The sequence below is a fragment of the Ruditapes philippinarum genome, unplaced genomic scaffold, assembly GCF_026571515.1.
Source record: "Ruditapes philippinarum isolate M1 unplaced genomic scaffold, ASM2657151v2 ctg2844_1_1_1_1, whole genome shotgun sequence".
NCBI classification, from domain to species: Eukaryota; Metazoa; Mollusca; class Bivalvia; order Venerida; family Veneridae; genus Ruditapes; species Ruditapes philippinarum.
The window spans coordinates 2,965-142,173 of NW_026865574.1; the positions used below are offsets into that span (position 1 = coordinate 2,965).

A 139,209-nucleotide genomic window follows, 5' to 3' on the forward strand; every position below is an offset into this window, starting at 1 on the left:
AAGGGATTTTAATAAAAAAAAAAAAAAATACAAGAATTAAGCTACCAACAGTATAGAGCCTGGTCAGACTGCGCAGGTTAGCTCCTGCAGGTTTAGTAGTTTTAAAATTTACAATTTATTCTCTATGTATATTTTTACAGATTTTTCTAGAATCTCTAATACTTACAATGTCCCATGTTATGTGTGTAAAAGACTTGCCCATTACTTCATCTCAGTGTATTCTTTTTGTTTGTTTGTTTATTTTGGACCTTAGTTATCTTAAGCTGGTGCTAAGGGGCATGGGAGATGTTGCCCTTTTTTGTGCCTATTTTTCAAATGTCCGATACTTTTATGTATTCGTTTGCATTTCTACAGCTCTATTGAGATCATCTCGGGTTTTCAGATTATTTTGTAGTCCTTACTTAATATCTAGTTACTTTCTTTTTTCATCTCAAAGCTTTGTTTATTAAGCATAATTCAGATTATTAATTTAATAATTCATCATAATTTATAGAGGCTAATTAAATTCAGGCCAGCCTTTAATAACGTTATTATTAAAGAGTAATAACTCCTGCCAAACAAAAACAAAACAACAATGCCCTGTCAGAATTGCCATACTATGTTTAAGACATGCAAAAACAGTTGTTGTTTTTTGTTTCACATTGAATATTATACCATTTAAGGTGACTTATAGAGCTGGGTCTAATGTATTTGATATTTACACATTTCACCATCATAAACAAGTTACTTAGTGACTTACAAAATATCAGTGCAACCTCTTTCAAAGTAAGCCCCATTAGTCAGCTAAAAGTTCTTCCCCTGACTTTTTTTCAGCTAAATTTTAAAGTTTTTTTTTTCCAGCCTTATTAATTTTCTACACTTATGTGAACTTCATAAGTACTAAGGTTGAACAAACTTTATCTCTAATACCTATAATAGTGTAACAAGGTTACATTAAGACAGTGACCAGGGGATCAGTACTTTCTGGTTTACTGACCATGAGGTTTTATCTATGCAATGAAGTACCTGTTGTAAAATGTTCAGATAACCCATACAGATCAACGTTTAAAAAGATAACTTTTTAGGAGACGAATATGAATATTTCAACTATTGCTTTGAGGTCATGTTATAGAGAGGTGAAATTTATTGTGAAAGTAATAATGGTGTTATAAAGATGTTACAGCTTTATTGTAACAGAGCTGCTCTAAAGAGATAGTACCACACATACTGACCAATATTCCACCGAATATGGACAAGTTGCTTTAAAATAGACAGAAATAGAATCCCTACAAAATGTCCAAACCTTACTGTGCTAAATTTTTGTAACTGACATGCTCAAACTTGGATCTAAATTGTAATTTAATATTTAATAGGTGTTTTTTATTTACATAAAAAAAAAATCTTTTTTTTTTTAAAAATACTTTGGTCAGATGACTTTGATATTCTGGCAGGACTTTACAAGTGGCTAAAGCAAGTCATTATCAAGGCTATATATAAGCATTAAAACAGTTTAAAGACAAAATTCAGTATAACAAAAACAAAATTTCTACAACACATATTTTTGCTCAACAATTTATTATAATAGTGCTCTCTAACAGAGATATACAGTAAGTAAACAATTTTCAGGTAGCAATTTTCCATGATAAAGTTTATGATTCATTCTCAATATTTTCCTTATCAGCTGAAATGTTATGATAATATGTTCCAGACACTGTACAATGTTGCAACAATGTTATTTTCGCACAGCTGTTACGCATGCACAAGATGCGCAATTTACCGCTTAGATTGTAAAATATATCATATAATTCAGTGTTTTAGATTTTCAACATTGATCACTCTTCCAAATTGTCACTTATCAGCCTTTCCGCCTTTTTTCATTTCTTTTCCCTCTGATCTTCAATAAAAATGTAACCAGTCATGTCATATCAAGGAAACTGCGCCGGAATTGACAAGTGACATCATTGGACGGTATCGCATTATATGTTGATCACCTTTTTCTAAATCAACAATCTCCTCCCTGAAAAATTAGAAGAAAAAACACATTTGAGCCGCGTCACGACAAAACCAACATAATGGGTTTGCGACCAGCATGGATCCAGACCAGCCTGCGCATCCGCACAGTCTGATCAGGATCCATGCTATTCGCTTACAAACCCTATAACACATAGAGAAACTGATAGGGAGCAGCATGGATCCTGATCAGACTGCGCTGATGCGCAGGCTGGTCTGGATCCATGCTGGTCGCAAACCCATTATGTTGGTTTTGTCATGAGGCGGCTCATTTTGTTGTGTTTTTCTTTGTATGAAAGTAGTCTTTGTTTAAGAAACTGATGAAATTGTCATATACAAGCGAAAATTAATTAAATTTAAATTTATATTCATTAAAAGGATAAGCAGTAAGCACTGATTTTGGCTTATAATTTTTAAAAAATTGCATTAATTTTATAATTCAAAATGACCAACAAATTTTAAACAAGAGCACCGCTAGGCGGAGCATTATATGCCCGAAAGTGTTGTTTTTTTAGTAAGGATGAAGCATTTGTAAGACATGGGAATTAGCTGTTCATCCTATAAAATTTTACAGATGTAGGTTGATTAATACTTAAGTTATTAATTATGACCTTAACCTTTGACCTTGTGACCCTAAAAAATCAATAGGGGTCTCTACCTTATATGGACAATCATCCTAAGGAGTTTGAAAATATTGTGGGCCAAATGGAACTTCAGTTTTGCTCCGGAAACTGTTTTCCAATTTTAAGGTGACCTTTGACCTTTGGACCCCAAAATCAAATAGGGGTCTTCCACCAATATGGACAAATCATGCCAATTAAGTTTGAACATTGTTGGTCAAATGGAACTTGAGTTATGCTTCGGAAACTGTTTTCAGTATCAAGGTAAAAGTGACCTTGACCTTTGCCCTTTTGACCCCAAAATCAATAGGGGTCTTCTACCCAATATGGACAATCATCCTATGAAGTTTGAAAATTGTGGGTCAAATGGAACTTAAGTTATGCTCCGGAAACCAAATTGCTAACCGACATATTGCTAACGGACAGAAACTGTTTTCAGTATCAAGGTAATAGTGACCTTGACCTTTGACCTTTTGACCCCAAAATCAATAGGGGTCTTGTACCCAATATGGACAATCATCCTATGAAGTTTGAAAATTGTGGGTCAAATGGAACTTAAGTTATGCTCCGGAAACTGTTTTTAGTTTTAAGGTAATAGTGACCTTGACCATTTGACCCCAAAATCAATAGGGGTCTTCTACCCAATATGGACAATCATCCTATGAAGTTTAAACATTGTGGGCCAAATGGAACTTAAGTTATGCTCCGGAAACCAAATTGCTAACGGACGGACACTGTTTTCAGTATCAAGGTAATAGTGACCTTGACCTTTTGACCCCAAAATCAATAGGGGTCTTGTACCCAATATGGACAATCATCCAATGAAGTTTGAACATTGTGGGTCAAATGGAACTTAAGTTATGCTCCGGAAACTGTTTTTAGTTTGAAGGTAATAGTGACCTTGACCTTTGACCTTTTGACCCCAAAATCAATAGGGGTCTTCTACCCAATATGGACAATCATCCTATGAAGTTTGAACATTGTGGGTCAAATGGAACTTAAGTTATGCTCCGGAAACTGTTTTCAGTTTTAAGTTAATAGTGACCTTGACCTTTGAACTTTTGACCCCAAAATCAATAGGGGTCTTCTACCCAACATGGACAATCATCCTATGAAGTTTGAACTTTGTGGGCCAAATGGAACTTAAGTTATGCTCCGGAAACCAAATTGCTAACGGACGGAAACTGTTTTCAGTATCAAGGTAATAGGGACCTTGACCTTTGACCTTTTGACCCCAAAATCAATAGGGATTCTACCCAATATGGACAATCATCCTATGAAGTTTGAACATTGTGGGCCAAATGGAACTTAAGTTATGCTCCGGAAACCAAATTGCTAACGGACAAATTGCTAACGGACAGAAACTGTTTTCAGTATCAAGGTAATAGTGACCTTGACCTTTGACCTTTTGACCCCAAAATCAATAGGGATCTTCTACCCAATATGGACAATCATCCTATCAAGTATGAACATTGTGGGTCAAATGGAACTTAAGTTATGCTCCGGAAACCAAATTGCTAACAGACGGACGGACGGACAGACGCCAGGGGGTATAACATAATATGCCCTTTCGGGCATATAAAAATGTTTTAACTTGTATAATTCTTTTAATTTTCTTTGCTGAAAATAATAGATAATGAGATGGATAGAGAATATAAAAAGATAGATTGTTAGAAAATGATGACATCATTATATTATACATAAAGTAGATATACTAATTACAAAGGGAGGCAATATGATATGTGAATGTTATATTTTTTTGTTTACAGTATGTCAAATATTTAAAAGCAAAAATTGCAAGACCTGTGCTAGACTATTCTCAGTGCCTGATAGTAAACAAGAACCTGGATATTTAATAATGTAGAATTTTTTTTAAGTTAAAAAAGGGCCATAATTCTTTAAAAATTCATGTTAGTAACAGGCCTTTACTAGTGACCTCATTTATGATCTCAAATAAGTCTGTAAAGTTAAAACCCATTCCCTTCAATAGTTTTGGAGATACCAACTTGCAAGCAAAGTGTGACAAGGAAAATGATGCCTGAGTGAGTACAATAGCTCTCCCTATTCCTTGAATAGTCGAGCTACAAATATACATTGTAAATGAAATATATAACAATCTATTTCAACCTAGTCATGGCCATATGGGGGTCATATGGTGACTTTCCAGGTTAATTGGCGGATGCTCTTCTGTGAACTAATTGTCAAATATATTTCTTTATTTAATATCGTTTCAATATCTTTCAGTTTTAAGCGCCCCAGTTGATCTACGTATGAAATTCAAACTTTTGGACCTCAGTTGGGACCCTTTAACATTCATTTATAATTAATTTGCATATATCTCAACAAATTAACTGGTGATGAGAATTTGTTTTTCAGTTTCTGATAAGAATATTAAACACCATCATTTATTACTTTTAATTTCACGCTGAAATTGTCACATGAATATTAAGAGGTAATATTTAACCAGATGGGGAAACTAGTTTTAAGATATTTAATTAAATAAATAAAATTACCAAGGTCTGTAATACAAACAAAATAACAAGGGGGGAGGGGGGGGAAAGACATGTTAATAAATGGTTAAAAACTCAGACGAAATAACAACTTGGGGGAAAAAAAGACTTAAAGGTGATGGTGTTTGTTAAGGGAGTTTGGAATTAATAAACAAATAAGCGTTAAAATTCACTGACGGAAACTGCTCTCACTAAGTAAAACGTAGAATACCGAAATAACGTAGAAACTGCTTCAGTTTGTTTTGGTGATGCAACATAGTGAAACGATTAATTTGACTTAAACTCACTTCAATTTCCGTAATATACCTATCTTATCAGTTCATCTGTCCGCCTTTTTTTTTGGGAGGGGGGGAGGTAACATTTCAAGGTCACTAAATGTTGTGCAACACTAAAACACATAACGATAAGTGAATATTGCAAGATCAGCACTTTTTCTTTGTTTAATTAAACTTCATTCACAAAATTTATTGAGTCATGGGTTTAGGGAATGATTTAAAAATATGAATGGATGGCTTGTTTGTTTCGTAAGTTCATATTAAATTTGGCCTTTACTTATCTTGACGGTCATAATCTTTATACCTGTCACTTTAAACCACCTAGTAAATGACAAATAACTAAATCTTATTGAAAATAGGATAATAAATCTGAGACTTAAGACACATTGAAAAAGGTAATATAAAACAGATTGATTACAACAGCGTTTTTGTAATAGGCTATGTCAATGGACTGCACCTCAAGGCAATACAAAAAAAAATTTTGGCAGACGGACAACGAGATCAGGGATCATGGGAATACAATACTAAATGTTGTCTACTTTTTTGTTACTTTAAAAGGTTTTTTTTTTGGTATACTTTTTTATGTACCAAAGTTTTTTATTTTGCTTCCCTACTTGTTTATTTTTCAACAACTATGACAGAAGTCCTTGACAAAACTGAATAATCATTTTTCAAATTTATTTTTTTCTCCATAACAAACATATTACAAACTTGACCTATAGAGTATTACCCATAAACAAGGTCAAGGAAATTTACTGTCAAAAATCTGGATGGAGGAGAATAAAAGCACTGTCACAAAGTACAAGGTGAAAATCCACAATAAAAAACAAGAGGTATATTAGATTAAATGATACAAGAAACAGCTTCAAACAAGTCAATTCTTACAATGTGATGTTTATCAAAAAGACACCTATAGTATAGTACAAAACTATCATTCTTAAAAATTTACTACCCCCCTCAATCCATTCACCTTCTATTGGGTAAAAGTTTTGTTTTTTTAACATATTGCTGCACTTTTCAATAACTTTCCAATTTTAAAAGGTCAATTAATTTCACTCTTGTAATATCTTTAACTTTCCAATTTTAAAAGGTCAATTAATTTCACTCTTGTAATATCTTTTACTTTAAATTATCATTATTTTCTTAATTTGAGGCACAGCAAACAAAAGTGTGGGTTTCAAGGCTAGCATTCTATCTTAACAGCAGCATTCAAACAAGGGTCACAACTTGTAATATCATGAACTGAAAGATCCAAGCATTCAACTGGACCACAATCAACTTCATGTCCAAGCAGGGGACAAAACTTTTTTTATATAGCCAACAAAGGGGCCACAACTTTTTTCATTAGTCAATTACTCAAGTACAACTTTTATCATCATATAAATTATAGATTTAATTCAAAACATGGCCCACAATTTTCATCATGAAGTCAAGATGAATCAAACCAACTGAAACTATCATTTTTATCGATTCAATTATGTGTTCATTGATTCAAGCCAAACAGGGGCCACAACTTTTATCATGTTTTCAATAATTCAAGTCAAACAGCAGTAGTAATGTTTATCATGTAGTTACATGTATATATATTCAAGCCAAACAGGGGGCCACAAAGTTTAAAATTTTCAATGAAATGTTATTTTTACAGATACATGACCTGGGTTCAAAAATATCAAAAGATATTTCAACATCAGCCAAAACAGGGGTCACAACTCCTTTTTTTGTTTTTGTTTGGTTTCACGTAACACTAACACAGTATAGATAATAATTATGGCGACTGTCCTGTAGAATCATAGACGTTCAGTAAGCTAGCTGGATAGCTTCTTCAGATGAAAAAATCCAAAGTCGCTATTGAGATTCAAACCCAGGACAGTGAGGGGCAAGTGGTTTGAAGTCACTGACCTTAACCACTTGGACACGGATGTACCTCAACACTGCAGAAGTCCTTACTGACGTTGCTCTACATTGGTGACACAGCCAAGTCATTATCACAGCTATAATTTACAGAGTTTAACAGACTACAGAATATATTTCAAACACTTAGGAGGTCTGACTAAAAGATATATCTACTTAACGAAGAATTACAATCTGGATATAAATGCCCCCTGCTTGTTTTTATATACTCTATGTGCTTAACTTTAATTAATTACCGATTCAAATTTGCGTGATCAATACAGATTAATGCAAAGTTTTAACAAACCTATTATATAAAATGCACATACTAATATTCTTTTGCGTAAAACTAAACTTTTGATATACTTAATTGCCTTCAAATTGCAGCTAGCCTTCTAAAGTGGCAATTTAAAGATCCTGTAACACAATTTTTTTATGGTTTTAAATCATAAATTTGATGCTCAAATTAAGATTTTTCAATATTGTAGGTTTCAAAAAGATATTACCGAAATGTAATTAAAGGGAGGTAATAAAAAATTATTTTCTATAAAGTTTAAATCAAATTTAAAAAATAAGAAATGAATGCATATATTTAATGATTACATATAATATGCACAAATATTTGCAGTACATATTTTACATATTCTTCAATGTTTGGAAATTGTTTTATTTGCATAATTATGTACATATATATAATTTCACTTAGTGTGGTTTACCACTTTGATCACAACATACAGGATCTTTAATCTAATGACCAATGTAGACAGCATCTTATGATCTGATCAGAACTTATTTTCAAATTTTCCCTATTTACACATGAAAAGCCCAATTAAAGGCCCAATATGCCTAAGAAATACTTTTATTTCTATTTCTCAAAAGTTTTATAATTTTGGTGTACTTTTACAGAATCAAAAAAGTTACTTATTGGTCAATTACCTGAATCTGTTGCTTTGTGGCAATATGTAAAGTTATAATGAATAAGTATTGAAATCAAAATACTATACTTTGTTTAGCTACTTTTATGACAAATTATTTCACATTAAACATTACTTTCTTCACATAACAAGCAAATTCTCACGTTCTCTAAAACCATTATTTAAAACATTATAAAATCCATGTTTGCCCTTTCAAAATAAGTAAAAACTTATTTGTTTCTAAGACATAATGAACCTCTTAGACACTATAATATTCAATTGAATTTACACAAAAACATATATCATCATAACCTGAACATTCTAATAGTTTTTTTTTTAAATATCTAACAATATAAACTGAGAATTTTAAGCACAAAATCCATATCAAAAATGTGCTCTTTTCATCTTTGCTCTTTTCATCTTTTAGTCATTGTTATGGTAATTTATTTAAAACATTTTAAGACATCATTAAAAAAAAAATTTCTTTTGACAAATATTAAAAAAAAAAAATATCTATTTTTTTTTAAAACTAATCTTTTGATCTATTATTTACATTATAAATTTCAAAACAATTTGCATTAGACCATTCCGTTATGCATAGATAATGAAAACATTATAGTTTTAATGATATAACTTGGCAAAGAATTAGATTCATCAAACAAAACAAGCAATAATTCATAACAGTTACTATTTCAAGAAACTTTTATTTTGCAACCCCCAACCTGTTTTTACAAGATATAAAAGTAGGCGTTATTTCATATTCTCTTGCCTGGAAACTTTCTTTGAAATATGTGTTTTTTTCTGTACAATTTTTGAAGGTGAAATTATTGAAATTTGAATAACAAGCTTGTTAAACAATGGTGGTACGAGATGAAAATTTAAACAAGAGCACCGCATGCAGGAGTTAACACTTGTCTGTTCGCTGTAACAACTATCAATAACCAATCTTTGAAAAACATTTTTTAAAAATCTAAGATTAAAAGGGGCATTACTTTAAAAACATAGCTTTCAGAATTATGCCCCTTTTCTAACAACTGAATCTTGTCATGAAAAACAAAGTATTGGTAGTTTCATATTGGGGGTCATTATTAATAGTGCTAAATAATTTTACTTTGCTTTGAACAGGAGAGAAAAAAATCTTTTAATATGAATGTAGTGGAACAGTTCGACACAAAAAACTAAAATGATATTTATTACAAAAGTGTCAACAAATCCCAAAAACAAATAAGAAAAAAACCTGAAAAAATAAAGCAACTATCAGCTGGTTGTCAACAACACTACATTGTATCATGATAACTAACATAACTTTACTGACATGATAAACTATGTTTTTATAACTTTATTATAAGTATACTGTGTTCATGACCTTGTCATCAAACTTACACACACTATCTTCATGTTCATCTCCCCATGTTTAACTATTAGAACTTTTACTGTTATCATACTGTTTTCCCATGTTAAACAAGGCTAAACAATGCAAAGAACATAGTCAACATCTGACCCTTGGCATAATATTTCAATACAACATAAGTAACTTTTTTGTTTGTTTGACAAACAATGTCTGCTTTATCTTTTAACTTTGGAGGAAAAAAATAATTTTCTGCTTATTTTGCAAAATCAAAATAGAAATTTATGGCACTCTGGGACATCGGGTTAGGTCAACCCAATACCTGCTTTAACTGTTGTGTAGCCAGTATCGAGCCACATATGCCGTCTGCTGCTGGTAGCTCTCCTTACGTATTTTGATATTTAAATCCCTTAAACTCTGGATGGACTATTCCATATTCAAAGCAGGAATAATCCATTAACAAAATTCGGGTGCTATTTAATCATCAATTATGACAATTAATTTTAATTTTTAAAAAAATAGGCCCATCCTAACTGTTTTTGCACTAGTATCATTTACGTTTCATTTTCCTTAGTTAAATATCAATGTCACTCACCTATGAGGTTATTTTTAACTATTTTTTATCTATGTTAGGTACATAATCTTTCAAGGTCACTGACTCGTAATTTGAGACCACTAGGCTATTGGTTAATGCTTTCGTTAAATATTTGCATTGATAATGGTACCTTTTATGTCCTCTCGATTAAATTTGTTGTGTCTAAACCAGGTAAACCTATAATACGCAGCAGACACGTATAGCTCTACTCCGGAGATAAGCTGGGTTCATTTAAGGTGACAACTGACCTTGATACTGTCAAGTTATTTTCAAATGTTTATGTACATAGGTTGAGATAAGAGAAGATCAAACTATTGCGTACTCCTACTCGCTTTCATTCATGTTTTTCGTAGGGATGTCAAGTTTATCCCTTTAAACGGGTACGGTCCTCTTTTTTTTAAAGCTAAAAACAAGTTAGAAAAATTTAATAAACAGTATTCGTAGTTAGTATTAGACAAAGAGCCGTGAAAGTTTAAAATTGATTCTAAAAATTACCTTAACTTTGATAACAAGACATATTTTATTTGTATTTTAATTGTACTCAACAATGTATTTTTTCCAATAACATGTTGTCTGATCATGAATCTTTTTTGCTGACCGTGACACCCCTAGTTTTTCTATCGACCAAACAGATGTACATTAATAAAATCTCGGGAAATAACATGTTTTTCCCCTCAGTATGCTATTGAAAAATAAAAATTCAAAACACATAACTTCCCTTAAAGTATATAAAGCTATATTTGCTGTCCTCGGATTGTAAAATTAACTTTCATATTGTGATAAAAATGATTACAGAATACCTACAATGAAGGAAATTTGTCTGTATATTCTATTGAAAGCGAGTTTGACAAAAAAAGTAGCATAATATTTTGTTCTGAAATATTTTATTCATGTATATTAAATAATATAAATATTCTATGTTACAGATCTTTTATAATAGCACCACTATTAGGTTATGAAAACAACTTAATTTTACTGTTTTTTAATTTGTATAAAATATTTCACTCAATATAAATCAAAATAGCTTTATATACTAAGTACTTTATAAGTTTATAAAAATGAACAAATATATTACATTTTTTTAAAATTTTGGACAATATAATATTCTGTGAATATGAATAAAAATTATACATGTATCATACATGTGAACTTTTGTTGATGATCAAGTGGGAGATTTTTCTTCAAAAAGAGGGAGATTTTAGAATTTGCTATAAACAAAGAAGAAAGTTCTGACATAAAAAAAGAGGGAGATTTCATAAATTTGTGAAAATACCCCCTATTATAAGAATTTTTTTTAAATTTATGGCTGCAGAAAGTGGGAGTCTCCCGCTTAAAGTGGGAGAGTTCACATGTATGATGTATATTAAAATATTTGTGTAATATCCTCGTAACTAACTTGTTTTATAACTATTATTTATCACTCTGGCAAAATATACCATAGTAAAAAGTATGATCTTTCCTTTTCAGGGATTCTAACAGACTTTGAAATGATTAAAATTGAAAATCAATTATTCCTGAACAACAGCATTTAAAATTTAATTTGTTTTTGGTTAAAATCATTTTGTTTTAATGATAAGACTGGAGCTTATCTGGAGCTCTGGTGGGCACAAACAAATTGACAAATTTATAATTCTGCACCCTATCATTTTTTTTTCTAACCAAATTTTCTTATCTTGTGTAGCCTGAAAATAGAAGTTTTTTTGTGAACCTTTCACCTTTGCTTATCAGCCACAGGTTATCTGCCTCATTCAAATAAATGCTTTCCAAGCTGTTTAACTCATTAATTGATACTTTTTGCAATTTACTGTCAGTTTTTTCACTTCTTTACATACTGTAACCTTACTATACAAATCTTTATCTTTGTCTGCTTATTGATTTGTTTTCACAGTTTACTGCTACCAATTACTTACCCCCAACTTTGACATATTTAATGAGGGCAAGGTCACTGACTGACACGTGCCTCAGAAGCGCTCCAAACTTAAAATATATCTGTTTACTAGCTCGATTGAAAACAGTACAGCAAACAAATATGGTTGTTTCAGCTTTTGCTTTTGATAATTAAATAACTTTAATGTAGGTCGGTGGAAACTTTCCAGCTTGAGTAACTGTAGTATACAATATCAGATTTTATCACATACTCGTGCCGTTTTTGCAACACTGTAAATATGGTATTGCATGACCGTGCATATATTTTGACGTGACATCATTTGCATTATACAAGCATGTAAAGACGCATTAAGTGTTAGCGTCACACTATAAGCACATCAATTAAAATGTGATTCATTTTTACTGTTAACAGTTCTATTATGGATATGTGATAAATAGAATATTATATTCGTGTAGTGTCATTACTTTATTGAACTTGTTGAATAAAATAAAATCATACTCGCCAGAGGCTCGCAAAATATAATTTTATTCAAGTTGTTCAATAAATTCAGTATTGTACCTACACTCATTCAATATCCTCTACCCAACAAATCTTAAAAGTACTGTCCTGCAGTGAACTGTACTTGACATGGCAAACCGTACTCAAAATTGTGGCTTTAGATGACCTAATGCTCTGTTGCTAACGAGTTATCCAAGAAGCCTACTTACAGAGACAATTATCATTCTGATAGAATGTATTCAATCCAATTAAAAATTTCTGGAAAAAAGGACAAAAAGTATGACAAAAAGAAGAGCACATTTTTCTAGCCTAGTAAAATTTTGAAAAAGAAAATAAAGGGTCATAACTCTGTTTCATACTTTAAGAATGACATCTATATACTAAACATAATTTTTGCACAACATTGGTGTAACTGCAACAACTTTTTTTATTCCATTTGACTAAATGAAAAATGCTGATCTCTCTTAAAAGCCTTATAAAATACATCATTACTCATTTCAAATAGACAAATTAATACTTTTTTTAGTACAAAATTGGCACATTTTCAAAAATAATTTTAAATATTTATAAAAACAATGGAAATGTTTCATTCAAGTACTCTTAAAGTATTTCTTAAAAAACAAACAAACACAAAAACCAGCAACAACAAACAACAACAATAACAAACAAACAACAACAAACAAAAGCAACAAAATGTTCTGAATGATTCATTATGATAAATAATATTTTCTTCTAGAATGATTTATAATCTGCTATATATGGATACACGTATATGAAATGTATCAACAACATTTGTATAATTGGTACATGGTTTGTTGTCACGTATGTTACTAAATACAATATCAACATAATTATTTAAGGTATTACAGAACTTTTAAGCAATAAAACAAATGAAAACATCTGTTAATCGACCAATTCTGTTGTTGGGAGAGTTTTACTGAGGACCGGCCTCAGATGCCGTTCAAGAATTATTTCAAACGCTGTATTTCAAATGTTGTCGCGCACTTGAGAAGGGCCATCAACCTTCCTTAAGCAGGATGGTTAGCTTACTCACGCTTGAAAGAATCCAGTTGCAGGATTACAAACTAAAGTCTTTTGAAATCAGCATCCTTAACCACTCTGTTACGAACCCCCAAGCATAAGCGCCCCCCCCCCCACTTCCTCCCCTAATATTATTTTATCTTTGACAAAAAGCTAATATTTGAATAAAAAAGTATTTATTTATTGTGTCATTAAGCACTTAACTAATACAGTGTAGGACAGCTTCATTCATCAAGTGAGGATGAAGACCTTTACACACTGATATAACATCAGAATTCATCACTAATTAACTCATCAGAATACATCACTAATTAACACACTCTTTCATAAAATTAACTTCAAACTCCTGTCACAAATCTTGTGGGACAGGACATTTGTAAAACAATAACCAAAATGTCTTTTTTTTGTTACAATATGGGTAAAATAGCAAGTTCTAGTTTGTAAACATTAGCCTGAACCTTGACACATTTTTTGTACAAGGTTAATTTGTCACAAAAATAACAAATGTTCCTAAAAGTGCAGTATATCTGCGACCATGACCTCACACAAATATTATCTAGGATTTTGATAAAACAGTGCTCATAATTTCAGAAAGAACTATTTTTTATTACAAGGTCACGAATGGAACAAGATGGTGTCTCATCCAGACAGTCTCATATAATTTATGATGACAAAATAACATTTTTACAAGGACATGTCGGATAAGCATAATATCACTTCAATCTCCCTGCTCTCCAAAAAATATGTACGTCTGATAATGAATCAGGTATGAATATAAGGCTTTTATAAGCATTTTATTTTACAAACCGATTTTAGGAATCCAGTGCTCTGGCATTAACTTGTATAATCAGATTAAATCACTACAAGCCTGTAACATATTCAATTTTAACATGCTGAGTCAATTTTAATGACTGATGTTTTATTTTGCCTTATTTTGCCTACATTTTAGTTTGTTAGGGAAATAATGAGAGACTAAATTAAGAGCAAGTCAATTATTATTTACTAGTATATCATTTTTGTGTTTGAAGTGTTTTAAGTTTTACAGACACTAACAGTTTGTATGGCAACTTCCTTATACCTTTGATTGTGGAGGATGACTCTTATATTTATTCAAACATGAGTGGGCACCCAAGTAGAACCACCAACCTTCCATGAGCTTGGTGGATAACAAATTGAATTTTATGTCATACCAACAGTCCAGGTTTGAACCCACAGTTGTGATTGTCAAGTGGTTTGAAGTCATTGACTTTACCCAATTAGCTAGGCATGTATCCCCCCTTCCCCCAGTAGAATTCATAATTAACTACAGTAAGTTAAAACTTGGAATATACATGTATTTTACTAGTATATATAATAAATCATTTAGGTTTTATTTTCTTTTTCTTTTTTTACTTTACCTTTCAAACTGATTTTCTTCAGGTATTTCTCCTTCTAGATTCTATTCTTTTTATCAATGGTAACAAAAAGTCTTCTGCTGTTGCTACTGATCTATATGTGATTCAAAACCATATCTTGTTCTACTGACCTCAAGGTCATTGACCTCTAAATGAAAAAAACCTCATTCTAGACTGGGGGTCAATAGACACTATAGTATAAAGCTAGTGTTGGAGGATAATGATATTGTAATATTGACTTACCATTACTGAGTTCATGGAAAAGTCACACATGTACAAATTTATTTACATGTATATATTTGAAAAAAAAAGAAGAAAAATGTCATATGTGTACAAATTAATTAACTGTATATTTGAAAAAAAAATATTGAAAAAGTCTTACATGTACAAATTGATTTATATATTTGAAAGAGAAAAAATGGAAAAAAAAGAAGAACAAAATACTTTTTACAAACAAAAATACCTTTATAATGATTCATATAAGAAAAAGATGACTAATTTTTAGTTATCTGTATGTATCATACCATACATATATCAGTATTACTAGAGTATTGAGGCCAAGGTTGAATTTATGACTATAAAATTGATGGCTATCATTTTAAAGTTAATAATTAAAGCTATATGTCTGCTGCAAAAATTTTTGTTTGAATTTTTCCAAACATTATTGTCCAAAGAAATATGTTTAAATCGAATGGTGCAAACACAAATTCATTGCCAATGGTTAAACTCCTTCCAAAAATAGCAGGGATTTCAAAGTGCTCCAACTTCTCAACGGATTGAGATAGAGTCAAAGGCTTTTCAGCGATGTTACACGTTACCTTATGATCGACCTGGGGTCATTTTTAGCCTCTAACAAGTCCAAAATTTTCTTTGCGATGTGGGGGGCTGCTGCCTCCCAGAAAGGGGCACATCCCCTTTTCTGGCAACCCTCTGATGTTTTGGATAGGGGCGGCACTGAAAAAGTGCTTTTTTAAGTCACTTTTTTAAACAATGTTAACAAAAACAAGCGTTGGGGGCCTAAATAAGACATTTTTTAACCATTTGACGCAACAAAAAGGTGGGGGGTGGGGGGGGGGTGAAAAAGGTGTTAAAGGGTGTGTATATCTGGTAATGGGTTAAACAACAGAGACATTCTATCTTACATTTCTTTCCAATATTAGATAATGGAAACAAGATATTTTTACTGTTAATAAATTCTAAAAAAATATAATATTTACCCTTAAAGGGTGTTCTTTTTAACATGATGGGGCTGGAAAAAAAGACTTTATTTAAAGAGGCAAATGACCTTGCAATACCTTTCAATCAATTTGGGCTAAGAATTGCACACAAGAAAATACAATTTCCAATTTATTTATAAAAAATTTTTTTAAAAATATCTTTTCCATATTTTTCTGTTTTAAGAGCCCCAGCTGATATATGTAAGACATTTAAAGGCTTCTGGACCTCAGTGGAGTTCATTTAAATTCTTAAAGGAACTATCATTGTGAATATACCAGTAGATTCCATCACAAATATTTTGGATTCAAGGTTGAATTTACAAATAATTATTCAATCAATAGCACCATCTATAGTAAAACATTTAAACATTTTTGTTATGTTGATAGTTATGATTGTCCTCATAAAACATCATGTTGAAAATGAATGGATGCTCGAGGAGTAGAAGGGGTAGTCTAGGTGAACGATTGTTTGAACTCTGAAGTATTAACTGTTATAATATCAACTCAGTCATTAAGCAAAATAATGACTTGCATATGCTACCAGAGGAGAGCCAGTCTAAACAACATATCTCAGCTGTCTGACCAGACTGGAATCTGTTGGCTGCATAATTTAACAAGTATTTCGGTGATGAAGTTTTAATGCAGGTTAAGTCAAATATATAAATTCAGCAAGGTGAGGGTTAAAGTGAAATGGCTTTATAAGAAATGAATATGGACATTTAAGGAAAGGCCATAAATTAACTAGGACAAAGACAACCTGGAAGCCTAAAGCGAGATTCAATTGGTTACTTTGAAATTCATCCAGAAATTAGTTTTGCTTTTAAAGAAAAAAATCCTTTTGTCCATTAAGTGTGCCTTTAAATATGCATCTTGCATGTGACACATTCTTAATGTGCAACACATTTATAACTATACAAAATTGTTTTAAAATCTATCCTCGAATAAGAAAGTAATAGCTTGAACAGAAAGCGGACAGTTAACTTTTATAAGACTGTTGCCAAATCTTACTAGTTCTCTCACCTAGTACATAAGTTAGTAATAGGTTATTGGCCTTTAAAACAAGTTACCTTTTTACGTTGTTGTATACACATTAATTCTTCTCCAGTTAGGCTTTCATGCAAATAAGATGAAAAGGTACATATAAATTCGATGAGGTACTTAAAAATCTTGAGAAATAAGACTTGTGGCCCCTAAACACATGATAAATGATGAGTTATGACCCCTTAACACATGAGAAATAATGAGTAATGACCCTATATGCATGAGAAATAAGACTGATTGCTCCTTAACACATAGAAATAAGACTTATGTCTCCTTAACCTTTTCCCTTATATAAGCATGTTTCGACGGCTTTTTGCCCCCCATCCCCCCCCACCCTTTTTGAGGCCTCAAACAGTGAAAAAATGTCCTATTTAGACCCCAAACACTGTTTTTCCTTTGAGAAATGTTGTTAAAAAAAGTGACCATTTTTTCGGAGCTGTCCCCCATCCAAATAATACATCAGGGGGTCGCCAGAAGGGGGATGTGCCCCCTTCTGTTTGGGGGGTTTGAAGGGGGCGGAGTCCCCCTCATCGCCAAGAAAATTTTGCACTTGTGAGAGGCTTAAAATAACCCCAGGTTGATCATAAGGTAACGTGTAACCAACGCTGAAAAGCCTTTGACTCTATCTCAATCCCTTGAGAAGTTGCAGCACTTTGAAATAAATTTTGATGGAAAAAATCGAGGCAAACTAGAACTGCCACTATCATGGCGTGAATACCCCCGCATACCACTTTGTCAGAATCAACAGTGGCCATTTAGAGCTCAAGGACAACCTCCCTGCCAAATCTGAGGTTACTAAGCCAGAGCATTGCTAAGTTATGTATTCTACATGCTTCAAATGTGAAAATGTCAAAATCAATACATTGCGGACAGGACATTCTTTAGCAATTGAGAAGAAAAGCTTCTTTTTTTTGTCAAGGTCCCTGTGACCTTGACCTTTGACCCAGTGACCTCAAAATCAATAGGGTTCACCTTATAGTCATGATCAACATCCATGCCAAATATGAAGACTGTGGGTCAAAGGAATCTTAAGTTAATGGGTGGACAAACTTTTTGAAGTCAAAGTCCCCATGACCTTGACCTTTGATCCAGTGACCTCAAAATCAAAAGGGGTCATCTACTAATCATGATCAACATCCATGCCAAATATGAAGACTGTGGGTCAAAGGAATCTAAAGTTATTGGGCAGATAAACTTTTTGAAGTCAAAGTCCCTGTGACCTTGACCTTTGACCTGGTGACCTCAAAATCAATAGGGGTCATCTACTAATCATGACTAACCTCCATGTCAAATATGAAGACTGTGGGTCAAAGGAATCTTAAGTTATTGGGCGGACAAGCTTTTTGAAGTCAAGGCCCCTGTGACCTTGACCTTTGACCTGGTGACCTCAAAATCAATAGGGGTCATCTACTTATCATGACTAGCCTCCATGCCAAATATGAAGACTGTGGGTCAAAGGAATCTTAAGTTATTGGGCAGACAACCTTTTTGAAGTCAAGGCCCCTGTGACCTTGACCTTTGACCTGGTGACCTCAAAATCAATAGGGGTCATCTACTAATCATGATTAATCTCCATGCCAAATATGAAGACTGTGGGTCAAAGGAATCTTAAGTTATTGGGGGGACAAGCTTTTTGAAGTCAAGGCCCCTGTGACCTTGACCTTTGACCTGGTGACCTCAAAATCAATAGGGGTCATCTACTAATCATGACTAACCTCCATGCCAAATATGAAGACTGTAGGTCAAAGGAATCTTAAGTTATTGGGCGGACAAGCTTTTTGAAGTCAAGGCCCCTGTGACCTTGACCTTTGACCTGGTGACCTCAAAATCAATAGGGGTCATCTACTAATCATGACTAACCTCCATGCCAAATATGAAGACTGTAGGTCAAAGGAATCTTAAGTTATTGGGCGGACAAGCTTTTTGAAGTCAAGGCCCCTGTGACCTTGACCTTTGACCTAGTGACCTCAAAATCAATAGGGGTCATCTACTAATCATGACTAACCTCCATGCCAAATATGAAGACTAAGGGTCAAAGGAATCTTAAGTTATTGGGCGGACAAGAAAAAACCGACGGACGGACGGCCGGACGGACGGACAGCCGGACGGACAAGCTGATTCCAGTATACCCCCCTTACAACTTTGTTGTGCGGGGGTATAAAAAGTGATTTTTGGCAATTTTGAGATGTCCCCTCGTTGCCATGGTAACAGGAAATTTAAGACTGAGCATTTCGTTACAAAGGCAATGGTCCAGTCAACATTTGTGCCAAGTTTGATTAGTATTGAAGCATTTTTCATAGTTTCATAGCAGTTTGAACTTGTAAGAGGAGGCTTTTCAGTGAAAATGGCCATTTTTCACAATATGCTCATGGGGGAAAGGGTTAATGCATGAGATATAAGACTTAAGGCCCCTTACAGCATGAGAAATAAGAGTTATGGCCCCTTAACACATGAGAAATAAGAGTTATAGCCCCTAAACTAAAACACATGGAAAATAAGAGTTATGGCCCCTTAACACATGGGAAATTAGAGTTATAGCTCCTTAACACATGGAAAATAAGAGTTGTAGCCCCTTAACAAACAGGAAATAAGAGTTATGGCCCCTTTCATTCAGTATCATAAATGATTTGGTTGGGTTTCAAGTTATACCATCACTGTAGAGGTCACAACTTTACTGTTTGAGGATAAGATGATTTTTTGAGATCCCTTTCTAGGTGCCACTCGGTACATTATTTCAACCATAAGTGGACACCTGAATATACATCATCAGTAAGCTAGCTGGATAGCTTCATCACTTGAAATAATCCATAGGCCCTGGAATTTCCATCCTCGATAACCCATGCGTACCTGTTTGGTATACACTTCATTCGTGATGAATGTAATTCAGCTAAATCAGTACCTGTGGGTTCCGAACATGTGGACCGCCAGCGGTTAGAAGCCAGTGAATCTCAATCATAATAGAAATCATTTCAAACATTACATTATATAGTGGATTGAAAATCTTAGTGATAGCACAGGAGTGTGTATATACTGAAAGACAAACAAACCAGTATAGACCATTCAATTTAGGTAATTTAGTGTCGTTGATCAAACATATATGCAAATGATGCATGCACATCTTGAATAAATTATAGCTTTCATAACATCATTCAGTGGTTACATTTCTTAAATGAATGGGACATTATAAAAAAATTTTCCACCAAAATGGTTAATGTAATCAACAAGTAAATCTTGCTTCGTATTTACAAATTTACAACCTGATGCGACATATCTGTGCAATTAAGTTATTTGATTTCTTTAACAAAATTATGTTTGAACAATAATTTCAACTTAAATTAATGTCAATTCCTCCAGATTGTATGAAATAATGTCAATAAATAATGTCAATTAGTTCTCCATATTGTAGGAATAAATGTCAATTTCTCAATGTTGTTTGTAGGAATCAATGTCAATTTCTCAATGTTGTTTGTATGAATAAATGTCAATTTCTCAATGTTGTTTGTAGGAATAAATGTCAATTTGTTCTATGTTAGTATGAATTAATGTTGCCTTCTCCACGTTGTATAATGTCAATTTCTCCTTAATGTGAATAAGGTGTGTTTCTCTTTGTTAATCAGACCCCTTTCAATAAATACATATCATTTAAGTTTACCAGAAAGGCCCCTATCAAAATATATAGACAGAGGATTTTAAAGTTGTTTTTTTTTTTTTTTTTTTTTATATAAATACAGAATTTATTTTCATTTAGTGGTATGAAAATAAATGTTTCATACCACAAGATGAAATAACTTGAATTTTCTATTTTATAATATTATAAATATTTTTCTCTTTTCTGACATTACAATTTGAAAGACGTCCCTTTGAATTTTGTGTATTGGCTGAATTTAGAAGAAAATGGTCCGACACAACACCGGTCAAAATATGGAAAATATATTTCACTGCAGCAAAAGATATATTTACAGTGACAGTACGGGAAATGAAAATATGCATTTTATTTCAGCAACATTAATTTCTCAACATTTCTTTTTAATTATAGTTTGTAACTAGAACTATCGCTGAATGTGATTCATATCCCCACCAATGGATTTGACAGAAGACAACTTGGAAATGTGGTTAAGGGAATAACTTAACTGGCACAAATACATAAAAAGAAATTATCTCTGGTGAAAAAAAGACAAAAATTGTACAGGTAATAGTTAAAATATCTATTATCAAATCATGTTTGAAACGGTTACAAATAACCTTTCATTTTCCCAATATACTAAACTTTTTATAAGTCAATTTTTGACCTTCAAGTGTGGCCTTGACCTTCAGCTGGCACAAGGGTAAGATGGATTCTGCACATCGCCCAATTGGAGTGAACATTTGAGTAAAGTTTGAAGAAAATCCTTCCATTAGTATAGAATTTATAGAGCGGACACAACATATTGTCTAGTATTGATTATATGTAAATTTAAAGACTTAAAAAGGGGCATAACTTTGTCAAAATCCAATACAGAGTTATGAAACTTGACCTGCATATCGTAATTGTGACACCTCATATATCTTTTTAGTTTCAAGCAAATACCTATGCTAGTTTCCGAAATATTCAAGAACATGTTTTAATCTAAGAACGTTTTCTAAGTCAATTTTTGACCTTCAAGTCTGACCTAGACCTTTAGCCTGCACAAAGGTGACATGGATTCTGCACATAACCTTGCTTAGGTGAACATTTGAGAAAAGTTTGAAGAAAATTCTTCCATTAGTATAGGATTTATAGAGTGGACACAACATATCGTCTAATATGTGATTGAATGTAAATTTGAAGATTAACAAGAGCTGTCGGTAGGACAGCAACGCTCGACTATTCTTAGTGCTTGATAGTAAAAAAAATGCCTGATACAGTTACCTCCTCCTGTTTACAGGTTGGGGTCATGATGGTGAACAAGTGTGCAAAGTTTCAAAGCCATATGTCAATGGACTTTGAAAATATTTGAACTATTACAAAAACTTTAACGTAAATTCTAAGTCGAAAAAGGGGCATAATTCTGTCAAAATGCTTGATAGAGTTACCTCCTCCTGTTTACAGGTTGGGGTCATAATGTTGAACAAGTGTGCAAAGTTTCAAAGCCATATGTCAATGGACTTTGAAAATATTTGAACTATTACAAAAACTTTAACGTAAATTCTAAGTCGAAAAAGGGGCATAATTCTGTCAAAATGCTTGATAGAGTTACCTCCTCCTGTTTACAGGTTGGGGTTATAATGTTGAACAAGTGTGCAAAGTTTCAAAGCCATATGTCAATGGACTTTGAAAATATTTGAACTATTACAAAAACTTTAACGTAAATTCTAAGTCGAAAAAGGGGCATAATTCAGTCAAAATGCTTAATAGAGTTACGTCCTCCTGTCTACAGGTTGGGGTCATGATGGTGAACAAGTGTGCAAAGTTTCAAAGCAATATGTCTATGGACTTTCAAAATATTTGAACTATTACAAAAACTTTAACGTAAATTCTAAGTCGAAAAAGGGGCATAATTCTGTCAAAATGCTTGATAGAGTTACGTCCTCCTGTCTACAGGTTGGGGTCATGATGGTGAACAAGTGTGCAAAGTTTCAAAGCCATATGTCAATGGACTTTGAAAATATTTGAACTATTACAAAAACTTTAACGTAAATTCTAAGTCGAAAAAGGGGCATAATTCTGTCAAAATGCTTGATAGAGTTACGTCCTCCTGTCTACAGGTTGGGGTCATGATGGTAAAGAAGTGTGCAAAGTTTCAAAGCTAAATGTCAATGGACTTTGAAAAAATTTGAACTATTACAAAAACTTTAACGTAAATTCTAAGTCGAAAAAGGGGCATAATTCTGTCAAAATGCTTGATAGAGTTACCTCCTCCTGTCTACAGGTTGGGGTCATGATGGTGAACAAGTGTGCAAAGTTTCAAAGCCATATGTCAATGGACTTTGAAAATATTTGAACTATTACAAAAACTTTAACATAAGTGGTTACGCCGACGCTCGGGTGACTGCAATAGCTCTACTTATTCTTATCGAATAGTCGAGCTAAAAAGGGGCATAACTTTGTTAAAATGCAATACAGAGTTATGAAACTTGACCAGCATATCTTAATTGTGACACTTCATTCATATTTTAAGTTTCAAGCAAATACCTTTTCTAGATTCAGAAATATTCAGATATATGTTAAAATTAAAGAACATTTTCTAAGTCAATTTTTGACCTTCAAGTGTGACCTTGACCTTAAGCCGGCAAAAGAGTGACATGGGTTCTGCACATAACCTTGTTGAGGTGAACATTTGAGCCAAGTTTGAAGAAAATCTTTCAATAAGTGTAGGACTTACAGAGCGGACACGACATACTGTGTAATATTTGATTGTTTGATATTTGACCTTCAATTGTGACCTTGACCTTGAGCTGACACATGGGCAACATGGGTTCTGCACATCCCATTGTTGAAATGAACATTTGAGCCAAGTTTGAAGAAAATCTTTCAATTAGTGTAGGACTTACAGAGCGGACACGACATACTGTGTAATATTTGATTGTTTGATATTTGACCTTCAATTGTGACCTTGACCTTGAGCTGACACATGGGCAACATGGGTTCTGCACATCCCATTGTTGAAATGAACATTTGAGCCAAGTTTGAAGAAAATCTTTCAATTAGTGTAGGACTTACAGAGCGGACACGACATACTGTCTAATATATGATTGTGTTTGATATTTGACCTTCAATTGTGACCTTGACCTTGAGCTGACACATGGGCAACATGGGTTCTGCACATCCCCTTGCTGAGGTGAACATTTAAGCCAAGTTTGAAGAAAATCCTTCAAGTGGTATAGGAGTTATAGAGCGGACACGAAAATGGAGACGGACGGACCGACGGACCGACGCGACAAAGCGAATCCATTATAGCCCCCCCCCACATTTTGTGGTGGGGGTATAATAAATACATGTTTATAATATTTTCTTGTCTGGCTAAGCAAAATTGTCTCAATGCAATAAATTATAAAACATATAGTATAAATGACACATCATTTTACACTATTTGACATAAAATGGTAATGGAGACAGTGAAATACTATGTTTTGTGGTTTCATGCAATCTGTATAAATGTCTAATGTGACACCATATTAACTACCAGTATATAACAAACATACCATACTAGTACACAGGGGGAAAAAAACTGTACAGTAGCTTTGTTTGTTTGTTCTCGGCTAAATACCTGTTTTTTTGTTTGTTTTATAAGCAATACCGGAGTCATATACTCATAGGCTATTTACCTGTAACCACTTGATCTTTGGGATTTATTCCCTACTTAACTTTCCAAGATGTTGATTTTTATCATATATCATTGTATGATATAATACAATATTATTACATTTTCAACATTTTATTTGTTTTACAATTTACTTTACTGACTTAATATTTCATGTTTTTATATTATAAAGTTGTAAAGCCTGAACCCATTCCAGCTTTTATGATTGAGAAAGACCGGAGGTGACCTTCTGTACCTTATTTCAGGTACAACCTGAGTAGAACCCCCAATATTCCGTAAGCTAACTGGATAGCTTTCTCATGTAAAAGAGTCCAAGTTGCCACCAGGGCTTGAACCTACATCAGTGAGTGGAAAGAGGTTTGAAGTCAACAACCTTAACCACTCGACCAAAGACATGCACTTTCCATGGGTTAAGAAAGTGTTTTTCAAGATAATTTACTTCTGGTTAAACATGTACACAAAAATAATATAATTGAGCAGCATAATATTTAGTGACTTGTTTACCATAATGTATAGTTTTGAGATTTGTTTACCATTATTTTAAGCTATTTATAGCTATTGTAACAAATTGAAAAACATGTTTGTTGAAAACAATTATATATGAATAAAATTTGCATAATTGATGGTTACTAAAAGGGAAATAATTATGGTAATTTTGTCACTGTAACCAGTTGTGATATTCCTTCATACCTACTGAAACACAAAGTTCATATATTGAAGAAAATTTCGTCAACTTAACCTTAAAATTATTAGGCTTTTGATTCTACTAGTCTGGCATTTTGATCAGAATTAATACTAAGTAATCAAAAAAAGGATGTAGAACAACACGTCAGGAACACCAGAGTGAGTTTACGTAAATTTATTTATCTACCGGTTTCGGTCATATAATGACCTTCATCAGGATAATGAATTAGAATTAATACTGTAAACTGTTTTAAGTCCATGTGTACTGTTTAAAACTTGCAGAAGAACTGTGAATTGTACAAAAATAGCAGGTTATTGGTTAATATTGGATTGTTTCCCTTTGTGTGATTGCCTCCCTTTGATTCATTTTGGAATAAAAGTTTAAGGATTACCTCCTTTTTATAGAAGTTTAAGGATTACCTCCCTTCTAAAGAAGTTTAAGGATTACCTCCCTTCTATAAAAATTTAAGGATTACCTCCCTTCTATAGATTTAGGATTACCTCCCTTCGATAGAAGTTTAAGTATATCTTACCCAGTGTCTAATGTCTCCTCTTCTACTAAAACACCATCAGTCGACTCGTTGACACGTAAAAACACATATTTGTCCAAATTTGGCCTTGATGCTGCAATGAAAAGAGAAAAAAGATCTAGATTAGGTACAGACTTACTGCATTGGAGTCAAACTAGGTTTGAACCCAGGATTCCTGGACTTGAATGGAATACACTTGAACCACTCCTACAATTTGCAAACACAATGTTCTGATTCTATTTTGTATCTATGACAGTAATACTAAGTTGAAACCATAAAATATCAACCAGTAATCAATAAACTAGTAGAGAAAGGTTTCACTCGTTTAAATATTGTCTTTAATATGCGATGCGAACGATGCGAACGTGACATGTTGAAACAAATAACAAAACAAAATAGTCAGCAAGATTGATTTAACAGTGCACATGTTTCTGACAAATAATGAACTTTAAAGGTAATTTGAACTTGACATACGACCAGCAGTAATGTACTTGTGGCTTAAATTGACAAAAGTGGCCATGAAATTTTAGCATTTGAATTCTTAACATGCTAAATATCTTAAATGAACTTGTCCATCATTCAGCATGGGCTAAAGAATTCATCGTTTTGGCGGTTATTTTTAAACTATGTACTAACTGACTAGTGTATAGTTCAATTAAGCAACATGGATGTTCCGGCTAACCTTGGGTCTGCACTGGTCGTGTCAATTGGCATAATCTGTTGGGGTCAAAGGCTAAGGGTTTATATTCAATCCATTTCAGAAACAAACAAAAGTTTCAAAAGTCCATTATATTATAAAAATTTGAACTTTTTTCTTACCAATTTTGTATGGCTCACCTTATTCCTTTTACGTTAATTAAACTTTACTCAGTTAGCTAGATTCAGATGTTGTTTCAAGTGATGAGAGACGGACATGTGGATGGATATCCAAATTTTTACTCTGTTGACTCAAAAACAGAATTTCTGCTACAGCTCAGGCAAATATTTTAAACTCAAAAATTAGAAACTTGCCTTGGACACTTGCCAAGAAAATTAACTTGCATTTTGAAAATTTTTTCGCATTATTTTTCCAAATTTTTTGAGGCATATAAAAAAGGTAAAAAGCTCAAAAAGTGGATACTTTCTTTTGCAATTAAAGGCCCTTAGCTCTGAAAATTTTCTACCCTTTTTTTTTCTCAAAAAACAAATAAAAACATAATCATTTGCCATATACATGAACTATCTTTTGCATCAGTTTCTATTGGCAATTGGTATAATTACAGATAATAAGACTTAGTATTTTGTATGGCAGTCAAAATACTACTTTGTTTACATTTACGATACATAAGTGCATAATCAGTATTGCTTTTTTTCAATTGTAAAACATCTTAATTAATCCATTACTTAAAGATTCACATGCTTGATATTTCTAAAGATTTAAGAAAATATGGATTTCTGTGGCATACTGTGCCTTTAACAAGACTTCAGTAATATTATACTGCTGTGGGGTTAAGAGTGCTCCAGATTGTGTTCCAGCAGTAACCTGTTTTAACTGCAAGCAACTGCCAAATATTCCAGAACAAAGAAACAAACAGCATCTGACATACAACAAAAATTATCACTGGGGGTGGTAAGGATGGGGGAAAGAAGTGAACAATGCAACAACCTCTACTATACTTTTAAGCAAAAAAAAAAATTGAGGTTCTCTAGGAAACATTTTACAATCTTTGTAATTTTTGCTTCTATTATTTTATTATTAGTTTTTTTCTAGTAAGAAAAACCCTTTATTGGTCCTGTTTTTATGCGAAAACCATACAATATTGCTAAGGCCCCCAAAACCTGCCTGCACACATTTCAATGTATCTAAATCAAAATATAATTATAAGAGTATGTAAAATTCTATTTTAAGAATTGATGACAATCCAAGATACCTTATATATAGAAACTCACAGTATCATTTCATAAAAAAGGTTGCTAGGAAAACTGCAGGAATGCGCCACCAAACACGGTCCTATGAAGCCGAAACTTTATGCCAAACAAAAATCACTGTCAATCAAATATTAGATGTTTGCTTACCAAATTCTCTTCCTATTCTAATGATCCATCAGGGGTCATAATTCAATATAGAGAAAATATCATGGTAACATTGACTTGCTTAAAGCATTATTTCAAGCACTCAAAAGGTCAAAACCTTCTGAAAAGGGTCCAGTAATTATTATATATATATATCATTTTTTAAGCTTGCACTAGTTGAAGTTTAGACCCCATTTGAGCAATGTGCATTATTTCAGCTAATAAATGGGGGTCACAAAGATAGATTCACAGGTCTTCCAGAAACTGAAAGGATATGACATTTTCATTTAAGCCAAGAACTTTTTTTTGCATTTTCATTAATTACTTATATGTCTCGGGATATACAAAAGGTTCAAACCATTTTCAACAGAACATGTGTAAATTTCTGATGAGATTGTGCACATGTGACTTCGCTTAATATTTAAGCGATTATTCATCTAAACCTTTGCCAAATTTTCTGGCAATATTTTTGTAGTTGATTTATAATTCTTAAATACAGATGACACTTTAACCATTAACCTGCTGTGCTGGAAACCAGGTGATAATGGTAGCCACTTTTGCCACCAGTATAAAGCCAAGCCAACCTGTGTCACATCACCAGGCTTTATATTGTTGGTAGCAAAATTGTTTATATTACATTGGTGAAAGTAATACTGAAAATTTTAGCTGGGGGCCAGGGGGCCGCAGGGTCCCCGTGGGTCCAGGGCAAAGCCCTGGCTTGGAGTCCAGGGGGCCGGATTATTCTGATACCTGAAATACCTTAAACTTCAAATGGACTGTTCCAAACTCACAGCTGGGCAAGTCTATTACATAAATTAAGCATGTTCAGGATTTAGATAAAGATAGCGAGGACAATCACATGGTGATACAGATCTAAATTGGTTAAAACAGCCACTAAGCGCAGTAAAATGTAAACTCCTATTAAAGTATATAAAGAATTAACCTGTTCTTGCACTAACGTCACAATATACTCTGCAAAGCATGTAAATTACAGTAATATTCATACACTGAATAATTTCACATCAAAATTATTATACAATGTCTATGTCTGTTTTCAAAAATTTTCTCCCATTTTCCTATGTTGTCCTTAAGGTAGTACACCCCTAATGGGCACTATAAGGAATTGTAAATTTGACAACATAGGACAGTTATATGCCTTAAATGTCACCTGTATGCAAAATTTAAACAAAATTTACCATGTAGTAAATGAGTTATAGACATTTTTATGAACTAAAACTTTGCCATTAGAAGGGATTTTTTCAGAAATGAGGAAACTCTTAATAATCTATAATATCATCATTATGAAAAATGTTTTCCCTTTGCTCATTGTTAAGAAATAAATAATGACATTTAGGTAACAAATTAAACAAGTAAAATGATTGTTTTAAAACGAAATGTTTTTAATATGTATAAAAATGTAACCCTACCCCACCCACTTTTAACACTAATTTGACCATTTCCCTATGAAAAAAGCCTTATTTAAAATATCCCTAAAATTTTCCAAAATGAGGGGCTATTTTCAAAGTTTGCCTAAATTTTCTTTAATGTATATTGGTTGGTCTTGCAAAATATAAAATACTTTTACCGTTTAGTTTTTATTTTATTAAACTTTGAAAATATCTGGTATCATATTTGCTATTAAATTTGGCATTATTTAGTAAATAAATACCTACAATAATTATATAATTAAAATAAAACACTTTTTTCTTCCATAGGGTGTCTGAGAGATTAATAAAAAATGTTAAAAAGAAAAAAAAAAAGAAAGAAAAAAAATTGCCCCTTCTGGGGTTTGAACCCACGCCCCCTCAGTTTCAATACACTTTACAGTGATTTAGCCTATTTGAATACTCTTCAAAATGGAGACAGTGCATTAGGGGTGTACTACCTTAACATTCAATTATCTCCTCTTGTTTTGATTTTTTTGTTAGTTTACCTTGACATTTCTTCTTTGTAAAAATGCTAGACAATATTCTAGACTGAAAATATTAACTAGGGTAAACTAGCTCCAACTGAAGTCCAAAAACTAAATAAAACATAAAATTTAAAGTTCAAAAAATGATCAAATGGTGCATATAAAATGGAACAAGAGCTGTCGGTAGGACAGCAACGCTCGACTATTCTTAGTGCTTGATAGTAAAAAAAATGCTTGATACAGTTACCTCCTCCTGTTTACAGGTTGGGGTGATGATGGTGAACAAGTGTGCAAAGTTTCAAAGCCATATGTCTATGGACTTTGAAAATATTTTAACTATTACAAAAACTTTAACGTAAATTCTAAGTCGAAAAAGGGGCATAATTCTGTCAAAATGCTTGATAGAGTTACCTTCTCCTGTCTACAGGTTGGGGTCATGATGGTGAACAAGTGTGCAAAGTTTCAAAGCCATATGTCTATTTGAACTATTACAAAAACTTTAACATAAGTGGTTACGCCGACGCCGACGCTCGGGTGACTGCAATAGCTCTACTTATTCTTATCGAATAGTCGAGCTAAAAAATATCCAAAAATAAAACAATGAAATACACAAGATTAAACGATTCTAATTCTAAAACATATTCAAATTAAAAGCTTTTAAAATTTTGCAATTAAGTAAAACAGCAAATGGTGGTATTTATAGTTCAAAAGAAAAAACAAATTCAAGTTCCTTTCAACCACTTTTAAAGCTCCTGCAAAACGGACACCAGAATAATGCCAGGATAGTCTGCACATCCATTAACTTTTGTATTTTATAATTGAAACCCCTTAAATTACCTATGGACTGCTCCAAATTCAAAGCAGGGCAAATCTATTACACAATTACAGCAGGGTTAGGATTTACATTAGATATTTTATACTTTGGTGACGTTCTGTCAAGTCTGAGACTACATTTGGTGGCCATCTTGAATTTTGGCTCCCAAACTGGTTTTTATCCTGGAGTATTGATTAACTAGAAATGTGTCCAAAAGACACTAATGCCCATATTTGGTCTGTCTTAAAGGACAGCCTGATAGTGCAACAGAGGCTCAATTTATATGCCCCTCTCCTTATGTAGTAAAAGCTAAAATATCAAATAATTATGTGACAGGGAAGCAGCTTATTTGTAGAAGAATTGACGCAATTTAGCCAATTTTAGCTCTCAAATACCATGATATAGCTGATTCAAAAATACCATGATATAGCTGATTCAAGGTCAGAAAATCTAACACGTAATATCCTAAATTGCTGCCTTGCACTCAATTTGAAATTCTAATGCAGAAATCAGTATTTTCTTTACACAGTGATCCAAATTTCTTGCAATGAAATAGGCATAATATATCCTTGAATTATTTTCATTGCACCAGTCTTGACATGATTAAGCGAGCCAAGAACACACGAAAAGGTATCAAGGACATATAGATGTGCCAGTAATTCAAGGTCTCAAAAAACAAAAACAACAACAAATTCAGACATGGTGTTACAAGAGCTGTTTATAGGACAGTTAGTTTGACCAATTCTGGTAACCGTTTCACACAGAATCATTCTTGACCTGGGGGTATGCACTTCAAAGACTCTCAGACAAAAACAAAAGTAGGACAGTTCTACACAGATAATTATTTTCTTTACTAAAATTAGAATTATCAATTTTTTTTTTCTTGAAATATTGTTAAAATCTACTAGCAAGGTTGTCTTGTTTACAAGGTTGTCTTTTAAACAGTTTCTGTGACAACAATAAAGCTAAGTGGCGATGTCAGAATAAAATAATAGCACCACTACCTAGATCATGTGACAGGCACAGCTTGCCATATGATAGATGGATATAAATTCTTATGTTTATATCCCATAAATCAACTTGTTTTCTTCTAATTCCAGTTTTATATCTTAAAGTTTTTGTCTCCAAATTTAGTATCAGCCTACAAACTAATTATACAAATTAAAGAACCAGTTGTAAAATGTACAATTAAAGGCAATTAAAAAAAAATTCAATGTATACATTAAATTTAAAAATAATTTTTTTGGTAGCTTTGGTTTGTTTTTTTATGTACCAACACAAAGGTCATTTATAGTCACCTTAGTGTAGTAATGGGTTAACTGCTTATATTATTAAGTAGGGAGTTACCTAATTACTGCCTATGGTGACAATATGGCAACTTCCCAGCTTAACTGGTGGAGGAAGACCTCAGATGTCACTCTGCACAAGTTAGCATTCAGACAGAATCCACATCAGTTATGGGTCTTGAATAGTGATCTCCAATAACTAAAAAGAATGTTAACCAAAACAGGCACAACATAATATTATTGTCTGGGAAAATAACTAGCTTACACATCTAGGAATTCTAACCAGACACCTACTGTTGACTGCTTAACTTGTGCATTCTTGAGTCTCAAAAAAGAATATGGTATAGACTTAATGTAACTGTTTATTAACATTAATACAAATATGTCTTTGTGAAAAACAAATGGAGAGCACAAAACAAGGGGAACAACTCCCTTACATATTATGTGAACTACAACTAAATGTTCAAAGGTTACTGAACACTAATAATTTTAGTGGCGATGGACTACAGGAAAAGCCATTTTACAAAATTTAGCATAAGGGGTTAAAATCTTCGCATACAAACCAAACATGCAAAGTTTACCTTCTTATATCAGGTAAAATTTTGACTTCAATAAAACCGAGTCTGCAGTTTTTAACTATTTTTGTTATCCATGCTATAGAGTGATCTCCCCTTTCCAGAAATTCAATACATGAAGTAAGCAAAGATTCTTATTCCATTTCATGTACTCTTGATGTTCTATATCTATTTGTACAATATATAATTGTATCTTCCTCATCATAAAGGTATTGATTCATTATAAAAATCTGCGCACAGGATAAACTATTCATAATTTGGATTAATACTGACACTAAATCTTCATCCAGGGGGGGATCAGCTAAGAATTATTTTTGCGAGTAACTGTTTACCGTCACTTCATTTCTTATCTTAACATTCCGGCACATCAGTCTTGTCGGGACCGAACATATTTATTTCTACATTTTGCTGTTGTATTACCTGATTTACTGTCCGGATGAATATTCCTGACAAGTGTCTGATGTTTATGTCAGAAGTCTGGTATACAGACCACTTTATCTGAACAAGATTTCCTAGTCTGTATAAATGTTTTGTCAGTCAGGCCGTACAAGTGCGTCATTACTCGTCATAACTCGATATTGGCCCATCGGTCAGTGATCGTTCTGGAACAATCCTGTCAATTCTCTAGAACTAGCCTCTTACATCTTAATCAATATATCTGGGATAAATGTGTTAATGCCTTTGTCAATATGATATAACAACAGTGCATTAAACATGAGCAAAAACAACACCTGTAATTAAAACAAGTCATGAATAAAGACACAATTGTTTTTTCTTACTTTTCATACAGCAGCTAGCAGAAAACCAGTCATGTTACACATTTTTTTGCACCTATTTACAACTATACAGAACAGTGTAAACACTGTCTTTCATATTAAACCTTAATCTCCTAGAACTGAAACTGATTTCCCATTGCCACCAGTATAGAGCCAGGCCAGCTCGCACATCAATGCAGTCTTATTAGGCTCATCAATTTTACCTTAAACTTTGAATGGACTGTTCCAAATTCAAAGCAGGGAGAATGCATTTAAGGTCACATTTGTATTAGGGACTTGTTTTATTTGAATTACTGTGAATTCACTTAATTTAGTGGGTATGAAATTTCCTGGTTTTGTCACAAAGAACATTTTCATGGGTTCTTAAATTTGCAGACTGTCTATTTTTCCAAAAGGTTACCAAGTAAATGTAAATAATGTGATGCAAAATAATCTTACAGCAGACAAAATGAAATTTTGTTAGATTTTGAATTCCTGGATTGACCTATCCACAAAAACCAGGAAAAATAAAGCCCCACATATAATATTGATCTTGCAGTATGAACCATTTAACTGTATTGTTATAATTATATAGGGTTTGATTCTAAAATGTCGTATTTAGAGCAACCAGTCAGGCTGGTGTCATAGGCATGTCTTTATCACTGTTATCATTCAATGAGTTAATGCAAGATCACTGCAACCATTATGCAACATGCAGAACCTACATGCATGATTCTCAGGTAGAATGTTCCAAGAACAGGTTAATTTAGACACCAACATAGTGTTTCCGACCTATTTTGATTACCTTGTGAAACATTATGTCTAGATTTTCAATTTTTTTTTTTTTCAATTTTGCTTGTGTACTGCTAAAAAAGTTCATCTCTAGAAATAAGAGGTAACCTCTGTAAATTCAAAGCTAAAATTTCCTGTGGTTCAGTTGTTATATTATTTATCATTAACTACATGTTAATATACATATAAATAATATAATCTACAACTGTTTACAAACAGGAATAACTTTGCCAAAGTACAACCACTACTAACAAATACCTGTATAATTAGCCTGGTATGCTATTAAAAAAAATCAACACATGCTTACAACAGCTATCAGTGCCTGACATAATAGTGTAAAAGGGGTGTTTACTTTTCTGTGAAGCTTAATGGAACTGGCATGGAGTTCCAAATCTTTTGTTAAATATCTGCTACTAAAGTACATGTACGCGCATCATTAACAGTTACTTGAAAGGTCAAAAATCTTAAGAATTAATTTCTTCAATTTAGTATCAGTGCTTCTCAAAAGGGGAGTGGTGGCCTATTGGTTAAGGTTTCAGCCTCTCAATTCAGGGATCATGGGTTCGAGCCCTAATCTGGTCAAAAACATGTTTCTTCATATGACACCAGGACTGGATGGTTCACGGAAGTTGACTCAAAAGTGATTAATATAAGTTGCAAGAACTTGTATGGCAATCAAGCTTTAAACAAAACACAGAAACTTTTGTTACAATGCCATTCCTTTTAGTACTTTTGGAGATACCAACTTGCACACAAAAACTTTAACCAAAGTGTGATGCCGAAGCCTGGGTGAGTACAATAGCTCTCCCAATTCTTCTAATAGTCAAACTGAAAATAGATCTGAAATCAATCATGCTACAGCTAATTGCCTTTTATCAATGATTTAAGATTTACTTGAAAAATTGAACTTGTCCTCATGAGAAATATTTTTAAAATACAAATCTGGTTCAAGTGTTCTTACAAATAAAGGGACTGGATCCATACTCTTGCAATATCATGGTCTCTGTACTTACTTCCCTTTAATCTCTTTAATACTAATTTGATGCAATCCAAAGGAAACAACCAAAATACTGAGAGGAAATTTTGGTCAGTGGTTACTTCCCTTACCTTCAAAACTGTTGGATAGTGGTTAATTTCCCTTACCTGTCTGTTTATTGTTCAGCGACTGTAAATTTTGTGGCATATGCCTGAGGGCTAGAGCTTGTAGATGACTTTCCATGTTTTGAGCATACCTAGAAGTAATATGTCAAATTTATAGAAAAACTCTAATTTCAATTCAAAATTGAGAATCAACAAAATAACCTTCTGGAACCAAAATTTATCAAATTTTTACCACCAGTATAGAGCCAGGCCGACCAGCAAGTTTGTGCAGTATGACCAGGCTTTTTACTGTTGGTTGGTTACTAAGTTTTTGAATTTTAGTACTGAAATCCCTTTAAAATTCAAAAGGACTGTTCCAAAGTCAATGCAGGGCAAAAACCTCAGTGGAGTGCCTTTAAAATGCATCTGAACTTTATCAAACATTAACCTTTTCACTGCAATGTTTTATATTGCAGAATTATTACAGAGTAAATGGGTCTGAAATATATCAGGAATTAATCTGTCCCCTGCCAAGTTTTTACTGTATATTGAGGTTTATACTGTATATTGAGGTTTATACTGTATATTGAGGTTTATACTGTATATTGAGGTTACAGGGTATTACTCAAAACAAATATAAGAAAGAACACTAACAATTGTTTTTTTTAAGAAGAAAAACGAACTTGGACATAAAATGATTTATATTACAATATTACAAGAAAAGAATTGGAAAACCCTCAACCCTCCAAACAATTTTCAATAAGACTTTTCATATAACAAACTGGTATACCCTTTTTTGTAGGCAGTGAAAAGGATAATTTCCATAAATAAAACATACTCCCTAGCAAAATTAAGCTCCTCGTCCGAAAGTTTTGTTGCATCCTCTTTCTTTAAGGTTTCTTCTGCCTCATCTAAGATATGGTTTGTATATCGTTCAATCTGGAATGAAAACATTACTTCAATATCAATGATAAATAAATAAAAAGAAACTCCTTTATAGTGTATATCATTTCATTTATATTTATTCCACTTTTAATACAAGTATGTTAAGTTAAAATATTGTGTGATTATGTTTAGTTTATAAAATTAGTCATACACACTCGTAATACCTTAAATCAGCTTAAAAAAATTTTTTTCCAGGGACATAATTCTGACAATATGAAGGATAGATTTACAGGAAATGCATGTCAAATTTTACACAACTTATATATGATACTTGTCACTTTGCAAAACATGTAAAATTTCAAACAACTACTATGACCAAAACCAAGACAAGTAGAAGGCCTTACATTATTCTCTAAATTGAGGTGCTAAAATAAACAAAATTTATCCACATAGTTAACAGTTTTACTATAATTATTACATTAAGGTGATATCTTACCTTTTGTAATCTACACCTTAAATAACTACTTAGGATATATCTTATACGATCAATCTGGAAAAAAAAAGAATCAATTACATCAAGAGATAATATTGATCTGAGCAGTGTATATCAACTTTTTAACATCGATTTTGATGCATAAAAAATAAATTTTTCAAAATGACAGCAAAAATTATCTAAAATTTCAAAATTACACGACAGCAAAAGTACTAGTAGATAAATATCTTAAATTTCTTGTAAATTACAAATTACAAATTGCTTGTAAATTAAAATACTAAATTTTACAACTTTAATAATTAATAAAATGTGTGTTGATTTTTTTACAAAGATGGCATAGTTTTGGCAAGATTGAAAAGTGAGATATATTGAGATATTTAGTGGGAAAATGGTTGAAGTTGTTTATGATTTTACCTCCATACTATGTAGACTGACTTTAAAGTCTCCTTTCTTAGCTCGTCTAATGTTATCTTCCATCTGCGTAATCTGTTCAAGCATACATTCTACTAAATCTGATCTAGTTTCCAGTAATTCTGGAGCAAATTTTTCGTTCAGCCATGCCTACAAAAAAAGAAATTCTGGATGAAGCATTCTTTTGTAATCATTTTTTATTATTTTTTTTAATAAGAAATGACGTTCTGAACAAAAATACTTTCATTAGATCTACTTTTGTTTGTTTATTCAAAACCAGACTTTTAAGTTTCTAGAAAAATTAAAGAATTACATGAAATGTTTGGTAAAAAAAAGTTTTACTATTTGAGCATGTACCCTGCTACCAACAAATTTTAAGCCTGCATGTAGAATTTTGTTTCTGAATCATGCACTATTGTGCGTACATGTAAATAAGTATGCTAACTAGCCTAAGTCAGTAATACAGTAATACTAAGCTAGCCTTGATAAATGCATAATTCCGAGTTTTTGTGTTGAAAGATTATCAAATCAATCAATATCTGAATCTTTTAATACTTTTACAGTGATTTTCCTACTTATATAACAGACTCCGAATAAAGGCCTCTTCCCAATTGAAATTTTCTTTAAAATCATGCTGTTTTCCCAAACATCTGAACTTAAACCAGGTTTTTTACTTCCCAAAACAGCAATTTTAGCAATTTTTTTCCCAAAATCAAGAGGCTAAGGCCTCTTCCCAATTAAGTGAAAAAAATCACTGCTTTTATCCAAACAAACCATATAAAAAACATATTTTGAACCTTTCTTTAAAAATAATATTATAGTTATAAAGCGGTACAAGTCAACCCGGCCTCAAGTGAAACCGGCCACAAATTAGTCAATCCTGCCGCAAGTCAATCTGATATCTGGTCAACCCTGCCCTATTTTTATTATTAGTTATTTGCTACCAATTTTGGGGCCGGGTTGACTAATTTTGGGGCCGGATTGACTTGAGGCCTGGTTAACTTGGGGCCATGTTGACTGTTATTCATATAAAGCGTTCATGTATGTTGATCACGTTTGGGGCAACGCATTTCGTCAAAATTTAATGAACATTCATAAATTATACACTTAAAGCATCTGTCTGCATCTGTCTGCAACAAAATCCATGTTTTAAATCCTAACCCATAACCCTCTAACTCTAATCTACAACACTAACCATAGCAGTAATATGAGTGATTTTGTTGAAAAAACAGAAATATTGAAGAAATATATTAGGTAAAATCATGTGAAAAATAGATGCAGACAATTCTGATTGAAACAAATGCAGTGTTCAATCTAGAACAAATTTCAAGGGGGCCCTTCGGGCCCATAAACTTTTCAAAAGGGGGTCATTTGAGAAAAAAGGGGGCCAACAATTAAAATGAACATCAAATTCAAATAAGGTATTGTATCTTTTTAAGTTACTTGTTCACATACCATATATAGACCAAAAACGGTTGCAAAATTCCATAACAATCAACAAAAAAATGACATACAATCAACTCAACTAAAAAAATGACATTATTTGGACCTTTTATGAGAGTTCTGTTAGAGTTGATGCAGGCTCAATTTTAAGAACTGATTGGTAAAGAAACAATGACATAATGTTCAAAGAAACATATGAATCTTATTTAAATGTTACCAGGGATATTTGATAACAATGTTCAGTTTTTAAATACGCGCCCGATATATAAAGGAAAATCATATTTTGCAATTAGCTTATAAACTTACAATAGTCGCCTTCTCAATATATCCAAGCTAAACAAAGTGTCAACAGGTGCTAAGACAATGTATATTGACATACCGGTACCTTTGATCTTTTGTCAGGGCAGCAGTTCTTACGTCACGTGTAAGATGTCTGTATTGATTAATGATATGCACAATGTTTAAGCGCCGACCAACCAAAGACCAATCAAAGTTTATTTACTCAATTATCACCCCTTGCCAATCGTGTTTGATTAGCTCCATCTTTAAGACTTTTTAATTGGTTGAAGGCGTGTTTGTAATAATTTATGCACACCTCTATAATTAACTTGCACTTTTTCACAAATATATAGTTTTTTTTCCTCCGGAAAGTTATTGCATATTAATTTGTTTTGACCGTTAAAAAACTATACTTACACGCACATGACGATTTGTTTTGTTTATAAAAACTGTGACTCAAAAGTAAGTAATAGTTACGGTACGAAGAACAGGTCTGTCTGGTATTTACTGACCCGGACCGAGAGAGCGTAGCGATCAAAGTTTTAGAAGGTTTGTAACTATCTTACCAACATGCTCTTGTTTTTCTATACAAACTTCAGTTTTGAATTCAGTATTTATTAATATTATTCACAAGAAACTTTTTATGTACTTAATCAGGTTTAAGATCATTAATGGCATTTTCTAAGAGTGCGCCTGTCAGGCCCACAGTTGAATTTGTTTTGCGCCGGTGGTCTTTTCAGGGGGTCAATGGCGCAATGGCGCGCTCTAGATTGAACACTGCGAATGTGTAGACTGGTCTCCTGCTCACTTCTATTGGAACTATAATTGGACAGGGAACAAGAATAAATGGAAGCAGTGTATATAATACAGAATGGCACTTTTAAAACAGAAAATGTAAAATAAAAATTTATAATTAAACTGACTTACCCTTTCATAGGATTTGCCTAATTTCATATTACCCAAACTGTAATCTGGTTCCTAGTCCAATATATTAGACGTTACAGGCTTGTTATAGTTTATGTCGGTCAAGCCTGACGTCTAATAGTTATTGCTCAAAAACGCATAGCATCATAAAAAATTAAAAAAATGTCTTTTTTCTTGCCTTTCAAGCTTCATTCAAAAGCTTATCTTCTTTTCTTTCAATTTCATGCTCAATCATACACAAACACTCTCAAACAATGTACTAATCAATTTAAAATAAAATATAAACATCAATCTATTTTTGTCTATCAGCCATACTGGTTAAGCAATGTGCTTTACAGATTGATTCCAAATTTTTGAACGGAAAAATATATTCGAATACACTGACGGTGCATAGGCAATTATTTCGTTAAAAAAATATTCCGTTAGATTGTTCTGACTCAGTTAAACGCTTGCATTTGAATTAGCCAATCAGATTTCGCGCACTTTATGGCCGCCATTTGTTTATCGGCTGTAAAAAGAATTGAAATACATGAGAGGATTTAATCATGATTTTTCGGATGTGACAGTTTAATTATTTTGACAAAAGGTATTTCTTTTTTAGTTTTGTTCATAAATAGGTCAAAACTTATGTAAATACACGCTGTCTTCATTGCTTTTCGTTCCGCCCGATTTTCTGGCGGAACATGCTATGGGTTTTTGAGCAATTTCGATATGACGTTGCTTTGCCCAGAAGCAAAAATATCTCAAAGCGACGTCATATTTATAGGACTATCTGGTTCCCTGTCCTATTATGGTTCCCATCTACGTTCTCGGATGGGTGGATTCAATTTAGATATCATAAAATGTGTATTTAAATGATTATGAACTATGATTTAAACCTAAGTGGAGTCCCTTTAAGTTAAGATTCGGATTGCCTAAAAATTATGCTCGCAATCAAAATATGATCTGATGATCGACTCAATTATGTTTACCTCTTCCAACTTTTGAAGAACGTCAGCTGCTGTCATCGCTTCTTCGTCATCGCCACTATCATTTTCCAACCCTTCTAAAACATCAAGTGCAGATGACATTGCAACGTTTTCAGAATTATTTTTGTAAACAACCTTGCGTGAATTTTTCTTAATTACCCGCCAAAATTGTCCGTCCATAAGAATTATTACTTGTAAAAATTGTTAAAAATTATTTAAAAGTCAAATACCACTAAATTATTTCCTTCCCTGAAACGAAAATACAGCAACTCGGGTTGAATGTACGAGAAAATTTTTACTGTTTCCAGGCAGAAGAAATGATATTGATGAAAATAGTAAAATAGGGGATGCTAAAATTTTTATGAAAATGATGCAGATTCGGTTTAAATGAATATATTAACAAGTGTGGCAAAGTGAATTAAACTTTATTGTGTAAAAAATTGGCATATTCTGATTTTTATTGCTGATGGACAAATGATACTTTTATCAAGATAGATTTTAACCATGTAAAAATATATGTCTAAGACCTGAAAATAGCTGTGATTCTAAAATTGAAACAACTGTGGTTCTAAAACATTACTGAGGTTATTGGAGAAACATATAAGTGTCACTAGCTAAAGATACTTCAGCAAACAGGTTTTATAGTGCTGCTAGACCTGTTCTGTCGCAACGTCAAAATAAAAGCAACATATAAAGTTAAGGAAGCCAGAACTAAAGTGTCACATTCTATAACAACACATTTCTTTCAAGGTAATTCTTTGAAATGTTCAGCGGAATAAAGACATAATGAAAGTTACTAACTAAATTATTTGAATTATAAAGTACATTGAAGCAAAACGAAATACAGAATTAATACAACATAAAGTTTTTCCCTTTTTATTTAGTGTAACTTCATTTGACAGCTTGTTGAGTTCCGAGTATGAATCATGTATTTAATATACCCAGCATCTGTAGTTACAATGTATTACAATAAGACATATTGACGTAATGAACAACACATCCTTCCAAAACAAATGTTGAGATAAATTATTCCTCACAATTTAGAATCTCGGAGCTAAATATTAACATATAAATATTAAATATTAAGCTCCTGATGTTGTAGGGATTGCATACAGGGATATGTTACAATAAAATGATATTGGACAAGTGTTGTTATTCTATGGAAACAGATTTGCAACATCAACCATAGCCCTTTACTTCATTTATAGTTTAGTTGTGGAGTTTCTGAGTATACCTGTCTTTCTGGTGACAAAACTTAAAAATATCTGCCAATTATTGAGAAAAAATATTGATACTCTTGAATTAGACTTGGTGTACACTTATTTGGTTATGTAGATTTTTACCATATTATAAGTGCTAATTTATGTATGATTTTTAATCCACCTTCTAATAGAACTATGATTGATCTAAATAGTTTGCTTAAGAAACAATCAGTTTTGCAATAAAACGAGTTTTGCAATAATGTATTGCCAAACTCGTTGCGATGACATAATTTTGTAGCATAAAAACTAGTTTTGCAATAAATTATTATTATATCAGATTTGATATAAAGATTACAGTCTAAACATTCTAATGTTCGTCTTTTTACACAATGATTGGCATGCAGTGTTTTTGTTTGTTGTTGTTGTTTTGTTTTTTCATTAAATTTGTATATATTTGTTCATACATGTATATATGTATATCTTACTTTTTGTTTTATCTTTCTTGTAAATTTGCAAATTTTAAACATATTATAACTTCTTAAATTCATGTTCTTAGATGTTCTAATGCTTAAAACTATTATACATGTATGTTTTTAGCTAATCTATAATTCTTTTATATGTATATCTTTTCTTTGTATTACCTTGCATGTAATTGTTGTTACTTTTAAACATGCTATGGTGCTATAATTTCTAATATCCATGTACTTAGATGTGCTTATGCTTATAACGTTTTAGCTGCTTTACTTTCATGTGTTTGTCGGAAAATATCTCATGAGCAAGTGTTTTCTGTTTAAATATATCCGACGTAAAATAAATATTCTTGTATCTTGTATGTAATTACATAAGTGCGCTAAATAACTATATATATATATGTTTATAGGGTCTTTAATAGAACTGGTATATCAAAAAGATATTTGGAGATTCATTTGTTCTGAAATTGATCTGCCACATTGAATAAATATAGTGTCTTGCAACCTACGGGGAAAAAACTCGTGTCAGATTAATCTCATTTGTTAAATCTTGATTGCGTCCCTTGTTAATTTCATTGACGGCAATTCTATCCGTCTTAAAAATCATTTTTGTTGAAAATACAATATATTTGTCCAAAGTCATCAATGACTCTTTGTAGTTTATTATTTATATTAATTGATGCATAAGGAATTCAATACTTTGGAACCCAGAGTGTACTTTTCTCACAATTTTCGCAAATTTACCGGCTGTAATACTGCAGTTTAAAGGTTGTAAATGTAACAGCCAAAAAAGCTATTTTTGGAAGTGTGTATCACCTCATTTGCATATTATTTGCTGCCTTGCTCTGGATCTGGGTCAATCTGTGGCGGGTACAGGATTACTTTAATACAAGGTTTTGGTCAGATTTTGAGGTAAAAACTTTGTTTATTGATGTTATTTAGATATAAGTTAGTTCTTTTTGAAATAAGAATTGAGTTGACCTACGGTTGTCATTGAGTAAAGCGGGATGTTACCGGCGAATTTAGTGTGTAGCAAATTTATGCACGCGCAGTCTACCACTCACTACCAGAGGAAGTTGGTCTTACGATAATTTTCCGGTGTAAGGTGATAGCGCTACTGTATGAGTAATTCATAATTTTTACTACTTTGACATGGACATTTGATATAAGAATCGATCACATTTTAAAATATATAGTTACGATCGAATGCTGCATATGATTATCAATTCATAAACTGATAAATTTCTAAAGACATTTTATCTTTGTGGGTGGGGTAAAAATAGCAATAATTTTGACTTTCTTTTTTTTTGCATCATTTTCTTTTAGTTACAATGTACACAATAAAGTTATTTTATAATGAATATTCAGTCAAATGAAACAAAAGTAGTTGTTTCTGGAAGTTTCTATATGTCTATTCTCATTAATATATTACTTATTAGCTTAATTGATCCCTGTCAACTTAGGATATTTTATCTGTAATTCTAGGGTAAAACAAATAAATTTGTCAGTGATGCTACTGCGCTGTTAAGAAACATGTGTATTTCTTGTGATCACAAAAGACAATATAAGTTAGGTGTGTCAGTCTGCAATATATACAATCACATCCCATGCAATCATAACATTGGAAGTAAAAGTTGCAAGAAATCACAATAGCCTTTACACATTGAATTTTATAGACTCGCAGAAAATGGAACTGTGATTTCATGTCTACACTGTGTACTGTTGAAAAAGTGCTTTAATTTAAAATTGGGCATCCTAATCAAAAAGTCTTTTGCTCCCTATTATTTTTGCAGAGGCTTGCAGGGTTCTCTCCTCCATTTCTCCATTTTGTAAACAGTGCCATGTTTTAACTTTAGGTATAAATTATAGGATTTTTGGGAATCTGGCTACAATGTGTTAATAGATTATTAAAAATGAGTGCACACTTTTCACAATTCCTTAAGATAATCCATGCATTAAAAAATTGATTGGTAGCAGTGTGCTTGTTCATGTTTGTATGACTGAGTGGACAATAGGATGATTTTGTTTACTGAGTAGTTTTCATTGCATATTTTAAAGGTAGATAGGTATAAATTAGACTTAAAAATAAGTGATATATTTTTTTTCTTTCACTAAATTTACTTTCGTGATGATTAGTAGTCTATATAATAGATTTGGTAACAATATATTGAGTTTGCAGAAAATTATCATTCTCATGAAATATATGCTTATTACGCCACCCCAGATCTGTTTGATGGATTAATTTTGTCCACCTTTGAACAAGTTACTTAATATAATTCAAGCTGAGTGTAGTTAACTTTCATTTGATTATGCTTCAGTAAACATGAACGAGTTATGAATAAACTTGTGAAAATTCGGTTAAATAAGTTAACATTATATTGAAGCCTGAGGATGTAATCTTCATCATTTGTGTACAGTAGTGTCAATATCTTTTTTAAAGTTGAATAGGAAAAAGCGAGTGACTTAAAGTTATGTTTTCACATTATTTGACCTAAAGAAAAAAAACTATATCGGTAGTACCAAGTGAAGTATCTCATAAAATTGCAGTTCTGGATAGTAATTGTACTTGTACATTGCTCAGTCATTATAGTTGTTCCGTGGTCGAGGGGTTAGAGTCGATGACTTCTAATCCAGTTACCTCTCTGGCGTGGGTTCGATCCCCGGGAGATGCTTTGGTAGTTTAGCGCGGAGGAAGGTAGTCTAGTACTGTTGTAACTCTCCAGGAACGATGGTTAGGAAACTACCCGCCTATATGACTGAAATACTGTTGGGAAAAGGCATAAAATGAAACAAACAAACAAACAAACAAAATTACTCTTGAATTTAAAAAAAAAATATGCATGACCGATCTGAAGATTACTTTTGCTCACTGCAAATCATTTCAAAGCGTTACATACACAGGGCTCATCCGGAAGGGCGATTCAGGCGAAAACTTCGCCGTGTATATTTCCATTTCGCTCTCCCAATTGATCAAAGAGAAGTCAACATCGCCGATAAAATCTTAATTCCCAAAGACTAATTACTTGGCGATGTAAAGAGCAGAGATTGTATCCGCCCATATGACGACTGCTAATTATCATTATCCAATCAGAGCGTCGCTTTATACTACCCTTCTACCTGTATGCAAGGCGATAGACCGCCTACTCTAAACAGTAAATAATGAGAGCATCGGCCCGAAACGGGTATAAAATGTTTGTGTGACAATTTTGCGAGTTTAATACGGGATTAGGCGATAATTATAGATTGTTTACCCCGATCATCTAAACACGTGCATATCTTCCCTAATTGATATACACGCGGTGTTTAACCCGAGTAATGGCGATGTGCAATGGGTGTTTCACGGCTATAACAAAACTCTTAGTCAATTAAAAATAATCAATTTCATTAATGATCAGCGACCAGATTAAAAACCTAATCAGAGGTTTGTATGATTTCAGTCCGTTTACATGAATTAAAAATTGTTATGTCGCTCACATCATGGCTAAAGGGCGAAATGCCCAAACCTAGCAGTAAAAGAAAGTTGCTGATTCTGATACACCTACGCGAAAATTTAAGAAAGCCAATTCGCAAAAATCTTACGATTGATATGTTGTAGACAGTGAGAGTGTTTGACATTGTTATCTTTGTAGAAATGCCAAATTTGACACAGCTTACGCACGTGGGCAAAACTACGAATCATGATAGAAATGCTACATATCGGTCGTATATCATGTGTACATGTATATAACAACAACATTTGTCAGGAAAGAAGTGTTCTTATAGTTTTAATATATATATTTGTTTTAATGTCATAAATATGACGCTCAGATTAAGATTTATCAATATTGTAAATTTCAAAAAGCATTATTTATAAAGATATTACGAGTTAAACATTTCATGAAAATAAAGGGAGGTAATTAGAAATTTATTTTCTATAATTTCTCAGTCAAATTTTTCAATAAGAAATGAATGTATATAATTTTAGTGATCAAATATAATGTGCACAAATGTTTGCAGTACATATTTTACATATTCTTCGATGTTTGAAAATTGTTTTATAAGCATAATTATATGCACATAATTGTGACATAACAACATACAAGATCATTAAAGAATTTCTGTTATCATTGTAACAGAATAGAAAGATATTGTTAAGCAATATCCAATGTTAAGCAATATCCAATGTAACTTTATCTTCTATTAAAAGTGAGGAAACTAATAATATAAAATTAATTTATTCATCATACTTTTTCTTACACATTATTATCAATAAATCTACATGAAAATATATAAACAAATATTTAGAGAAAGCTTATAAATAGCTGATAAATAGATTAATTGTATTGCCATGCATGTAAATGCATACACATTGGGTTGTTTCCCTTCTCCCTATTTTTCGCGAGGAAGTCACTTCTCCCTAAAATTTCCCCCCAGGATGAGCCCTGATACATGATACATGTCTATTTTGGCACATCCTGTTAAAGTGGACAAATAAAAAATAAAGTGGAAAAAAACATGTGGAGTAAGAAGCATATTCATACTGGATACTGATTTTATATTCTATGGCATTGATCCTAAACCAGATCAATATTTGATGCTGATACAGAGTGAACTCATCTTGCTTTCATTGTATACTCTAGTGTTATGGGGAATTGAACAGTCATACATTATTGACCCGTACTTTCATGATCGATTTCTTATCCGGTTGTGAAAATCTGTTTGATGTAATAGTTAAAGTGAAACAGACTCACTCATGCGCAACATAACATAGAATGTAAAATTCAAGTTTTGTAAGCAGTTTCTATTTATTAATTGATGGTTTCGGTTATTAAGTTTTCATATGACTTTCTGTTTTGATCTTGGAGGAATATTTATGTATAGCTGAAGTAAATTGAAATGAATTTGAATTTTGAACAGTGACTGAATGACAATAGTGTAAAATGTAGCATTGACTCCAGGACTTTTGTACATTGTAAAGGCTTGCATTTTAAACATCAGAATTTGTCAAAATGTTCCCTAGCAATTTATAGAGCTTAAAGTGTCTTGTAATTGGAACATGAAAATAGGATATGTTATAGTTATTATAATGTTAGAAACAATGTGCAATTAAATTTTTATGCTTAATCAATATCAAATGATAACTTTTCTTATCTTAATCATAAACTATGCACACAATTAGGTAAAATTTAAACCTTTTTTGTTATGGCTATTTATCAAAGATGTCACCCCAGGCTGTTGTTGACAGCCTGGTCTTTAATGGTTTATAAAAGGTTTATGTCACTCCATTGAACACAGTCAAACGTTTGTCTTGATTTGAAACAAATTACCCTATATTTTAACATGTCAAATTCCTCAAATCCACAGGATGTATTGGATAAATAAAGTACAAAATACAATGTATATACTATGAATCAGTGTGTATGCTGTTTATTGTTTATCTTTTTATCTAAATCTGGAGATTTTTTGGAGATTCTTATTTTTCTTTTGAATTTTTATACAATGCTTGTATTATGGTATTTAGTAGGTAAATGTAGTTTAGTGGTGAATAAATGTACATGAATGTATTTGTTTATATTTACAGTGCATGTTTACAGACTAAAAGTTTGGACTATTTTCTGTGTTAAGCAGTCTTTGGATTAGTTTTCATTTGCACTGATTGGTAAGTTATTCTTAATCTTCTTTGAAATTTAGTTAATATCACTTTTGAATTGTGAAGCTTTTTTTTAGAGCTATTCCAGAAGGAAGTGAGCTTGTTAGGTATGGTTTCAGAAGTGTACTAAAATGGTATGTCTTCATACAAAATGATATCATATATATAATATTATACTTTTATTTCATCAAATAGAAAGATCACAGTTTCTGTAGTGTGCCAAACTTTTTTAACTTGTTCATTGAGCAGTTTGATAAGCTTTTACAATTATACCTGGAAACATTGACTGTATTTGAAGTTCAAGCCACATATCATACAGTACTAACATTCAACATATAGTAGCGTAGTAGATGCTGTTAGTCTGAACCAGTCATCTACACACATTTTTTCGTCCCAAAAGACATAGAAATTTAATATTAACTGAAGATTGCCCAGTACCCATGAATGGAAGATTAGCTTTCCCATTTATTGTGTAAGGATGATGTATTTTAAAATTTGTCAGGGTTGTAGCAGTCTGTTAAAATGAGAACTCAAAACTCAGTTGGGGTAACCTCTGTGACAGCTTTAAGCCATGAACCCTTCAAGTTACTGTAAAGTATTTAAAATATATGCGTTGAAATTGACACATTTGAGGTTTGTGTATATAGTGGATCTTGTTACAGTGCCCCCTGGTGGCAGATTGATTGGAGTTGATAATCATTGTATCACAAACTTTATTCTTTAAGATTTTCCCCCTCCAGCTGGGACGCTGACAGCAAGTCATAACACTTGACTGTACCAGCTTATAAATATTTAACTAGTTGAAATAGGATTATGTCAGCCTCGGTTCACAGGTTTATAAATACACCTGTGGGCAAAGATCAAGAAGTGTTTGAGATTTTTTTTTCACAGGTTAAATTTTCGTAAAAACTTGACAAAATTTGTAAAGTAGTTTTGACTGTTTCTAGTAGCTCAAGGTATGGTTTCTATATGATGTGGCCTATGCAACTTTACTAGAATCTCTTTAAGAGGATTTTGACAGACAAACATGTACATGTACAGGTTTATGTGGATGATCCAAACCTGTAAGTTTTAAAAAGTAATGTTATTGTAATAAATGTGGAATAGACAAATATTTTAAGAGTGGTAACTGTCTCGAGTGCTTTTGCAAGACATCTTTTACAGTATTTGTATAATAATTTCTCTGTTTGTACAGAGTGTTTGGTCCAAATATGAGTTTTACACTTTCTAGAAAGTTTCATATATGAACTGTAGATATTTGTTCGATTATCATATCAGAGGGAACATGTATAAGCCATTGTCTAGAACTTATCTCTGCTGAAATCTATGGGAATCTGATGCTTCCATGCCTCACCTCAGTGCACCTATATCCCAGATCCTCTTGATAAGTAAAACTTGCTTATCTTTTATTCTCCAAAGGCCAGAAAGGAATCTCTTCACTGGGGAATAGCTTTATAAACATGTATACTGGGGACAACATCAGACACAGAGCAAAATTCACATTGTCCTATTCAATAACACATACAGCCAGAAAATAGGACATGTGTCATGCTATGAAACATGCATCATTGCAAACACAATCCTTTGAACAATATTATTTAATTAGTCTGGAAAGTGCACAATTATATAAATTAAGTTATTATATAAAACCCTTCAAAAACTTGGTGTGATGTTGAGCAATTTTTCCAGTAATAGTTTGTTTTTCGGTTACTTTTCCATTTTTCATTTGTTGTTATTTTGAGCAATATCTGTTAATTGCACTTTTGGTTAGCTAATCCAATCTCTGGAACTGAAATCTGTGATGGGAAACCTTGATAAGAAACTAGGGGTGTGTTAGAATGTATAAAGTAGAAACAGAGGTCATAGGGGAGCTAATCTATGATATGATTGGAGTAGAGATAGGAAAGATTGTGGCAGGGAAATGTTGATCAGGCCCAGCTGGAAAACATATTTCTGTCTTGTTTATATCACCTCCCCTGGTATGATAGTCATGGAAAATATGGCTAAAAAATTATATCAAAATATCATATTGTATGTACATCAGAAGTGTATAGTGGAATGTATATGAGTTATTTATAGTATCCAGACATGTATATTATATTAGGAAAGATAACTTTTATTTATGGTGATTTTACACTCAAAATTTACAATGCTTAAAAAATTTGTCAAAAAAATAAATTTAGAAATCAGCTTATTAATTGGAAGAAAATGATTTCATTCTTTTGAATCGGATAAAATGACCAAAATCATTATCTAACAGATTTTGAATTCTATGATGTAGTTTTACAGCCCATGAAAATCATATTATGGCGTAGCCAGTTCGCATCTCAAACAAGTAGCCCAAACAAGATTTTTATGGTCAGATCATGAAATGGAGCATGTTCCAATACTAAGCTATTGTATATCAAGTAACTGTTGGTTGTTACATTTTAAAAAAAAAAGATGTTTTACATTATTCTCTGTTATGTTTTCTTGTTACATTTGTTATCTTTCTTAACACTTAGCTTGCTTGTGGCACCAGACCCTGACTATGTGACCAGTGCAGACAGCCCTAGATTAGTTGCACGTTGTGCAGTCTAGTCATGGTCTGCACAGCCTTTTTTGAAGTTTTTCAATAAAGACCAAAAATAGTTGGTATAAATAAGTTGATCCATTTCAGATATTTAGTGTGGCAAGGGTTAAATTCATGTTGTGCCGATTCACTTGAAAATTCAAGAAATGCTATTATGCAAATGGAAGTTTGAATAAGAATTGTACTATGCAAACGATGCATTCTGCAGAAAGAACATGAGTAATGCTGTAATTCTACAAGAAGCTGTCAATTATTTTAACATTTCAGAACATTTTCCAATGTTATATAAGTGTCACAGAACCAGTTCTTTCTACAGTTGTCTCTAGTAGCATAGGTCTGGTATGCCAGGTATGTGATGTAACCTTGACCTTGTTGTAACAGATGCTGTAGGTGTATACATATCAACTAATCCCTTGAGTACTGTATGTATTGATGCAGGGGGGAGTTTTATACATGCTAATCTGATTACCTGGCTTCTATTAGTTCTAACATTGATGCTGTGTTACAACTATAGACTCCAATATGATTATGTTGAATAGTTTAGAGTCTTGGGAATTACAGAGCGCTAATGAAGCATGGGAAGATTTCATTCCGAATTCAATTAGCGAAATGAAATTAGCATTGGAAAATGTCAGAACAACACTTTGGGTCTCTGAAACATCTCTCAGCTGGAAGTAGAAATACCCCGGTAGTTGACAATGAAGTTGACAATGAATTTGAACATGAATTACCCAGAACGCTCAACCCAAACTACTCTCAAAGGAGTACAAATGAGTTGGAGTCTGTGAGACACCTTATAATAGATCATGGTCTGTCAGCAATTTTCCTTGGATACAGAGGAGGCTAAAATGTTCCTTACCATTCTGTTTATCTAGGGTACATAGAATACAGCACATCCAATGATGAGATGTATGATATTGTCACCTTTAAATAAGTTCCAAAGCTTGCTTTAGCAATATAGGTTTGTTTTGTTGGTGATCTGAATGTGGTTTAGAAACGAACATGAAGCTTCCACATACCATTCCCTTGTGGTATATACCCAGACAATCTACAGGCTGATATTACATTTTAATGACTTCTACAGACTAATATTAGTGATACCTATGCTTTCTTATATACATAGTATTACACGCCCTTTCTCCATCTTTTGAAGTCGAGAGTTTTGAGTACCTGAACGAAAAACCTTAACTTCGGAATGTACAACGACAATTGGCAAGGTATTAAATTTAGAAGAAATAAACAAACATTAAAACATTTTCCTAAAATGTTTTTCATCAGGTTATGCATTATGATGTTCTGCCATTTAAGATTATTTATTTCTCTTCAAAAAAAAAAAAAATTAACTTTGCTAAAAATGAGTCATGAAAAGGTTTTAAGCCATAAATTAAAGCCAGGCCATCCTTAAAAAAATGTTTGTTTGCAGTAACCCGACCCAGAATTTTCAAGGTGGGTAGGTAGGTCGATTTTTTTTATTTTTTTTTATTTTTTTTTTTTATTGAACTGTACTCCCAAATAAACATGGAATTTCAAAATGCTGAACAATATTTGCTTTGATAATCTGGTAACAATTAATAAATTGATAACTGAATTCTAATTTAATAAGAACTACATTTTATTTCTTCTATTAACCTTTAAAAGAACGAAAACAAAGCACAAGGCATAATTTTCTGATTCAAAAAAAAATAAATTATTCAGACCATGAAAAAAAAAATTTGAGTAGGGGCAAATTTTGTGAGTCGGTCGCGTTACTGCAAACAAACATTTTTTTAAGGATGGCCCCATAAATTAAACACAAAATGAAAATTTTGTCTACATTCCTGTTGGCCTGTCTGAGTGAGAGCTTGTATTGCATATCATAATTTGACATGGTGGGGACATTTTTATCAACATTTTACACACCGTTCATGAAGTACTGCAATCATAAATCATCCTAATCTGGGACCTCTGTAAATACTGGGCATGTTTAATCAATAAAATTAGTGTTGGTCGTTTAACATTAATTGTCTTTAAGGAATGCCCCCTGTAGATTAGCTAGGATAACTTTGTCATAGGCTTTAATTGAGTGACAAAGTTTTGGTAGAGGGATGGATCATGGGAAGGGGAAAACATGTTCTTTTTTTAAAAACAATTTCATTAGTTTGATAAAAAACCATTATAGAGTTATTTTTCAAAGGTTTTGAAATATCTATGTTACAATGATGTCAGGAATCAGTGTCACACATTATGCTCAAAACAGGAAACAGTTTCTATGCATATGCCCCAACAGTATTGTTCTTGTTTGCTGAATTCCTTTTATAAGCTTTAAAATAAAATTTCTGCAAAGATATAGCAGTTTTAAACAGTATGTTATGCTTTTTCGCTGAATATGTAAAAAACCCATGGTGAACACTTTTAGTTACACTTGTCTACATGCTATACGGATTTCCTGCCACATAAAATGTGATATTGATTATGTATACACTGTATGAAAAGGATGAATATTGTTTGCATAAGAAATCAGATCAAATAAACTTAGTTCAATTCAGGTCTTACGTGAAAACTTGAAAGGTCAATATTTTGTAAGGTCAATTCATGAAGAAAAATCTTTGGCATTGATCATGACCATTGGTTCCAGTCATGTGGTCTAAATTAATGGTCAAAGATAGGTTTTATCTTTGATTTTCAAACAAATTCATGCTCTGTTATGATGATGGTAGTGTGAAAATGAGGAAAATATGACCCGTACATATCATCATGTAAAGCTTGTTCTATTCTTTTATCTGATAACGACCCCTCAGTACAGGCATGTCTACAGTTGCTAATTATTGATGTTATGCAGTTAGTCATTTCTCCCCTATCTCGATCAGAATATTCTGTAACATTGTGTCAGTCAAGTGATGGATTCATAGCAGAATACACCTCTGTTTCTCCACCAACAATCCTGAACAAATTCTACACGAAAAGTCATGGAGTTTATAGATTGCTGACATCATCCCGGTTGTGTTCTTTTTTCGTATTTTGTATTTTATTGATTATTCTGTGAATCATCACTTGATTGAAATTTTTTTTCGGAACAATTTTGACCTTGGAATAAAATTCTTGTATTGGTGTAATTGATCTCTTGTCTGGAGACATTAAATTGTGGGCTGGATTATAAAGTGGGAATTTTCTAGTGCAGGATTTTACTTTAAACAACACTTTAGAATATTTTCAAGTTCAAGGTAAGGCACTTAAATTACATCAACGAAAATTAATGTTTTGTTGTATTTATCTGTGTATGTATGAAGAGGTATTGTTTGTTTTTCTAATTTCTTTTATCCCTAAGGTATGTATATATAATGAACCTTCTTTGCTTTGAATTTTGGTTTTGACAGTTTTGAGTTTTAAGAGATTTCAATGTCAGAATACAATGGAATGGAATTTGAGTGGCTCTATGTATATGCACTGTCTGGTCTGTGCACTTTCTATCTGACTTAGCATGTGACTGTACAATTGATTTAGCAATTACTCATTGCATATTTAAAATATAGATTGCTTATAACAGGGAGGCAATATTGATGGCTAAAGCTGAATATAATTATATATATGTATTGCAATGTTTCCCAGGGTGGAAAGTTACAGTGAATACTTGGTCTCAACAATAAAGCTGTTATCTATAAATTAAGAGTTATTATATGTATAGGCACTCTAGAGCTGGATTGGCAGGCGTTCAAAACTTAGTAAATGTTTTACTGATTGTTTGTGTACAAAAGTCAAATTTTCTCTATGCAGCTACAATTTCTTGTTTGTTATGTCTTACTTCTTAGCCAGCTAGTGACTATTGTATTTAGTCATGTGACCAGCAGAGACCAAGATCTGAGCCTGCACATCTTTACTGTCTGATCATGGACTGCACTGTTTGCTATTTAAAGTTATTTTGAAACCCCCCCCCCACCCCACCCCTCCCAATAAAAAAAAGACAGATTGAAATATACTATCATATAGACAAGTCCATTTAAGAGATTAGGGATAATATTCTGAACACTAATAGTATTGATGTCTTGTCTTAATGTTGTCATTGGTTACAGAATATAGGCTAATTAGTACATTGTACACTTGCTGTTGAAATTCTTTGATAATTTGACCATGGACTATTCCGAATTCAAGCAAGCCAAGTTTAGATCAACATGGCAGCCCAAGATTTAGAAGGAAGTTTAATTTTAATCATGAATAAAACATACTTGCGACTCTGTTAGTTTAGACACTAAACCATTAAGATCCAATATTTTCATTGCAGATTATCTGTATAAAGAAAAGTTGGATTTGGTTATAATCTAATAAAGAAAGTTTGGTTTACATTATACACAAGAGAAATAGTGAAAGTTTAAAAGTCAATATTTCAAGTGTAAAATACAATACACACTGAAAAAAATTGGGATTGATTTGATTATATTGTTTGTTCAAAATGATATTAACTGCACACCTTGTACCAAATGTCAGTTTTTGTGCACACTATGGTTTAAACAAGTCACTTTCATACACTTTTTCTAGGAAAGTTTAAAAAAATAAATGTCTGTTTAACTGCAATTTCTCACAATTTTCTGAACAAATACATGTATAATGTACTAAATATATACCAAAATGCACCTCTGACAATACAGAGCAAAATATAATTGTGCATGGCTCCCAAAACCGCCAGTAGAAAACAGCCTTATACACATAAATGTTAACCAAATTGCCCCTGAACATCCAGTATTTGCAGGATTTTAAATGATAACAATCTTTATATGAAAAGACTTTGCTTGTATGTTTGTTTTCATGGTTTTTAGGCTGATTTTAACAGAACATTGTAAGTCGTGTCTCGAAAGTCAATCTACCTAAATGTTATACTGGCTTGCCAGGATAGCTGAAAATAAAGTCAATGTCTGGATTCAGTTGTCACAGAGAAATTAAAAGGATTTTTGATTTTGAATGAAATAGCAATACCTTTGTATACATCACTATATATATACATTCCTTTGTCTCCTGGTTTATTAGCATTTACAAGAATTTGAATTTGAGCTCCATTCTATATACATGTACACGTAATGACATATACATCTGTGATGAAAATATTTATTTCTATTTGATGACAGTTGAAATGATCTTAGCACCTGGTATTTATGATATGCTGCATTATTACACACTAAAACTTAGCAATACAACATTTTCACTAAAACCAATGTCACTGACACTGTAGGAATGGTGAAACTTTGTCCTGTTACTGTTTATTGTCCCCCGCCTTTTCGAAGAAAAAAGGGGGATATAGAAATAGGCTCCGTCCGTCCGTCCGTCTGTCCGTCCGTCCGTCCGTCACACTTTCGTGTCCGGTCCATAACTTTGTCATTTATGAAAGGAATTTGAAATAACTTGGCACAAATGTTTATTATAATAAGACGATGTGTCATGCGCAACAACCAGACCCCTACCTCCAGGGTCAAGGTCACACTTGCTCATTCAAGGTCAACATTGCCTATTTGAGGGTATATGTCGTGTCCGGTCCATAACTTTCTTATTTATGAAGGGATTTTGTAAATACTTGCCATAATTGTTCACAATAATCAGACGATGTGTCATGCGCAAAAACCAGTCACCTGCCTTCAAGGTCAAGGTCACACTTGGAGGTCAAATATTAACATAGTCTGTTACAGGGTATATTTCGTGTCCGGTCCATAACTTTGTCATTTATCAAAGGAATTTGAAATTACTTGACACAAATGTTTGTTATAATAAGACGATGTGTCATGCGCAACAACCAGACCCGTACCTTCAGGGTCAAGGTCGTACTTGCTCATTCAAGGTTAACATTGTCTATTTGAGGGTATATGTCGTGTCCGGTCTATAACTTTCTTATCTATGAAGGGATTTTGAAAATACTTGCCATAATTGTGCACAATAATCAGATGATGTGTCATGCGGAAAAACCAGTCACCTACCTTCAAGGTCAAGGTCACACTTGGAGGTCAAATATTAACATAGTCTGTTACAGGGTATATTTGGTGTCCGGTCCATAACTTTGTCATTTATCAAAGGAAGTTGAGATAACTTGGCACAAATGTTTGTTATAATAAGACGATGTGTCATGCGCAACAACCAGACCCGTACCTTCAGGGTCAAGGTCGTACTTGCTCATTTAAGGTCAACATTGTCTATTTGAGGGTATATGTCGTGTCCGGTCCATAACTTTCTTATCTATGAAGGACTTTTGTAAAAACTTGCTATAATTGTTCACAATAATCAGATGATGTGTCATGCGCAAAAACCGGTCACCTACCTCCAAGGTCAAGGTCACACTTGGAGGTCAAATACTTAAATAGTCTGTTACAGGGTATATTTTGTGTCTGGTCTATATCTTTTTTATAGATCAAAGGATTTTGAAAATACTTCGCACAAATAGTCACTATAATAAGAGGATGTGTCATGCGCAACACCTGCATCCCTACCTCGAAGGTCAAGGTCACACTTAGAGGTCAAAAATTAACATAGTCTGTTATAGGATATATTTTGTGTCGAATCTAGAACTTCTTCATAGTTCAAGGGATTTTGAAATAACTTGGCACAAATAGTCACAATAATAAGCCGATATGTCAGGTACAACACCTGCACCCCTACCTCTTAAGGTCAAGGTCACACTTAGAGGTCAAAGGTTAACAGAGTCTGTTATTTGGTATATTTTTGGTCCTGTTTATTACTTCTTCATAGATTAAGGGATTTTGAAAATACTTGGCACAAATAGTCACAATGATTAGATGATATGTCATGCGTAACATCTGTGTCCCTACCTCCAAGGTCAAGGTTACACTTAGAGGTCAAAGATTTACATAGTCTGTTATAGGGTATATTTTGTGTCCAATCTATAACTTCTTCATAGTTCAAGGGATTTTGAAAATACTTGGCACAAATAGTCTCAATAATAAGACGTTATGTCATGCACAACACCTGCTCCCCTACCTCCAAGGTCAAGGTCACACTTAGAGGTCAAAGCTTAACATGATAGATTTTTAAATTCAGTGTTTCATTTTATTTTTTTAACAAATTTATTGTTACATTTGCAGATCTAGCATTGATCATAATTTTGGACTGAATGTCCTGAGATCCATACCTCAATCTTTTGAAATAGCACAATTTAATGCTTCATATAAAACTCCTGGGGCGGGGGACATTGGTAACTCTGTTACAAATTCTTGTTTTGTACTGTTTCAGTTCAATGTTTTAAGTATTCCATTTCCCTCAGTGGCAAAATCAAACTTGCTGTCAAAGCCCACCTGCTTAGCAATGGTAATAGGGTGGTTGGTAGTAATTAAAATCCAATTTAAGTGTAGCACTGGTGTTCCCCTGGTTTTTAATGGGGTCTAGTTTTCAGTTTTAATATTGTTTGTTATTCATTATATATTAGAATAAATTATAAAGGCTTGAATGTTTATAAAAACGTTTAAAAACAAAAGAGGCTGTAAACCTCTAGATCAAGAAAATTGCAACTTTATTTAACAAAACTGTGTTTTTCAACAAAAAAAAATACATTTAATAACATTCAATTTCAATAATTTAGGCTCTAACCTTTGATTTCTTATTTACTGCAGATATTGTGCTATTTGTTTGGCATAATTGCCCTCCTGAAAAATCCTGCCATGGACTGGTTTGGAAACTTGTACTTTTCTTATGTTTTAACTTTGCAGACTGTGCAAAAATCCACACTAAAAAAACCAGGTTAATGTAAGATGAAGTGGGTGATGTATCAATTTAGTGATTTATGATTTAATCGAGAAACATAGGTACAACATTAGTTTTGTATAAAGTTATGAAGGGTAAAAGTAGGTTAAATGTTTGTTAAGGTTTATTTACTTCACAAGGCCCCATAACCTGATGGATACTGCTGTGAAAGAAAGTGAAAGGTATTTGCCGTCAGTAAAATGCCAGGTCAGCCTGCTTGTCGGTGCAGTCAGACCAGGCTTTAGAGTGCCGGTAGCTCAATTTTAGCATTTCATTATTGAAATCCCTAAAAACTCATGTGGACTGTTCCAAATTTAAAGCAGGGCAAATCCATTACACAAATTCAGTGGGTTAAGGTATAGACATTTCTATGATAGTAACAAGATAATTTGGTGTTACCTGTATAAATGTTTGATATGTTCCAACACAGGTGTTGGCGGGCATATGATAGATGCTTTAACATATACACATTCCTATCTTCAGTTTGCGTTTACCAGATCAATTGGCAAAAAAACACATTAATTTTGATATGGGGCAAAAATAGATTTTCTTGGTGATACAGGCATTAATGGAGGCGAAAGATTGAAAAAATAAATATCCTCACACCCATATTTCAGATGAAAAAATAGCTTACACTCAGACTTATGTAGGTGGATGTCGAGTGGTCCTTTGCCTTTTACATTTTGGTTGAAATTTCAGACATGAAGGCATAAGTGGGAATAGTTGTTGACACCAACATTTCAGCTAGAAATAAAAAGTTTTCAGATTTCAGAAGTGGCGCCAAGAGTGAGTTACATACTAGTATATATATCATTTGGATGTATTTGAAACACTGCAACTTTCCTGGTTGTGGGGGAAGGGGGAGGGGGAGTTATCATGATCAAGAAACTGAGCATGGTAAACATCGGCTTAAATTTTCTGTTCATGGTTCAAGGTGATTCATTCAAGTTAAAAAGTTATCTTTACACTGAAAAATATATGAATGTTTACTTCCAGATAAGATAAATACCCAGTTTACAATATGATATGACTAATGTCCAGGTTAAAAAGATTAACATGTTGAAAGTACAGGAAAGGTAAGGTGTGCCACTCCAACTTTGCTGGCGGCATTGGATTCTTCTATCCATGTGACCAGTGCAGACCAAGCTGAAACCCAGACCAGTGCAGACCAAGCTGAAACCCAGACCAGTGCAGACCAATCTGAAACCCAGACCAGTGCAGACCAAGCTGAAACCCAGACCAGTGCAGACCAAGCTGAAACCCAGACCAGTGCAGACCAAGGTCAGACGGCACAACCAAGCAGACAGGCCAGACTAATAGGTGGTGGCTACTTAACCCCTTTGCCTGATGTTGGAGACAGAGTCTCTCATAATGCTTGCTCTCTGATAATGGTCTGCACTTTTCATGCAGTCAGTGCAAGATGAAATATTTCTATGTGATATAAAGTATACAAACAAACATGACAAACAATAATCTACTTGCCTTTATGTGTTCTAAGGTATGTTACTTGTTTCAAAACAGTTTAATACTGTTACTGTAAGTCACTTTTCATGGAGAAATTTCTTGTATTGTGTTCAAAGTAAAATGCAATTCAGATTATTTGACTGTTGCAAGGTAGTAATCTATTGTTGTAGTGAACATCATTCTATTTTGTGCAGTCCTGAGGAAGTGCTGGTGTGATCCTTTTGAAGCTGTTCTGTTGTGTGCATCTGAGGGCCACATGGAAGATAAATAAATGTGTTACTTACTTTATACTTACTGACTAAGCTATTATGAAAGTCATTCTGCTTGTCAAGTCTGAACATTTGCAACACTGTTGTCTATTTAGACAAAAGTATACAATAAACAATGCAAAACTAAATAAATTCTTATCAAGGTTTTTTTGTATGTATGTGAAAACTTTACAGGTATAATGTTGAACATTCCAGCGTGTTTAAGTGGATTACCTATCTTATCCACCTACTTGACATAGAACATAATGTTCATATTTCTCAGATTTGACCCTATTGTTGTACCACACCTATACACAGAAAACAGGCTTTGTAAAATTAGTTCATAGTTTGCCAGTGTACTGATCTTATTTTCCCTGCAAGGAATTATTAACTTCTGCATATGAGTAATTTAACTCTTAGCCTGGGTGTGGCAGTTGAATCTACCCCAAGCAACCAGTACAGACCAAGATCAGCTGTCACGTCTGTGTGGCCGATTATTGTTTGCAATGATTGCTGCTCAGAGTCGGTACCTGTGCTAAAATTTCCCTCCCAAAAAAAGATGAATGGTTTTGTCCATATATTGAAAGGGACAAGTTCATTTAATATATTATGTGTGGTTAAGGTGATGAGCTGGCTGATTGGCAATAGTATTGTCTGTAGTTTCTCTATTGTCTGTTACCCTGAAATGACACACAGTGTTTGATAAATTAAAATCTGTTCTGGAACCATATCCAGCACTGTTGGAAACCTTTCTTCTGTATACTTAAACCACTTTTACCCTACTTGTAAAAATAATTACCCTCTCAGAAACATGCACAGTTGCAATCTTTCTCTTTAAATGTTCTTGCTAAATGTTTTTGTTTTTGTTTTAAGAATTCTTAAAGATTGGAGGAAAAATATTCCAAGTTAATACTAGTGTTGTGTATGTTTTTCTCTGCACAGATTTATTCTCTGTTTTTCCATATTTCTAATGAAACAAGCAGAGATGAGATAATTTTGAACAGCTTTATTGGAGATAGGCTCATAAATATTCATCATACATTTATCTATACTGACCTCCTGTGATAGTAATGTAACATTCCGTTGTGAAAAAAAAAAATTGGCCGGGCATACTTGAGTGAAAATTAGGTTGGTTGTGGATATTTTACAAGCTTGAAAATGTAATTTTAGAAAACAATTAGTGGAGTTTCAAGTACTATAGTGTTAATATATTGAAAATTGTCTTTGGCTTTTTGAATTACATGTAATCAGTTTTAAAAGTTCACAGTTGATATTGCTTTAAGTGGATGAAAACACTTTAACAGGATAATATTGGGAGACTTTTGAAGCATGTATGCAAATTGTTAAGTGTATCAGTGTACAGTGTACGGAATTAGTGGGTATAGTAGTTAAAGTGTTTCTAATTGGATATACATTGATAAATACAGTGTCATAATTTACAACAAATTGATAATTTGTGCTAAATATTTGTTTGGAGATTTACAGTGTTTAAGTGATAGTAAAGTTTTGCTCTTTCTCATCTAAATGTAATCAAGGTCAAGAAGGGTCAAGTGAAAAATTACACAAGGTTAAGTATATTGCTTTTGTACTATATTGAAAATCATTAACTTGTAATACAATTAAGTAGATTCTTTAAGTGATTGTTAGTTTATATTAAATTTATTTGAGTTCAATTATGCAGGAAGCAATAACATTAAAGACACACTTGAGAAACTTTTTTTTGAAGAGCTTTCAATCTTAGACACTATTGCACTATTCTTTGTTTGAGCTAGTCAAAGTCTCTTTTTTTCCCCGTGGGTGATGGTTTGGTTTTTAAACTACAACCGACTGGTGCAGAAGTAGTTATAAAATTAAAACCAGAGTCATGGTTCCGAGCCCTTGACCATTATTCTTTTGCTGCTTTTTTGCCAGTCCATGGTGACCATGGCCAAGTGCTGACTGCTCGAGTTTCATAATGGCCATGGATGGCAAAATTTTGTTAGAAAATTAGATTTGGGAGGATAAGATTTGGGAGGATAGGAATATGAGGTCAATATAACCAATATTCTGAGGAGTTCTCTCAATTTATAACAATTGAATATGGCAGTAGCAATCTAGAATTTAAATATGACCATGCTTGTAGAAGAATCAATAAAAAGTTTTCAATCTTGTCCAGTCATCAAAATCGGGGATTTCTCAGGTAGAACTAGGAATTGCATTAATATTTTTTGTATCTACTTCATGAAGTTGCAAAAAGTCTTACAATTGAGAGAGCCGAGGCAAGGTTTTGCATCACAGACAAGCAATGCCATTCTTTGTTGATGTGATGCACCATTCAAAAATGTTCGGTTAACATTTCACATGCATGTAGTAACCAATATTTTGTTTGATTTAATTGTGTTGGTGTTGACGTTTGACCAATTCACAAGAATATAACTAAACAAATGGTACTGTGGCAGGTATAAGGTGAAGAAATACACATGTTTAGTCTTTCCCACACTTGACAAGAGAAAGAGAAAATAGTTTGATGCACAAAGAGCAATGACAGTTTGATGGAATACAAGATCTGTAATTTTCTTTTCATTCACCTTATCATTAAATCATTTGTCATTCAGTCACTGACAATGTACTTCTTTGCCTTAAACTGATTTTATTTTCAGCCATGAAATTGACTATAAATACATGATATAGTGTGAAAAAAATAAGTATGATAAGATTGGAAATGTGTTCAAGCTGCTTTAAATCATGTGTTTGCACCTAAGCATAAATCATGTTTTTGAACCAGCATATATATCGTGTGTACTGTCTTAATAATTTGTTTAGGCTGTCTTTATTCATGTGTTTCTGCCATCTTAAATCATGTCGGCCATATAAAATCACATTTGTGCCATCTTAAGTCTTTTGCATGTAAAATACACTGCTGAATTTGTATAAAATATAAAAAGTTACTCTCCGTAAACATAAAGCAATCTTAAGTAAAACGCTGAGCTTATAAGGAGCACCCGATTTGTTATTGTTTGAACTGCAGCCTCCATTGGTAAGTGAAAGGTTACCAATTAAAAAGAAAGAGTTTTAAAATAAAGTAGTCTTTAATTCATAACTCATAGATGCCTACTGATGCTGGGCTTTGCTGCATCCACAAGTGTTTAAGAATAATGCGCTCTGTAACCTCTTATTAAAAAACGCTTCAGTGTCTTTAAATCTTGAAGCACCTGAGTCAAATTTTTGTAGTTAGTTAATTAGTACTATATTTAGTTGTTTCAGTCCCATGTACGGACATAATTACTTTCAAATTACGATACATATGCACATGTAAAACAGGCGTAGATCCGTTTTTGTACGAATGAACCGGATGGTAGTAATTTGGTGGGAGAATTGTATGTGAGAACACTTGATCCTCTGTATATATATACATTGTGTGTTTTAACATAATTTTGCCTAAAGTTTATGCATGAGATGTACATATATTGTTGTAGCAATGTTTGTTACATGACATTTTTATGCATTATAACTGTCTAGTATAAATAAACTTGACCTTACATCGTCCACCAAGGTCAATTTCATTACGATATTTTGCCCGAGGGTATATTATAAAGTATTTTCTATTTGCATTTTACGCTGAAGTGATTAAATGTACTGTAATATAGTTAGATAATAATTACGATGATGAATTGTGGGAAGTTGTTACATCTTTGTTCTTGTTTATTGATGTAGGGATTCTTTGTTTGAGTGGTAATTTATTGTTTTATAATCTAGATGTTTTATGACATTATTGTTTTAATTGCCTCAAATCTTATACGTTGTACTTTACCTTAATAAAAGTGAATAAATTCACTTGTACACCTGGCAACGGATGTAATGTAGGGGCGTCTGTGGCCGAGTGGTTAAGGACGTTGACTTCAAACTACTTACCCCTCAACGCTATGGGTTCGAATCCAGACTTTGGATTCTTTCAATGTGAGAAAGCTGTCCAGCTAGCTTACAGAATATTGGTGGTTCTACTCAGCTGCCTGTTTGTGCCCGAGGTTTTCCTTCACCAGTAAAGCTGTAGCGTTGCCATATGACCTATACTGTGTTGGTATGACATAAAATCCAATCAAACAAACAGAAAAACTGATGCAATGTATTCTGATTTGTTTCTGAATTCAAATTAAAGTTAATACATGTATAATAGTTGTTGACCTTAAAGCTGCTGTTAATAGTACAGGGCCTGTATGGTCAGACTGCATGAATGTGTCCTGGCAAAGGGTTTAAACAATTTTACAACAATTGCAGTCTGCCTGCATAACAGAGAGCATCAAGTGGTCCTTGCTTTTGTCAAAAGACGAAAATTTCTTGGACATTGAGTCTAATAGAGTCTTGGCTATGACTTGGAATGTTCCCCTGATATCCCTGATATCTGAGTACCAAGGTTGATTTGCCAATGCAGCAAGCATAGATCCAGGCCAGCTTATATTTTCTGTAAAGTCTACTGTTTGTTCAGCTTTAGTTCTTTGGTATTCAAACCCCTTAATACTATTTCTAAATTTCAGTAAAACCTTTATTTATACCATACTAAATTATCATTCATGGACTTGCATAATTATGTTTTTGGACTCTTACCTTCGGGAAATTTTCAAGATATGACTGAATAGGGAACAGTGAAGCCCATGATCAGATACATGAGTCGGTTCAGTCTCCACCAGCTGGCTTGGGGTTGAATATGTCCGTTACTGACCTGCCAGAGATAGTTCAAGTTGTAGATGAGTTTGCTGAACTAGACAGTGAGATAGCTGAACTAGACAAAGTATAAGGAATTTGTCTTATGAAATCTGAATGATACCCTTATTAAATTGTTGCATACTTCAGCTATAAATATGTCAGAAAAAACTAAATAATTTTGGTACAAATTTTTTTATGCAGAAACATATTGTAATAGAAATTAGACAATTAAGATAAATCTTAGGGCAACAATGGTCTGCTTGGACCTGAATGTGATAATAATAATGATAGTGTTACTGGCAGTGTATTAAATGCATCATATTTTACTGTCTGGAGTGATAAAGTATTTCTGGCATACACCCCAGTGTGAATGTCAAATCTTGGTTGGAGTGGAGTTTTTTTGCCTTCATATTACATTGGCCTTATTGTATCTGTTATAGAAAATTATGGAAGTGTAATCACTTTCGTAAGGTAAGGTTTTGAAATAATAAAACTGTTGAATATGTGTGTAAATGAAGAAAATCTCTGTTCTTTGTAAATGGTTTATTAGTATCTCGGTCTAATATTATTTTGTACAAGGTAATACAGAAGGGTTAAGGAGACTGCCTCAGACTCAACCAATGGGTCCTGGGTTCAAGTCATAATGGTGTCATGACCATGATTCCTCATAAAGACACCAGAACGAGCAGGCTAGGAGGGTGGTTCAAACAAGCAACAAGCTTTCACAACAGTTAATTGAATAATGTTTAAACATATTGTACTAGTTAAAGTTATATCTGAGTTTTACCAGTATTAAATTGCCACTTATGGGTTTCAAACTTTAGTGGTAAGAAGCAAGTGATTCTAATAATTAACACAAACATACGGGTAATAAATATAAAAATTAAAGTAACTTTGATGATAAAAGTGATTTTAGCCTTTGTCATCAGTAAAGGCATCTGACATTATACTGTTAAACTTTTCAGCTTTTAATATTGCCAAATTAATACTAAATGGATAGTTTCAATTATGGTAGCTGGACTGTTGAAATTCATCTAAAAATTTCAGCAGATGAAGGCTTAAAGCTTCAACAAGAACTAGCTTTCTTTCTGATGTAAATTCAAAATATAGTAAAGATTTACCAGAGTGGAAATCACTAACTTTTGAATAAACCAGCACCCGAAATTGAATTTATTTATAGCAGCATAATTATTATATTCATATTTTCAGTAAATTAGCCAAATTAGAGAGACAGTATTATAATAAATGACCAAAAGTTTACTACGTTGACATGACATTGCATATTTTTTGTGTGATATGTTATAAGTAATTGAATTTACGCTGGTATTATCTCCTTGTTAGGTTAATTATGACACCTGCTAACTGAGAGAGAAGATAATAACTATCTTGTCATTTAGAAATTAGCAGTACAGTGACCATACATTCATATCTCTAGATGACAGATGGTAGGGCAATAAAATATTTATGTGACTATTGACTTTTTGAGTGAAAATTTTCTGTGTTTTGTGTGGATAACTGAATCAAAACAGTTACAACATTCTTTGTGATATCATATTTTAATTGCTTTTGGAAATTAGAGTTTTTTTTATTGAAACTTTGTGTTATTTTTATGTGTGTATAAAAATATGGGATTTATTTGGATTTGTTAGAAATTTATGTCAAACAATATATGATTATACATGGTTTATGGAAGAATAAGTTTTGGGATATTGATTTAAACATATACAAGGATTGAAAGCTTACATATTCAAGACTTGATAATTTGGTAAGTGAAAACAGTTGACATAATTATATATTGATGTATGTATAAAGTGTAAATGAAAAGTGCGTTATTCTTGAGTTGCACCTGAATATTAGCTCTGAACTTTAAAATGACCTCAAATTAGTGAGTTTAGTGAAGAGACTTTCATACACCACTGAATGAAGAGGAGAAGTTGTAAATCACTTATTAAGGAATAATGCAGAATTTCTGATGGCATGGCCATGATTCGTGACTAAAACAACATTCATACGTAAAAGTGGTTTATTTTTTGCCACCATTCTGACCAGGCTGACCCCTGACTCTGGTTACACTTTTATATTGTTTTATTTTGATTTTGGTGTATTGAAATATTTTTGTTTGTATATTTTCAGGGGTGTGTTTTGTGAGTAGCAGAGCACAGGGATGAGTGGGGCTCCCCAAATGAACGGGCCCTCCAGCCCCACAGGAAAGAAATTTATAGATACAATTGGTAAGATCGTTATTAACAGTTGACATTTGATAATTCTAAGACTTCCAATGTCACTATTTATATTTATGTAACTGTATATAATATAATCTCATCACGTGCATCTGCCATGGAATTTGCTTGACTTACAGACCCTAATTCAATGGTGATTTTGTCAAACAGAAGAATGCCTTAGAATGACCTAAATTACTTTTTTAATTAACATGCTGAATTTTTATGCCCCCACTTGGGGGAAAAGGGCATATGGATTTACCCTCTGTCAGGGGAAGGGGGCATATAGCTTTGCCCTCTGTTAGGGGAAGGGGGCATATAGCTTGACCCTCTGTCAGGGGATGGGGGCATATGGATTTGCCCCATGTGTCAAGGTTAATGCCATGTTTTGAGCATTTAGGAGGTCACAGCTTTCATAGTCTTTACAGCATACTAACTGACACAATTTGTGTATAATTGAATTTGAAGGGAAACATTGTGGCATTATTGGGTAACATTGTAATGGTAGAGGGTGTCAGATTGTTGGTAATTAAGTCCTGTAATCTACCCTGAATATTGTAAGTTTTCTCAGCTGATTGTGTGAGTGTTTTCAAGGTATGTAAGTTATTCACATGTAACTCATGCTGTAAATGTAGAATATATACCTGAACACAGGTTGATGAATAATTGGCCGGGTCAGTGACCTTTAACTTTTTCACTGTGGCCTTATATACTAGATAAAGCTATGATTGTGTGTTTTCTTTCTGGTCTGCTTCAAGCTGGAAATACCTTATTTTGTGCAGCTGTAGTAAATCAATAAGTTAATCAGATATCTAAGCTTCCTGAATGGAAATTTGTAACCTATTTTTGCACCTATTTGGCACCTATCTTACTATAAAGGAATTGTCTGGAGTTGTTTTCATCATTTTTGCCCTATTGATGACCAAATTGCAAATTTCAAGTGCCTATTGTTTTATAATCTTTTACTGAGACTGCCTGAACCAAGTTATAAGCCTTTGCCACCAGAGTAGAGCAGGGTCAGCCTGCACACCCCTGCAACCTGGGTCTGCACAACTTTGGTAGCTAAAGTTTTGTATGTTTTTTTAAAATCTGTAAATTTGAATGGACTTTGCAAAGTTCAGTACTACATTCATTCAATATCCTCCATATACAAACTTGGCTTAAAACAATGCAGAGAAATATCATGAAGAGAGGCTTTTGCAACAATACAGGTAAAGTAACAATGTAGTTGTAAAATATAGACATGCAGTGGAAAGCTTGTCACTAAGCTGTTTGAACATGTTGGTTACTTGCCAAGCTTATAAAACACATTCCTGAGACAGATGTGAGAGCACAAGATGAAAATATTTTTGTATAATGTATACGGAGATCAATAAAATGTTGTTGTTTTTTTTCATGCATAATATTCATTAAGTATACTGGCAGAGATCAAATTCATGATATTAGCCTTTGCCACCAGTATAAAGTCAGGGCATCTGGCACATCTGTGTGGTTAGGTAGAGTGTATTTGGCACCTCTGTGCATTTAGCTCAGTAGGTATTAGAGTGTTGGACTGCGAATAGGGCCACCTGGGTTCGGTTCCAGAGGGTGCAAGTCACCTTCTATGTGATTGATCATGAAATGCTTTCTATGGTCATTCACACTGTACCTCTGCTTTAGCTGTATAAACGTTATCAGGTCATTGCTTTACTGGTAAACTGTTTGCCCAGGAATGATGCAGTGGCTGAACTGTTAAACTACCAACACCACAACCACATCTCTGCAGTCTGACTAAGAACTGTACTATAAGCTGACTTAACTTTATATTGTGGTGTTAATAACCCTCATAATAATGAACAGTTCCAAAATGGGAAGCCTGAAAAGTCAATTTAAGAAATTCAGCTGGTTAAATGTTTCAGTACAGTAGGACTCCATAGAAAAGACTTAATGAGTTGCCCTGATTATTTTTAAAGCTCTAAGAATCTTTGATAGTTTTCTCAGGCAAATTTTTAAGATATGACCAAGTTTTTCCAGATTGATTGTGTTTTGTCTGTAGTGATTCTGGTACAGGTGAATAATTCTGTTGAATTAATCAGTTAATCTTTGGTGATAAACTTTGATAGTAGAACATTCCATTGGTAAAAATCAGCTGGGTATCTTCACTATATAAATACCTCTATGATCATAATTTGTTTTCTGCAAATTGTGATGAGCAAGATTTGAAATTGAAAGAGCCCCCTCTCTCATTTATAGGCTTCATCATCTCTAGGAAGATGCTTTTGAGTAAGAAAGATTATTACCTTCAAAATTTCATCATTTTGTGTTTAAACAATGAATTCTACTCAAACCAGTGCTAGACAGTAGCTTGCATTTACCACTACTATTCAGGAACAAGCTCGATCATTATTGTTTATAGGCTTTATTATCCCTAGGAAGATATGCCTTTGAGTGAGAAAGATTATTGCCACCAAAATTTTACCATTTTGAATTTAACTGACTAATTATACCCCCGCACAACAAAGTTGTAAGGGGGGTATACTGGAATCAGATTGTCCGTCCGACCGTCTGGCCGTCCGGCGTCCGTCGGTTTTTTCTTGTCCGCCCAATAACTAAAGATTCCTTTGACCCACAGTCTTCATATTTTGCATGGAGGTTAGTCGTGATTAGTAGATGACCCCTATTGATTTTGAGGTCACCGGGTCAAAGGTCAAGGTCACAGGGGCTTTGACTTCAAAAAGCTTGTCCGCCCAATAACTTAAGATTCCTATGACCCACAGTCTTCATATTTGGCATGGAGGTTAGTCGTGATTAGTAGATGACCCCTATCGATTTTGAGGTCACCAGGTCAAAGGTCAAGGCCACAGTGGCCTTGACTTCAAAAGCTTGTCCGCCCAATAACTTAAGATTCCTTTGACCCACAGTCTTCATATTTGGCATGGAGGTTAGTCATGATTAGTAGATGACCCCTATTGATTTTGAGGTCACCAGGTCAAAGGTCAAGGTCACGGGCCTTGACTTCAAAAAGCTTGTCCGCCCAATAACTTAAGGTTCCTATGACCCACAGTCTTCATATTTGGCATTGAGGTTAGTCATGATTAGTAAATGATCCGTATTGATTTTGAGGTCACTGGGTCAAAGGTCAAGGTCACAGGGACCTTGTCAAAATAAAGCTTTTCCCCTCAATTGCTTCAGAATGCCTGTCCAGAGTGTATTGATTTTGACATTTTCACATTTGAAGCATGTAGAATACATAACTTAGCAATGCACTGGCTTAGTAACCTCAGATTTGGCAGGGAGGTTGTCCTTGAGCTCTAAATGGCCACTGTTGATTCTGACAAAGTGGTATGCGGGGGTATTCACGCCATGATAGTGGCAGTTCTAGTTCTGCTAGGGTTACCTGTGACCACTGTTCATGAACAGGCTCAATAATTCTGCTAGGGTTACCTGTGACCACTGTTCATGAACAGGCTCAATCAAAATGAGCTAGCAACATTTGTAATTTTATTCTATTTAAAGAAAAACTTCTGGAAAACTCAGTATTACTAATTGAAAAAACACAGACTCTGATTCTACCTTATTGACAGAATTAAGTTAGAAGGAACAATATTTATTTTGATCAGATTGCAAACAGCAATGAAAAAGCAATTTTGTACCAGCAGTTTTATAACTGGTACATGATTGTTATAATAAACACTTGTAGGTTTTTTTTTCATTAATCGCCAAACTCTTGAAATCTCGAGTAGATCTTATCCTGGCGTAACATTCCTGAAGGAGGCGTTACCTTGGCATTTGGTACCATACTGCACTCATGCAAGCTGTCGTAGACTGTTTGTAGTAAGTTACCAGTCTAATTATTATGTAATAGTATATTCCAAAAGGTAGATTTTTTTTCCAGCTCATTTAGTGCCTGTTGGAATTGTTTTTTTATGGTTATATTATTGAGCCTACAATCAGTCCTGATGTTCCAATTTGGCAGTTTATTTTTGTCAGAAACTTAACTTTTTAGTTATTTTCCTTTTTTAAAATCTTAATTGCATATATTTGCTGCAGTTAGGAGCCGTATTATGTGTGTGAAAATTAAACAAAATATCTTTGCATTTGAAGGCATTCATTTATGCGCATTCATCTTTTCCGTGGGGTTTCTTGATCATCATAATGTTCAATATTGCTATCATTAATATCAGACGTATTAATCAAATAACTGTACAATTTTGATTAATTGGGATCATAAAACATGGCGGCTGTTTCCAAGACTAGGTCAGTGTGTCTGTCTCTAGAAACAGAGGGACTAATAGCAGATTTGTGTCACCAGTATAGAACCAGGTCCGCCGTTTGTTGTGTCCTCTGACCAGGCTTAATACTGTTGTCGAACAGAGTTTAAATTTTCACTTTATATCCCCAAAATGGAAGGTCAGCTAGGCTATTTAAGGATTTAAGAAATTCAGCAGATTAAAGGTTTTTATATAGAACCAAAAATTATATGTTTTATTTTATAGAGGTTTTTAGTGTACTTTTACAGTTTCCATCGGCCATATATGTCCCACAACCTTGTTTTGCTGTTAGGCCTTAAGTAAAGTTATAATGATTTAATTTTTTTGAATGGTAGTCAAAATACTACTTTGCATACATTTTGCTACTTTATGACAAATTATTTCTCAAACAGCACTACTTTTTCCATATGATAAACATCTTACATGATAAAAATCTTACATGATCAAAATTGAGTTACAAAACAAATGCTTGCCTTTTCTTGAGCGGAAACATTAAAGTTATTTTTAAGACTTAATGTATTCCATAATGTTTTTAGCTTTACTTGGTGTATGATTAACCCATGAAGCTGGGACCCTTTCCTCGGCTATAGTTTGTGTATTGATTTATAGCTGTGACAAGTGCTGGAGTCTCAATTAGGATCAATAAAATGGTTAATGAATTCATATCAGTTTCTTGATGGAGCTCTTCTATTCTGACAACTGTAGTGTAAAACATTTTCTAATCAGCATTCTGATTCAGTAAATATTGACACATGTGCTTGACTTGGCTTGACTTTATCTTTACAATTGCCTCAGACTTTAACAGTTACGATCTAGGGCTCAAACAGCTGCAAAGGTTCTCACTGATTGACCTTTGGTCATTAACACGTGCAGAGGTCAATGCAAATGATTGCCTTTTTGATCTCTGCTGTACTACTAGTCTAGGCTATGATATACAAGAAATGCCATTGAGCTGAATGATCAGTGTTATTGCAACACAAAAGTCATGCTATAGGAAAGGGGAGAAGTTTGTTTTGCCGGAAAGCATCAGTCTCTAGGAAATGGCATGCATTATCAGAAAGCCTGGATGATTGGTCCTCAATTTATGTGTTTGTGCTTTTGAAAGAATAGTGTTAAAGGACATGCAGGTTTTACATTTTGTCATTCATTTCATGTCACAACTTATTTGTTAGTCAACTTTGTACATGGCATTAATTACTGATGGTTGCATAGATGTTTTGTCATCTAGGGAATCGTTATTAAATTGGCTTTTCCTGTGCTTCTATGCAGACAAAAGCTTTTAAACATCATTAACTATTCATACATAGAGATGTAACATGAGTTACATGTTTACTTAATTCTACGTAACTCTTACCCCACTTAATATCTTAAATGGACTTTTCCATCCTTCAATCTGGACACAACCATTCATCATTTTTAGGGAAAATTTCAAAATGTTATGACTGAAAAGGGAACAGTGCAGACCATCAGACCATGATAAGACAGCACCTTGGTCTGGCACTGGTCACACAGGTATGTACTCAGTTGCAGCCAGTAGGCTAAGTGTTACAGGAATGAGTTTTGTTGTTGCACTAGCTGAGAGTTCAACTTCAATAAGGAAGCAAGCTGTAGTTTTGTGTGTAAGATTACAGGAGTAATTTTGATGATGTATATACACAGAGAGTACATTCCATACATCTCTATGCTTCCAGCAGATTTACAAAGCTATGCTATTCTTAGCTTCTCTAAAAATTTTGTTATCTATAACGACCAGGCTCTATACTGTTTGCTGACCATCTTGATACTCTTAAAGTTCCAGAAAATTGAAGCTGGACAAGTCCATTAAAGAAATGGATTAAATAAAATTCAATTTTACAGTTAATTAGATATTATATTCTTGAAGAGGTAGACACCCTTTAAAAATGTATCAAGGACAATGTGCTTTTCACTATATCTAAATGATGGGGAAGTTGTCCATTTTGAACACCTGTAATTGCTTTGTTGGTTATAGTTTGTATTTGGGAAAGAAACTTTCAAGAATCCTGGATAGGTTTTCAGGAAAAGCTTGTTTGGTTATCAGGATTGGCTTGTTTTCTTAAAGTCTGCAATAATATTGTAAGGAGCAGGTTAATATTTTTTCTGCTAGCAAATTATTGAATGTGTAATGCTGTCTTATCAGTGATAAGACAGAGATGTTTACTTGGCATTTATTAGTCTGGGTATACTGTATGTATTGATCAGACCTGATTGATTTTAGTTAAGCCTCATTAGTTACATAACCAGTCTGCCTTTTTTACTGATACAAATATTGATTACACAGTGTATCCTTGCTGAAAACTGCATAATCTGTCTGCAATTCTACTCACTTTCATGTAGATAGAAAATAAATATTACTGTAAACCAGTCTGAAATCGACCAATTTAATTGGATGGCTTTGTACTTTGAAATTTGAAAATGACCAATGAAAGTGCTTAATTTTTAGACTGGTCAAGGAGTTTAGTTTGTATGATTGGAGTATAGTTTTGATCAACTGATAATAATGAAAATGAATTGGAAGTCATGACATCACTGCCTTGATGTTTGTCAAAATGGTCAGAAAAAGGCACTTGATATTTTTATGACAAGGGCAATATTAACTTGTGTAGGAATGTTATTAAGTGCATTCTTATTTTAGAAATCTGCCAAGAACAAGACTGGTTTCCAAATTCAATATTTAATAGCATTGACACCTCTGGACAAAAACGGTAAACCATTCCATCGTCCCAGATGTAATTTCTTGCCAATCCAATCATCATACATCAATGTATTGCAAGCAATAATTTAGTAGAAGATAAATGTTTCCCATGTATGAATCAATAGTTGGGCCATTATGATACATTATGTATAGATCACAGTTGTTCTGGTACTTTGCTGTTCGTGTAATAATAAAAGAAACAGTTGTTAAAGGCATGGAATATTTGCCAATAATTATTGCATTCATGCTTGATTTGTCAATACATGTTGAAAATGTTCACTGTATTATTAAAGTATCATTTTCATTCTGAACAAAATTTTGCTGAAATAATATTTTATTACTAAATTGAATGGAGAGAGTGCTGGGACAAAAAGTCATTATATATTGGTTGCATAGATGCCACCAATACATATATATAGAGCCAGGCCAGCCTGAACATCTGTGCAATCTGATCAGGCTCTTGTATTTTGATACTAAAGTCCCTTAAATTTTGAGTGGACTGTTCACTGAAAATTCGGACATTTATTAATAATTAAAAATGTACTGAAATCGTTAAGCTTTAACCATGCCCTGGGAAATCACTTTCTATGAAATATGAATTGTTCAATGATAATCTTATTACTCAGGAGTATGACATTTTTTTACACTTTTAGATCTAGCAATTATAGTTCCAAATTAAAATCCATTACACATCTTGGGTAGGGTAAAAGGTAACACCCCCGTCATTCTTAATCTGAAGACAAGTTAAGTTGCCGTAATCTTGTAACTTTCAGAAAAAAGAATTTTATAAGTTAACAGCTTAAAATGTGTGAGTAAACAGGATTATTCATAACATAAAGTCTATGACTCATTAATATGATTTATTTATTGTCTAAATATAGCAAGATTTTAGCTGGGCACTACAAGCTGCATGCAATGGGATTATCATTGTTTATTTAAATCCGATCTTAATCGTTTTATATTGGGCTTTGTTGATTAATAGTGTTTTAAGGTGTTCAGGTGCATATATAATTATAAGTGTTTAAATATGGAATATCACTGCACCTTTGACTTAGATGCTCAGCATGTATTTCTGGGACTTACCGTAAGTCAGCCCAGCTTGAGTCAGTTTGGTAGGGGTGGCAGGTATCAAGTATCCATGGCTTGATAATTCAGTGAAGCACCACTGTTAAGTTTGGGCACAGTATTAAGTAGCCACTTTCATCTATAAATGATTTAATATAATTGCAGGGTTGTCTTAAAAAGTTTTCAAAGACTTTCCGTTTTGAATTTGAGGAGGTCATATTTTGGTTCATTCACAACAAAGTTTACTAAGTTTATAGGCTGCCAAAATGTATTTGAGAATGTCATTTTGGCCTCAAGCCACCAAGCCACCCCTGAACTGAAGGGTTATTTTGGTTCAAAAATGCTACTTATTTCTATGTTGATGCTGAATATTCAATTGATTTCTTCTGATGTTGGCTGCACACAGGAATTATTAATGCTGTGTCATTTAAAATTGCTCTGATCTAGCACTTTGTCTGGGTTTTCATATTTCACTTTGTATACCATAGCTTTTAGTCTAGCTATATTGAGTGTGTATAGATACAGATCTTACATTGACTGACAGCATAAAAGAACAAAATGAAAGAACAAATCTTCACAATAACAACTGTAGAAAGCCCATTAAGATTTCCTGATTGGAGATTTGTTTATTATTGTAGCTGTTGATAAAGACATTTATTTGTTTAATGATGTGTTAAAAAAATCCTTAATTGTACTAGGAAGATGTTGATTGTTTCTAACAAAGACAAAATGTTGTAGATGAAGATTTGCGTCAGTTTTTCTTGAGATTAAATACTGCCCTGGTGTTGATGTGTAATATAGTTGATTTTTTTCATATTCATCTTTCCAATCATATGTTTGCTTTTGTTTCATTGTGTGAAAAACTGCTTGTAAGTTATATAAACCACTCTCAAATATACTTCTAAGAACTTAGCAGTACTGTAATTAATCAATGGGTGACCCAATTTGGGCTTAAACCTCTAATCCCTGGCACTGCCTGGTTTAATAGGCAGGCACCAGTAAGTTATCCACCCTAGACTGCAGATTCAGCTCCCCTTCAGGCAGGTTTCAGTTTTCTTTGTATTGCAAAGAATCATTTATAACTGATAGTGTGATCAATAATATTGAAAGAAATGTGTCTTTGTTTAACGTCAACTTGCAAGCAAAAGATACTCACACTGTGTTAAGTGATGTTTTATAGGTTTTTGCATTGTAGATAGTCCAGGTAGCCTGATTTCTTAGCAGGATATTTTAGTTTCTAAAATATTCACAGTAATATTGACAATAATGCCTCTGTTTATTAGGCCATGATAAAATGCAAGTGATGATAATGAACTATTTTACTAAAATATTAAATATCCTGTTTGTCTTGGGACCTTTGGAGAGCCAAAAATGTCTTGGGATCTTTGGAGAGCCAAAAATGTCTTGGGACCTTTGGAGAGCCAAAATGTCTTGGGACCTTTGGAGAGCCAAAAATGTCTTGGGATCTTTGGAGAGCAAAAATGACTTGGGACCTTTGGAGAGCCAAAAATGTCTTGGGACCTTTGGAGAGCCAAAAATGTCTTGGGACCTTTGGAGAGCCAAAAATGTCTTGGGACCTTTGGAGAGCCAAAATGTCTTGGGACCTTTGGAGAGCCAAAAATGTCTTGGGACCTTTGGAGAGCCAAAAATGTCTTGGGACCTTTGGAGAGCCAAAAATGTCTTGGGATCTTTGGAGAGCAAAAATGACTTGGGACCTTTGGAGAGCCAAAAATGTCTTGGGACCTTTGGAGAGCAAAAATGACTTGGGACCTTTGGAGAGCCAAATTTTATTGTAACTAATTTTCTAAGAAATTACTACAAAAATTAAAAGAAAAAAGAACCCAATAGTGCAAACCAAAAAAGCGACTTAATAAAAGAGTAAATGGCAGGATGTTCGTTATGACAGGCAAACTATGCTATTTGGAACCTTTAATTAATCTCTATAGCTAAATGATGCGATTTAAGATAGATTTATGCATATTGATCTTACAGTCCTTAATTATATATCTCTCTAGCTCTTTGGTACACAAGAATTCTTAGAAACTGAAAAGAAAAGGCAATTTTGGAATAAATGTCATAATTGTATAATCTTGAATAATAATGTCTTGTCTGAGCCACTGTCTACCAAATGTTACATGGAGCCAGGCCAGTCTTTGCAGTCTGATTGGGTTCTATGCTTATTGACTGTATCAAGTTTCAAAACAGAGAAGGTCAAACAGTAAAAGTCAAAGATATTTAGTCCACTATTATCAGAACTTTGATTTTGCATAAAAGTGGGAAGGTTCTCCTTTTTGATGTGTTTTGTATGTAAAGTCTTCAACATCAATCAGGTTTAAGAGATGTATGTTCATGTCACGTACATCATTCTGCCAGATTGTATTCCATGATTAATTTGACCTTGTGATACTGTGTGCACAAGTTTTTTTGCTTGTTTTATGCATATGAGGCTACATTAATGCGTCTGTGTTCACCATACTTATCATGGGCAGTGAATATATTGCAGATCATATTCTCCCCATGTGGTTTCACATTTTGTGTTTTTTGGTCATCGGTATGCATTATGTGTCTGCCTAACAATAGTTAATGAGATTTTACATCAATTAAAAGGCACGAAACATGGCTTTTATGTTTTTTGTAGGTTTCACAACTGCACTTTTCGAGGTGTACATGTATATATGTACATTGTATGTTTTCATTAGTCATTGTATAGTGTTGATGAATTCAGATTGTTGACTATGTGTTCAGGTGACTAAAATGGGTATATGTAGGGATATAAATTTGTTGATTAAGAGAAAGGGGAAAAAAATTCATTTTGGTATGTCAGATGTTTTCATGAGAGGAAGTTTTTGAGCTAGGTTACTAAAGATCGGCCAGTCTACTCTGGTGACCATTCATCCTTGAAACAACGAGGGGCACCTTAGGCTTTTCCAACAGTATTGCTTGAAAAGTCATCATATGACCTTTACCTTGTTGGTGTGACTTTAAATTCAAGTTACAAGAATGTAAACTGGAGTTTGAATTTAATGATTTATTAGAAAAAAGCTGTTACTTTTAGAAAGTAACCATGTTAGAACTGGTTTTCAGCTATAAACTGGTGCTGTACATGATGGAAAACAAAAAACAAGCAAAAAAAAATGGTTGAGAGAATTAATTTGTACAATGTACATGGACAGTGTTTAGTAGATTATTATACAGACTTTATGACTGCATGACTTCACCATGTTGATATGTATCTAACCTGACTGTTAATATCCTGGTGAAGTAATGAAGTTATTATGTATGCGCGATTACAAAGGCAACTACTCATCTCTGATTGCCTCAATAACGAGGTAATAGATCATAATCAAAGTACTCAAAGTAGCTGCTATTATTTCCTTGCTTTAGAGATATATCCGCCCAGCATTATAGTAGTCTGTGTGCAGATCAAGGAAATACTTGTGAAACAAAAACAATTAAACATGTCTGTTTTACAGACAGTGTGCATTGTTTTCATCAAGTTTTAAAGTTGTCAAATGTCTGATTTCTATACATCACCGTCCCCATTTACAGTAATGTTGTCTGCTAATTCGCTGTTAAAGTTATCTGCTTTCATTAATAGCTATTTTAGTAAGGTACATATTGCTGCACTTTCCATGAACATGTTTTCCATTCTGTAAGAATTTTCTTTTATACAGCTTTAACATTAATTTTGTATATTTCAAAGAATCAAAATATTTTCGGAGCAGTTATTTGAATTTTGTAATGTACAGCCTTAATCTGCTTTGAATATACAACTGTCCTTGATTTTGATATACCACAATATTTAAGCTGAGCAGTCTACTGTATGAAGTTTGGCCAAGCTGTACAGGCATCGGAAAATGTTTTCAGAGTCACTTGTCCTGCAGGATAAGTAGCTTGCAGGAAACATTTTTCTACTTGTCTTGTATCGAGTTTTCATCAATTCTTTTTATACCACAATATTGAATGTTGAGCAGTCTACTGTATGAAGTTTGGCCAAGTTGTAAAGGCATCGAAAAATATTTTCAGAGTTACTTGTGTAGCTTCTAAATCCAATGTGCAGGCAACATTTTTCTACTCGTCCCGTATCAAGTTTTCTTAAATTTTACTCGTAATTAGGAGTAGATAAGTGGAATTTTCGATCTCTGCTGCATTGATGTGCAAAAAATTCGGAGATCTTTTATACTGGTTGGATAGGTCTGTTAAATCTCAGAGAGTTCAGACATAGAGACATTAAAGAATTGTTTTTGATTTTAATAAATAAAGATATTATTTTCAAATATTGAATTATTTTTCCCTCCAGATCCAGACGATGCGGAGTATAGGAAAAATTTACAACGTCCTGCTGAAGTAAAGGAGGACATCAAACAGATGTCGGACCGGAGTCGAGTTTCGCTGATCCTCAATAGTGAGGCGTTTCGCAAAGAATTGGAAGAGATCGTTGATGAACAGTTGAGGCAAGGGAACGCGCCTGCCAGTCTACTGGCTCTACAACAGATCTCAAACCTGCTACTGCCTAACCACAAGTTCTCTCAGGGTGCTGTAGGAACTGGATGTAAGGCTTCTTCTTTTCTTTGATTGATTATTTTGTTAAGACAAGTATAAGGAGTTCAAGGAACTCCACTAATGTTCAAAAGCCTACAAACATAAAATTTTCAACATTTGTTGATATGTCAATTTTAATTCTGGTTGAAAAAAAAATGGAGAGAGCAAAATTTAATGATTTGAAATTTTGCACAAAAGTCCAGATTATCAAATGGTACACAAGTCTTGAAAAAATATTTCCAGTCCTGTTAGGTCAAAAAACCTAACTTTAGTCTGCTTAAGGGTTAATAAAGTGTCAAAGCTGAGGCCTTAAAGATAAATGCCAAGCTACAGAGACTGCAACCCTCAGATTTAACCTCTGTTGAAGGTGGGTCTCTATATATATTAAATTGAATTTAGAGACTTGCTTTAAAATAAAAATCAGGCAGTTAGTTGTAGTTTCATTAGCATTCTCCTCAAAGTACTACATTCAGATTTCAACGTCCTTGTAATATGTTGTTGGCCAATTAAACTATTTTTACAGAAAACACTTCAAGGAAGCAATTAAAATAGTTTGATAAGCTTCAAAGATAAAGCCCAATGCTATTTTTAATTTTTTATCCAGTTAGGTATAGAGTTACATCCCTTGGCATATTGTTTTGGTCAAAAGTTCATTCCGATTTAAGCAATACTGCAAAATGTCAGATTTTTTGAAGTAGAAAGTTCTTTAGCTAACGTTAGCATAGATTTTTATGGATAGATTTATGGTTATTTTGACCTGTTTTTTTTTTATGGGCATTGACTTTTATAAAACAGTTAAAAAGCCAGTATCATTGTCTATTTTGGGACATTGACTTGAAACAAATCTCAAGAGAGCCTGAGAAGTTGGCTTATATCCCAAAATTTGAGTCTCTGATTGATCTTTTACTGTTAGCTCATGTATAAAACAGGAGAATGATCCATTTATTGTACCCCCCTTGCTTTAATGTTTTTGCTCAATGGGGTGATAAAATTTGTAATGTAAGAGAACAATATATGTTTTATTATGTGTGAACAGTATGGTATCTTAGGTAAAATATATGAAACAGCATTTGTTGCAAAATCAATAAGCAACACTATCATACTCAGACTCCCTCAATCACCCCAACTGACAATCACCCACATCAGCCCCCAACACCCCCACCAATATCAAAACCTTATCACTCGCTTTTAATTGTGCCAGAAATCTTTCGCTTGTGTATGGAAGCTTTAGGAAGGTTGTTGGTTCACCCTAGGTACTTGTGTACTACTGATATGGTATAATTTTTGAATGGTAATCAGTGGGCCCGACATTTTTCTCACCCTCTTGTTTTTAGGAAAAATTATTGCAAATATTGATCAGTTGGGATGTACGAAACCTGGGGTAAATTCAGATTTTTGGGAAAACTGCATGATTTTAAAGAAAATTTCAATTGGGATAAAACCTTTTATAGGCCTTTGTTATATAAGGTGAAAAATCTCTGTGTACCTATTGTACTTCGACAGGGACAATGTAAATATGATGAAAACATAACCAATAAGGGGAAAAAATAATGTCTAGCTTTGAAGAATCGTTGTTCTTAGTAAGCAAAATGTCTGATTCTTTCAAGTTTTGTGATTCATAAAAACCTAACTTTCCAGTTTTGATTTCTGTAATCATCAATAGAACTCTGCTTCTAGGCATTTGGTGTGACCTTGAATATAATGAACAGGAAAGTCCAATAAGGTTTAAATGTCAAACTACTGAAACAAGATGAAATACAAAATATAAGCTGAATTTCCACACAGTTAAGCTAAAACAAGCCAAATTAGTCGTTTATCTCCATGTTTTGTTGTGTATTCATGATTCTATTGTAAAACATTTTGTTTAAAGAGTGCGGACATAAAAGTGCTGTTTCATGTTTTTATGGGGCTGACAAGTGTTTGCTGTTTGCCGAAATATGTTTGTTATCGAAAATCTTTGATAAATCTCCCACTTGAATCCAAGGACATAAAAAGAGTATTTTTGATAAATTTTCCCTGTTCATTGAAAGATGTGTATACAATTTCAAAGCTTGCATTTCATTAAGATTGATGAGGGACTGGTACAGTGCAAAAATCTCTCAATGTAGCAAGTTTGAATGCATATTATGTTTTAATGTATCATAGACTCTTTCATAGTCATCAGTTTTCTTTCATTAATACTTTTAAATGATACAGTGTAAAACATGTTGGCTTTTACTTACACTCCATCAATTAAGAACATGTGTGAAAGAAATAGGAGATCTATTAATTTATTTATGTTTGAAAACCGAAAAATCAAACACATCCTTGAAATACAAGTACTTGTTTAGAATAATAGGGAGGAAATTCAAGTAGTTTTTTCAGAACAATGTGCAATTATTTTAACATGTTAAATAGCTGTTAACAAGTGTTCCTCTAAGTGTGCATTACACAGCTAGCTAATTGCGATGATGTAATAAACACTTGTTGTTAAATGGATCTGGCTAGTTGACATTTGGTCTATGAGTCTATAAATAGTATATCCTTAAACAGTAGTCCATTTATAAAATATATCAGTAGAATCAATTCAATGAAAAGTTGATTTGTTATTTAATGAAAAGTTGATTTGTTTTTCAAAATTTTGCCACTCTATATAGATTATATATTAGATATAGAAAATATAAATGTATATAACAGTCTGCCATAGGTACATTCATGGCCAAGTGGTTTAGAAAACCACTAATAAACCCTTTACCGGCTGGAACCAAAAGTGATTTCACCTTCACCTTCACCAGAGAAAGAAATTCAGCAGGTTATAAAAGGCTGAAATATAGAAATACCATAAAAATATAGTATGATCATACATGTACTACTTTTATACTGAAAACCAAAAAAAAAAAAAAAAGAAAATTACCAGGGCTTCTTTTCATTCTATATCAGGAGCTGTTGATTAGCCTCTTCCCCTCTGATTCTCTAAGATCATAGTACAGTTTTCCCCTAAATTTTCTTCCCCTTTCTGCGATAATACCATGTTATTTTTAGCCCAAATTTAAGGGATCAGCCCCTTTCCCTGTCCATTAAGAAAAAAGAAGCCCTGAATACCTGCGGTCCTAATACACAAAGGTCCTAGTTAATATTTTGATGAAACTTGTGGTGTGTGTTGCTGAAGAAGTACAGTGACTCACTTTAGGAGTTTTATGCAACAGTATTTTAACTTGTTCTTTAAGGTCATTAAGTTACATCAGTCTTGCATTGAAATCTTGTCTGGTGAAATATGGTTCTCGGCTTGATAAATGGAAAAAAACTGCTGTGAATTATTTCGCCACATTCTTTTCTGTTATTTGACCTTTAAGATTCACATTTATGTTTTGTAAAAAAAAAAGAGATCTGAAATTACAAAACTTGGATGACACATAGCTGTTTATTTTGACATTAGATCTGGCTGTTCACACACTGGTGAACAAGTAAGGAGGTTAAAGGGGGGATGAGCTTTTGATGTAACAAAATAAAATTATTATGAACAGAAAATAATGTAAAACGAGTAATTTTGTAGTAAACATGGCTGAAATTTGGTAAAATTTCAAGATATATGTAAATAATAGCAAGATCAGATTGAAATATGTGAAATTCCTGTGGGTCACATACACCAAAAATTTCAAGGTATTGTTTTATTGAAGATATTGAAATATCTATGTGATAACAGTTTAACCTCGACAGGGAAGCCCACTGTTACCTATAATCTCTGAACAAAAACAATATCAATTCTTCCCATAGTAAACCTTCACAATAAATCACGACTCAGCAAAAGCGAGAATCTTTGCCTCCCTATGGCTGTATTGTTCTACCAAAAACGTATCTTTGTTAAAAAAAAAAATCATTATAATTTTGTAATGATGGAAATAATAATGAAAAACTCTTGTATATTTTAGCGACCCCAGTAATTCCAGTGTCGGACATCAAGGGTACGGAGGCAATGAGTTACACAAAACAGGAGAAAGTGTTACGATGTAAACTCGCCTCCTGTTACAGACTAGTAGACAATAATGGATGGACACATAGCATTTATAATCACATCACAGTAAGTTATTTCCCCTTGATTTTCACTATTGATAAAGTATGTACTGATATATGTGTGTGGTTTCTTTATCCTCAGTACTGGTATGAACCATCGACGTAATGAGTAAAGTTGTCGCATTCGTCTTGTGTCTCGCTCTTATTATAGGCGTCATGGGTACGAGCCTTACTAAGGTCGCAGCCATGTTTCCTTACACAGTTCCAGAAAATGATCTTGAGAGTGGTTCAGGTTAAAATAAGCTAGATCAATGTTTAAGGTAACTGACCTCTTGCATCACTTGTCTCACTTAACCTTTTCAGTTTAGTTTGCCACACAGACACTTGGGAGGCTGAGCTCCAAATGCCTTAAAACCAAACAGTATATTTGTCAATACCAGCACATACACTGATCATTTTTATCAATTTTTCTTAATATTTGCTGTTTTGGAAAAAAAAAGTCATACATCTATAATAATAGTAAGGCATTTTGAGCTCCACACCCCCAAGTGTCCATGGGTAACCATATTGGAAAGATTGAATTATTTTAAGATAGGTGGCTCTACTAGTGTGCACACTTGCTTTAAGCCTATGCGAATTTATTACATCAATATATATAGCTGGAAAGTCATCTTAAGACCTTGACAGTGCAACTTAATCTCCAAATAATGCAATATTAAACAAGGAATTTGAGGCTATAAATCTGTCATAATGTTGAAAAAACTTCATGTTTACAAATTTAATGTATGGCTGTGTTATAATAAAGATTGATTGTAAAGTCTTTTATTTGTGCAGACTGATAAAATGCAGAATATCTCGATTTTCTATTTATATACATTTTTGTACATATACAATTATGCAGTGAATGTGAATGATATGTTATACAGAATGCGAGCGCTATAAACACATATTTTACTGCACTAGTGTCTGGTTGTTTGAGTTGTAAGATTTGTTTGTTTGCCTTTGATGTTGGCAGATCAGACACAAATGTTATTGCAGAATCAGGGGAGATAATAAATAGTTGTTATGATGATGATATAAAGAGTATCTAAGCTGGCTGAATACGCAGCTATTATGATCTATTACATAACACAAGTGTTTTGTTTACCTCAAATAATGCACAGAAGTCTTCCTCTCAAAGTAAAGCTCAAAAGTCACCATTTGACCTTTTAAGGGTCGGTATAAGTTCAGAGTCATAAAAAAAAAAAATAAATAAAAAAAAAAATGACTTTACAATTACAAATCTTATAAAACCAATGCATTTTAAGGTTATTATTTAAGTACCATTCTATGAGGAAGTATATTGTTCATTTTTGTCAATTTCTGTTTAGATTTGGGTATGTCCTAAATACTGCAGTCAGTATAAGTTTAGTTATGCAAATGTGATCAAATATGACACCGAAAAGATTAACATTGTAACAAATACTTTGATTTTGTTTCAGGCAAGAATTAGTCAAGACCAAGAACATTTTCTAATTAACCCATTTGGTATGACATACTCAGAAATAACAGCTTCTTCGCTGGTAAAGATTGACTTACGAGGAGAGGTGATAGACCCAGGGGCAACAACTCTTGGGGTGAATCAGGCCGGTTTTACGCTTCACTCGGCAATACATCAGTTTCGCCCAGACATTAAATGTATCATACATCTTCATACTCCTTCTGTAGTGGCTGTAAGTATACTTTTTTAGGTAGTTTCACCCCTAAACCTATTGCTGAATTTGTAATGAAATCACCTTGCTTTGAATTTGGAAAGGTCTGTTTGAAAATTTAGTATTACAATGATGAAAGTTTATGTAGAATTTTCTTACAACACAATTTCCAGACACAAAACATTGAGGAATAAAATGTTTCTATATTGATGTTAGACTTGGCACCACATACGGTAGATTCCTAGTAATTCATCAAGAAACAGTTATCGAGAAATTTAAGTGTAGAACGAATTGCAGATTAATGTAAATATTTGAATTCAACAGACATGGGTTAAGTTGATTCAAAGAATGATGGTAGAAATTTATTTCGATGTTTTCAGGAGAAAACTTAAACCCTTAACCTACAGGGACTGAAAGTGATAAGCCTCTGTAACCAGTGTAGAGCCAGGCTTGCCTGCCATCCATACAGTCTGACCAGGCTTCATACTGTTTGTCACACAGTATTGAAATTTTGTGAACTTTAATGTGTAAAATATTTGCACAGCTTGAATTGACTATTCAAAGAAACTGCTGGTAAAATCTTTTATGATAAGGTGAAGATAAGTATAATATATTCTCTAGTAACAGAATAAAAAGAAAGACGTGATATGTTGATGAATTGCCTATGACATACTGTTGTATATTTCAGGTATCTGGTATGAAGTGTGGATTTTTGCCTCTATCACAAGAGTCATTGATCTGTGGGGAGGTCAGTTACCATGACTACAATGGTATCTTGGTAGACCCGGAAGAACGCGAGTCTCTACAGAGAAATCTAGGACCAATTAATAAAGTAAGTTTGTGTTCAACTTGGAGAGCTTATTAGAACTGAAGCTATCCTCAAGTCTGCTTCTTCGACTAGTAAACTCTGGTGTAGTACAAGAAAATCATGGTTGACTTGAACCTGTGGTTCCTTTGTGCAAATCCAGATACCATTAACTTGGTCTTCATAAGGCAGTGACCATTTAAGGAACACCACTGAGGTCTAAAAGTCTAATAACATAAAATTTTAATTTTCGTACATAGATCAGCTGAGGCTAAAAGATAATTAGGAAATACTCAAAAATAAGTAAAAAAAATCTTATTTTTGTGCTATTCTAATTTATCACAATAAGTATTTATTCTGGAAAGTCTGAGTGAGCTAATGATCTGAAATTTTGCACAAAAGTTATTGGTCTAGATCTGTATCAAATGGAATATTAATCTCGAAAATTATTTCCAGTCCTGTCATGTCAAGAAACCTCAGTGGAGTCCCTTTAAATTTGTAATCTGTTGTCACTCAATAGAATGTGTTCAAACTGTAGAAACTGTTCTTACAAAGGGAGGTAACTTCTATACAGTGTGCTGCAAAATTTAAGTATATTTCGGTTAAGTTTAACCAGAAATCTTCATAGAAATTCAGCTTTTTTAAAAAAAAATCCTGTTAATATAAAAGATTTTGCTAAAATGTTAAAATTTCTAGAGTACTTGAACAACCAAGACTTTTGAGTTCAAGACGTGAGAAAATGATTTCAATTTCAGAAAAAAAATACTGAAATTAGAGAGTTTGATCCTAATAAATATGATGTCAGACTAGTAATCTAAGGATTGTTGATCAAGTCGGTTTAGGGACAAGCCGTTGTTTCTGTGATCAAGAAACTTTACACTCATTGTTTAGTAGATTCAAAAGTGTTTCAATAAGCTTATAGCTTCAAACACATTCAAACTAAAATAAATAAGTATAAACTGAATGTGTTATTTTATTATTTCAGGTGATGATATTGCGTAACCATGGTATTGTAGCATGTGGAACTTCTATAGAGGAAGCATACCATTATGCTTTTAATGTAGTAAATGCCTGTAATGCACAGGTAAAACTTTCATATATTCCTGTTTAATTTTTTTTCCGTTTTATTATCTTTTCCTATTGTGAACTCAACTAATTTTATGTCATTATGTTCCATGCAGTCTGACCAGGATCTACACGGTTAAGTGATTGATATTAAAATTGTCATCTTGAAATCTCAAACAAATTATTAATGGTTTATTCCCAATAATAAATAGGTTAAAGTCATAGAATTGTTCTGGATGTGATAATAACTTGACTAACTAAGCAGTGTTGACTCGGACCCGTCATACTCATCTCTGTGCAGCCTTATCACTATAATCAGACTTTATACTGTCGACTGCTAATGTTTAGCTTTTCAGTATTGAAAACCTGTAAATTAACGTCGGGCAGTTTTAACTTTAAAAATAAAGAGCTGAGTCAGCAAGTTTGGAATTGGACGGTTTTTCCATGTATAACTCTAATAAGTTGTATTATTGCACTCTGTAAAAATATTGATGCACTAAAAATAGTAAGGAGACAATTTAATTAAATTCCTAACTCTTCATTGATTTATCCATGCGAAATGGATGCAATTGTCTAGGGATAAAGCATTTTACTGCTGTCAAGTCCTCATTACCGAGAATAGCATAGGAAAAACATCCTGTTTAATATTGATTGTTATCACAAAGTTATATTGCAGTGAATGTGTCATAAATATACACTCAAGTTGTCCGCCAAACAGGTCTCTTAGTAACAATAAATAAAATGAGATGATGGTTATTCTATGATTGATAAATGGCTCAATGTCAATTTTGGAGAGTACCAAGGGTGTTGTGTAGTCTAGACATGAATTCTTGTCAAAATTTGATGTCAGAATTTGATATCTAGTTGCTTAGATCTTTTAAAGACAGGTTTTATCATTGCTTATTTTAAGCTTGATTTTCTTTTTGTAATTTTCAAAGAATACTAAATTAGAGGAATTGTTATAGGCATGTTGAATAATTTAGATATGACCTTGGCCTTTAAATGACTGGCTATCAAGGGCAGGTGATTGACTTTTTCAAACCCTTGCTTCTCTTCTCTTCTCAAATGTAAGGAATTTATTAAGCTTGAATTTGCCAGAAGGTTGGTTCTTATAATGAAGTGTTTGTGTCTGAAATTACTGACACATCAGAAAGTGTGGTCCTCTGTTGTCAATTTTATTGAAACATTACTTTAAATCTCGAATCTCTCTGGCAATCGATGAATAGTTCTAAGTTTAAATCAGGACTTGTAAATTGCTTTAAATTAATCTTTGGCGAGGGGTTAAAGAGATAGTAATAAGAATGTATGCGTTTACAATTTACAGATTCAAGCAATGCCTGCTGGTGTAGATAACTTAATACTTGTAAGTCAAGAGATCAAGCAGAGAACATTCGCTACAGCAAACCAAGGTGGAGGAGGTGTCGACTCGTCCGGCAAAAAATGGAAAATCGGAGAGATGGAGTTTGAAGCTCAGATGAGACTGATGGATAATGCTGTAAGTTTGACAACATATTTATTTCCGATGTTGACTTTATTTTACAGTGGTTACTAATCGTTTTCAGATCTTGTCTGAAATGATACACATACACCAACTGAGGACATTTTGAAAAGGCGACTGAGGTCGTCTTCTATTGGTATTTGAGGATGTCTTCTAATGATATTTTAGGACGTCTTTTAATGACATATGAGGATGTCTTCTAATGATATTTGAGGACGTCTTCTTATGGCATTTGTGGACCTTTAAATGGCAACCGAGGACTTCTTCAAATGGCAACTGAAGACGTCTTCTAATGACATTTGAGGACGTCTTCTAATGATATTTGAGGACGTCTTCTAATGGCATTTATGGACCTTTAAATGGCAACCGAGGACTTCTTCAAATGGCATTTGAGGATGTCTTCTAATGGCAACTGAGGATGTCTTCTAATGGCATTTGAGGACGTCTTCTGATGGCATTTTAGCACCTTTAAATGGCAACTGAGGACTTCTTCTGCCTATCAAGCTTTATGAACTTATTTTCACTTACTGACAATATTAATAGTGTGTTGATACATCTTGCTGCATAAGGGAATTTTCTAGTAAATTTATTGTACTGTACTGCCAGTTTTCTCTGGCACAAGGCAGGTATTCTACCTCAAATGACCTTGCCTGTTTCAACTGCCATATATTCATCATTTTTATGATTCATAATTTGACTGTATGATATTACAATATTACTCTCTGAAAATAAGCAGACATGGCAAAATACTCTGGCATGCTTCTAGAAATAGTCATGGGAAATCACTGGTCTGCATGGAATAGAAACTTGTCAAAGTTTTGTGGAATATAGACCCACATTGCAAAATTGTAAGATTAAAGGAAACTTGAAGAAAATCCACATTGAGAATTTCTTATTGATATTTCTAGATAAGGTTTGGATATAATGAAATACTTATCAGATCCCTCTGAGGGTGATAGTACAAAATGTTAATCTAAAGAAGTTAATGTTTTTCTCGATTCACACCACTTTAGACATTACCTTTCTTTGGTTAATATTTTGCTCTTGTTTCTCAGAAGCATGTGATTTTATACTTTTTATTTTCATTTTTTCCTGACTAAAGGTCTCATATATTGTGATGCATTGATGAATTGGTGAACACCTTTTTAAGACTCCACAATTACTTATATGCCACCACAATGATTTATTATACTCCACGATGACTGATGTGCCATTTGTTTTCTATATTGTAGGGCTACAGAACTGGTTATTCATACAAACACCCCAACATAAAACGTGAGTCAAGAAGAGAGAGGTCAAATGCTGAAGTTGAAGTTCCACCAGCATCTAGTTCATTCACATACGTCTTTGATGGCGATGTTGAACATTCTAAAAATATGTAAGTACCCATGAAATTGAAGGAATATTGCAAATAAGTTAGTTAAGATATTTGCAGTTACTTTTATTGCAAGTCCTTAATTCAGAGAGTGTTGTTTTGTTTCTGTTCATCTATGTTTTACTCAAATACAAAATGTATTGTTAAAACAGGTGTTGAAGCAACAGGACAAAATGTCTGAACGCAAAGTAATATCCTTACCACTGAGCCAAAAAAATAGGTTCTCTGCCCCTTGTGGTGGCTGAAAAGTTGCCTTTAATGGTTGAGGCATAAGAATTGTAGCCAACGTATATCCCTGGGTGATTGTAAGAGGCAACTTAATGAGTTTGAATGACTGGAGACTATGCATCTCTTAGCTCCAGCAGGTGAGGTGGTTTTGACCCCTGGTGTTGCTTTGATATATGTAACACTCGAAGTTATCTTTCCTGTTTCTGCGCCATATGACCTATACTGTATTGGTGTGCCTGAAAACCAAACAAATACACAGTGATTAGGTTTGATACTTCCAACAAACGATGTAGGTTTATACTTATATATAACTTACTGATTGTTAACCGAATCAAGTTGTATTTCAGGTATAATATATTTTATTTGTGTATATCTCAGGTCCCCTATTAAAGCAGCAATGGAGAGACAGAAACAGCAATATAAAGTGGGTTGGTTAAATTCACCTAATGTGTATGTCAGACAGGAGATGGATGAAATAGGAACACAGAATCCCAAAAAAATTACAAAGGTATGATCCTGCTCATTGAACAGGCAATTAAGTTAACTTTAGTGACTTGCAAACCAAATCTGAAAACAAAAAAAAAGATGTTATTTGACTTAAAAAAATAGAGAATATTCAACTTTTTTTATTTGCTATACATGTAGATTTCAATATAGCTGAATTCTGGAAGGTGGTTTTACCAAAATTAAAGGTACATCAAAAATGGTTTATCACTTATAATGCACACTCTTTTAGAGCAATTGTAGGTTAATGGGAACTTTTTCTTGGTAAAAATGTAGTTATACTGACCCAATATAATTTTGTTATTTTCAACAACAATATGCACTAAGTCTGTATGTTATTCTAAAAAAATAAGTCTTTCACAAATTTCAAGAAATTTTCTGGAATAGCATGTATTGTATTTTATTTTCATTCCTATTTAGTAAGTTTATTGGCTTTGCTTTAAGAATACACTATGTGGACATTGATTTATTTTTATTGACAGCCTTAACTTGTTTTATGCTAAGCTCAGGTCTATATGCATGTAGAGCCGGCTGATTTACATATAAAATGCAGATTTATGAATATGTTGTCAAAATATTATGAATAAATGTATATGAAATTAATGTCATAGGCTCTCTATGGACAGGGATGATTGAATGTTCTTGGTTAGTTGTTATAGGAGTTTTTAACATGCAGTTTGCCATTAGAGAATATTGTTGTTAATTTGTTACATCATTTGTAATGCATAACACATATAATTATAATGTAATTATTGGTTTTTAAAAATGAAATATGTTGCTTTAGCTAGCTGCCATATGATGTGAAATACTACAAGTAACAGTGTCTTGGAAGAAATATTACCTAACTTCAGTTATAAAAAAAAGATAAAAGTTTTATAGTTAAAGTTTTTAAAAGAAAAGAAGAAAAAAAGTGTTATGCTGGAACATTTTACATATGTAAAGGCTTTCTTACAAAACTGTCTCTTATGCATGTGAAATTTACTGCGGAGTCATCAAAAAGTTGTACAATTAGGAGTCACACTGTACATGTATATTAAAAACCATAGTACTTGTATCTATACAGCACTTTTAAGCTAGTTGAATATAATAAAATGTTATGGTGATATTTAACCTATTACATTTACAGATGGGCATAGGCAAGGTAAATTGTTAACACACCACACCACTGTTTAGAAAAAGGCTAAAACATATAACTGTTTGGTTTTTAGTTTTGACTTGTTAACAAATGCGGCTAATTCACGTTGGTTCTTAAATGTTACAAATACTGAAACTTATGGCAGGTTACACAGTTGATTGAATACATGTGATAGTTCTCAAAAATAAAACTTGGTATTTTGATTTTTTTTTTTTTTTTTGCTGAGGTTTCATTTATCACAGAGTCCCTGAGTCTGGTATTTTTATATTGTCAAGTTGCCAAATGATGTTTTTCTTATTGATTCCAGATATTGAAAAAATTAATAACTTCATGTCACTTTAAGATAAAGTAAAGGCAGTATTAATACCATTCTATGAAAATCATGTTTGCATTCATTTTACATAAAGTTTGAGACCTGATAGTTGATGGAAGATTGTGAAGTATATTGCTCAACTGTTTGAGAAAATAAAAATGGGAGTTTATCTGCATTGCACTATTGTACCGTCCAAGGTGAATGTGAAACATTTAGTTAATGTTTTGGACATGCCATTTCATTTTTCTTTATCATTTCTCTCTTTATCTATTAAAGGAAGGAGTGTCCATGACTGAATGGTTAAGGCCGTTGACTTCAAACCACTTGCCTGTCACCGCCGTGAGTTAACATCCTACAGGGACTTTTGAGAGGAAGCTATCCAGCTAGCTTACCAAATGTCCATGGTTCTACTTAGGTTCCTGTTTGTGTCTGAAATAATGTACGGCAGGGCATCTTAGGTCTTCCTCCTCCAGTAAAGCGGGAAAGTCGCCATATGACCTATACTGTGTTTGAGTGACATTAAAAACCCAAATCAAAATGAAACAAATCTATTAAAAAATCTATTTATAAATTCATAGATACCTCATACATGTATATAATTAACCAAGACTTGTTAATCTAGCAGTGATTGTTTCCTAATCATTTACCTTTGTGAATTGAGAAAATTTCTTGTTTAGTTTCTCTTCCAACAAATTCTTTGCATTCACTGAAGATATTGCCATAAAAATAAATAATCTGCACTTATCTTCAGAAGCTTGATTGCAGGCTTCTAGACAAGAGCCATAACTCTTGTATGAACTTTCGAAATATTTGAGTTTTTATTCCTGTGGATGTGTCAGCCTTCACTCTTACTGTTAAGGTCTAAGGATAGTTGAGCATGCTGTCCCTGTGATAGCTCTTGGTGCAAAAATAAGGATAAGGATAGGACATTTTCACTGAATGTAATTGATAATTTTGTCCCTTGATAGAAATTTATTAAGCTTCGAATTTGTTTGGGCCTAATTTTACAGTTAATTAGTTTAACTATTGTTTTGCTTTTTTTAAGTTATATACAAGGGTTTGGCTGAAAATAGATGTTTTTTGTTGGAAAAATGAAATAAAGTTTTTTAAAAAATGCAGAATTTTGTTTGGTGAGAATATATTATTAAATTTTATGTAGGTTTAGGAATATTTTGAGGTTTGGGAATATTTTTCATTGGTATGACATTGGGATATTATGATATGAAATCAAAATGTAAGTTACTTCTGGTAATGGAGATCATTTGCTGATGCTGTCCTAACATACACCATGTGATAAGATAAATAGTTGTCAGAAAATAGGTTTTGAACATGAATATTAATTCGTCAATGAATATGCAATTTTATTAATGTTTAGAATATTTAGAAACTTAGTGCTAAATGTGGATGGTTTATAGGGTACTTCTGAAATGAAAGTTCAATTACTATATTATAGTGTGAAGTGTAAATAGTGTACAGGTAATTAGTGCAATGTTACAGTTTTTAAAAGTAGTTCTTTATTTTTCAAAATAGGCAAAAATGATTTTCTATAAATATTTAGAATGATAGGGAGATTAAAGGGGGATAATGACAAACTAAGGGGTGATTGCTTTGCTAAAGAGATATTGTCTTACTATAAGGGGTGTTGTCTTTGTTGATGGGAGATTTTGTGATGCTAAGGGGAGATAATTGTATTGCTAAGGGGGATAACGCCTTTCTAAACCAAGGTTGTTTTTTAATTTTGGAGATATTGTTTTTTAAAAGGAAATAGATTATGTCTTTCAAATGTTTGGGGGAAAGATAAAAATTTTGCTAAGGGGGAGATAATAGTTTTAAAAAAAGGGGGGAAAATGCATTTTTTTAAGACAAGGTTTTATTTGTCAGTGGGGATATTGTTTTTTCAAAGTGGAGGTAATGTTTGCTGGGGGAAAGATAAGTCATAAATTGGGAAAAGATAATTTTTTGAAAGGGGGAGTTTAAAGCCCTTGGAAAGGACGATTATGCCTTTCTAAGGGGAGGTGGTCTCATTAATAGGAGATATTGTTGTTTTGAGGGAAGATAATATCATGATTAGGGAAGAGAATTTCTTGCTAAGGGGAGGTAATGACTAGTAATTGGAAGAAATATCTTGTTTAAGTTGGATGATGACTAACTACTGAAAAGATTATGACTTGCTCATGTCACCAGTATAGAACTGGGTCAGTCTGCATGTCTTTACAGTTTGACCAGACTTCTAAATATTGAAATCCCTTACATTATAAATAGACTGGTCCCCCATTCAGAGGGAGGTCAAACGATTATACAAATTAAGGAGGATAGTTAGTGATGAAGATTGAAAAATTGTTTTCAGTTACTGTTATGAACTTTGCAAATGATATATGCTTAAAAGTTTAACCCAAATAGAGAAAGTTTTATTTAAAAATTTTTTTTGCTTTTAAAATTTTAAAAAGCTTTTTAAGGTTTGTTCCCCAAAGGCCATTTTTCCTTTGCCTTAAACCACACCCAAAACTGTTACTTTTTTAAATTTATTACTGATTATTAAAAAGGGTTTTTTCAAAACAATTTAAATGAAACACATACACCTTTTTTTTAAAATATTTTACGTTTTTTATAACCGGTTTGATTAAAATCTTGAAGATGATGTAATTGTGATGTTTATATAACTAAGGTAGCCATTCCATGAAATGAGCCGCGCCATGACAAAACCAACATAATGGGTTTGCGACCAGCATGGATCCAGACCAGCCTGCGCATCCGCGCAGTCTGATCAAGATCCATGCTGTTCGCTTACAAACCCTATTACAAGTAGAGAAACTGAGAGCAAACTGCATGGATCCTGATCAGACTGCGCGGATGCACAGGCTGGTCTGGATCCATGCTGGTCGCAAACGCATTACGTTGGTTTTGTCATGGCGCGGCTCAAATGTGTTTTTTGTGACCGGATCTTTTGGAGGACATATAAAATTGTATTCTAAGCATTGTTTAAAAACATTTTTAATTTAATCCTACTTATAATGGAAACAGTATTTTTTGTTTAAGATTATTGAAGAAACAAAATAAAGTGGTATATATGCATAATGTTATATAGGCGGCAAGGGCAATGTGTAAATTTTGACTTGAAATAACAAGAGGAAATTTTCACTGTTGCTTAAATTCTGGCTGAAAATATACTTTTTTAAGTGGTATATTGTCTTATTGAAGCAGTTAACATAAACATATGTGAATAAACATATGATTATATTCAAATTTATGTTGTTTTTTTTGTACAGTGGGTTAAAGATGAGGCTGAAGATGGCTCACCAAAAAGAACTAGCACACCAATTAAAGTAGACAGCCCTAACCAATTTGCACCACAGGGATCCGACCCGAAAGAATTCAAACAGAAACAAAAACAAGTAAGGTTTTTTTTTCTACGAACTTTTTGCAGATGCAGACAGTAATATATGTGAATTGGTAAGGATTTGCTCAACATGACTGCTCGCTTCACTTTAGTGACGTTGCGTCCCAGATTAGTCACTAAATTGGGCAAATCATCAGTAAAGTTGGGTGAAGTCAGTGGGGCAAATCGTTATATTTCCACATGTATAATTTTACAATACTATCTATAAGGTGTTGGAATTTGAAAAAGGTCAAGACATTTCATTTTTCTGGTATCCATAAATATGCTTATTTTCAAGCTAACTTGATTTAAGAATCAAGCATCTTTAGTATAAGTTACAAGTTTCATCGGTTTCTTATGTATTAGGCTCTTGCATCAATTACGCAAAAAATATGGTGTTAGTACAAAAAATTATCCTGCGTATGCTATAAGGATGCATTTCTCCATTCTACCTATTCTGTCCTGGGATTTCACTGGGCCTTTATTTATTTTAAACAAGTTCTTACAATTCTTCAAAATTTTACTGTAAATGAGAATACTTAAAACATGTCATAGGTACAATTTGTATGGTAAAATTAAAATAAAAGACTTTTTTATCGTGTTTAACATACAATGTATAGAATTAAGATATATGGATATTTAATGACTTAAAAAAAAGAAAGAAGTTTATGTATTACACTGGAATGGTTCCTTGTTTGTTTGTAGATAAAGAAAGATTATTATGAAGAGAGAATAAATGCTGGACCCCAGTCTAAAATTCTGGAAGGCATGACATGGGAGGAGGCAGAGAAGATGAAGGTGGGTCTTAATATGCAAATTAGTTGTTTTGCTTTATTTTGTTAGATCATCTCTCATTGGCTTAAATATGATCACATGGTATTCTTTTCAAATTAATATTATTAATATACCAAGACATCATTTTATTTTTTTTCTATTTGAATCTGGAAGCTGTCTATTTTGAAATACACAATAATACAATTAACAAAAAATTAAGGAAAAGAATTATTTATAATATGTATACATTATATACATGTGTTTATATAGAAGCTGTTTTGGTCCATTGCACATTCATAAAACATTATTTCCAATGTTGTATCTTCCACAGGTCATATTAGACATATTTCCAACTATTCTTTGAGATATCATACAAACTTACTTTACGTACTTATTACTCATTCACTCATTTTAATTCTATCTTGTAATTTTATTCACAAGTTTAATCAGCTCTATCTATACTTTTTATAAAACATTAAAATGAGGGTTTTAAAAAGAAAATAAATTTACAGGTGAATCATTAAGAAATAGCATATTTACTTTCTTCTGAGAAAAATATATACCTTGAACCTATATATATATATAAAATCCTTTCCTATTCAGCCATATAAGGTATAAATACTTTATTCACCAAGGTTAATCCCACATCATATATATACCAGGCAAAGCACAGCTACCCTCATCACGAAAAAATTAACACAATAATATATTTATTATATATAAACACCAAATTCCAGTGAAAAGATTTTGTTGTTTATCAAACGATTTACTCTTTTTCAAGTAAGGTTTTATCCAGGAACCTGCTGAATTGTTGTTACAGATTATGAGATATTCTCTTCTTTGAATATGGAACAGTCCATTGAAAGTTAAAGGGATTTTGATATCAAAATACACAGATTGAGCGATTTACAGTATAAGGCCTGGTTAGCCTATACAGATGTGCTGTCTGGCTTGGCTATATACTGTTGTCAAGGAGACTAGTCACTCCTGCTTCCAGCTAAGCATTAACTTGTAACCTAGTGTGACAAAGTTTTCATTACAAAATTTAAGATACCATTAGTAGTTATCTACAAATTTATCAATTCCTTACCATACATATGATTTTATTAAGTTTTGCTTCATTTCTATTATTGTATATTTTCCTACATTGCACAGCAATGGTTTCATGATATATTTTCTAAATTATACAATTAATATAAGCTGTTAATATTTAACACAAGTATAAAACAATTTTTTCTACTTTACATACAATTTGATAGTTTTGTTTTGTTTCATAACTCATCATTAATTTATAAGTTTTAAATACATTATAAATTATAAATAATAAAGTTTTTACTAAATTATGCGTAAATACCTTAGTTTTTTACTATATAATGCATGGATTCATAAGTTTTTACTACATTTAACAAAAATTCTAACACTATCGGAATTTTTTCTATATAGACAAAGAAGGCCGGAAGCGTGCATTATTCTACAACAATGCACTCGCCGTTCTTATTATCTCCCTGTGTATTTTCACATTGAAGGCGCCATTTTGTTTAAAAAATCTGATAAATTAAAACAATTTTTTTCGAATTTTGTTGTGAAAACTATCTAGAATGAAAGAAAATGGTCTAACTAAGAAAATTAATCCGAACACCAATATCTTTAATTCAGTCGTTAACGCTGTACAGACGTTTAAAAATGTTGTTTACGTGACGTCACAATGTAGCGCCAAACAGCACGTGCAAAACAATCAAATCAAGTTCGCTATTTAATGTCGCAAACGAGTTTAGTTTTACATTTATTTCACTTTTAATGATTTGTATTTCGCTTGGAAAAATTATAAACTGAAATAAATAAACAAACAAAGTTGTATCAACGTTTTCAAAATTCGTTATTTTCAAAATGTTTCTACAAACGGTAGATTTAACAGTTTTTTTTCAACCCACTGGAACGGCCTCTAAAGAACGTTTCTATTGGAAACTCTGAGGCGAAAACAAATTCAACCACCAAACATAAAGTCCAACGTTATAATAAAAATTATATTTTTCTTGACGTATTAGAATGGAAATAGATATCAATTCTTCGTGCATTATTGTATAATAATGCACGTTTTTCGTTCAAATGCTTTGTAATTAATCACTCAGGCCTATCGGCCTTCGTGATTATATTACTACGCATTTGAACTCAAACCGTGCATTATTCTACAACAATGCACTCAGAATTGATATCTATTTCCTAAACAAAAAAAGTTTTTACTACATTACACATGGATTTATAAGGTGTTTTTTTACTACATAACACATGGATTCATAAGTTTTAACTACATTACACATGGATTCATAAGTTTTAACTACATTACACATGGATTCATAAGTTTTAACTACATTACACATGGATTCATAAGTTTTTACTATATTTCACATGGATTCATATATCAATGTTTGAGTATATTTCACATGGGGCATCAGTGGCTGAGTGGATAAGGTCATTCATCAACTTCAAAATCCCTTGCCCTTCACAGCTGTGGGTTCGAGTCCAGTCAGAGACTTTGAATTCTTTCATGGCAGTTAGCTGTCCAGCTAGCTTATGGTCAGTCAGTGATTCTACTCTGGTGCTGGCTTGTACCGTAAATAATGCACAGAGGGGCACTTGAGCTCTTCCTCCAACCAGTAAATCTGGAAAGACACCATATGACCTGTAAAGGTTTGGTGCGACTCCCAACAAAAAAAAATAAACACATGAATTTACCAGCTTTAACTACAGAGTACATAGTACGTTATCAAGTAAGGAACATTTTCATTTCACATGGATTCACAAGATTTTTACTACATTGTATATTACTCCAGAGCTTGGTTGAAGCATGGTAGCTTTAGCACATTGTTTTTCATAGTGACCAGTTACTATTTTATCTTGTTTTTGTTACTTTCAATTGATAAATTTTTGTTGTAGTGAAATTGATTTTTGTCAGATTTTGAATTAATAGTGTTATTTTTCAGTCAGGAAGTCTTTAATATTGTTTGATGTTATTTTTTTTCTGAAAATGACAGCACTTATAGGGAAAATGTTCTGGACAAAAATTAGTCAATTTTTCTAGGTGTGATATTTATATAGAGAGGATATTAAATGAATGTAGTTTAATACTAAATTTATTGAACGAGTTGAATAAGATCATATTATGCGAGCCTCTGGCAAGCATAATATTGTTTTATTCAACGAGTTCAATAAATTTAGTATTGAATCTACACGGATATAATATTCTTTTTATCACATATATAAAATAAGAACAGTCAAATGTTAAAATGGATAATTTTTCAATGACGCGCCTATAGTGTAACACTAACATTAGCACGCTTTAACGCTATGTTTCTATATAGCGTAAATGACGTCACGTCAAAGTGTTATTACACTAGTGTAATATTGTTTTTATTACATGGCTTTATTACACTCCTGCGCCACGGTTTATGTGATAAAGATATCTACTATATAAGATAATAGTACTTTTAACAAATGAAACACCAGGGAAGTAAGATATTAAGATTTATAGGTATTTTTATCTTTATAAGTCCACTCGCTTAGCTAAGTAAGTAGAGCAGCTGATTTGTAATCAAAGGGCTGCTGGTTCAATCCTTTGGCGAGGCAAAATTTCTCCATTACAATAATTTTTGATCTCGGACATTGAGTTTAATGGTCTCTCACAGCTAATACATGTGGGGTTATACGTCGGTCACTTGCTGTGAAAGTGGTTATCAGAGGTTATTTATCCAGGAAAGCCCGTTATACCCCTAAGAAATGACCAAAAAATGTGTTAATATCTGCATAAAAAAGGCAGAAACAGAAACAAATACCTTTATTAATGTCTCGAGTCCTAGCTATTTGAGGGCCAGGCGCAGATTACAATGGAGTGATGTTGGTCAAAATTTATGGTTTCCATTTTAATTTATTTTCCTACTTACTATGGTTAAAATAAGTACCTTTAAAGTGCTGTCATTCTGAGCTTACTGTAGTGTAACTATGCTGCAGCAGTCATGTGCTGATGCTATTTATAGATTTGTGTGCTCGTGTTTTCTGTAATGTGTAACATAGCAACGTTATTTTGCCACTGTTTCAGCTAGCAGAGTCAAACGGCCATGTAAGTTACACAATCCTTTATTTATATTTCACTTGCTTTCCGTAATCTGCTTCCAATCATTGTATTCTGGAAAAGTAAAGAACTAAAAGTTTTAAACATGTATTTTTTAATCAGAATGAAATTGCTGACAATAGGTGTTTTGTTTTTATCACTTTTGCATAGAAAAGCTTTTAACATTTTGGCACAGGAATGAGACTATTCTGCCAAAAAATATTGCATTTAGCGTTAAAATGTTCCATGATCTTAATTTAGAAATAGTTTTTTGACTTTTTTGATGGTGCAAATTTTCACTAATAATTTTTTTAAATATCAAAGTTGAAAGTGCAAATTTTCACTAATAAGGTTTTTAAATATCAAAGTTGAAAATGCTTGATCGTTAATAGGTAATGTGTTTTAATTTTAGTGTATTGACATTTTTATCATGATTGTTTATAACATTTAGTTCTCTGCTTCTTGATGTTGTATGTGAGCGTGAAATTAATCATTTGATAAAGGGAGGTAATGGAAATCATTTCATATGATCATTTTTAAAGGGAGATAATATAACACATTTATTAAAGGGAGGTAATATAACCGAGGTTGGTTATCTACATAAGTGAAGAAATATTTAATCGTCTATAAAAGGGTGATAATATAAATTATTTTGTTAAGGGAGGTAATGTTAATAACTTCATAAAGGGAGGTAATATCTAATAGCTAATGACTTGGTGGAAATGGTCGACATTTTCGCCAATGAATGTTTCTCTTTAGTATTGAGATCTTCTTGTTAAACTACATTATAGTTAATATTGAGTGTGGCAGGATTTGTGTTTTGTGTCACCCATATGGTATTTTCTGATGGCGAGGCTAAATAAGCAATTAACATGGATTCTGCGAGAATTTATCTCAAAACATGACCAATCATAATCTATTTTTACTCAGAAATCTATGTCAAATGTTTGAGGACATTAAAGATATGCATAAAGAAAAAAATTCAGATGCCTTGAATACATATAATTACGAAATAATTGAATAATAATTGAATGAATTTATTCATTGATATCTTTGAAAGCCCTTAATTGACTAATATGAAGAATAAATAGTCATGGGTATATTTAAAAGATACTAATGATAATGCACTTTTTATATAAGGATTTATACATGCAGCAATTTACAATCTACACTTAAATAAATAATTTATGTATATTTAACTTGTATGTTAATGTAATAATGTAACTTGTATTCATTTAACATTTTAACTATATGATATAAAAATGTTATATTTATATACGTATACTGTAGATGCCAGAATAGTGTCTATTTTTGATATTATTTACATGTATATTTGGTAATTATATAATATCAAGAGATATTGTTATGTTATTCACAGAAAGAAAAAAAAAGACTTTTGAGACAGGCTTTGGATAAGACGCTTATTTATTTTATGACATAATTTGTTGACCATAATACTTTAAAAGGGGGGAGGGTCCATCTCTGTAGCATTCAGTTACAAAAATTGCTTAGTTTTGATTGAGTGTAGAATAGAAATTTTGTTTTTGAATTAAGCTGGTTTTGGGAGGAAAAAAATAACCTTTTCAGAAAGCTGATATTTGATTGGTTGTTGTGGCATTTGGTCTATAATGGAGATTTTGATTGGTTATTGTCACTGTTCTATTTATAAAGAATGATGTTCGATTGGCTGAATTTTTTTTGCTGCTGTAATATAAAATGATAGTTGATTGGTTTATGTTTGGGCTATGAGTATGTTAGCTGATAGCTGATTGGTCATTGTTATGGTTACAGGATGGAAGTCTGAGTGCTACAGGAGACAGTGTTATAGTGATTGGAGCAGCTTCCAAGGGTATCATACAAAGAGACCAGCAACACAATGTACAGGTATGTCACAGTTTCATCCTCAGTTGAACAGGCAAGGTTCAAAGCCTGCAGTCCCGTAGGAAAAACTTTTCAGAAGGCTATGCTAGTATACCCCTGAAAGTTAATATTGAGTTTAAACTACCAGCAAAAACTGATACATGCGAGACATCAGTAAGATTAGTTGTTGGTTTTTATGGGGTAATCGTTTATTTCTGGTTAGCTATCCAGAAAAGCTAGCCAGGTGGACCGACTCCGAAGATATGACCAAACATGTTAAAATTTGCAATAAGAAACAAACATTCCTGTATTCTGGGCCTCTGAACTGCGGTGATATATTTGATATAATGTTTTATATTCTTCTAATTGTTTAATACAAGTTACAGTTTTATCGTGTTGTATTTTAGGTTTATCATACACAATATGCAGCCAATCCATTTGAGACAATGTCAGAAGATGAGATAGAGAAATACAAGTGGGAAGTGGAACACAAAGGAGGACCTGATGGTCTACCCACTGTACAAGGTTAGTAGTAAAATTAATGTGCAAGAGGCTTAGTGGTTGAGGTGTCTGCCTCTCAATTAAGGTAGCATTGGTTTGAAACCTTCTTTGGTCACAACTGTGTTTAATTATGTGACACATTACTGGTTAGTTACGGGAGGGGGACTTAAAATTTGTTGAAATAAGTCACAATTGAGCTTAAGTAAATGATGTTAAATATCGAGTATAAAGAAAAGTAGCACATCATACGTTTTAAAGACCTGATTTCCATCGATAAAAGAAGAAGTTCACCTATGGGCTGGTGAATTTGACTAGTGATAAAGTCAGTTCTATACAGAGTGTTGTTTCTGTGGTATATTGACAGGACTTTTGTATACAGCTTCAATTCAAAATATTGACTTTGTTTACCCTTAGAATAGATGTTAATTTAACACAAGACATATCAATATTAATTGTACAAGATCAGTTTGGTAAGCATGACACATCACTATGTAGTTGCAGCATTTAAATATTTTGTCCCATTACTTTTTGGTAAACAGTAAAGAACAAGATTGCATATGTAATTGTATCTATGGCATTGAACATATTGTTATTTTTACTGTTTTAAACAGAGGAACAGCTTGAGCCAGGTCCAGAGGGCAAGCTTATCTCCACGGAGGAGAGGCTGCAGCAAGTGCAACAAAAGGTTGAAGAATCTGCGCCGACTGTAGAATTCAGTGAGGATGGTGAGTAGTTGTCTCCCTTGAATTTTTGAGAAAAAAGTGTACAGATTAGCTCCCTTTAATACAGCTTTTACCCTATAGGAATGAAGTCATAGTATGGTAACATGCCATTGATGTTGTGAAGAAGTTGTTTATCACCTTTTGTGCAGCATAAAGTTCAATTCTTTATGGATCTTGGTGAAACATGTAATAAGAGGGAAAAAAATCATAAACCTGCATTGATGTTGTTGCATTTTTCTATAGAAAGTATTTTTAACACCATTTGCTAGATATCATTGCTTATTTCAAAAGTTTATTAACCATCTCTCTCATTGCTGCTTGTGTCATTATTTGACATTATATGTTTTCCCTTTTGTGTCCACCGCAACGTTCAGCTTTCAACACGCTATCTCATTTTTTGCAACAAAAAAAAAGTGTTCAAACAAGAGGGATTTCAGCATTAGAATTGAAATATCTTGAATTATGTTCTGTCTATAGACATTTGCATATATGAAGGAAAAGGCAGTTGAATTTATGTTTCTTTCCCTGTTTTGAATTTGACCTGTAAAAAATATTGCAGTGGTTTTTTTCTGCCCCTCTCCAAAATGTGATTAGTCATGTCCTTGGTCATACCATTTTTTATACAACCTTCATGTATTTACTTAAATGTGATGTATTGACTTTATATTCAAAGTTGTCTTTAAGCTGTTAAGGCATTCAGAATTGTTGCCACTGTTTATATCAGAGTGATTGGTAGAGATTAAATTGTAGATAGGTTCGAATAACTGGAGTCTATGCATCTCTAAGCTCCAGCAGAGGTAAGGTGGTTTTGACCCCTGGTGTTGCTTTAAGTTTGAAACGCCCAAGGATAGCCAAAATCATCTTTTCTGTTTCGGTGCCAAATAATGTGAGCCATAAAAAAAACCAACAACATATTATGTTATCATTTGCACAAAATTCTACCTGAGGTTTAAGGAGGCTGGATAAACAGAAAGGTTAATAAGGTCAAGATCAGTAAAAATAGACTTTTTTTTTCATTTCCTAATGTTCCATAAAAGAGTGGGGGAGTTACCATCTGTCTTGCCTGTATTATTGTTGGATGGGTACTACTTGTTAAAATGCTAAGATCCCAGTTTGATTTGTCCATTTTTCACAGTCAATTTATTCAAATTTTGTGACAATGTTACACATACTGTATTTATGTCTTGTGTGTTAATGTATTTGTCATATTTTGTGCCGAACCCAACATTTCAGGCCGTGGCGAGGGATACAGAGTGAACGCAAGTGAGTCATTGTCATTTATTCATATGGCGCATGTTTCATTTTTACCCCACCCACACATTGTCATGTTAGATAGACGTAAATGTTTTAACATTCCTTGTGTAGTCTTTTTAATCCAAAGTTACTAACTTTTCATGTCATACGAGATAAAGGATTTAACCACTAACATTTTCGTCCTCGTGTAATGCTATACAAAGCCAGAATCATTTTTTTTTCTTTTTTTTTCCTCTCGACATAATGTTAACATGATTATGATAACTGTCCTTGCCTCCATGATAGGCAGTCGTTTAGATCAAATAAAAACAAATTACAAAAAATTTAAGAAATGAAGAGATTCAAAATTTGATAATTTGAATGATCATTTAATCTTTTAGATGACATATTCTTCAAAACTAACAAATTTATCACCTTAACTGTTGATAAGGATTTAATGTTTATTATCAAACAGCAAATTTTGAAGGTTTTAATCATACTTGTAGATTAGCTTAACAGTTGACTACTTCATAACTCATTCATATAAAAACTTCCTTCCATTTATTGTGTAATTTGAAGATAAGAAACTGTATGCTTTGCAAATGATGTTTGTCCCTGTAAAGGATAGGCCACTATTTTAACAATTAATATTGACATGTATTTTGTATAGTATTAATTCCTTGGTATAAAGAGTCTTAATTCTGATGTGAGAAAAAATCATGAGTGAAAAACAGGGGGGTGGGGATCTAATTTTGATTGAAAAATATTGAAATAACACAATGAGAGATGTTTGAAAATGTGTATCGTAAGTTCTGCCTTATGAATTTATTGTTTATATGAAGGGGAGTGAATGTTGTGCGATTTAAATTTTAGTGAAGTTTTAAATTTTTTATATGGAACGCTTTTCTCTTACATCAGGATTATGTATGATACATGGGTATTGAATTAAAAATACATGTTTATAGATCCTAGTAACTATGTTATTCTGCATGTTGTTTATGTTAGATAATTTTACTTTACACATGTTATGTTGTGCATGTATTATTATGTTGATCATTATTTTAACTTACACGAAATATTGTGCATGATTGTGTTTCAAGAGAACAACAGGCGTAGTGCCCGTGGCGACTCGGTGGCGTCGTACAGTGATGCTTCCTCCGCGGCGTCGCCCCCAACATCACCCACGTCTCCAACAGCCCAAGGTTTGTATGTCAGATATAATCGGAGATTTCACAAACTTTGAATAACCATCTTTGTTTTTATCCTGTCCAAAAACTAGCACATTTATAAAGTAGCTTTTATTGTTATAAATATATACATTTATATATATGTCAACTTAAATTAAAAGTAGAAGAGCATGCCGATAGAGTTGCTGTGTTTAAAATGAATGGTGAAGTTTTTATTTGCAAGAGCTTTCTTTCCCTGTCAGTACTTTATAGTTACATAGTTATACATATATACATATAATTATATATATACATGTGCACATGAAGCATTTTCCTATACACAGCTTTATTCTTAGCTTTTCCTTTTCTAGCTTTTAAAGATTAGACTAGACTTGAAGTCACTGTTTTTGATTGTGAAAGCTGCTTTTAAAAAAGCTTTTCTTAGGAAAATAGTCGCAAAAATGCATAGTAATCTGATAAATGATATTGGTAAGATTATTTGGAAGTCGTAACTACCAGTTATGTTGTTTATCTACCAGTTGTACGCAGAGCAAAACGACCAACGCAAAATCGACCAAACAGACATTCAAGGGAAACAAATGTGGACGAAATTCTCGCATATTCTGATAAATATGCGGAACATCGGAAATCCCGAGAAACTTGTATAGACGATATTATAACAGAGCATGATTTATCTGGAGACTCTAACATTGACGATATTTTACCGAACAATCGGTATTCTCGCATTTCAAATGTGGATAGTATTGATGACTTGCATTCATCGGGTTGGTAGGAGTTGCTTCCCTTTGGAGTGCTAGTATCGTTGTGTTGTGCTGTTTCTGTAATATCCTCGTAGAAAGATTAAAAGAAAAGAATTAGACAGATTTCTCCTGCACTTTAAAGAGTTTTATTAACTTGAGGCACAATTTAGATAAGTTAAAAAAAAATAATGATCACATACACTTTCTAATGTACACATTTAGTTTTCTGACTTCCACTTTTTCAATCACACCAACCTTAACTAACAGTTTAATTATCTGTCAATTAATAGAGCTTAGTGAATCTTGCCGGGTTAATTTTTGAAAATTTATTTTCTAGATTATAATGCACTTAGTTGCATTGAATTTGAACACTGATCGAATTTTGAATATCCAAATAATATGAATAATTTAAAGGGACTCAGCTGAGGTTTTTCCAGAATAATAATTTTTATTGTGAAAAAAGGGCACAAAAATAAAAAGCATTGCAATGCTTTTCACTCAAATCTGGCTAAAATTTGCATAAAATTTAATTCTGAGTATATTTCTTTTTTACCCTTTGCAGAGTTTTCCATTTTAAGTGTTTTACTTGATATTTGTAAGATTTTCAAATTTTATGTTTTTATGACTTTGGACCTCAGTGGAGTTCCTTTAATCATCTGTGTAGAATCAGAGTGCTAGAATGCAAAACTTAAAACATAGGTAAATCATAATTTCCTCCAGCATTTACAAAGTTGAAAATCAAGATAAATTGTATTTTGACTTGATTCAGTTAGTTTTATTGTTCAGTTTTACAAATATATTATATGCTTTAATTGATATTTAGAGAAATATGCAGATTTTATATGAAGTAATTTATATGCAAGAATTAATTTTAAAAGAAATATTGGAAAATGTAATGAAATAAAGATCACAGTGTCTAGGTCTGTAATTTAAAATGTGTTACTTTCCACATTTATTTACTCTTGTCAATTAACTGATAATTGAAGTGCTAGGATTTTAGAGACCTTATGTACATGTATATATTTATTTATCTGTTTTAAAAAAAAAAAAAAAAAAAAAACATTAATGCTCAAATTTATGTTTTTAAAAATCTTGAACCATATTTCAAATTTCCTTTAAATATATGACCAAATTTGGCAAACTTTTTTTTTTTAAACCGTAAATTGTTAGTTTAGCATATTTCACAGATTTTTATCTGAATTTCCAAATTTTAAATACTACAGTTATATTGTTAAATGGCCTAGTATTTATACAGATTTTGAAAACTGCAATATTTTTAACTTAATAAAGATCTATCCTAATAATTATTTTAGCAATAAATATTTTTAAATATGTAATATAAATATTTTAATATGTAATATAAATATTATAATATTAATATAAATATTTTAATATGTAATATAGATATTTTAATATGTAATATAAATATTTTTATATGAAATATAAATATTATGTATATCTCTGATTAGATAATACCCTATTTACGATTATTATTATGCTTATAATAACACTGCCATTTATAAAAAAAGACACGTAAGACAAGAGTTTGCTTTTTATGGTGTTATAAAATGATCATCAGCACGGAACATTATATACACACTATAGGTAAACAGATCATTGTGGTTTTTGATTGGTTACATATTATTATGGTATGGGATGTCATGTTTTATGGATTTGTACCCAGAAATGGAAAACAGAAATAGATAAATTAACATAACATTCCTCTTGTTTCTTTCATTTATAGAAATAATAGTTGCAAGTTTAGCTAATTGCATAAATTAATATACTTAGTACATTTGTGTATGATACAGAATGTAAACAGTAGGGATTTTAATATCTTAAACAGGCTCTATATAGTTCTTAGAATGACACAGTATAGTGATTGAAATGAAATTGAGGTGTTTTAATATAGGCAATAAGGTAAAAATGACAAAACAGTTCCAATTTTCTTGGACATTGAAACAGTTTGATTTTTAGCTCGACTATTCAATAAGAGTAAGTAGAGCTATTGTAGTCACCCGAGCGTTGGCGTCGGCGTAACCACTATGTTAAAGTTTTTGTAATAGTTCAAATATTTTCAAATTCCATTGACATATGGCTTTGAAACTTTGCACACTTGTTCACCATCATGACCCCAACCTGTAGACAGGAGGAGGTAACTCTATCAAGCATTTTGACAGAATTATGCCTCTTTTTCGACTTAGAATTTACGTTAAAGTTTTTGTAATACCTCAAATATTTTCAGAGTCCATTGACATATGGCTTTGAAACTTTGCACACTTGTTCACCATCATGACCCCAACCTTTAGACAGGAGGAGGTAACTCTATCAAGCATTTTGACAGAATTATGCCCCTTTTTCGACTTAGAATTTACGTTAAAGTTTTTGTAATACCTCAAATATTTTCAAAGTCCATTGACATATGGCTTTGAAACATGTTGAAATTTTACTCTTCTTTGAGAGCATAATAGGACTTTATCCAAGGCCTATAACTGTAATATGGATTTAAAGAAAAATTTTGCCTTTTTCTTTGCTTAGAAAATTTTACCTTTTAATCAAGGCTTTTTTTACTATCAAGCACTAAGAATGGTCGAGCGTTGCTGTCCTACTGACAGCTCTTGTTTGGGTTGCTGTTAGAATTATTTTTTTAAAGTGGGGAAAAAGGCCATTGCGGATTAGGAATGGACTTTATATTGCCCCCTTGTGTTAGTGCGGAAATGCCCTGCTGTCTGTTACTGAGATTGATAGAACATTCTGTCTATGTGTCAGATCAAGTTTAATTTAACTGGTAGTTATTAACATATATCATATATTTCATATAACATATTATTATTTTAGCTGAAAGAACTCTTCTAGGGTCTCAACAACTCTTCTATAGAGAATACTTTTACTGATAAGAATTAGAAAGCCCTTTTCAATGTATATATAAATTGCTGCAGTAAAATAACTATATATATGTATATGATTTACATGTTAACAAGGCTAACTCTAAAATAATTAACCATTCTCAAATATAAGCTTTACTATTAGTCAAGTTTTTACTTGTGTTCACTTTTAACCAATCAGAATCTAAGTTTAAGGACTAGTTCTCAGTTTCAATATTTTATAACTACAAGTCAAGCAAACAGAATTATTACACTGCATCTTAGATATTACATATATTAATTTTTATTTTGCTATGAGAAAAATAATATTTTTCTATTTGAATATGTATTCAAGCTAGTATTTATATGTAATTACATGTGTAAAAGTTACTCCCCCTTACTTAGTCAACCCCATATGTACCTGATGATTGCTATATGCAGTGCAATAAATACATAAAACATTGATTTTTGTATCGTTCATTTACTTATGTACTTATAATTATGTGTATATTTAAAACTTAAAGCTAGTAATTTTAAGGTATATTATTTATATGCATGTGTTGATTATTTTATATGATTTTGTGTTGAAGACAACTTAATCTAACAGAAGCTACCATGATGTAGTGACTGAATAATAATTTAATATAGCTTGGGTTTAATGTCGAAGAGGAAAATTGCATCTGTCATATAAAGCTAATGTCTCAGACAAGAAAATTGCAAGTGAATATAATCGTAATTGCATGAGGTAGCTAATGTCAGACAGTGACGATGTATATAATTTAGATTTAACGGGCAGTGATTCACGCATGATTCACATTTATGAATGAATAATTCTTACTTTTTACCATAGATGTTGTGCATTTTTGAGTAATACTTGCCTGTACCAGTATGTCTATAAAACTGAAATATTCTGAGCATTTTGTCATGGGGAAATTGTTTTAAATTATGGTAATGTTTAGTTTGTGGAACTAAAGGCTTTTTGTCTCTTGATCTGAGGATGATGACATTAGTTGTCTTAGAAAATAAACACCAAGTTTTGAAAGCCTTTATAGAATAGATAAATACAGAATCCCTAAAGAAAGCCCAACACGGCAAAATTGAAAATGTTGCAGGCTCGGTTTGATTGAGCCTGTTCATGGACGGTACTGGAAAGTGCAAGTTACCGTCCACGCCCCCTAGCACCGGCTTAAGCAGAATTCAACATTTAAACATGACTTAGTAAAATTTTGAATTTAGAAACATCCGCAGATGTGTTCATACTGCGGTTATCATGGAACCTTCAATGTGACACTTCCGTGCCATTCCATGAAAAGCGGCGTATGGTCCCCAAGTAATAAAAAGCGTGTGCCCTAAACGAGAAAACAATGGGCGGAACTAAATAAAATGGAATTTTGAAAGGGGATCAGAGGTTATGAAGCCTGCGTATCACAGATAACACGTCAAAAGACAAATTTAAAAAGCAGGCAACATATCCTAAGGGTGATTCAACATTATTCAGAACCTTACTTTTAACACATAAAACTGCAAGCTTCATTATTATTTTGTAACAGCATTACCTGATAATCGTTTTAATGAGCTGACCAAATTTGTGATTGAAAAAAAAAGTTCATTATCAATTTTATGGATATCTTAATGAAAATTTGGTAATTGAACAGCCTTCAGTATATACTTACATATGTAAAACCTCAACTGCAAAGTCTTTTTTGCCACTAGTATATAGCCAGGCCAGCCTGCTCAATTACTAGTATGTCAGGCCAGGCTGGCCATGCTGTAATCTTGTAGCAAAATAACGCTTAGCAGGTGAGGTTTTCCATGATTATGTAGCATTAAATTGTATGAGCTGACTCAATAGAAACACGTTGAAAAAAGATTGTTCAGAATTTTTACTGCTTTATGGACATACAATTACCTATATCAAGATACCCAAAATGTTTAACTGTGTTACCCAGTACTACTATTGTGGAGTGTATAATTTTGCATGTTTGTTGTGTTGCATGGTTCTAACAGAGGCATCAAGCCCAGCTGCCGCTCAGTCCAACTTCCAGAGATCCGAGTCAGCTAGGTATCCTCCCAAAAGTCCAGAACGTAAGTTTGTTATTAAAAAAAAACCAACTGTGATTTAAACAAGTTTACTTACATTTTAATGTGTAGATTGCTAGTAGGGCATTAGTGTAGTGGTTTGAGAATGAAATAATTCTGGTTCACTAATGGATAAGAAAAGTCCTTTTATTTATACATATGAGCTTAATTTCTACAAATTTCTTAACACAAGACCATATTAACTCACTTATAGGACTTATTTCTTATAGGACAGGGTCTAAATTTTACACAATTCATTATTAGTTTTTTTGCACTCTAAATATATTGTTTTTCTGTAGACTTGTGATTTTGTTGAAAGATTATTAAGTATAACCCCCTTGTGGCTGAGAAGTTGCCTTAAAGGGTTGAGGCATCAGATTTACAACCAGTATTTATCCCTGCATGATTGTAAGAGGCAACTAAATGGGTTTGAAATACTGGAGTCTATGCATCTCTTAGCTCCAGCAGATGAGGTGGTTTTGACCCCTGTTGTTGCTTTAAGTTTGTAACACCTGGTGTAACCCAAAGTCATCTTTCCTGTTTCTGCGCCATAAGGCTTTAATTGTGTTGGTGCGCGGTAAATTCAAACTAAACAAACAAAATTATAGTTAAACCCATCAAGTCTAAAGGATATTCCATGGCAGAGTGTTTATAGTTGCTGAACAACTTGCCCCTCACAGCCTGAAGGTTTGAATGCCGCTAGGAAATACAAATTCCTTCATGTGTAGAAGATTACCCTGTCCCTTATATGTTGGTGGTTCTGCCATTTGATGTCAGAAAATACGCAAGGTGCCACCCTCCACCAGTTGAGCGTGACAAATTGAGTGTTGATGAGATTTTTAATTCAACTAATAGAAAAAGTTTTGTCCAGTAAGCAAGTCAATATGGTAGAGTTTAAAATAATGTGCAATAAATTTTTAGTCATTGTTTTTTACTTTTGAACCTTGTGCCTGTTGTTGCATTTTGTGTTGTAATGCTAAATTGATCTATGTTGTATGCATTTTGCATGTTGTATGTATTTTGTTTTTCTTTTATTATCATTTTATCAGTTATAGACGAGTTGAAAGCGAAGAACTTTGACAGGTCAAAGTCAGAACGAAAAGTTAAAAATAAAAAAGGTGAGATAAATGAAATAAATTAATCAGAAAGGGATATAACATTGGGTGCTCACTTGTTCTGGTCATCATCACTGGTGTAGGTAGCTAGTTCATACAATCATAACTATCATATACCCTATCTAGTGTTATTTTTTTTATATCAACAAGATACGATGATTAATGAAGTATAAATAATCTTTGTTGTTTATTGATGGAATAAAATATGAAATTGTTCTCAGTTTGTAGGCACAAAAAGTTTGAAACATTTGCAGTAGATGAATACTATGCCTGATTTATATTTGAATATTTTATCAAGTTTGGAATAAGTTCATTCACAAACATAAGATTTCTTATTCTGTGATCCTATTATTTTCATTAAATACTTTATCTCTTAATGGTTTCTTGGTTAATTTGTAAACAAACAAAATTCCTTATCATTTAATGCTTTTAAGTAAAGTGATTTGACTAACATAAAAAATTCTTTATTGTTGAGTGCTTATAGTTTATAAACACAAACTTCTTTATCATTTAATGCTTTTAAGTAAAGTAATTTGACTTACATAAACATTTTGTCATTTAGTGCTTTTAGTTTATAAACATAAAATTCTTCGTCTAAATTTTAGTGCTTTGAATTATTTAACAAACATAAAATTCTTTATTACTTCATGGTTATGGGGACGCAATCTGTTCTTGTCTTTTCATTGGTTGTCATTATTAATTATTCATTAGCATTAACTTTTGTAGTCGTTTTTCAGCATTCCCAGGAGGAAGAATGTTTTCATTTTCAAAATATACTTATTTACCATTTAAAATTTAACAGACTGTAACTATGCATGTTGTTAAGCACAAATTATATATTTTAACATTATATTATACCTTTATGTACATGATCCTGTCTCTAGATTTCACAGTTGTTAAGCATATAATAGACCTTAACCGGCTCAAATCAAAAGTCTTTGCCACCAGTATAGAGCCAGGCCAGCCTGCACATCCGTGCAGTCTGACCAGGCTCTATACTGGTGGCTGACTTTAGCTTAAAATTTTTCAACAACCTGATATCCCCAAAATTTTAAAATAGGCAGTTCCTTTAATGGAAACTGGACAAGTCCATTTAAGAAATTCAGCAGGTTAAGTCTTATTAGGGTAAACTTAGCACTAGTATTCAAATCGCTTGCTCTTTGTTTAATGTTAAAACTTCAATATAGAAAATATGATAGACTTGAACCGTTATTATATCAGATTTTGAGGAAGTATTGATTTAGATGGTGCTGTTTTGTCTTTGCAGACAGATACAATTTCACTCACAGACATTTTCATAAATTTCATGTAAATTACCACATTTAGAACCTCTTGCCTTAAGCGTACTTAGACAATATTTTGTGACAGAATAATATTAATGGTGGAGGAAATGGAATTTCCTGTTATGTCATTAGAAATTTTGGTATTTAGTTCCCCTTATACCAGCTCATATTTAGTTAATGGACCTTTTTTCTAGCTTTCTGTGAAAAAAGGAGAGAAATAGTTATTTTGTCCTACAGAAAGAAATGAATAGCAAAATATTCTCCTTATTGAATTGACTCAGAAGTGCATATACTTATTATTTGACAGACTTAATACCTTTGGAGATAAAGAAAGCTGTTACAAAATTTACTAGCTTTTGAATTGTAATAAAATTTATGTAGTTTGTATCATTAGATGATATGTATAAAATCAGTTTTACAGGAATTTAACTATTTTCATTTATCATGGGTTGTCTCCCTTACATTATAATTAATTGTCATGTTTTGGCCTTCATGTCACAGTAAAATGCACTGCTAAGAAACCTTTTTTCTTCAAAAATTTATTTTACAGACATATATTTTAGTTTTAAAACATTGCATTATTACTGACCTCTTTTGTGATGATTCCAAATATTGATAAATGAGATATAACCTTGAACAATGTTTTATTTTCTATGCACAAGCTCTGTACTGTTGAATTTTCTATCTTTCAGAGAAAGCGATGAATGGCGATGATGATCAAATGAGGTCACCGGCCAAGTCGGACACACTTCGGTCAACAGATAGCGCTAGTGGTGGAGAAACCCTAGAGGAGCGTAGCAGTAAAGAGGTACGCAGTTTTTGTGTCTCATTAGATTTATTTGTTATCCATTTTAAAAGTGTGCAACTTATTTCATGCCTTGCTAGTATTAGTAGTAGAAATACTTAGTAAAAAGAAAATAACATTGTGCGATTCATCTGTTACAAAAGTAAAAGGAAAAATGTCTCTGTACCTTGATATATAAATGAGCCGTGTCACGACAAAACCAACTTTGTTGATTTGCGACCAGCATGGATCCAGACCAGCCTGCGCATCAGCGCAGTCTGATCAGGATCCATGCTATTCGCTATCAGTTTCTCTACTTGTTATAAGGTTTGTAAGCGAACAGCATGGATCCTGATCAGACTGCGCGGATGCGCAGGCTGGTCTGGATCCATGCTGGTCGCAAACCCATTATGTTGGTTTTGTCATGACGCAGCTCAAATGTAAAAATGAAAATGGCACCTAACAATATTTTTTGTAAAGTTTTAAGCAGATTGATATTTTTTTTTTTACTTGTGCAAAAGTTTAACATGACAGAAAATGTTGGTTTCTGTTAAATATTAACTATATTTCAACTATTCATCGCCTCATATTGTGTCATAGTCATAAGAAAGTCAAAGGTTATGAAATCTTTAAATGAAACCAGTCTGTAACTTTGACATACTTTGATAGACTGTTAACAAGGTGTTCAAGTACCATGTGTAAATTATAAAAACAGTATTTAAGTTTTTTGGAATACTATGTTTAATTAAGTGGATTTTATTGAAACTTTTAAAGTCTTAAGCATTAAAAATTTTCTTCACAAATTATTATTACATAAAGACCTGTGCTTTGGTTGTAATGCCCAGTAAGCCATGGTTACAATATTGACTATTATAGACTTGTTGCTAAGGAAATAGATCAGTCTGTAGGTTCATGACCCTAGTCTATTCAATTAGTAATAAAGGGCCTAGGTAGATTTTTTTTTTAAATTGGTCTTGCTTTTATCCTTAGTGTTATAGTCATCTGATAATTTGTCATCTGCAAAACTCATCTGATAACTTGTCATCTGGAATTCATAAGAAATAAAACACAACATCGAAAAACATTTCCATCCAAATACAAGAATCTATTTTTTTGTCCTTTTACAGCAAACCAGAAGAATATTTTAGTGAATATTTTCTTTAATTGGAAATCTTTGCTTTAAAAGTACTGCTATGTTGATTTGTCCTGTTCTGTTCCGCTTTCTTGGATGATTGCCAGATGTTTTTGTTTCTGTGCTAAATATTGCAGCAGTGGTCTTCCATAGTTCACTGCATGCGGATTGCCTGATAGAAAAAAAAAGAGAAAGATTGCACTCATATTAGACTGTAAGATGCTGCACTTTTAACAAAATAAAGATGAAGAAAGACTGCCTAATATTTTGTTTCATAATTGTTTTCAAACCAGTTGCTCTGTAAACATTAAGTTTGTGAAAGTTTTGCATGCTGTTAGTAAATTCAGTTTGGATGGTACTCCACCTAGCATGTACATTGATACATGTTTGATAAAAAAAATTAATTAAGTTATATTTTAATTAGAATCATACCAAAATTTTTGTTGTGTAATTAACTTCACTCTTGAATGAAACTTGAATTTAAATGTAGTTCCTTCTCACACCTCAACAGTTTAAATATAAGTTGATAAAAGCTTTGATGATACATGAATTCAGCAACTTTGATGTTTTCTACTTCAAACTAATATGACTGTTGGAAAGCCTTAAGCAATTGTTAAGATTTATAGAGCTCTACCATTCAATGAATAATTGGGCATCTGTGGTGGCACTACAGTCAGTGTCATGGTCTCTTAACCTCTAGAATTCATGTATTGCTTTTGCCCTGTCTTTAATAATTTTGAAGAGTCCATGGATTTCAGTATCAAAGTACAAAAAATGGATATATCAACAGCATAGAGCCTGGTCAGACTGCATAGATTTATGGATGTGCAGGTTGGCCTGGCTCTATACTGGTGACAAATGCTAAATTAATCATTTTTGTTTGCAGCAGATTAATTAAGTGCTAAGTCTTGGTTCAAGTATTGGAACTCAATATTAAGTACATGTTGTATTTCTGGTTTCTTGCTTTACTACAAATTACGAAGATCCATCAAATCTGACTTTCATGATCAGATGATGGAAGATATACATTAAATAGATGGGCCACAAGGGAATTGATTTCCAGATAATAAGATTTAAATCAGTGTTCAATATAATTGAAATCTACAGAAACAATATTTTGCAAATATTTCAAGTATCTTAGAGACTTGCAGAGTTATATGGTTTTATCAAGATAACAAATATTTAGTAAAATTAAATCAGTTTTATATGTTTAAATAAATGTTCTAAATGGATTCAGAAGAAATAAGAAATGTTCTTTAAAGTATTTGAAGTTTTAATTAAAAAAAAAATATATCAAAGGCCCATTATTCCTCAATTTTTTTTTTATTTTTTTTTTTTATCATTTTATATTTTCAAAAAAAAGCTACTCATTGGCCAGTTATCTGAATAATCTTCTGCTTCTATTGCTCTCTGGCAATTAAAATCATAGATTAACTATGATTTACTATTTTTGTATGGAAATCAAAATACTGCTTTGTTTATATTTTGCTACTTTTATGACCAATAATTTCACATTCAATGCTACTATCTTTAGGTGCATCTGAAATCCTCTAAAACCATTATTATAACGTTTTAAAACCTATGTTTGCCCTTTCTAAAGAAGGAAACATTTATTCGTTTCTGAGGCATGATGTGCCTTTAATTTAATTTACAGTATATATTGTACAGTGTATCTGAATTTATCTTCAGGGCTCACCAACCAAAGAGCACCCATCACCAACTAAAGAAAAGAAAAAGAAGAAGAAATTTAGAATGCCATCATTTTCAAAAACTAAGAAAAGCAAGGAGAGCAAGGAGAGCTCAATTTGAGTGTTTAGACAATAAACTTTTAATAACTAAATGCATAATGCAGACAACATAAACGCACGGTCGTGATAGTGAAAACATTTATATTGTATATCTCATAAACGATTGGACAGTCACAGGGTCGAAGGTCAGGATTCACCAAGATGATTGGTCAGCTGTTCCGGGCCAAGAGGTCATTACATTGAAAAGATCAAATCACAGGAAGTGATGTCATGGGGATGGGGAATCGAATTACATGGCTGACATCACTGAAACTGACAGAAATTTCTAGATAGGAAAAACGTTAATTTTTTCTAATTAATTGACACAATAAGGTTATGTGTAAAATAATTATTGTACATTTTGTACAACCTGTTTTGTAATGATAATGACAGATTGATCATTATTTAGCTGATTGTGTAATGATAACAACTGATCGCCCATTATTTAGCTGACTGTTTGATTAGGTACATGATTGTGACTCGTCCAATTTTTTCTTATTTTTTTTGTAATTTTTTGGGGATTTTGGACTATAGCATGCAGTAGATGCCCAGATGTAGGTTAATTCCTTTACTTTATTTTTGCTTGCCCACTTGTTCAAATTGTTTTATTTTTCACTGTTATGTTAATTATCATTAATTTTTATTTTACTTCATTGATGTAAATTCATGTATTATCATGATAATGGTGGAAATTTGTTTTCAGTTCATTTTGATTTGCATAATTGATCTTCCAGACTGCTTGTCGGCTTTTCCCCCAATAAATGTAGAAATTTGTAAGGGTTTTAGTGCAGTATACTATTATATCTGGTGTCATATTGAATCAGATACAGTAGTTTTGCACTTCTTTCATATTGTAGTCACAACTTTTAAAGCATATTCATATAACAGAAATACATTTGTTCCTTCATTGTTATAGGGATAATTATTAAAACGGAAAAGAAATAAGAAAGTGTATTGCATTTATTCGGATGTATGCAAAAGAGAAAATGGTGTATTAGTTTTCAATGTTTCAAGCTTTTGATGTGATTAAATATTCAAGAAGAGGAAAGCATTATTCTATTGTTAAAAATCATATTAAATGTCACTTCATCAAATAAAGAAAAAAAAGAAAGTTTTAACTCTTCTATAAAAGGCGTGTAAGGACTATAATTAGTCATTGTTAGCCGCAGTGCATTCTGGGAAACATGTCTACTCTTCTCAATGGAGGAGGCAAAGATACTTCCCAAGTCAATATGAGGTCACGTAAGGTTTACTTTGATTTGTTGAAGGGTTGATTCAATTTTTTACGTGTTACACATACTAAGGTCAAGTAATAATTATACAGAAGATTTAAAGGCCTTGGTGATGTTGTAATCACATTAGTTTAATTAAGTTCATTCAAATATCAAGCCTCATTTCTATGATTTTATTTTTCGCTTTTCTATTATAGTAAATGAGTTTCATTTCATTGAAGTGACTGGCATCTTTTATGCATTTTTATGTCTTCTATGACATATTGAATATAGAGGTGGTACATTTACAAGGATTACTTCCCTTGGTAGTTATATGTATATTTTATGTAACAGTGATTTTAATGCAGACACAAATTCATTTTCAAATTCAGTATGACACGACCATTCACTACTTGAAATTTATCAAATTGTATGTTTTCTGGAAACAAAGTCTTGTGTAAGTATTCATACGCCTGGAATTATGAGTGGGATATTGATATGTAAGTGTTCTCTGCTTTTCACGAGGTGCGGCTGTGAAATATGGGGCTGTCTGAATATAGGAATAAGTGTTTGCAATTTTATATCCTGATGAGAGACAGCAAAACTGTTCTATATACATTTATATACAGAATCAGATGCTTGTTTTTTGCTTTTACTCTTTAAAATTATGTGAAATGGTTAGCTCCATATAAAGTCAAGATTATAAATATGATAAAATGTAGATATTGTAATTTTATAGTGTCTTAACATTTTTTTATTTTTATCCTTTTTTTCTGTTTTTACAAATAACTGTTGTTGAAGCATTATTGTTATATGAGCGTTGCATTTTTTCTCTGGTGTTTTGCTAGGGGTTACTTTATTCCAAAGTTTTTTATGTAGAAGAAGCTATTTTCTTACAGGTTAAGGTAGTGCATACCTATTGTTAGAAAATTGTGTATAACAGAAAAGTTAAGGTACTGGCACTCTATATGCTGGTTATGAAAAAAAAAATAAGGTCAAATGAAAGGAAGATTGATTTTTTTTCTATGGGAAATTTTATTGAAAGGTGTCCCACTACCTTAACCTGATAGTGCTTGAGATAGTGCCTATGTAAATAAAACATTTTTTTTTTTTTGAAATCTGAGTACATGAACACTTTTTTCACTAGATCATACATGGTGTGTAATAAAACTAAGAGGGCATGTGCATTATAATGTGAAGTTGTTTAAATGTTTAGATTCATTGCACAAGTCATTTTATGTTAACATTTCTTTCCATGTTTTGAAGTTGTTGTGAATTATTACAATGGAGTTTTTTTATTACAAATTTTCACATATCTGAATTAAAATGAAAAATATGTTGAAGGCATTGGTCAATTTTTTGAATATGTGTAAACACAAGACCTAACTGCAGTAAGATATATGTTAAAGGGCATTCTTTTTGAGTTGAGAAAAGTAAATTAAGAATTGTTAAAAAAAAAAAAGAGGGAAATGGAAAAAAAAATACGAGGGACATGAGGCTGTGATTTTTAAGATAAAATCATCTAAGTCATTATTTGTTTTATTTGTTACAGGGAATTCTTGCACTCTAGAACTTGTCATTTTTGTGTTTCATTAGTTATATTTTTTTGTTAAATACCAGTCTTCAAACAGTATATAGATGATAGTTTCAATTAGTGCCATAGTATATAGTAAAAAGAATCTTCCCTACAGCAAATATATGTCAGTCAAAATATCTTTGAAATAAGTTACACTTGTTTTTAAAAAATGCTGAAATTGATTTACACTGTTGGATTTGTGATCCGAAGGTGTAACTCTTAGTTTGGTTTTTATCCGGACCTAAATATCTATCTTAACATGGTGTAGTTTATATCGTTATATTTAGATCTACATTTATTTACTCAGATCTATAGGACTATATAAGGAGTTGAAATATTGAAATAAACATATACAGTGTATATAAGAAATATTAAATATAAATACAATTTTTAAAGCCATAGTAATTAACGTCCCGAAGTTACATTCAAAGCGTAAGAAATATTATACTTGTGTATTTATTTTACTTATGTTATCTTATATATGTGTACATGTACTTAAAAGTGCATATGACATCCCTTGTCTATAAAGTGCAAATCTATGAGTCTCAAAGTAGTCATTTTATACTTGATAACCGCTTGAATAATATATATGTTTATATATATCTTGTATGTATAGATGTAATATGTAATGTAAATGTAAAACATATATGTTCATTTTTTTTCACAAGTAAAATCATGCATTAGTTGAAACATTATTTTTCTTCTTTTTTTAATATGTTTAAAAATTGGACATTCTGTAACCATTATTATAAATAGTTAATGTAAACGCATATACAGGAATACACAGTCTTATGGGTTTATTTATTTATTATATTATTTTTAGAGCTGATAAGTTATCCCTTTCTTTTCATTACACAAATTATTTATCATTTTACCCACAAAAAAATGAAATGATAGAAATTATGGAAAAAAAATTGCGACTAACGGCCATATTTAAATTCCAAACATCTGATTGGTTCATATTGGAGCTCAAATTTGAAAATGGCCAATCAGAGATGTGCATTCTCTTAGACTGCTTTCCAATTACTAGTATCTTGTATTCAAAATTTGTATTCAAAAGTTTGAACATTAAAATATTAGTGTTTACATTTACCTTCAACAAGCACGCAGTTAAAAGCTATTTCAGAAATCGCATAAAAGAACACCCATGAATAATATATATATATATACACTGTTAACTATTACTGTTGTATATTTCACTATGTTTCCTATATGTACTCTATTTTCTATGAACCGTATGTGTTTCAAGCTTATAGTAAGCCTATGTAAATGCTGTGTCCAATAAAAATAAACAACAAATTCTCAACAAAATTCGAGAGTTGCTTGTCTCTAATATGCCTAAAAAAAATTTGGCTATAATGTTTTGCAACTGGTGGTGCATCTGTCTGTCTTTTAACAGTTTTCGTGTCTGGTCTGTATCATTTGAACTTTTGTAAGGAAATTGTAATTACTTGGTAGAAATGTTAACAAGAATGAGAAGATATGCAGAGCGCAGATTTGACCTTCCTTAGGTCAAGGTCACACTTAGTCACCTTGTATCATTTCTACTCTGTATCGTTTGAACTGATGGGAAAAATTGAAACCTATTGGCAGAAATATTACATATAATGGGGCGATGTGCGTAACAAAGGTTTGGGCGTCCTGAGACCAAAACCAGGAATTTCTTGATTTATATAGACTTGTATGAAAAAGGCCTACACGTTTCATTAAATGAAACTACAATGACTACTGTAAAAAGCTTAGATATATTAGCATGTCGCATTGCCTTATTGACCTTTGCAAAACTGAAATGAATCGTGCTCCTTGGTTCAACATTTGCCCCGCCCCAGGAATCACTTGATTTAGACTAAAACATATATGAGACTAATTGTGTGAAACTACAATGCCCAAAGATATTTGACATATAACATCACTTAGAGAACCTCAAATTAACTGGTATTAATCATGCACCTTGGGTCAATACTGACCTTGCCCTAGGTGTCACTTGGTTGATCTAGTCTTGTATGAGAAAACAAATTTCAGTCTTATTTGTGAAACTACAATGCCAAGAGCCAAGATATTTAGCATGCAACATTACATGTACCTTGTGAACGTCTGAAAAGTTGATGCAACTCGTACGTCTGGGGTCAAAATTTGCTGCCCTTGGGGCCACTTGATTAAAGGAAGATAAAACATTTTTTCAGACATGTTATTTGATTGGGTCTCCACGCTAATTGAAAGATTATTTTTGATTACTCAGACAAATATACATTTGTAGGTATAGTGGTCTTGTTGGCTTAGCCTACTGACAGCAAATGAATATACCCATGCGACCAGTGCTGTCTGGTCTACACTGTCTATTCATTTAGTAGGTGCGAATTTTGAAGTTTCCCTCAAAAAAGATGAGTGGGTTCTGTCCAGATTCGAATTTATTAAATGTGGTTAGGGTTAATATAATTGAAAGCCCGATTTACCCGAGGATTAGCCAGTACAATAGCTTGGAGGCTCCACTTTATGGCAACATTAAGCACATGATGCTGCCTTAGCAAACATAGTCGCTAGATGCCCGCATATATAGCAACGGCGTGAGACAATAATTGCTTCTCTTTACAAATTGTCGTAAAAAGCAGAATTTCCCGGAGTCCATCGGATTGGCAAATGCAAAAGTATGTAGGCTCCCTTAACAGTTATATAAGGCCTGCTTCGATGGGCCAAAGATCAAACTCGATTTATCAACTCAAGCCCGAACGGCAAGCCCCGTTTTAGCCCGATCGACGATTTCTTCTGCTGTATTATATAAATTATATGTATGCAAGAATGATCGTAAAAAGTACCATTTTTAAGAGCCTCGTGTGACATCCCATTTATCAGATTTCGTTGCGAATTAGCCAGTGCAGTACATCATAGAATCACATTTACGGGAATAGAAAACGCGTGGAGAGTGTACACTAAACATAGCCGCAAGATGCGCGCGCTATATTTAGTCGTTTTAGTTTATAAATCCTACGTGTTTTTGTAAAATAATACATCATCTTCCGGCCAGTTGGTCCGATTTGATTGCAAATTTGTCGGTGCAATTGCTTGAAGACTTCACTTAAAGGCAATATAACTTACTGAACGTCAGATGCCGCATGGCATGGCTTCAGGCATTACGACCATTTATATTCTTCCTGTGAATAATTGTGCAAAACACACACCATTTTCAGGGGCTTACAATGATCTACCCTTTGGTTGGATTTCCTATGGAATACGCCAGTGCAAAAGCATTGAGGCTTTTGGGAGCTCACGACAATAAGAACAGTACACCACCTCCCTTAGGCTATCGTGGTGGTTTTTGTTGAAATTTGCCTTCTTTTACATCATTGCACTAGTCAAAGAAACATTGTCACTAGGTATCAGCTTCCTACAGATCGATCTGCGATTGTTCTGTTAGTACATAAATTCTGCGGAGTCCACCGCACGGGAGTGGAACCCCATATGTATCTCAAAAATAACCATCGGTAAAAATTATATGTGAATTTCCGCTGCACCAGATGTGAAGCATAACACCAGATGTGACTGTAAAAATAGGTCAATCGCAGGGTAAGTTTTCATCTTTATAAACATTTATATAAAATCAATCCTTTTTTTAAGAAAATCGAAATGTGATTCTACCCTCCTGACTCTCTTCTATATTACCCATTATTTGTTTTGGATTTCTATGCAGTTTTCATCCGGTGTGTCCAAAACATGCCATGTGAATGAAGAAAATGTCACTAAATAGACTAAAAACCCCAGAGATTTTACGAAATCTCACTATGTACAGACCGATGCTTAACATTCAGACAAATCCTGATATAAACATTTATTGAGATTTGGCTATAAACGAAGGGAATCGCTGCTCAAAATTGCATTTGAGCTCCATATGTGCTGAAGAGGTCCATATGTGCATAATATAAAAAAAAATAGCAACATAATTACGCATCACTTTTATAAAGCAATCTATAATTTATTCTATTGTGTATCATTCTGTAATAAAATATTATTATCCGAAATAGACACATTTACACGAGACGAGCTTGAATACATGTAACATAGTATCCATATAGAAAGAGATAAAAGACATTCTGCATACGAAAGGTTTTGAAAATACGTAGATATGGTGGGAAGGCCTTGCTCATTTTGATTTATTGACAATCATTCCCTTTATATGCATTCATGTATTAATTAATTAACTAATTATTCACTCGACTGCACTGTCTGCTTAATAGGGGAGTAATGTAAATCGCGTTTGAATTTGTTATGACGCTGTAAGAAAGTTAGTGATAAAGTTTTTGTAAAAGATCAAAGAAACTTTGCATATTAATTTTCCACAACAAGGAACGTCCTTGCATAATATTTACATATTCACTACTTGCCCATATTCGCAATTATGGTTCAATGCCTATTTGACTTATTTTATGCCTGCTCTGTAGCTGATATAAAGTTAAAAATCATTTTTTTGGCATGCCATAAAAAATGCTGATGAAACGGCGGTTAGCGTAATACTGGCGCGTCCCAATTATTTACAGTAATCTTTTTCTGTGTCTTTGGTCATCCAACCAATCAGGAACACCCAACATACTTCTGATTGGCTCATATGGTGTGGGGTTTACAATATCGGTCATTGACACGTTACATAAAAAGTAACCGAGGTTCCGAGTGGGGAATTAAATTTATGAAGAGAAGCCAATTATAAATTGAAATTTTATGTTTATTAAAATTCTCATTTCTGTTTATCATGCGATAAAACAGTTATAATATATCGAACTCGACTATTATGTAGAAATATCATGACCTGGGGCGGCATCTCGGGTTTTCCTTACAGACAATGTTCTCGGCCCATATTCTGTAAAGAAAAACCTTCGATGTCGCACCAGGCCATGATATTTCCACATAACAGTCTGTCGCTATAACTATAACTTGTGGAATATTAAAGTGATATATATTTTTATGAATGTAAACATTATTATAGAAACATATTATATGACACGATAGCTTTACAAAGTTCATTGTCCAAGTTACATATCCTTTATTAGTGAATTGTTAATCATATGGGTACTATCCGCTACATATATGGAAGTGAGATGGTTTTCTATATCACTTATGGATCTGTTCAGCGCATATGGAGCTCAAATGCAATTTTGAGCAGCAATTCCTTCGTTTGTAGCCAAATCTCAATAAATGTTTTTAAATCGGTCAGGATTTGTCTGAATGTCAAGCATCGATCTGTAGTGAGATTTTGTAAAAGCTCTGTTTTTTGAACCCGTTTAGTGACATTTTCTTCATGCTCAAAATATACAATGTGAATGGAGAAAGTACGTGTCGCTAAACGTTCCGGGTTATTTAAAACTGCAAATCCCTGCCAGCAACTTGGTTCACCGATTTCATTACAAGACTTTATACTTGTATACTAGTACTACCGGAGGAAATCGCCGGACAGCCTAGTGTCTATTTTTCATGCTGTTACTTTGCGACTACCGCCATATGAAAGCCCCAATGTATCGCGTGTGACAATTCGCAACGATATATGTAACGCTGCGCTTTGGAAAATGGTGTATGTTTACAAAATACGTACAGTTTATTAATGCTTAAGTACTAGCTGGAGAAAAAAGTCACAAAGACTAAAACCTGTGTGATGCGGGCAAATTTGGGCCATAGTTGGACCAGTGCCCTGTGCCCCTATTGTGCCATACCGTAGAGCATCCAAAGTCAATCCGAAATGAAATCGGACAAATAGTTCGGTGACTGAGGGCTCCCAAGTATGGTGTTTTTGAACAACAACAAAAAAAAACGTATAGTTTAGGTACTAGTACTGGCAAGAAAATCGCCTATGACATATGCAATTATTTTGCGATTGTGCTTCCTGTGCCAGAGCCAATTAAGCTCCTTATACTGCTGTTAAAGGAAAGTTGGTATACTAGATGTGACTTTGGGCTTCAGCTGTAGGCTTTGGAAATTTTAATGTCATTTAAAGAACATGGGGCCGTATTCACAACTGATTTTAAGTTAATTTTTTTACTTAATTGAATATAAGATTTTGCTTAAATTTTGAGAAATTTTCTTAGATTTAAGATAAGGATCCGCAATTTACTTAAGTGGAATTTACAACTGTTTTTATCTTAAGTTTTGTCTGAGACTTGATGGTATACGGTATTTTTTCACATATGTAAAAATTGTTTGAAAACCATTTTTATCGTTGTAATAGATGTCCCATTCGTGTTTAAATATTAAAATAGTTTTGGTAGAGTGTTTACAGGGGCGTATCACGTTGGGGCCCAAGCGTCTGTGAATTAGTGTACTGTGACCTATCAAGGGAGACTACTCTTCATGTCACGAAGTTGGGGGAAAATTTGAATTCAATATGGCGGATGATGACCTACTTTAAAATGAAATTGAATATGTTTTGAAAAATGCTGCTTGTTAAAAATTGGACTTGATGGAAGAAGATACATAATTTTAACAGGTTAGTGCATAAGTTTGATTATATATCTGTAATTTATTTATTTATTTCTCATGCGCTTATGGTCACGAACTTCCGGTGGGCTACAGTAGGATATGTAGGATATTTGTAATGTTTACAATATTCTTGCAGATTCGTTAAAAATTACTATATTACAAATGTGTTACATTCAATTATTAATTATTTTATCAAATATTTTTAAATGTTTCTAATTTATCCTTTACAGTAGACATAAAACAGCATGCAATGCAATTATTAAGGTGATTACGCTTTGTCAGCCTTGTTTGTTTCCAAAGTGAAAGTAGGCCAAAATTCATATTACAACAAAGCTCACATTGTAAAATGATGAACCATTTGAAAGTACAATTCCAGTTCTATGTTTAAAGGATTATTATAAACAAAAATAAAAATGACAACAATAAGAATATTGAACCTTGAAGTGGCTGGTGAAAATGCCCACATAAAAATCATATTTCTAGAAAAGTATTAATAAATATCCCGGCAGGGCTCATCCGGAAGGGCGATTCAGGCGAAAACTTCGCCGTGTATATTTCCATTTCGCTCTCACAATTGATCAAAGAGAAGTCAAAATCGCCGATAAAATCTTAATTCCCAAAGAGTAATTACTTGGCGATGTAAAGAGCAGAGATTGTATACGCCCATATGACAACTGCTAATTATCATTATCCAATCAGAGCGTCGCTTTATACTACCCTTCTACCTGTATGCAAAGCGATAGACCGCCTACTCTAAACAGTAAATAACGAGAGCATCGGCCCGAAACGACAGTTTTGCGAGTTTAATACGGGATTTGGCGATAATTATAGATTGTTTTTTCCCCAATCATCTAAACACGTGCAAATCTTCCCTAGTTGATATACACGCGGTGTTTAACCCGAGTAAAGGCGATCTGCAATGGGTTTTTCACGGCTATCACAAAACTGTTAGTCAATTAAAAATAATCAATTTCATTAATGGTCAGCGACCGGATTAAAAACTTAATCATAGTTTTGAATGATTTCAGTCCGTTAACATCAATTAAAAAAATGTTATGTCGCTCACGTTATGGCTACAGGGCGAAATGCCCAAACCTAGAAGTAAAAGAAAGTTACTGATTCTTACGCAAAAATTCTACGCAAAAATTTAAGAAAGCCAATTCGCAAAAATCTTACGATTGGTATGTTGCAGACAGTGAGAGTGTTTGGCATTGTTATCTTTGTAGAAATGCCAAATTTGACACAGCTTACGCACGTGGGCACGACATCCCGGAAAAACTACGAATCATGATCGGCATGCTACATATCGGTCGTAAATCATGTGTACATGTATATAACAACACAATTTGTCAGGAAAGAAGTGTTCTTATTGTTTCAATATATATATTTGTTTTAATGTCATAAATATGACGCTCAGATTAAGATTTATCAATATTGTAAATTTCAAAAAAACATTATTTATAAAGATATTACGAGTTTAGCATTTCATGAAAATAAAGGGAGGTAATTAGAAATTTATTTTCTATAATTTCTCAGTCAAAATTTTCAATAAGAAATGAATGTATATAATTTTAGTGATCAAATATAATGTGCACAAATGTTTGCAGTACATATTTTACATATTCTTCAATGTTTGAAAATTGTTTTATAAGCATAACTATATGCACATAAATATGACATTACAACATGCAAGATTATATAAGAAATTTCTGTAAGCAGTTTTTCTTTGAAACTTTATCTTCTATTAAAAGTGAGGAAAGTAAAAGTATGAAATTAATTTATTCATCAAATTTTTTTTTACACATTATTATCAATAAATCTACCTGAAAATATATAAACAAATATGTAGAGAAAGCTTGTAAATAGCTGATAAATAGTTTAATTGTGTGTTTATATTATAGTTAAGGATGTATAGCCATGCATGTAAATGCATACATATTGGGCTGTTTCCCTTCTCCCTATTTTTCGCGAGGAAGTCACTTCTCCCTAAAATTTCCCCCCAGGATGAGCCCTGCCCGGTATTTCTTTAAAACTTTGTTTGTTTATTGAGAATAAGATTTGACATAAAACAGAAAGAAAAAAGTTGGGCAACTGTCATTTCCCCTTTTTCATGATTTTACAGGGATTTTTTTTTTGGCTTATTTTATAGCTGTTATTGGGTCATATTCCCAATTGAAAATAGTATAATATTTTCCAAATTCACAGGAAAAAATTCCCAATTGAAAGTTACAAAATAAAAATATTGAATAAAAATTCTAAAATCTTTGAAAATAAGGGCTCCTTCACTGTAATAGACTAGTGCTTAAATGCTTGAAGATGCCATCCTTAACAGTTATTGTTTGCATCCATTTAATCAAAGTAAAATTTCAGTCATGCATAATAATATATTCCCAATTTTTAACAAAACACCACTGAAATTCCCAATTCCATGGGTATGGGTCATGCATTATTCCCATTTTTTAACAAAACACCACTGAAATTCCCAATTCCATGGGTATGGGTCATGTTCTCAAAATCCTGAAAAAAATCCCTGTTTTTTATAACACATAATTTTTGAAGTTCTTAAAAAATATGTTACATTTGCAAAGTGTAAAACAAAATAGGTTAAATAACTTCTGTACTGGGCAGGAACCAGTTTCCGGACAATACCAGTTTCCGGACAAGTATTATAACGGCTTGATTTTAACTTTATCGATGACGATCGGTATTATATGTCATGAAGATGCTTGGTTTGATTGTTTGAGAAAATAAACTTCCTTTCAAGTTGATACATCATTAAAATTTCGTGAGGATATCTATTATCTTACCTGTGTTTTAAAAACAGCCTTACATCCCTTTGGGGCATGTAATTTGTTCTGCGCATGCGCAATATTTTGTTTATTTCAGGATATAATTCGGGGTAGCAATAAATGCACAATGTACTTCATTTGAAGTTCATTGGGTGTGATTTCCCAGACGTATCGGAAAACGGTGTTTAGCTAGGTTTCCTCCACTTTCCCACTTCGTTGCTGCCGTACACACAAAAATATCCATTTCACTTTTCAGTCAATCCGAGACCCATCACGTGATCGTTAATTTTCCTATCATAAACATTTTTCAGTAAATCAGCTTAATTATATAAGAAAGCTAATATGTGAGAAGAAATTTTTTGTTATATTAGAATAATTATCAGTTAAAAACAGATATGAATAGCAGCTTAATATATGTCCGGAAACTGGTTCTGCAAGAGTGAACAATTTACACTTTTGATGACCTAATTTAACCCTTCAGTTTGTACATTGCTTACGTCACCAGGCAGTATTAATTGTGTTATCGGATGTAGTTAGAGCTCAGGTTTTTGGTATGTTAATTTTTCTAATGCATGTTTATTATTAAAAAATAGACAATTAAAAAAACTCTAATTCTGTCCGGAAACTGGTTCCTGCCCAGTATGCTCTAATTCATTGCGCCAACACCTGTCAGCATACATTTCAGTCAGTTTTCAGAGAAAATTTCAAAGTATAATGTCAAAGAATTGTCAAACTATAAATGCCAGAAACAGAATTTTTAATCAAAATATATAGAATATTAAAGGTACTGGCGCAATAATCTAGAGCAAAATAAAGTTGATTGACACATTTCTAATAAGAATTTAACATAACAACATAATTTTTATGAACTTCAAATATTTAGTTTCCAGAAAAAGGGAAATAATTCTAAGAAAATAAAAGATAACCAAAAAAATTTTATTTTGATTTGTATCATATATAAATGCTTAATAAACAAAACAAGTTAGAAAGAAACATATTAATTATTTTTCTGAAAATATAGTATTTTATGTCTTAAGCCAGATCAGGCATTTTCACCAGCCTGTTGAATGTGCTTCATTTCTGAAGTCCAAGAACAATCTATTGCAAAGTTTTATGCACATTTCATGAATGGCAAAATCCAGTTTAAAGTCTGTTTTAGTGCAGTCTTGAGTATGGAGTAAATCATTTGTCAAAGTTTTGCGATCACCCTGGTTAAATCCACACTATGCTTGACCATATATGAAAATGACAGGATATTTTATATTAACACCAAAGAGATTGTGGCAACCAATGTTCAAGTTATATGATTGATATTTATATTAAAAAATGTTATTTCATGCCATTAAGAGTATTATATTTTATTACAGTTATGGCTTATAATTTTCACTTTAAAAAATAACAGTTATTTATTGTAATGTTTAAGCTTGGTAACAACAAGTTTGGGAATAAAAAACACATTTGAATTTGTATAATTTTTATTTTCTTATTGATAACTGTAGAAAAATGGCTGATTTTGGAGATTTGACAAACGAGGAAGTGATCAGCAGATACGGGTTAGACAAGGATGGCATTTTGTTTCTAACTGAACTGCTAAGAGAAGATCTGCAGCCGAAAACTGAGAGGAAAAATACCATCACACTTTTACAGAAAGTTAAGATTGCTTTAAGGTACTTTGCATCTGGAGAGATTCAATTAAATGATGCAGATATTCATGGCATATCACAGTCATCTGTGTCTAGAGTTATTTCACAAGTAATACATGCATTGAGCAGACCTCATATTGTACAAACATACATAAAATTTCCCAAAACACAACAAGAATTACAAGATTTGGAAAGGCAATTTTATGGCACAGCCAGCTTCCCCAATGTGTTTGGTGTTATAGATGGCACTCATGTGCAGATACAAGGACCAACACAGAACAAAGGGGTGTATGTTAACAGAATGAACTATCATAGCATCAATACTCAGGTACAATTACTTAGTTCTACCAAGATTGTTTAAATTATGCCTTCTGTGGTCATAACAATTATCAGATAAATATGCAGGGACTAGAATCTTGATAATTCATGTCAGCTTTTTTAGAGCAATAATGATTGAACAAGAAATGTCGAACGATATCTTTCTAGCCCTTGACTCACATTATTTGTAATTTTGTTATAGAAACTTGCCATAAATGGGTACTTGAAAGCGTTCAGTTACAGAAAAAAATAAAAAAATGGCCCACTAACTATAAAATAACCGATCAATATCTGGCCATTCAATTTGTACAATATGAAGACTTTGTGATAAATTCTTTTCATGATAATGAGCGGGAACGATTCTAACATTCAAGGCCCCTGTGACCTTGACCTTTGACATAGTGATCATGATAATGAGCGCAAACCATTCCGACATTTAAGGCACCTGTGACTTTGACCTGCAACCTAGTTACCACAAAATCAAAAGGGGTCATCTAATAGTTATAACCAATCAATATGAGAAACTTTAAGACTTTGTGATAGTTTTCAAGATAATAAGCGAAAACCATTCTGGTATTTAAAACCCAGGTGACCTTGACCTTAGAGCTAGTGACCCCAAAATCAATAGGGGCATCTACTAGTTATGACCAATCACTATGTGAAATATGAAGACTTTGTGATAAATAGCTTTCAAGATAATGAGCGAAAATATTACTAACATTCAAGGCCCCTGTGACCTTTGACCCCAAAATCAATCTGGGTCATCTACTAGTTATGACCAATCACTATGTGAAATATGAAGACTTTGTGATAAATAGTAACTAAGATAATTGTGATAAATAGTAACTAAGATAATGAGCGGAAACCATACAAACATTCAAGGCCCCTGTGACCTTGACCTAGTGATCCCAAAATCAATAGGGGTCATCCACTAGTTATGACCAATCAGTATGTGAAATATGAAGTTTTTGTGATAAAGATTTTTGAAGATAATCAGCGGAAACCATGTGGTCTACAAACGGATAGACCAACCAACCTATCGACAGTAGCAAAACAATATATCCCCTCTTCCTCGAAAGGGGGCATAGTAATACATTGTAATTAATTTGCTCATCTTTTATATTATTTTAAAATATTTTCAAATGAACCAAGCAAACCAAAAATCAATAGACGATATCAAGTAATTTGATAATTTTTCTATCTTGATAATTTTTCTATCTTTGTTAGTGCTTCATAGCTGTTTACAAAAATAAGAAACCTCCAATGCTCATTTTCAGGTTGTTTTTGATCCCAATGATAGAATAATAGATATAGTGGCAAGATGGCCGGGATCTGTGCCCGATAGCAGAATTTTGAGGGAGAGTGGTGTGTGGGCATTAATGGAAGGTGGTCATTTACCACCTGGTGACCACTATCTATTAGGTGATAGTGGTTATCCCTGTGAAAGATGGCTCCTCACCCCTTACCTTAATCCCCAGCAAGGATCTCAAACTCAGTATAACAGGTGCAGTGACTTGATAAAGTATATATAGAAGAACCAGATAAATTATATATCTTGACACTTATGTTTTATGTATATAACAAGTACTTAATTACCGGTACATAATTATTATGCTTGTAAATTTATTCATTATGAGTCAGTGACATAATGTTGTAAAAAGGAGAACCACTTATTTCTATCACATTGTACTTCTAAAACAATATGAGCCGCGTCACAACAAAACCAACATAGTGCGTTTGCGACCAGCATGGATCCAGACCAGCCTGCGCATCTGCGCAGTCTGATCAGGATCCATGCTGTTCGCTATCAGTTTCTCTACTTGCTATAGGGTTTGTAAGCAAACCCATTATGTTGGTTTTGTCGTGGAGTGGCTCATATTATTTTTGTACAAAATATTTAGCATGCAAAATATTTTAATTCATAAATATATAGATCTAGTCTCAGGTAAAATTATTAAACAGTAAGTAATATATTTAACAAAAAATCTATTTTTAATAATTATTAGATCGAACAAAAAATCAACAAAAAAACCAACAAAAACATTTTTTATAATTATTTTATGTCTAGATTTTTTCATAAGAATTTTACTCTTACTATGTTGAATTTGTTTCAGTGCACATAAATCAACAAGAGCTAAAGTTGAGAGAGGCATTGGCCAACTGAAAGGGCGCTGGGGTGTCTTACATTCCGAGATTAAAATGAATCCAGAGAAAGTATGCAAGTAAGTACTTTAACTTCTTATAAACCTGCCCTTACTACAGTCATGTTAATAAACATGTTAACTTCTTTTTTTAAAAATTCAATATATCAATAATAAGTACATGTTTGTTAGACAATATTAGTTCAAAAGCGACAAAAGTAGTTATAATAATAATACTTTGATAAAATAAAAATGTATATTTTAACAATGACTCTTGCATAAGAAACAACAAATTCATATACATGTAGTAATCTTGTGTAGATAATAATATTTTAATGGATTATTACAGACTGATTGTATGTTGTGGAGTATTGCACAACTTATGCAAATCCAGAAATATTCCAATGCCATTAGATATTTTGCATAATGATCACAATCAACCTCCAACTATAGTGCATAGTGGTCCTCAGGATGGTTTGAAGTACAGAGACTATGTTGCAGAAACTTACTTTTGAAAGGTAATTTCCCTTTTGATACACTGACAATGCTTTACACTGACATTTTATTCCAGTTTACAAGTGAAAGATATCTCAGTCTTCGCAGTCTGATCAGGAAACTTGCTGTTCGCTATCAGTTTCTCTACTTGTAATAGGGTTGGTAAGTGAACAGCATGGATCCTGATCAGACTGCTGGGATGCTGGTCGCAAATGCACTATGTTGGTTTTGTTGTGACGCGGCTCAAATTTCCTATTTATTTCATGTTTCATTAGCTCATTTTGATCTTAAGTCATTTTTTACTCACATATGCCGAGTAATGTCATGCATTTGGCTATCATGAGGCGACACATGTGATCACTGATCGCTGTTGTTAAAGTAGGATAAAAATGAGGAAACCTGTATGTGAAATAAAGTTTTGAATGATCCTTGTAACTTAAGATTTAATCACTAATAATTATTCTTCTTGTACATGTAGTTTCTTTTGAAGGAGTTCAATTTCATGTTCTAATTTTCTTTTTTTTCAGTTGGTGAAGTTCTTGTTTCGAATTACAACATATCTCACAGTGATTAGTAGATTTTGTTGTGAAGTACTTGCTTTTTGTACTCACTGGCAACGGAGACCTGCAAATAATATAATTCAGTTTGCTTGTTAATCAACACAAACTTTACTGAAACTATATTTTGTGCTTCCCGAATAGAAGAGAGCCTAACGTCGTCACCTTTTCCGCCGGCCGTTACATGTGTCCTGCAGATCCCTATTTGAACTTGACATATTGATAAAGACAAGTGAGAAGAAGTGACTTATCAAAGAATCATACTTGCACCTTACTGAACTTTTTTAATTTAACTCTACTGATTATAATATACTTAACACCGGCTGTCCAGATATGATTTTAAGCTATCAATTATATTTCAATGTAACTTCACACAACAATAGTAGGTGCGGGGATACCAGTGAGAAGAATTGCAGTATAATTGAAACTTCAGCTTCACTTAATTTTTTTTATTATCTCCCTAAAGTATCAAGAATTATACTACTTGAAAAAAAACTTGGACATGGTATAAAGAGAGTAGTATAAACAGTTTGTCTACAAATGAATAAAGAATACCATACTAGTGTCTGATATAACAATATTTATCAGGCAAGGCTTAGAAAAAAGAAAAGAGGGCAAGGTTGTGCTGAGGCTGTTCATTTTTACGTGCCGAGCCTGGTAAATTTGATTGAATCAGGCAAGTTCTATCCTATTGGCAGTGATATGCCAAATTCATATCATTTTTTTTTTTAAATCTATTTGATTCAGAGTTGTTAAGTTAATATTTTCAAACTAGTAAGAGGTAAAAATATTCCATTCTCTTCATTTTATTTCAATATGTATTGATGAGGTATCTGATAAAGTTGAAGGTGACTGATAAAGCCAAATTTATCAGGCATGCACTTGATCATCAGAAATGAATGTAATGACATTTATTTGCATTTTTATATTTATAAAATTAAGTTTGACTATTTCTGATACAATATTAGTAATTAAGACATTAATGTCATTACCTGGTTCCTACAACAACTTCCTCAGACTGCACCTCTTGCTCTGGCAGCTGGACAGTAGTTTCAGAACTGTTAAAATATACAAAGTAATTCATAGTTAGATATAGACATAGAAATTATTATTATTTAAGTAATTATGGGTGTTTATCACATACCCTTGCCACTTTTGCGACTTCGTAAAAATGGTATTGCTCAGCAGTGCATATATTTTGACACAAAGTTCATTTGTGTTACATACCATACAGTGATATAAGATGGGCTTAAATGTTAGATTTAACTAATAGGCCATCAAGGCAAAATGATTCTTTTTCTCCTTAAACAGTCTTTACTTTTGGTATGTGATCAATCTAAATTCATTAATGAATTTATTGAACTCTTTGAATAAAATAATGTTATGCTCGTCAGAGGCTGGTATAATATAATTTAATTCAACTTGTTCAATAAATTCAGTATTAACCTTACACTCATTCAATATCCTCTATAATCTTGACCTTTAACTTGAAGTTTGCTCTCATGGTTTTTACTAGAATGGATCTCTGTGCCTCATAAGATCTTTACCTAGTAAATTTAACTTGAGTCAAATACAAGTTTCTGATCAAGGTACTCCTGTGATAACCCTTATAAATTTTATGATCATAATGTCACTGCTTCCATGAGCCTACATGTACATTAAATTAGTATAATTGTTTATATATGATTTGAATATTGAAATATTTGGTATGCATACTCATTTTAAAAAAATAGGAAGAAATTGAACATCAAAATATAAATCACCTGTTGTCAACTATGGCCATCATGGTGGAATCTGTATGCTCTGCCAAACATACCCCAGCCACACGGACACTTCCCTAAAACGGTCATAACAGCCTCTGTAAGGAAGGAAAGGGCAGGTGTTCTTTGTCTGCCGCCTTTGGAAAATAAAGCCGTGCCATGACAAAACCAACATAATGGGTTTGCGACCAGTATGTATCCATACCAGTCTGCGCATCTGTGTAGTCTGATCAGGACTATGCTGTTCCCTTATCAACCCTATTACAAGTAGAGAAACTGATAGCGAACAGCATGGATCCTGATCAGACTGCGGGGATGCGCAGGCTGGTCTGGATACATGCTGGTCGCAAATGCACTATGTTGGTTTTGTCGTGGCATGGCTCAATTATGTCATTAATGGATTCTTACAATTTCTTATATAATACATATTCAAAGGTCTTGCTGACATTTGAATCTTATATAAATTTCTGTCTGGTACCGGTATAACAATTTTTTGATATCATTTTATGTTTCATTTGCATAAACTTTTCAATGATAAAAAGTCCAATTATAGAAATGGTATGACAAGTTTGGTAAGACATAAATTGAAATGCAGTTTATAAATTTGGAATTATCAAATTACAATATGATTTGCATGTATAAATAATGTAAGGTATGTGGGGGATGACCCCGGCCCTCTCATAGCTATTACGGGGTGAATAAACGGGGTTACCCAGTTGGGGCCTCAAAAGAAAAGAGAAACAAAAGGAATTATCAAATTACTAAGTTTTTAAAGTCATGAGCTTTAAACCTACTTAAAGCTTCAGTTAAATAAATCTCTATCATCAACATGTTTTTGTTTATCATGAGTATGACTTATTGATAGAATTATTGTTCCTATCCTTGGCATAACTACATGTATATGCATAACATACCTGTCTGACTTAAATTTCTTTTAAAATCAGAATGCAAATTCCGATGTTTTTGTACGAGATTGTTGGTTTTCTTTTCTAACTCATCTTGAGTTGAACAGGCAATTAACCTGTTGTGTATGAGATGCCATTGTTGTTCTTTGATTTAGAGGTGATACATAAAACAAAATTCAGTCATATACTTACCGACAACAGCAAACGGCCATGATAAAACCGCTGCGATGGACCCACTGCTTCTGCGAAAGCTATTGCCAGTGTTATAATCATATCATATATTAGACACTTATTGAACATCATAAACTAAGGGTATCTGATAAGTTCTCGTTTTTTTGTTGTTTTTTGTCACGATTTATAGGCTAATACAATCATATTTATTTTGTAATCAGGGGCGTAGCTTGGCCGAAATCAATATTACGCACGCTCAGTCAGGGGGTTAAGGGGGCCGCTTTAGGCCCCCTTGCAGGTCCAGGGCAGAGTCCAGGGGGCGAATCCCCCGGAAGCTCATTGATTTTCACCATTTAGAGATGTTAACATTATGCATTTTCATGCCCATTTGAGGTCCATAAAATTACAAAATGAAGTCCGAAGGAATTTAATATTATCATTAATAACTTTTTATGTAATGATATGACTTGTGTTATATGTGACGTGATTTAGAGAACGTCTTAGATATAATAGCTAGATCGTATAATAATATTTCAAGGTATTTGATAAACGTTAAATAAGGATATACATTGAATAAACAGACGCAAACAAATGACGTACGTGTCAGCAAATAAAAGTGACAAACACAAATTTATCTACAACAACGTCGGCCAAGATCACCCTGTCTCTATGGATCTGCAAAAGTCCTAAGCCAGAGAGGTGACCAGTGGTCATCGTTGAGCGCTAGAAAGTCTTTAGCCTTTTTCAGCTGATGAATGAACGTTCAGCACTGGCATTGCTGGAAGGAAATGCAGACACTTGTCAACATTTGGATAAAGCTCTGTCGGTATATCGGCTATTTATACTTTGCGGAACGGAACGAAACGGAACGGGACAAACATTGAGGCACCACACGGGGCACAGCATTTTTTTACTAATATGTAAATATATTAAATAATAATAATGAAATATTGAAATTGCCTAGCGAACAGTCGATCAAGGGCTTTTTCGAACTGAACCGTCTGAATACCCATCTCTAATAAACTTTTTAAAATTTGATAAAATCTTCGAGACTGTAAACAGCTATTCCATTTCGTTCCGCAAAGTATAAATATCCTATAGGATTAATGATATTATACGGAACGGAACGGAACAAGATTTATTTTTTCTTGTCAATGGAATTCATCCTGGTATATTACAAGTACACGAATTTATTACATGCAACCTATACCCAGCAAACATGCATATATGGGACCCATATGGGCTATATCTAGGCAAGCCCATATGGGTATGCCCATATTGGACCTATATGGGACCAAATATGGGCAAGTCCATTTGGGTACGCCCATATTGGACCCATATTACAGCACTATAAAGGAAAAACGATTTTTCGTTTATTTATTTCTTTAGAACTTGTTTACTTTGAGCTATAGTGTGACCACCTTGGCATAAATTGCTAATTATCTTTTATAATAATCGTAGCATTAACATATATAACAAGCCATGAGGGACCCATATGGGTCCCATTCGGGCAAGCCCAATAAATATTAGCATGCCTGAGCAGGTGCGAGAAATTAATTTGTTTAGTTTTTATATTGGTTTTAATTTTTATAATCTAAATATAAAAATGTGTTTTTAGACTTTTTTAATTCAGAAATAATTTATAAAAATCAGCATTTTATGAAAAATTTATTTCGAGCATGCGCAGACGTGATTTCCGCTGCCGCTTAAAATCAAATTGTGTATTGAAACGTTAAATTGTAAAATTGTACACGAAAACAATATTTCATTTCAAATTCGGGGGGAAATGTAAGAAAGATTTTCCCTATTTAAGATTTTTTTATTATTATCCTTTACCAAAAATTTTTTGTTTTGTGTAGGGGGAAAATTGGGGGAAAAGGGGCATTTTTTTTTTTTT

The 139,209-nt window shown here is 32.9% G+C and overlaps 3 protein-coding genes and 1 long non-coding RNA gene across 28 annotated transcripts; 2 read left to right on the plus strand and 2 right to left on the minus strand.

Annotated features, from left to right (window-relative positions):
* Positions 1 to 1,535: 1,535 nt before the first annotated feature.
* Positions 1,536 to 40,572, minus strand: LOC132729608 (DNA replication complex GINS protein SLD5-like). The gene is made up of 7 exons (XM_060715390.1): positions 40,387 to 40,572; positions 36,773 to 36,919; positions 36,362 to 36,415; positions 35,819 to 35,919; positions 35,044 to 35,132; positions 25,718 to 25,808; positions 1,536 to 1,996 (listed from the first exon to the last, which is right to left on the minus strand). The coding sequence occupies exons 1-7, from the start codon at positions 40,561 to 40,563 to the stop codon at positions 1,900 to 1,902; spliced, it is 756 nt and encodes a 251-aa protein (XP_060571373.1). The 5' UTR covers positions 40,564 to 40,572; the 3' UTR covers positions 1,536 to 1,899.
* Positions 40,573 to 42,827: 2,255 nt separating this feature from the next.
* Positions 42,828 to 121,388, plus strand: LOC132729611 (gamma-adducin-like). Of its 23 annotated transcripts, none has more exons than XM_060715395.1 (25): positions 42,828 to 42,967; positions 47,616 to 47,693; positions 66,489 to 66,586; positions 78,903 to 79,154; positions 83,053 to 83,201; positions 84,616 to 84,846; positions 85,514 to 85,657; positions 86,616 to 86,714; positions 88,020 to 88,190; positions 89,426 to 89,571; positions 90,175 to 90,304; positions 91,427 to 91,441; positions 95,015 to 95,140; positions 95,830 to 95,922; positions 99,992 to 100,012; positions 101,795 to 101,887; positions 102,271 to 102,388; positions 102,976 to 103,089; positions 104,320 to 104,349; positions 105,420 to 105,521; positions 106,025 to 106,270; positions 111,118 to 111,195; positions 112,239 to 112,307; positions 114,280 to 114,395; positions 117,193 to 121,388. In XM_060715395.1, exons 3-25 carry the CDS (start codon positions 66,520 to 66,522, stop codon positions 117,310 to 117,312), a joined length of 2,730 nt encoding a protein of 909 aa, XP_060571378.1. In that variant the 5' UTR covers positions 42,828 to 42,967; positions 47,616 to 47,693; positions 66,489 to 66,519; the 3' UTR covers positions 117,313 to 121,388. The 23 variants fall into 23 exon arrangements, with proteins under 23 accessions (XP_060571378.1, XP_060571388.1, XP_060571390.1 ...); XM_060715396.1 differs by lacking the exon at positions 42,828 to 42,967 and adding an exon at positions 43,140 to 43,160; XM_060715405.1 differs by lacking the exon at positions 112,239 to 112,307.
* Positions 121,389 to 126,393: 5,005 nt separating this feature from the next.
* LOC132729609 (putative nuclease HARBI1) lies at positions 126,394 to 135,587 on the plus strand. Of its 3 annotated transcripts, none has more exons than XM_060715393.1 (6): positions 126,394 to 126,540; positions 130,822 to 131,293; positions 132,561 to 132,787; positions 133,398 to 133,505; positions 133,774 to 133,942; positions 134,447 to 135,587. In XM_060715393.1, exons 2-5 carry the CDS (start codon positions 130,826 to 130,828, stop codon positions 133,937 to 133,939), a joined length of 969 nt encoding a protein of 322 aa, XP_060571376.1. In that variant the 5' UTR covers positions 126,394 to 126,540; positions 130,822 to 130,825; the 3' UTR covers positions 133,940 to 133,942; positions 134,447 to 135,587. The 3 variants fall into 3 exon arrangements, with proteins under 3 accessions (XP_060571376.1, XP_060571377.1, XP_060571375.1); XM_060715394.1 differs by lacking the exon at positions 126,394 to 126,540 and adding an exon at positions 126,601 to 126,615; XM_060715392.1 differs by lacking the exon at positions 126,394 to 126,540 and adding an exon at positions 126,769 to 126,797.
* LOC132729610 (uncharacterized) lies at positions 135,422 to 137,460 on the minus strand. The gene is made up of 3 exons (XR_009625644.1): positions 137,334 to 137,460; positions 136,240 to 136,373; positions 135,422 to 135,534 (listed from the first exon to the last, which is right to left on the minus strand). It is a non-coding gene; the product is annotated as an uncharacterized LOC132729610 (long non-coding RNA).
* Between the last annotated feature and the right edge of the window lie 1,749 nt (positions 137,461 to 139,209).

Bases quoted from the DNA above. Each gene is read 5' to 3' on its own strand.
- LOC132729608 (XM_060715390.1), bottom strand. From the start codon at position 40,563: ATGGACGGACAATTTTGGCGGGTAATTAAGAAAAATTCACGCAAGGTT. The intron at 35,133-35,818 runs GTATGTTTTATT...TATTACTTCTAG, and splicing joins GAGCTTAATTTTGCTAGGGA to GTATGCTCAAAACATGGAAA. The intron at 1,997-25,717 runs GTAAGATATACT...CTAATTTTTCAG, and splicing joins GAGGAGACATTAGACACTGG to GGAGGAGATTGTTGATTTAG.
- LOC132729611 (XM_060715395.1), top strand. From the start codon at position 66,520: ATGAGTGGGGCTCCCCAAATGAACGGGCCCTCCAGCCCCACAGGAAAG. The intron at 85,658-86,615 runs GTAAGTTTGTGT...TTATTATTTCAG, and splicing joins ATCTAGGACCAATTAATAAA to GTGATGATATTGCGTAACCA. The intron at 104,350-105,419 runs GTGAGTCATTGT...TTGTGTTTCAAG, and splicing joins GGGATACAGAGTGAACGCAA to AGAACAACAGGCGTAGTGCC.
- LOC132729609 (XM_060715392.1), top strand. The intron at 131,294-132,560 runs GTACAATTACTT...GCTCATTTTCAG, and splicing joins ATCATAGCATCAATACTCAG to GTTGTTTTTGATCCCAATGA. The intron at 133,506-133,773 runs GTAAGTACTTTA...GGATTATTACAG, and splicing joins AATCCAGAGAAAGTATGCAA to ACTGATTGTATGTTGTGGAG.